Genomic DNA, 116262 nt, shown 5'->3' with positions numbered 1-116262 from the left:
GAACACATTGCATGCTCCTACTCAATTTGAGGTCTCCCAGGTCCCCATCTGCAAAGTTACTCTTTAGTCAGTTGGCCCCCAGCTTGTTCTGTTGCATGGAATTACTCCACGTCTTATGGTCATATTGTCATTCCATGAGGCATTTTCAGTGGACAAAGGGTCTTTGTCTTGCACCTGCCATCAGTGTTCCCTCAGCGCTTGGGAGTACCTAAGAGAGATTTAGTTCAGCAAGAACCTATATTTTCCCTTCTGTAGCTCTTTTCCCGCTAAAACCCAGCTCACCTCTCTTCTTACCTTCATGTTCTCCCTTCTGTTGACTCTCACTTATACCTGCCCTCAGCCCAGTCCTCTCCTGGGTGTCTTAAGGGCACAGGGTGCAGGTCTCTCTTTTTCCTTCTGGGGCTGTGCTTTGTCCTGTACTTTCCTTCCTGCAATTGTAAACCTCATGTGTCCCATCCACCAACATTTCTTTTGATTTTCATGCAATTAACAAAATGTTCTACTTTCCTGTTGAATTGTGAAGGCTTCTTTCTTTTGATCTCACTGTTAAGCTGTATGGAGGGTTTTTTCCCTCTCCACAGATTGTCACTTTCTGATGGGAGCTCTCCTTCTCTGTCAGGTGGGAGGTACAAAATCACTCTTTAAATAGTCAGTTAGCTGTAGATTGTAGTGGCATGTACTACCATTCAGTAATCAGAGCAAAGCTTAAAGGAGGGTTTGTGCTGGGAAAGAACCTGCCAAGGGCAGGGTTTCTTGCTTGTGGCTGACTGACCTATGTGTATAAGCTGTGAGTATTAAAGGCCAGAAAACCTGTTCTTGAGCAGCTGCAGGCAGCATTGGAGGGTCCTGAAGATGAAGGAAAAAGTTCAAATGGATGAAGGCTTGTAAGGTGGTCCATGGCCACAGGCAGCTGCTAGGCACCAGAAGCCACATGGAGGCTGGCTGTTCCACCACTGGAAATCCTCCTGCAAGAGTTGGAGGGGCTGAAGGGCTGGGTGCTGCACCCAGATCAAGGCAGGCTGACCCAGTGGCCGTGCCCTCTATAACTGGGGACATCTGGAAGCCCTCTGCCTGCATAGCGCTGGGCCTAGCGCCAGGGCAGAACATCCCCATGGCCGCCCGTTGTCTGGGCCTGGGCCTGGCATGTTCCATCTCCATGGCCCCAGCTGGCCTGGTGCTGGATGGACTGTGTGGTGTTCTGGCAGGCTGGGGTTAATGCATGTCATGGGCAATGTCAGGTGCATCTGCCCTGGTGGCTGTGCTGACTCCACAGCTCTTCTGCATGTGTCTCCCCCACAGGTCATGGGAATGCAAGCTCACCAGCACATGCTGCGGGGAGCTGGCCAGTGTGCTCTGCATCAACCAGTCTCTCGAATTTTTTCTCCCTCTGGCAGTCACATCAGGCCAGACTGCCACAAGGAGATGCACTCCCTCAGAAGGTTCCCCAGGGAAGATTCTGGCCAAGAGCTCATCTCACAATTCCACCTCAGCCCACAGGCAGGCTTCATCAGAGACCTCCAAGGAGCTGGAGCTGCCCTGGGCTCAGGGACTGCCTGGCAGCAGGAACATCTGCACAGCATCAGTGGTGTCAGCTGGGACATGAGGGTGCAGAATGCAGAGCTCCCAGCTTGTGCCCAATCCACTCATTCACAGCCATGTGGGCTGCAGCATAAGGTCAGATCCAAAGCTACAAGGGTTAAACAGGGAGGTTTGCTTGGCTGCGCCTAAGGGTGAGTCTTGCCAGAGCAGTCAGCAATAAAGAATAAATGGGCTTGATCAGCAGTCAATCTCAGTCATTTCTGTCTCAGCTGGGCATTCTGCTGTGCTGGCTCAGGGACTGGAATTACAATAATGGGTGTGAGATAGGAATGTGTGATTGTGTAATTCTCCTTCAAATGTGGTAATACAACTATCTACAGAGAGATAGGAAGAGCTATTTGTTCTTGATGCTGTTGCACCAGGTAGGATTTCAAAGGATATGGCTCTTTGGAACTTTTATTTATTTTTTTTTCCTCTAGGAGAAGCCATACTTGCCCACAACTCAACAACCCACTGTTAACAGCATTTTTTTTAATTATTTTTGATCTCTGGCAGTACTGCTCCAAACTGTCTGTTGGGAGCTGCTTTTTTGTTAACATGTGTAAATCTAAAAAGGTTTTGTAAGAATCAGTGTAAGTTTTTATATAATTATGGGGTCTGCACACAGCAGGTGTTGAGAGTCAGAGAAGTAGAGGAAGAGAAGAAAGGAAGGGAAGCCAACAGACCAACACTGGGGACCAGACTCCACTCACCACAAAACTTAGGGCATAGTTCTCCCAACTTTAGTCATATTAGAAAGCTTGCTGCCTCACTTTCTTTTTTCCTAATACTCTCAGAGACTTCTGTCTTCAGTCAGTCATCTGTGCCATAGGTTCCTCTGTAACTGGACCATAACTGGAAAAATCTTCCAGGTGCTGGTGAACCCCAGAGGAATTCCTGAAGATATAGTCTCTGACAAATTTCTGAAATCATGATTTGTGTGTGTTTCATTGCACACTTGGACCTTTGTCTGTGCAGTTTCTATCCTTGACATTATAGAACCCAAATTTGAAGGCACCATTTGACATTATAGAACCCAAATGTGTAGGCACCATTTGAACTAGTTTCTCCAAATCAGTTTCATTTTAGCACTTTCTCTGTGCAGTGGCTCTTTGTCATGCACGACAGGCCTACGTGTAATCATCTGATGCAGGCAAGGTACAGGTGATACATTTGTAATTTTTTCTGTACATCTCTCACCTGCATTCAGCGTAGGAGTCCTGGAGTCAAAATTCTCTCTTCTGTGAATTTTCCTATTACTGCTTGCTTGACAGAATAGGTTGTTGTTTTTTTCGGGGGGTTTGAGCTTATCCAGGTTTGGCAAGATTGCTAAACACATCTAAATACATATTTATGTGCCAGGAAAAGTGACAATCAGTGTGCCTGTTCTGTGTTTTTGAGTATTTGCCTTAACCCTTCATCATCTGGTGAGACTCATCCCAAACTGCACTGGGTGGCATCTGGAAATAGACTATTCCAGAGCAGAGGTCTGAGTCACTCATAGCTCCTGGATTAATGGCAGTAAATCAGTAGTGTGGAATACTCCTGCCCCTATATAGTAAAGGAACTGCACTGTAGGTAGAATGTTGGACTGAAGGCAAGCCCTTCCTGCTGCACACAGACACTCCTCAATAAATGAAACTTTGTTGATTTAATATTTGATCGGCTGACTTCAGGAATAGCTCCTGACACACGCTTGGTTGGACTAAAACAGTATTTTGTCTGGGAATATGCCCTAAGGAACAGCCACGCCCCAAGTTTATCCTGTTGCCCCAAAACTGAGAGACAAAACCTGCAATAAAAGTGAACAGCTTGTTGTTGTGGTTTAACCCGTCTGGCAGCTAAACACCACACAGCCGTTCGCTCACCCTCCCCCCTCCCTCTCTGGGATGGGGGAGAGAAACGGGAAAGTTAAGCCGGTGAGTTGAGATAAAGACAGTTTATTAAGACAGGAAAATAATATAACAATAATAATAATAATAGTGATAATGATAATAGTATTAACAATAATAATGTGTAAGAAACAAGTGATGCACAATGCAATTGCTCACCACCCGCTGACCGATGCCCAGCCTATTCCCGAGCAGCCGGCCCCCCCACCCCGGCCAGCCACCCCTATATATTGTTTAGCATGACGTCAGATGGTATGGAATACCCCTTTGGCCAGTTTGGGTCAGCTGTCCTGGGTCTGTCCCCTCCCAGCTCCTGCTGCACCCCCAGCCTGCTCGCTGGCAGGACAGAGCGAGAAGCCGAAAAGTCCTTGGCCTGGTGTAAACACTGCTCTGCAACAATTAAAACATCAGCATGTTATCAGCGCTCTTCTCATCCTAATCCAAAACATAGCACCCTACCAGCTACTATGAGCTACTTAACTCTGTCCTAACTGGAACCAGGACACTTGTAAAGATGGAAAATCAGATGACCAGAAGTGCACCTTGCTGTCTGGCTCTCTGGATGCTCAGAAGCAACTGAACTCTGAAGGAAAGCAAATCTGGAATTAGTTCTTACAAAAAGCACACTTAAAACTCCTTATAAGTTAGCCCACAACAAAACTCTTGATAAGAGTTTGTTTGTGCAAAGGCAGTATGGGAAGTGCAAAAGATAAAACAGACCTTGCAGCTCACACTAAAGAAATATGTCAATGAGGAAAAGGATGTTACCAAATTTCACAAGTGGGTGATTTAACAGGGGAAAAAGACCTTGGAGGATCTGCTGTTTCAAAGTAGCAGATGCCACCTCTGCAGACCGTGAAGCTTAGGTTAGGCATTGCAAATGGGCAAAATTCAAATCCAGTAAAAAAGAAGCCATGTGCCATGTGGACACTCTAATATACCTTACGTGACTCACACAGAATCTCCTAACAAAAAAAAAAAAAAAAGAAAAAGGCGATAAAGAAGTTACAAAAAGAAATCAAGAAACTAGAGGCGTAGGAAACTCCTAAATTAGCAGGACAAGAGACCATCGTAATCAAAAGAGAGGAAGATCTTAGAACCCCACAAAGCCTGTTTACAAGCTACACAACCAGAGATGGAAGTTGGAAAAGTACAAGATTTAGAAACAGAAGTAAGGACTTTAGAAAATGAGCTAGAGAAGCTAGAACAGCAGCTCAGAGCAATGTGAAATAAGTCACGATCAATGGAATGCAATCATTGTAGGTCCAAGAGAAAAACTTTATTTGCATGAAAGGTTAATAGCTGATGTGAAGGCATCACAACAAACAGCATAAACAGCAAAAGAAGGCATTGAGTACTTCAGCCTTTTTCTTGTTGTTTGTCACTCATTCCCCAGTCCCATTCAGTCCCAGGCCAATGTTTTCCCTAGTCTTTCTTTTGCTGTTTATGTACTTGCAGAAGCCTTGCTTTATGTCCTTCCCTGCTCAAAGCCCTCTTTGCCTCAGTCTTTACTGAAGAGACCAGCTTACAGCAACTGGGAGAGGTTTCTGAAGATTGGAAGTGAGCAAATGTCAGTCCTATCTTCAGGAAAGGAAAGAGGAAAGATCCAGGGAAATAACAGGCCTGCCAGCCCCAGCTCTATCCACAGAAAGGTGTTGGAGAAAACTCTCCTGGAAACCATTTCCAGACACATGAAGGAGAAGGTGGTTGGGAGTACTCAGCATGCATTTACCTAGGGGAAATCAGGCTTAACCAAACTGATAGCCCATTACAATGAGGAGACTAGCTTGGTGCTCAGGGGGAGTGTATTACACGTGTACCTCAACACGTAAGGCTTTTCATACTGTCTCCCATAACTTCCTCATAGAGATGCTGACAATGCATGGCTTAGACAAGGAGAGACTGATGTTGGTAGAAAAACGGATGAACAGAAGGATCATGAGGGTTGTGATCTGCAACTGAAAGTCTAATTGGAAGCTGGTAACTAGCAGTGTAGCTCAGGGATCAACACTGTCTCCAGTCTTTTTAACATCTTCATTAATGATCTGGATGATTCTGGACAAATTCTGAATGAATTCTTTACTCTGAGGGTGGTGAGGCACTGGAGCAGGTTGCCCAGAGAAGTGGTGGATGCCTCATCCCTGGAAGTGTTCAAGGCCAGGTTGGATGGGGCTTTGAGCAACCTGGTCTAGTGGGAACGGGGCTAGAATTAGATGATCTTTAAGGTCGCCTCCAACCCAAACCATTCTGTGATACTATGATGGGGCATGTCACCTTTGCAACTTCGCAGGTGACACGGAAGTGGGAGGAGTGGTGGATGCACCTGAGTGGGACCACAAAGATGATGAAGAGACTGTAGCATCTCTCCTAAGAGGAAAGGTTGAGATAGCTGGGACTGTGATAGCCTAGGGGGGATCTTATCAGTGTATATAAATACTTCAGTGGAGGGTGCAAAGAAGATGGAGCCAGGCTCTTTTCAGTGGTGCCCAGTGCCAAGACAAGAGGCACTGGGATCAAATTGAATCATAAGAGGTTCCCTCTGAGCCTCAGGAAACGCTTTTTCACTATGAGGGTGACAGCACTGGCACAGGCGGCCCAGAGTGGTTGTGGAGTCTCCCACCTTGAAGATATTCAAAAGCTATCTGGACATGGTCTTGGGCAACTGGCTCTAGGTGGCCCTGTTTGAGCAGGAGGCTTGGACCAGGTGAACTTCAAAAGTGCCTTCCAACCTAAACCATTTTCTAAATCTGTGTCTCATGTCCAATCTACCCTATTTTCTGTTTCTGAGGCACCCAGGTGACCAGGGTGCTAACATGTATGCCTCCACTTATGTCCAAGGAATCTAGGTGTCTCAGTTTGCCCTCTCCTCCAAATCACCACAGTTTCTGTCCAGGGGACCTAAGGCATCTGAGGGATCCAGACATCCAGCTGCCTCCTGCCCTCTAAACAGCCTTGACATGGGTCTGGGGACCCCAGCGTCCAGGGAACCCCTCTCCCCAAAGCTCCTCAGTTCATATCTGGAGGATCCGGGCATCCTAGAGATGCAGGCAGGGCATACCCTTTCCCCCGTTACCCCTGGACCCAGGGTGTCTGGATGCCCTGTAGCCCCTGCACCCAGGGACACAGGAGCAGGCTGATACCACTAGAGACAGGCTGGAGGGACCTGAGGGTGATAAGGGTGTCCCCCAGGTGCTGGGCAGGTTGGCATGCAGAGAGGAGAGCGGCAGTAGGTGGCATGTGTGTCACCCACTTGTCACCTGCTGACACCCCTTTCACCACTGTGATGCGTATGTCACCCATGCCAGCGATGTATCACCTACACTACCTGCGTATCACCCACTCACGTCTAGTACTGCAGCCACCTGCATCACCATGAAGCCCAGCACCCTTGCCAGGTCCTCCACCTGCAGAGACAGTGGGTCACCAGAGCATCCAGGAGTGTCCTGGGGACACCTGCAGGCAGCACTGTGACCCTGGGGGACACTCTCGTAGTGCAAAAGGGGTTACAGGCACAGCAAGGAGGGGGACAGGGTCACAGGGTTGACTCATGGCGGGGACATGAGTAAGGCAAGGAACCCTAGGGGCTTGCACTGGGTGACATGGGGAATCTGGAGGGACACCAGCTGACCCAGAGGGTGACAGGCAACCACTGGAGACGGCATGGGGCACACCAGAGGACCCTAAGCAGGTCAGCATAGGCTGACATGGGACGTGCCAGGGACTCTGGGGGTTGGCATGGGGTGAACCAAGGTTCCCCATGCAGTGCTACAGAACATCACGGAACACATCAGGGGATCCTGGGGTGACACAGGGGGCACCATGGGGTGGCATGGGGTTACCCAGGAGCTTCTGCAGTGGCACATGGTGGCCTAGGTCACGCCAGGGGACTCAGACCTCAGGGCATAACAGAAGGTGATCCTGAGAGAGACAGAGTGTAAGCTTGGTGTCCCTAAGGGTGACACACGGTAACATGAGTGATGTGACAAGTAACCAAAGGGTGACAAAGGGCACACTGGAAGGTGGCACAGAAGTTTGGAAGGGGGACGGGACACCAGGTGAGAGGGAGCGAAAGAGGACCACAGGGATGATGTGGGGCAAGTCAGGGTAATACAGGCTTACAGGGGTGACATGGGATCCCAGAGGGTAAGACAAAGTGAACTGGGAGAGCTCGGGGCAACCAACAGGCCAGCTGTGGCACCCCAGGGTGACCCTGAAGGTAGCAGGGTGACACAGGGCACCACAGTTGGCGACACAGGCCGAGCAGGGATGCCCTGCCCACACTCACCACTGCACCCAGGGGTCCCTGCTGCTAAGTGTTTGCAGCACTTGACCCTGGGCCCCTGCCAGCAGATTGGGGTGCAGGGCCACATCCCAGGGGGTGCGCCCTGGGGACACAGCAAGGGGCATTGGGGAGGCACCCAAAGGCCCACACTCCCCTCACCCCAACGCTCCACAGCATCCTACCTTCCTTCTCCTCGGCACCTCCGTGGTCTCTGAGGGTCCTTGCCTGCAGGGAGGCAGATGAGGTGGGTGCCCAGATGCCATCGTGGGTGAGGGTGCCACCTCCCACCCTGGGCTCCAGGGTGTCCTTATGCCACCAGGAAAGAGACACGTGCTCCTTGGGGCAGAGGGCCAGAACCTGAAGCAGCTTCCTGTGGACACGAGTTGTGGGGTATCTGTCCCTTGGGCACACCCCAACCCTGGGGACACAGCAGGGGCCCCACCATTCATGGTCCCTGTCCCCAGCCGCCCTCCTGGGTGCCCCCACACTGTGTCCCTATGTTTTCCCCTGTCCCTGCATAACCACCTGTGCCCCTCCATCCCCACATTCTCGGCCCGTGTCACCCTCCTCTGCCCCCCACTGAAGCCAGGGTTAGAAGAATGGGGGCTTGTTTAATCACATTAATGATTTCTAAATAAAACAATCGTTATTATTAAAGCCAGGAATGGAAGAATGGGGGCTTGCTTAATCACATTAAAATAGATGTTGCCGAGTGTCTTTGCTTACTGCTATGCAAATTAACCGAAACAAGGAGTCTCGGGGCCCCTCACAGATGTTTCCTGACAAAAATGGGGAACCTGTCTCAAAAACCAGGTGGGACCGACCTTGTGGTTTGGACAAGAGCCAAGGAGCAGCTGAGTCTGTCCAAAGGCAGGGGGGTCAACTAATGGTGATGAAGAGGAGTTATCTGACTTCATCCCCCCGACCCCCCGGACGACCACCACCAGAAGGCACTGTGCAGGCGCAGATGGGAGGAGTTTAAGGAAGTGACTTCTTGGAGCTAATTTTAATAGAAAGCGGGGGTAGGTTATGCGTGTGTATAGGCGTATTGGGAAACTTCATGCATATGTAACTCTTTACTGCACGTAACCAAAGCAAGTTGCCGCGTTAGGGCGCGCATGCCTTTGGGAGCTATCCCCACGTGCGCCCGGCGCCGAAATAAACCACGTACCTACTGTATAACTCATTTGCCTTGAGTTACAGAGTTCTTCCACGGATCAGGGACCCGCCCGGGGCAGATCCGCCTCGGGGCGCGGGGGCTGGGACGAGCCCTGCCCTGCGTAAATCCTCCCCTTACCTGGGGTAAATCCGGGGGGGCACGGGCACGGCCTGCCGGGGGTCAGCCCTGCCGCGGGCGGGGGCAGATGCGGGCCCGTGGGGCGGCCCCGGTGGGCTGGGCCCTGCCTGCCTGCAGGGCTGGGCCAGGACAAAGGCAAAGAGCTCTTCCGGGCTCTGCCGCCGGGTGTTGTGTCCCAGGGGAGATCTCCTGCTTCCCCCCCCCCGCCCCCGGCGAGGTCATCTCCGGCGCCACGCCAGGTGAGGTCTCCTCCTGCCCCGCGACAAGGTCATCTGCCCGGCAGAAAGCTCTCCGGCCCCGCGGCGAGGTCTCCCATCCATCTTGAGGTGTCGCAGCCCGTGGTGAGCTTACCCGCGGCACGGTGAGGTCGTCTTCCCCGCGGCGAGATTGCCCAGCCCACAGCGAGCTCGCCTTCTCCCTGGGGAAGTCTTTTGCCCTGCAGCGAGCTCGTCTGCCTTCTGGCAAGCCCTTCTGTCTCGTGACATAGTCTCTCACCCCACTGCAGAGCCCATGGCGAGGTCTCTCAGTGAGCTGTGGCGTGGTCTCCTACCCCACTGTGAGTCCATGGCAAGGTCTTCTGCTCCCCTGGCAATCTCATCCACCCCGTGGCAACTTCATCTGCCCTCCAGGGACTTCACCTGCCCTGTGGAGAGCTTTTCTAGCCTGTGACGAGGCCTACCGCTCCCACAGTGAGCCACAACAGGCTGTTCTGTCCCACAGCAAGCTCACCTGTCCCCGTGGCAAAGTCTCCCGTTGCCCAGTGAAGCCTCCTACGCGATGGAAGACCCTGTGATCCGCATACCCCCCTACCACTATGTCCACGTGCTGGACCTCAACAGCAATGTCACTCGTGTGGAGGTTGGGCCCCACACCTACATCCGGCAGGACCACGAGAGGTGGGCGCTTTGGGGCAGGGAGACATGTATGCGCTGGGGAGTCTCCTTCCTACATCTGGCAGCACCGAAAGACGTGGATGCTATGGCAGGGGAGGGCGGCTGTGGGATGGGAGTACCACGCTGCGGTTGGCAGGACTACAAAACATTAGTGCTATGGGATGGGGGGGATTTATGTAGCTACAGAGTGATCTGGATTTACAGGGCTGTGACTGATGTTTGAGGGAGCTCTGTAGGGGCTCTTTACAACTGTGGGAGATGTTGGGGGTCTCTATAGGACTATGTGGACTCCATGGGCCCTGGGGGGGGGGGGGGGATAGGTGTTGTTGGAGTTGTAAAGGGCTGCAGGGGCTCTGTGGGGCTGTTTTTTTTTTTTTTTGTTTTTTTTTTTGAGGGTCCTGTAGGATTGTAGGAGCTCTATAGGACTGACTTGGTTCCATAAGGCTGTAGAGGGCCATAGGAGGGCTGTGGGGCTCGACTGGGCTGTGGAGGACTTGAGGGGTTCCATAGGGCCTTGGGGGCTCTTTAGAGCTGAGGGGAGCAGTGTGGGGGTACCCACAGGGTGGTGTTTGCGCCCAAACGCATGGTGATGGTGCCCCCCCGCCACTACTGCGTGGTGCTCAACCCTGTGGCCCGGAGCCCTACGGGGGCTGTGCTGGTCGATGGCGCGGGACAGGTCCGTCTACGGCATGCTGACCTCGATGTCCGCCTGGCCCAGGAGCCCTTCCCCCTGTACCCTGGCGAGGAGCTCCAGCAGGTACCTGTAACAACCCCCACCCTGCAGTGCCCCCACAGTCCCCTGTAGCCTTCCTGGTAATTATAGACAACCACCCAGCTCTTGTAGCATATGACAGTCTTCTATAACTCTTAGCCCCACCGTGGCCTCTTATAGCTTCCATAGTTGCAGTTTGCGGTGGTCCCCTATAGCTTCTTCAGCTATTTTAGCCCTTCACGACCCCTGGAACACCTCTAGCTCACCAATGGCTCTCTTATAGTTCCTGTAGCCCACTGGGTTTTTCGGTAATCTTTCCAGCTACCTGCTCATGTTTTCCTGCAGCTCTTTACATGCCCTACAGCACCCCTGTAGCTCCTACAGTTCATTTGGCACCCCTATACTTCCTCTACTCCCTCCCACTCTCCCACCCCCCAGCCTCCTGTAACTTCTATAGACTCCACAATCCCTCTTGGTAACACATCTCTAACCTTCCGTGGCTACCCATAGCCCCTGTAGCTCCTCTAATCCCCCTCTTGTTTCTCACAGCTCCTATAGCCCATATAGCTCCCCGTTCTCTTCCATACCGCCTCTAGCCATCTCATGGCCCAGAGTTTATCCTAGAGACCCCCATCAGTGTGTAGTCCTTGTCCTTGTGCTGAGCCTGTGTACCTCTCCCCAAGGTGTCCCTGCAGTGTTTCCAATCCCTTCAGTGTCTTCTGTCTCCATAGTGTCACTCGTGCCCCTGTAGTGTCCCCATCCCCAGCCTCTCGCCCACATCCCCCATGGTGAAAACCTGTGTCCCAGTCCCCAGGGTTCCACTCAGGTCCATCACAATGACCCCCATGTCCACCATTTCCCTGCAAGGACCCTTGTACCCCCCTTACCCTCACAGCCCTGTCGTGACCCTGTGTCCCCACCTAGTCCACAGTGACACTTCCCATCTACATCTCCTGCAGTGACCACTTTGTGTCCCCATGTCTTCTACTGTGTCCCCAGGACAACCCCTGAAACGATCCCTCTGACCCTCCACATCTGCCATGCCTCCACTATGATGCCCATGTCCCCACGCTGTCTCACTCAACTCTTCCGACACCTGTGTCCCCAGGGTGTCACCCCACTGCAGGTGGTGCTGGCTGACACTGCCCTGCGCCTTCGGGCCCTGCTTGACTTTGAGGATGAGGATTCTAACAAGTTCGTAGCAGGCGACGAGTGGCTCTTCGAGGGCCCTGGTGAGCAGGGACACCCTCCTGCGGACCCCCCTGGTGAGACCTCAGGGAGCTGGGGGCTGATGGTGCTGCCTACATGCAGGTACCTACATCCCCCGCAAGGAGGTGGAGGTGGCCGAGACGCTGCAGGCCACTGTCATTGGGCACAACCAGGCCATCCGCCTGCGAGCACGCAAGGAGTGCCTCGACCGTCAGGGCATCCGCCGTGTCACAGGTAGCACTCGTGGACACCCAGTTGCACCCGGTGACACTCCAGGGCTCCCTGGGTTCAGCCCTAACTCAGTGGCCTCGGTGTTAGCTGGCTCAATGTCACCCTGTGCCTCTGGTGTCCGCCCTCTCAGCACCCATGGGACCTCAGTGTTGCCTGAAGGCAGCCCTGGGACACCCTGGGACACCATGCCCCATACCCCGGGATCCTCTTCTCGCCCTCCAGCCCCTCTGTGACCCCCGTGTTGCTCTTTAGCACCCATGGGAGCTCCGTGTCATCTGAGAGTGCCCCTGGAGCCTGCAGCGCCCCAACCCATCTCCCAAGACTCCTGGGACCCCAAGCACCCCCACAATCCTTGTGTCTCCTCCCAGCATGCACGCACCTTCTATGTTGTCTGACAGCCCTCCTGGGACTCCTAGCATCCTGAGCACCCATGGGACCCCTCCAGCACCACTGGGAGCCCTGTGTCACCCCCTAACACCCATGGGATTTCTGTGTTATTCAGAAGCACCCCTGGGCACACCTCCCCACACTGCAACATGTATGGGACATTTGCCTCATCCCTCAGCTTCCCTGGGGTCTCCAGCATTCCCATTCCACTGTCCAGCACCCCCTCTCACCCCACAGCACCTCCAGCATCCCTGTCTGACCCCACAGCGCCCCTGTGATCCCCAAAACACCCATCCTGCCCCCCCCATAACCTTCCTCCTCTCCCATAGCACCTGTGGGACCCTGTCTTATCCCCTAGCCCCTCATCAAGATCCCCAGTACCCATAGGGCTCCCATAACTACCAGTACTTCCAGCACCCTTAGGATTCTCCCATCTGCCCCGTAGGACCCTTTGCTCCCAGCACTCCTAGGACACTTAAGATCCATAGGATGCTTAGCACCCTTAGGACCTGCATATTCCCCAGTCCCCTCAAAACCCATCCCGTCCCAGTACCGCTGGGACTCCCAGTCCCCATGCTGCCCAGCGCTGCAGCATCCTTAGCCCCATCCCTCTGCTCCCAGGGGAGGAGTGGCTGGTGAAGCGGGTGGGTGCCTACCTGCCCGGTGTCTACGAGGAGGTGGTCGACGTTGTGGACGCCTACGTCCTCACTGACAAGGTACCTGGCATCGTGACCCTTGCCCATGGTTTCCCCTGCACCTGCAGATGACAGGGACTCTCCAGGACCTGAGCCCATAGTGTCGCCATGCCCGTGGTGCCTGTGGTGATGAGGTCCCTCTGGACTGGGTTTGGGGGTCCACGTACCTATTCTCCTGCAACCATGGGTGTGACAGGGGCCCTCCAGGATGGGCGAAGGGTCTTATCACCCTGATCCATCATGGCACTGTCCCCATTGCACCCATGGGTGATGAGAACCCTCTGGGGGACCTATGGATCCTGTCCCCTTCCAACCCACCCCGTTGCCATGCCCCCTGCACCCATGGGTGATGAGGACTGTGTGAGGGGTACTGTCCCCTTCAACTATGATGCGTTTGTTCCCCCTGCCTCAGGGGGTGATGTGGACCCTCTGGGTATCCTGTCCCCACCAGCCCACCATGACCCCATTCCTGCTGCACTCATAGGTAACAAAGACCTTCTGGTTTGGGGGTCCTGTTACGTGCTCCGGGCACAGACAGGTGATAAGGACCTTTCAGGATGGGTTTGGGGGTTCTGTGTCCCTATTCTCCTGCACCCATGGTGACAAGTGACCTTCCAGGATAGGTGTGGGGTACCATCCCCCCCCTGTGCCCCCTGCACCCACATGTGATGAGGACCCTTCAGAGTCCTGTCTCCCCCCGACCTGCTGTGTCTCTGTCCCCACTGTGCTCATGGGTGACAAGGACTCTCCAGAGAGTCGTGTCCCCTGCACCCACCGCATCCCTGTCCCCCTGCTTGCATAAGTAATGAGGCCACTCTGGGACAGGTCTTGATGTCTTTGCCCCCCGTACCTGCAGGTGATGAGACTCCTTGGGGATATGTTTGAGGGGCCCATTCCCCCCGCCCCAAGCCCACTGTGTCCCCTTTTTCCCTGCACCTGTGGGTGACAAGGACTCTCTAGAGGGTCCAGCCCTGCTGCAATCCACTGTGTCCCTGTCTTCCCTTCACCCACACATAATGAGGACCCTCTGGGACAAGTCTGAAGTCCCATAACCCTGTCTCCTTGCCCACACAGGTGACAAGGCCTGGTGGGGCCAGCTTTTGGTGTCCCATCACCCACTGTGTCCCTCCCTCCTGTAGAAAGCCCTGCACCTGCGAGCCGTACGGACCTTTGAGGATGCACAGGGCCGGGTGCGCCGCACGGGTGAGGAGTGGCTGGTGACGCAGGAGCAGAGCGAGGCCTATGTCCCAGAGGTGTTCGAGGAGGTGGTGGCTGAGGTGCAGGTGACGACGCTGGGTCCCCGGCAGTACTGCGTGGTGCTCGACCCCGTGGGGCCCAACGGGCAGCCCCAGTTGGGCCAGCAGCGTGTTATCAAGGTGGGCACCCCAGGGAACCAAGGGTGGTCCCCAGGGACTTGCAGGTGACCTATTGTGGCTTTAGCTTCCCCACAGGTATCAAGGGTGGTCCTGAGTAGCTCTAAGACATAATGTGCCCCTAATGTATCAGCGGGGGACAGTAAGGTGCCCCAAGGGTCCCAAGTGTGGACCCCAGGGCCTGAGGGTGGCCCCAAGGGCCACACAGATGGCTCTGAGGGAATCTGGTATATGCATAGGTGTCCCCAGAGGTCTCAAAGGTGGCCCCGAGGGACCCTAATGCATCTCTGAGGCATCCCTTAAAGTCCCAAAGTTATCCCTGAGGGATCCTGACAAGACCCCTAAGGTGTCCCCAAGGTGCCCTGAGTGCCCCCAAGGAGCCCACAGGTGGCCCTAATGTACACATAGGCATCCCCAAATGTCTCAAAGATGGTCTCAAGGGACCCTACAACACCTAAATTAGCCTTAATGTGTTGATGAGGGATGCTAAGCTTCTACAGCAGGCCATGGTTGGTCCCCAGGGACTTGAAGTTGGCCTTGATGTACCTGTAGACATTCCTGAAGGTCTTGAAAGTGGTCCACAGGGACCCAGAGGAATCCTTAAGGGGCCCTAATGCCCCCATCCACATATCCCAGTACTGTGTGTCACCGTATCCTCACGCCCCTGCCCCATGTCCTCACCACGTTGCCACATCCTTGCCCTGCTGGTGACACATTCCCATGTCCCCAGGGGGAGAAGTCCTTCTTTCTGCAACCAGGCGAGCGGCTCCAGGCTGGCATCCAGGATGTCTTTGTGCTGTCTGAGGATGAGGGGCTACTGCTTCAGGCACTCCAGACCATCAAGGACACCAATGAGGTGACCCAGAGGACACCCAGGCTTGCAGGATCACCTGGAAGCACCTGGGAGAAACTGGGGGTCCAGGGAGCCTGGGATGACTGCGGCAACCAGGAGTGATTGGGGGACAAAGGGGACAACTGGGGGACCCACTGGTGGTTAGATGTCATGGGGGACGGTCAGGTACCTGGGGACAGTTGGGTATGTGAGGGATGTCTGGGGGGTTATGGAGGCCTCAGGGGACACTTGAGGGGACATCTGTCTTTATCATTGGGTCTCCAAGCCAGGTGGGTAGCAGAGGACAATGGGAGGGGATGCTGTCCCCAAGCTAGCAGGCGGTGGGGGTGGTCCCTGTCTCCATGTCGTCAGACTGGCTGGTAGCAGAGGGCCATGAGATGTGCGTGTGTCCCCCTGTCCCCAGCCAGGGGTTGGGTAGGGGTCCGTGTGTCCCTGCATCCCCAGGCTGGTTGCTGATGGTATCCCCACATCCCCAGGAAGGGACAGAGGTGACACGGCGTGCAGGTGACCGCTGGCTGGCCCGGGGCCCCCTCGAGTATGTGCCACCTGCCGAGGTGGCTGTGCTGGAACGTCGCCGGGCTGTGGCCCTAGCTGACAACGAGGGCATTTATGTGCGCGACATCCGCACTGGCAAGGTGCCTGCCCTGCTGCTATAGCTCCCCTGGAGCTCATGGCTCCCTATAGCTGTGTTTCCTGTGGCCTCCTATAGCCCATAATGTCTCCTGTAACTGCCTTATAGCCTACTTTAGCTCTCTGTGGCTCCCCGTAACCCCAATACTGCCCCCTGTAGCTCCCTGTAGACTTCTAGAGCTCCCCTACAGCACTCTGTAGTTCTCCATAGACCCCTGCAGCTCCTTATAACCCCCAATAATCCTCTGTAGACCCACATAAACGTTTCCCACTCACCCACAGCCCTCTATAGCATCCTGTGGCCCCCACAGATGCCTGTAGGTCCCTCCCCATTGCCCTCAGTAGCTTCCCATAATGCACATAGCTCCCCGTAGTTCCCCAAAACAGCTAGGACTCCCTATAGCCCAAGTAATCTTGCAAGCTCACTATAGCCCTCCACTCCCACGCCCAGTGCCCCCAGTTCTCCTGCCAGTGTTCCACGTTCCTCCAGTGCCCCCATATCCCATTCCAGTATCCCCAGACCCTCTCCCAGTGCTCCCAAAATCCATCTTAGTGCCTCCAGCTCCCTTCCCAGTGCTCCCAATACCCCTGTAACCTATCCCAGTGTTCCACACAATGCCTTCCAGTGCTCCCAGTATCCCATGTGGCCCCAGTCGTGCTTCCAGTGCTCCCTGGCCCCCTTCTCAGTACCCCCCATCACCTCCCACAGTCCATCCCAGGGCTCCCAGTATACAGTATATCTGCTTCCAGTGCATCCAAACCCCAATCCAGTTCCCCCAAACCAGACACATGACCCTAGTGCTCCCAGTATCCCTTATACCCATTCTAGTACCCCCAAACTCCCAATGCTCCCAGTCCCCCTCCTAATGCCTTCATACACCCTCCAAGTGCTTCCAGTGCCCTCCAAATCCCTTCCCAGTGCCCCCAGCGGCCGTCCCAACCCAGCAGCACCGTGAGGTGGGTGTGAATGCAGGTGCGGGTGGTGACGGGCCAGACCTACATGTTGACGGAGGCCGAGGAGCTGTGGGAGAAGGAGCTGCCCCCTGGGGTGGAGGCACTGCTGGCCGAAGCCCGTGGAGACAGCACTGGCCTGGATGCTGGGGTCCATTCCTCCTCGAGCCTGGATGCTGGGGTCCAACACCGTGACCGCACCCGTGCCGTCACCTACCAGGTGCCCCACAATGCTGCTGTGCAGGTCTACGACTACCGGGAGCGGCGGGCACGGTGAGCACCTGTGGTTCTGGACATGGTGGGGAAGGGACGTGGTGGATATGGTGGGGGGGACGCAGGAGGAGGTTTTGGGCATGGAGGTGACGCAGAGGGTGGTGCTGGGTTTAGATGACGTTACTGGGACCTGTACATCTTTGGTGTGTCCTGGGCATGTGACTAATGTCTTTGGCACGTCTGTGGTAGGTGGCCCCACTGATCCATGTAGGGCCCAGTGTTGGTGGTGCCAAGTCCCAGGGAGCAGGTGATGGTGTGGGGACTTGTGTGTCCTTGGCATGTCCTTGTGTTGTGGGTTTAACCCTGTTAGGCTGCTTGGCACTTGGCACCACGCAGCTGCTTGCTCACTTCCCCCAGTGGGATGGGGGAGAGAATTGGAAAGGTAAAGGTGAGGAAAGTCTCATGTTGAGATAAAGTTTAGCTGGTAAAGTAAAAGCTCTGTGTGCAAGCAAGAGAAATCTAACAATGAGTTCATTCACTACTTGCCATCAGCAGGTGATGTTCAGCCATTCCCAGGGCTTACGATGAGCAGGGCTCATCATGTGCAATGGTTACTTGGGAAGACAGATGCCAGCATTCCAAATGTCCCTCTTCTTCCTCCTTTCTCCCAGCTTTTATAAAATACCAACTTTTATGATGTCATACAGTTTGGAATAGCCTTTTGGCCAGTTGGGGTCAGCTGTCCTGGCTGTGTCCCCTCCCATCTTATTGCCCACCCTGAGCCTCCTTGCTTGCAGGGCAGCCGGAGAAGCAGCGAAGGCCTTGGTGCTGTGCAGTTAGGCAGTAGCTGAAACCTTGGTGTGTTATAAGCACTGTTTTGGTCCCAAATCCAAACCACAGCACCATACAAGCTGCTATGAAGAAAATTAACTCCATCCCAGCCAGACCCAATGTACTTTGGCATTTGACCCTTTGCATGTCCTTGACAGGTTGTGAAGTCGTGCTGCGTTTTGAGCTGGCCATGCAGGGCCCTGGGGACCAGGTGGCAGTGTAGAGACTCATAACACGTCCTTGGCATGTCTCTGTCATGTAACTCATGTCCTTGGTGTGTGATCCCACAGGCTGGTGATGGGCCGTAAGGAGCAGGTGACAATGCAGGGACCTGCATTTCATTGCATGTCCTTGGCATGTAACTCATGTCCTTGGTGTGTCATCAGCATGTACTGGCCCAGGATAGTGTTAGGCCCCATTCTGGTGGTCCTGAGCCCTGAGGAGCAGGTGGTGGTGCAGGAACCTGCCTGTCATTGCATGTCCTTGGCATGTGGCCAGTGTCTATAGCCTAAAGTTGGTGTATGTAGGTACAGGGTGGTACTAGGCTCCAAGCTGGTGGTACTGGGGACTAGGGAGCAGGTGATAATGCTGGGACACGTGGCATGGCATGTCCTTCATGTGCCTAGACCACTCACCTGTGTCTCTGGCATGTTGCTGGGTGGTTCTAGGCCCTGAGATGGTGGTCTGGGCCCTGAGGACTGGGTGACAGCGTGGGGACCCATGTATCCTAGCATGTGTTTGGTGTGTCTGCAGCATGTCCTTGGGTATGATCCATATCCTTGGCATATCTGTGGCATGTGACCCTGCAGGCTGGTGCTGGGCTCTGAGTTGGTGTTATGGGGCCCTGGGGAGCAGAAGCAGGGACCTCCATGTCATGGCATGTCCTTGGCATGTGAGCTAGACAGAGCCTGTTCCTAGCAGAGTGGTATGTGCAAACTGAGGAAGGCAAAGGCTGGAAACTGGAGGTTTCTGATGCCAAGAGGAGTGGTCCTGCTCCCCGTGAAGGCTTGCAGCTGCGTAGTAAGTTTGCTGCCCTCAAAGCTGAGGAGGCAGGAGCTGGGTGTGTTTTAAATGAAGCATCTGGGCAGACTGACCCTGAGCCATGTAGGAGCAACGGGAGGAATTGGTGAGTGATACTGGTGGGCGTCTGTCTGCTTCAGGGGATGGAGGCACCCATTGGTCAACCTGGCCTCTTTTGCTGCCTGCTGGGGGCCCAGATCCAGGATGTTCTGGAAGGACTGCCAAAGCTAGTCCAACCCTCTGGCTATTACTCCCCTGCTGAGCTTTTATGTGGGCACCAATGATACTGCAAGGAGCTACCTGGGGAGTATCAAATGTGACTAGAGAACTCTGGGGGCGATAATCAGGGGTGTGAGGCCCAGGTGGCGGTCTCCTTGATCCTTCTGGTGAGGAGGAGTTGTGAAGCAGGATCACCATGAGTGTTTGTCTGTAAGCATGTATGTGCCTACAAGACGTGATTATGGGGAAAGAAAACATACACTTTCTGGGAAATGAGCACATTGGGGAGCCTCTTCTGAAGGGTCTGTATCCTATTGCATGCAGCATGGGGTATCAACAAAAGGAATTAGAGATCTGTGTTCAGTTGCAGGATACGTGGATATGAAAGTCAAAGGCAGCCATGGTTGCAGTAACCATGAGATGGTGGAGTTCAGGCTCCTGAGGGGAGGAAGCAAGGCAAAAAGCAAGATCACAAGCCTGGACTTTAGGAGGGCAGACTATGGCTTCTCCAAAGACCTGCTTGGAAGAGTCCTATGGGGTTCTGAAAGCTTACCTTCTCCAAGCTCAGGAGCAGTCCATCCCAAGAGCAGGAAGTAAGTCAACAATGTCAGGAGATCTGCATGGATAAACAAGCCTGGCCAAACTCAAACAAAAAGGAAACATGCAGAAAATGGAAGCAGGGACAGGTAACCTTAGAGGAAAATGGAGACACTGTCCAAACATGCAGGGTTGCAGATAGGAAAGCCAATGCCCACCTAGAGCTGAATCTGGCAATAGATGTCAAAGGTAACAAGAAGGGCTTCTGCAAGTACAGAAAGGGCAAAAGGAAGACTAAAGAAAATATGGGCCTAGTGCTGCATGAGGCAGGGGACCTAGTGACACAGGATGTAGAAAAGGCTGTGGCAATGAATGCCACCTTCGCCTCGGTCTATATTAGACACACCGGTCTTCAGGTATCCTAGGCTCTGGAGACCAGGGAGAAAGCTTGGAGTAAGGCATGCCCTTGGTGGCAGAGGATCAGATTTGAGGATACTTAAGCAAACTGGGTATATATAGTTTTGTAGTCCCTGGTGGGATGCAACTACAAGTGGTGAAGTAGCTGGCTGATGTCATTGCAACGCCATGCTTGGTGATCTTTGAACGATCATGACAACTGGGAGAGATGCCCAAGGAATGGAGGAAAGCAAGCGCTACACTTTTCTTCAAGGGCAAAAAGGAGGAGCCAAGGAACTACAGGCCCATCAGCCTCACCTCGATCCCTTGGAAGGTGATGGAGCAGCTAATCCTGGCAACCATCTCCAGGCACAGGAAAGACAAGAAAATCATCAGGAGCAGTAGTCAGCGTGGATTTACCAAGGGGAAGTCATGCTTGATGGACATGGTTGATAGCATTCTGTGATGAAATGACTGGCCAGGTAGACAAGGGGAGACCGGTGGATATGGTCTACCTGGGCTTCAGGAAGGCCTTTGACACAGTCCCCCATAAGATCCTCACTGGCAAGCTGATGCAGCCTGGGCTGGATGAGCACAGAACAGGGTGGACTGAAGAGTGGCTCAGCAGCTGAGCCCAGAAGGTGGTGACCAGTGGCATGGAGTCTAGTTGGAGGCCAGTAACCGGTGGTGTACCCCAGGGATCAGTACTCAGTCCAGTCATATTTGACATCTCCAGTAATTATCTGGACAGTGGGGGCAGAGTGGATCCTCAGCCAGTCTGTGATTGATACAAAGCTGGGGGGAATAGCTGAGATGCCAGAGGGTCCTGCTGCTGTAACACAGGAGGGCCTGGACCAGGATAGGCTGGAGAACTGGACAGGCAGAAACCTCATGGAGTTCAACACAGACAAGTACAAAGTCCTGAACCTGGGGAGGGACAGCCCCACACACCATTTATGCTGGGGCTGCCCAGCTGCAGAGCAACTTTGCAGAAAATGTTCTGCAAAATGTGGTCCTGGTGGACACTAAGTCCAACATAAGCTAGAAATGTGCCCTTGCCACAGTGACAGCTAGTGGTTGCATTAGGCAAAGTGTTGCCAGCAGGTTGAGGTAATGCACCTCTCTGCTCAGCACTGGTGAAGCCACGCCTGGAGCAATGCATCCAGTTTTGGGCTCTCCATTACAAGAGCAACCTGCCCATCCTGCAGGGAGAGTCCAATGAAGGGCCACAGAAATGATAAAGGGCCTGGAGCGCATTTCCTGGAGGAAAGGCTGCGGGAGCTGGACTTCTGAGCTTTGAGAAGAGAAGCCTTGGTGGAGGATCTTATCAATGTAGATAAACACCTGAGTGCAGGGGTGGTCAAAGAAGATGGAGCCAGGCTCTTTTCAGTGGTGCCCAGTGCCAGAACAAGAGGCAATGGGATCAAATTGAATCATAAGAGGTTCCCTCTGAGCCTCAGAAAATGCTTTTTCACTACGAGGGTGACTCAGCACTGGCACAGGCTGCGCAGAGAGGTTGTGGAGTCTCCCACCTTGGAGATAGCTGTCTGGATGTGGTCCTGGGCAACTGGCTCTAGGTGGCCCTGTTTGAGCAGGAGGCTTGGACCAGGTGACCTCCAGAGTTGCCTTCCAGCATCAGCCAGTCTGGGATTCTGTGGTTCTGTGATAAGTCCTTGGTGTGTCCCCGTCTTGTGACCTGTATCCTCAGCATGTGACCCATATCCTTTCCATGTCCTTGTTATAACACAGGGTAGTGTTGGGCTCCAGTGTGACTATGCCTCCACCCATGGGTCACAGCATGTCCTTGTCCTTGACATGCTGTGGGTGGTATCGGTCTCCGTGGTGCATGTGACAGTGCTGGGACCTGTGTCATGGCTTATCTTTGGTGTGTTCTTGCTGTGTTGCAGGGTGGTGCTGGGCCCTGAACTGGTGGTGCTGGGTCCTGGGGAGCAGCTGACGGTCCTGTCCCTCTCAGCAGGCCGCCCCAAGCGGCCCCATGCCCGCCGCAGTCTCTGCCTCCGTCTTGGCCCCGACTTCTGTGCCGACATCGTGACCATCGAGACTGCTGACCATGCCCGCCTCCAGCTCCAGCTGGCCTACAACTGGTGGGTGAGGCTTATGTCGGTGGGCCATGGGGACGGGTGATGAGGGTGGGGGCCTGGAACCGTCTCAGGTAAATGGTGTGGGATGGGATTGGGTGTGAGCCTTGGGGACATGGCTAGGGCTGGGGGCGGGGTTAGATTTGGGATAGTTTTGGATGCTGGGGATAGGGCCTTGAGCCCTGTGGGATCAGGACTTGGGCTGTGGGGCCATGGTTAGGCCGTGGGTGGCGTCGGGGTTATCGGGCAGTGATGCTGCTTGGGCAGGACTGGGCTAGGAGGACAAGGAGGAGGTGGGGCAGGATCTGGTGGAGGCACTGACAACAATATGGGGACAGACCAGATCCTGGGTCATCACTGGGGACAGAGCCTTTAGTTAAGGAGCATGTGCTAGAGCCAAGAGGTGCAGCTTGGCAGCTGGGTGGAGCCTGATGCTTTGGCCTTTGGTTGGTGGTTCTGGGACAGAGGTGGGTTATGGCAGTGGGAGTGGGATCAGGCCAGGGTCAGGACCAGGGTGGGAGCACTCTGGGGTGGGAGAGACCTGAGGACACTTTCCTTGCAGGCACTTTGAGGTACCAGAAGAACCAAAAGATCTGGGGCGCCTCTTCAGTGTCCCCGACTTTGTGGGTGATGCCTGCAAGGCCCTGGCCTCCCGTGTGCGTGGCGCTGTTGCTGCCGTCACCTTTGATGACTTCCACAAGGTCTTGTTGGTCACACGTGTTTCCCTTTGGTCGAGCCCATGTACCCCCACTTTCACCTGCATCACGAGTGCCTCCGCCCCCTCCTCCTACCATGTTACTCTAGGTCATTGGTGCACCATCCTGTGTCACCTGTGCCCCCACATGTCTTCATATGTTGCATGTGTGACCGTGGTCCACTCAGATTCAACATCCCACCCCCCCCCCAACATTGCATGTGTCCCTTCTGCGTCACTCGGCATAACCCTGTGGCTCCTGCATATTACCCTGGGTCTCCGTTGTCCCTCTGAGCCTCTGATGTGCCCAAGAGTCTTTGGGGACATCAGGAATTTCCCAATGCCCAAGAACTCAAACAGGCTGTTCTGCTTGGCTCTGTTTAGCATTGATGAAGCCCTGTATGTTCCCCAGTGTCCCCACTGCCCCAACAGCCTCAACATCCCCAAGTGACGCTGATGTCCCCAATGTCCCCAGAACTCAAATCGTCTCATCTGCTCAGCTGTGTTTGGCTTCGATGAGAGTGGGCGTTTGCGGGAGCAGCTCCGCTTTGCCCCCAATGGGCTGGTGGTGACAAGCGTCGACATCCAGAGTGTGGAGCCTGTGGACCAGCGCACCCGCGATGCCCTGCAGCGCAGTGTCCAGCTGGCTATCGAGATTGCCACCAACTCCCAGGAGGCTGCTGCTAGGTCCCCATGTTTCCCCATGTCACCTCATGTCCCACCAAGTCCTCCTTATGTCACCTGTGTTTCTCCAGTGCACCTCCCAATTTGCTGTTAGGATCACCTCTAACTCCCAGGAGGCCAATGACAGGTCTCCCTTGATTCTCCAGAAGTCCCTCCATGTCCCCAAATGTTTACTTTTGGCTCTTCGTATGCCCTGTGTTGCCATGTCCTGTGTCTGTCTCCCCCACGTCCCTCACGTCCTCAAATGTCCTCCATATTCCCCATGTCCCAAAACTTCCTTCCGTGTCTTTCCACATCCCCTACATGCCACATACCCTCAGCATGCCCTGTTTCCCCATGTTCCCAACATCCCCCATATCCTCATTGCCTCCCCACACCCCCAGTTTCCCCCATATCTTCAGCATAGCCTGTGTCCCACCCTGTCCCCAGTGTCCCATGCATCTCGCATCCCTTGGTCTCTGTCAACAGGCATGAGGCAGAGCGCCTAGCGCAGGAGGCCAGAGGACGCCTGGAACGACAGCGCCTCCTTGACCAGGCTGAGGCTGAGCGGGCACGCAGAGAACTGCTGGAGCTCGAGGCTCTCAGGTCAACTCATTGTGCACTGCCCTGGGGGCTCTGAGGGCTTCTGCTTGCTCACAGGCACTGGGGTCTTCCATCTTCCCAGCATGCATTGAGGTCTTCCTCAGTGGGTTTGGGTGTACTGGGGCCCTCCATCTCCCCAAGGTGCGCTGGGGCTCTGCTGCTTTCCCAGTGTGAACTGTGGTCCTCCATCTTCCCCGAGGGCACTGGGGCGGAGGTGCGGGGCTGGGGGTGGAAGGCGTGGTGGGAGGGGGTGCGGCCCGTGGCGGTGTGGTGTGTGACACAGCCCCACAGCGCAGCGGTGGAGAGCGCGGGGGTGGCCCGGGCGGAGGCTCAGGCCCGGGCGGAGGCTGCCCGCATCGAGGGCGAAGCTGCCATCCTCCAGGCCAAGCTCAAGGCTGAGGCTGTCGCCATAGAGACGGTGCGTTGGGGCGGGGCCTGGAGCGAGGGGGCGGGGCCTGGAGCGAGGGGGCGGGGCCTGGAGCGAGGGGGCGGGGCCTGGAGCGAGGGGGCGGGGCCTGGAGCGAGGGGGCGGGGCCTGGAGCGAGGGGGCGGGGCCTGGAGCGAGGGGGCGGGGCCTGGAGCGAGGGGCAGGGACTGGAGGGAGGGGCAGGGACTGGAGGGAGGGGCAGGGACTGGAGGGAGGGGCAGGGACTGATGGGAGGGGCGGGGCTAACGGTGCCTCAGGTTGCCTGGGGTTGGGGAGGAGCTGGGAGGAGGGGGTGGGGCTGCCCTAGGGGGCGTGTCCCGTTCTAGCCCCGCCCCTACGGGGGGCATATAACCTATGAGCAGCATGCCTGTGGGCTCAGCGGGAGGGGCCTGTGGTGGGTGGGTGTGTCCGCCAGCAAAAGGGGCGGGCCCGATGCATTCTCCACCCCCAGGAGGCGGAGCTGAAGCGGCTGGAGCGGGTGCAGGCGCAGGAGGTGAAGGCGCAGCGGGCCCGGGCGGAGGTAGAGGCGACGCGGGCCCAGGCGCTGGCAGATGTGGAGGCCTCGCGGGTGCGGGAGGTGGCCAGGGCCCTGGGCCCCGACACCATTCGGGACATCGCCCGGGCTGGGCCTGAGCTGCAGGTGGGTGGGGTGTGGCCTAGGAGGGGGGCAGGGCCTAAGAGGGGCGTGGCTTAAGATGGGGAGTGGCTTAAGAGGGGGCGGGGTCCGCAGTGGCGGCCATTTTGTGGGAGGCGTGGCGTCAGGCGTGGCCTCTTGGAGGGGTGGAGGCTGCAGAGGCTGGGCTCTGGCTTGGGGGGGTTGGATCTCGGGGGAGCGGGTGGGGCTTTGTGGGTGTTGAGCCTGTGGGGGCAGGCTGTTGGTAGGGGTCTCCATGGGGAGGGGTCTCCACGGGGCACGTCTGAGTGGGGAAGCGGCTCAAGGAGGACAAGGCTAGGAGGCAGTGCCTGCCTGGACTCGCTGGAGGGGCTGTGGTCTGCCAGGGTTGTGGTGTGCTGGGAGGGATGACCAGCACTGTGCCTACCTCCAGGTGAAGCTGCTGCAGGGCCTGGGACTCCAGTCGACCCTCATCACCGATGGTGCTGCACCGCTCAACCTCTTTGCCACCGCCCGGGGGCTGCTGGGCCTGGCAGCTCCTCCAGAAAACTCCACTTCCTCAGCCTCTGCCCTCTGAGGACCCAGGCATCTGGGCCTTCCCCAGAGCCCTGGGTGTCCTGACCAGCTGGAACCTCCCCTCCCTCTTCATGTGTTTTCTTTTCCCAGAATAAAGCAAACAGATTGCAGCTGTAAAGTCAAAGTGATGGTGGGGCTGGGGGCAGTGACATCAGAGCGTGTTTTGCGGGGGATGACCACCTGTCATCATGCTTCTGTGTTCCTTTGTGGCTGGGCAGATGAGCTTTTATCACATAACCTGACATTCTCCCGCTTAAAGAACCAGAAAGAATTGTATCACCTTCTCTTTTTGCACAACACTTCTCAGCCATTTGTTTCATCTCTTGGGAGGGATGTGCTCATGGAGCAGACTTAGTACTGCTGCTAAGTACCTTTTAAGAGTCTTATAGGTCTATATTGCCCTGGTATGCTAAGTCTTACAGTCCCACTTCTCTGGAAGGGAGTTGCAGGATCAGAGTTGCTGCAGTTGCCACGCTGTGTAGTCTTGGCTGGAGCTGCAGGGATTACCCTTCTGTTGCCTTGCTTTGGTATCTCTGGTGCTACTGAACCGTTCTGCAGGCTGGGGTAGAGCCCTTCGTTGCTCTAGTCTGTGGGTAGATGAGTTTCCATCACAGTTACTGAGGGCCAGGACAGCCAGCCCAAACTGCACCTTAAACTTTTGGAGAGTGTCCAGAGAAGGACTACAAGGATGGTGAAGGGCCTAGAGGGGAAGACGTATGAGGAGCGGCTGAGGTCACTTGGCCTGTTCAGCCTGGAAAAGAAGAGGCTGAGGGGAGACCTCATCGCAGGCTACAGCTTCCTCACGAGGGGGAGTGGAGAGGCAGGTGCCGATTTATTCTCTTCAGTCACCAGTGATAGGACCCGCGGGAATGGTGTCAAGCTGAGGCAGGGGAGATTCGGGGTGGATATCAGGAAGAGGTTATTCAGTGAGAGGGTTGTCGTGCACTGCAACAGGCTCCCCAGGGACGTAGTTATGGCACCAAGCCTGTCGGAGTTTAAGAAGCATTTGGATTGTGCTCTTAGTCATATGGTCTGAATTTTTGGGTAGACCTGTGTGGAACTAGGGGTTGGACTCGATGATCCTTATGGGTCCCTTCCAACTCAGGATGTTCTATGATTCTATTAAGGTACTAAATGTGAATAGCAAGTGGACCACTGTTCCTGCTCTTGCTGAATTATCATTATCTCTTAAGACCCCACCTAGAGTACTGCATTCAGCTCTGGGGCCCCAGTACAAGAAAGACATGGAGCTATTAGAATGAGTCCAGAGGAGGGCCACAAAGATGATCAAGGGGATGGAGCACCTCTCCTATGAAGACAGGCTGAAGGAGTTGGGGTTGTCCAGCGTGGAGAAGAGAAGGCTCTGGGGAGACCTTATAGTGACTTTCCAATACCTAAAGGGGGACCACAGGAAAGCTGGGGAGGGACGCTTTGTCAGGGAGTGTAGTGAGAGGCTAAGGGGGAATGGTTTTAAACTAAAAAATGCTAGGTTTAGATTAGATATTCAGAAGAAGTTCTTTACACTGAGGGTGGTGAGGCACTGGCACAGGTTGCCCAGAGAAGTTGTGGATGCCCCATCCCTGGAAGTGTTCAGGCCCAGGTTGGATGGGGCTTTCCCTCAGCCTTCTCTTCTCCAGGCTAAACAGGCCCAGCTCTCTGAGCCTCTCCTTGTATGAGAGATGCTCCAGTCTCCTCATCATCTTTGTAGTCCTCTGCTAGACTTGCTCCAGTAGTTCCATTTCCCTCCTGTACTGGGGAGCCCAGAACTGGACATAATACTCCCGGTGAGGCCTCATCAGGGCTGAGTAGAGTGGGAGGATCACCTCCCTTGACCTGCTGGCAACACTCTTCCGAATGCAGCCCAGGATACCATCGGCCCTCTTGGCCACGAGGGTACATTGCTGACACATGGTCAGCCTGCTGTCCACCAGAACAGCCAAGTCCTTCTCCACAGGGCTGCTTCCCAGAAGGTCAGCCCCCAGCCTGTACTGGTGCATGGGGTTACTCCATCCTGGGTGCAGGACCCTGCATTTGTCTTTCTTTGAACTCATGAGGTTCGTCACCACACAACCCTCCAGCCTGTCGAGGTCCCTCTGAATGGCAGCACAGCCCTCTAGGGTATCAGCCGCTCCTCACAGCTTTGTGTCATCAGCAAACTTGCTGAGGGTGCGCTCCATTCCATTGTCCAGGTTGCTGATGAATGAGTTGAACAGGACTGGAGCCGGTACTGACCCTTGGGGGACACCGCCAGCTACAGGCCTCCAACTAGGCTGTGCTGCTGATCACAGCCCTCTGAGCTCTGCTATCTAGCCAGTTCTCAATCCATCTCACTGTTCACTCATCCATCCCACACTTCCTGAGCTTGTTTACGAGGATGTTATGGGAGACAGTGTCAAAAGCCTTGCTGAAGTCAAGGTAGAAAACATCCACTGCTTTCCCCTCATCCACCCAGCTAGTCATTCATTCTGAAATTCTTTAATTCTTCTAATTCATCATCTGATTCTTTTAGAATTCATTTAGAATAAAAAATTTTTTACACCGCAGACAGTGCTGCGTCTCTTGCACCCAGGATTCCTGAAGGCCAGTCTTGATGGTAAGGACTGAGGCAAAAAGGCATTCAGTACCTAGGCCTTTTCCCTTTCCCCTGTAATCAGGACCCAGTGTTGTTCAGCAATGGGCCCACATTTTTCCTGGATGCTCAGATAGTGTCTCTGTATTCCTCTTCTGCATGCTTCCATTTTCTGTTTGAGTTTGGACAGGAGCTCCTTGTTCATCCATGAATGCCTCCCAGCATTTTTCCTGTCTTCTCTGTTGGGAGGTCAGCTCTTGAGCTCAGAGGAGGTGACCTGTTAATATTAACCAGCTTTCTTGGACCCCCCTCTTCCCTCATTTAAAAAATGACTAATCCATTAAAGGATTTTTGCCTCTGTTCTGTGGTTCATGCAACCATAAGGTAATCCATATCTTAAGTTTTCCAAGTTATTTCAAAGCATCATGTGGGACATGTGATGCAATCCCTTAACTAGCAAGGTTGGAGCAATGTCTAGAGGAAAAAAAAAATGCCTACATTCTGTGGATCCTGCAACCATAATGTAACCCTATGAATACTGGATTATCTTGCTAAAAGTCATATTTGCCACCAGACCTTTGTAATAGATTGTATTCTAAATGGCAAATGGTGTTTTGCTTGCTGAGCACTGCTCCAAGACAATGGGCATTTAAAAATGTGTTTGCTTTTCTTCAACAGCTGTTTCTGAACCTAAGCAAGATGAAGCAGCCTCTGAGGGAGAAGGACATTAAGATCAAGAGGGAGATGGTGTCCTGTTATCTGCACATATTTAATGCTGTATTTCTGACCCTCAGTGCTGCCTTGTGTTTTGGGGTCATCAGGACCTATATTGGGGAGACGTATGTATGAGAGTGCCTTCTCCTTTAAGGGCACCTACCTGGTCAGGAACCTTTGCCAAGGCAACAAGTGATAAAAAGAAAGGGAGGCAGTGATGGGAACCAAGTCTGGTCAGTCACACTAATTGTTAAGGGCATGTGAGAATGTGGAAGGTTTATTCCAGCAGGGTTATCTTGATCAAGGACTTCTAAGTTAGGAGACAATGACCAGAAACAAACCTGGACAGTTGTAATAAATAAGAAAAGAGACAGGATGTGGGAATATTGATTCAAGCAACATTTTCTGAGTGAGGATTTCTGGATCAGGCTGATAAGATCAAAAGAAAGGGGAACAATATGCAAAATGCTAAGGCACAGACCTGACAAAACAAACATGGAGACAATGACAAGAAAAAAACCTCCCATTCACACTAGTTGATGAGCTAACAAAATACTTCTAGGAGGATCAACACGGACTTTGCAAGAGATAAGACTGTAAACCACGGGGACCCTGGACTGTGAGGGATACAGGAAACTGCAGAGCTCTGCAAACCCACGTGGGAAGTGCATGGTGAAAAGGGTGCAGGAGGAACAAATGGGGGGGGGGGGGGGGGGGGTGGTAGGCAGAAAAAGTGTAAAATGGTGGTTCACAGGCAAAATGGGATGTACACTTGTCTGGTTTGCATCTGATCACCGCGGTCTGTCCTATCTACTTGTTTTTTTTTGTTTTTTTTTTTTTGTTTTTTCTTTTTTTTTTTTTAACTCACAGGTGCTTGTGTATGTGTTTGTGTGAGTGGACTGGGCGCCAGTTAAGACTGGAGGAGTGGGCACCTGGCCTGTGGTGCCACCTACTGGGTCCAGTGGGGTCCTGGCATCAGCTACTGGAGCGAGTGGGGGATCTTCTACTCTCAGCCATGGGGTGTGGGCGTTGTGTGCTCCCAAAGAGCTACTGGGGGCAACTGGTGTGACTGAGGTGAGTGCAGGCTCGGCACCAGCAGCTGGATCAGGGCCACGGGTCACAGCCTGGTGCTGGCTGCTGGGGGGTCCGAGTGTCTGCATCTTCACCAAGTGGCCTGCATGGGGTGTACATGTGCATTCACCTGCAAACTTTGAGCTGGACGAGCCAGTGAGTAATGGGGGCCTTGGGTCTGGGCTGGGGTGTCAGGCCAGGATATCAGGTGAGTCCATGCTGCTATGCCCAGGGACACTTGTGCCTGTGGTGTGCGTGAGGGACCAGTGTGTGACTGTGTGCATTTGCGGTGAGCTTCAAGCTGGATCAGCTAGTCAATGGGCAACCCTTGAAGTGGGTAAGGGGTCTGGAGTCTGGGGAGGGGTTCCGGGTGGACAGAGGAGCCTTGCCAGGTACTTGAGGGAACATAGAATGCCTTGGGCTGGAAGGAACCTTAAAGATCGTCTAGTTCCAATCCACCTGCCATGGGCAGGGATGCCACCCACTAGATCAGGTTGCCCAGGGCCTAGCCCAACCTGGTCTTGAATACCTCCAGGGATGGGGCATCCACTTCTCTGTGCAACCTGTCCCAGTACCTCACCACCCTCTGAATGAAGAATTTCCTCCTAACATTTAATCTAAATCTCCCCTCTTTTAGTTTAAAACCATCCCCACGAGTACTATCATTATCTGTCCATGTACAAAGTTGCTCTCCATTAATTCATAAGTCCCCTTTCAGTATTGAAAGGCTGCAATGAGGTCTCCCTAGAGCCTTCTCTTCTCCAGGCTGAACAACCCCTGTTCTCTCAGCCTGTCTTCATAGGAGAAGAAGCCCCATACTCCAGGCCCTTGATCATCTTCGTGGCCCTCTTCTGGACCCGCTCTAACAGATCAGCATCCTTCTTGTGCTGGTGTTGCCAGATATGGATGCAGTACTTCAAGTGTGTACTTTTCCAACCTTAATGATTCTATGTGGCCTCCCAAGGGTGGAGCAGAGGGGGACAATCCCCTCCCTCCACCTGCTGCCCATTCTTCTGTTGATGCAGCCCAGGGTGCAGTTGGCGTTCTGGGCTGCAAGCGTGCCCTGCTGTCTCATGTCGAGCTTTTTGTCCACCAGAACCCCCAAGTCCTTCTCTGCAGGGCGGCTCTCAATGAGTTCTTCTCCCAGTCTGTCCTCATGTCTGGGATTGCCTCCACCCAGGTGTAGAACCCTGCACTTAAGACTTGTTGAACCTCATTATGTTTATGAGGGGCCACTTCTCAAGCTTTTTCCCAGGTCCCTTTGGATGGCTTCCCTTACTTCTGTTGTACCAGCTGTGAGGTGCGGAAATCAAACTTTACAACTCAAGGAGAGTTATAAAGTAGGTATGTTTATTGCAGCGCTGGGTGCAAGGGGGATCGCTCCTCCTAGCTTGCACACCAAGGGCTACTGCTAGGGTACTTACATTAATGGGATATATACATATTAATCTCACTTCCCCTCCTCTGGGACACTGTCTCTGGGATACGTGCTCAGATTTGCTACTGGCTGAATCTGTGCAGGGGAAAGCAGCAGCAGCGTCCCCCAGTCTGGGCAGACCCCAGGACCCCGGGCACTGGGTAGGGCCCCAGCAGCTGGGCGTGGGCTGCGGTGGCTGCAGGAGGGGGCCGCGCTCTGCACCTCGCTTAACACCCTGCAGGCTCTGCAGTGGCTGCGACACAAAAACTCCAGGCTGGCTTCTAAATGAAAATTTCAGAATTGAAATGTGCCCTAAAAATGGAGTCCCTGTGTGGTGGGAAAACAAAACAAAACAAAACAAAAACCACCACCACCACCAACAAAACAATATTTAAGATCTAAGAGGTCTGACGAAGAAGTTTACCTAGCAAAAAGAACATTGCTTTCAACCAAAACCTAGCAGTTTGATTATTCCTGTTTTCTGAGCTAATAATACTGGGTGTGACACTCCTACATGTCTAACCAGGGTGTCAGTTGTGGCAGTTAACAAGATACTTAAGGAGTCCACCCCTTCCAGGAATGGGTACTTCCTTCTTGTTAACATATAAATGATATTCTGGAGTCCATCCTTCCCAAGAAAGCACACTTGACTTTGTTAATATTATGTTTCTTCCTTACTTCTTTCCTCTCTTTGAAACAGTGTGTAAATCGGGTCTCTGCAACAACTGGGTAGAGAACACGAGGACAGAGGGATAGATGCTGCCATTCTATCCCTCTGATAACAGTTAATAAAGTTTCTTATTAAATTAATAAAGCTGTCTGAAATCATACATGTGTTATTATGTGCTTGGAGTCCTGATATTCTCCAACACTTTATATGTTTAAAAATGACTCTTTGCAGGAACAAAAAACAGTGAAGAATCAGTACGTTATGCCTAAGGAGGTGCGAAAATCTGAAAAATAAAATACTATTTTGCAGGATGACAGCCAAATATTGGGCTGGGGAGCACTGCTTTGCTAAAAGGTTCTTTCCAAAATGGAAACATTGCTTTCTGTTCTGTTGGCTATTTCTTTCTACTGCATGAAATAACTCCTTTCTTGACCCTCTCCACTTCCTTGACTGTTTTCAGCTCATCCACTCTCTTATTACGTCATCTGTCCTCTATGACCCTGTCTTTACAGGTTCCAGCTCTGCCCTTTCTTCCTGCAGTTGAGTTTGACAGAGAGACCTGCCTGCTTGTGCGTCCTCTCCTCTTGCTGCTGCTGCCACCACATCACTTGGGGTGTTTGCTTTTTAATGACAGGTGGTAACATTCACATCCTCTCCTGTCGTTCTTGGGGTTGACTTACTGTCTCAGGATCCTATCATTTCTCAAGACTTGGGATCAAATCCTTACCAGCAGATTTCTGGAAAGTATTAAGATTCCCAATTTCAACATGGTATTCTGTTCATGAAGAAAATGTATATATTTTTTTCTTCTCAGACCTGTCTTTTTTTGGAGTAAGTACCCTCAGCTACTTAAAACTTCATCATCCAACTTCTGGATCTCCAGTTTCTTAAAAGGTAATTGAAGTTCCAGCATATGAATTCTGACTCTGCATTTTGGGATACATGCAAAAAGGCATACCCACAAAGTTTCGTGCATTTTTTTTTTCCTCTCCCCTTCCTTCACCTATGAAAGTACTCCTAATTTTCCTTAGTGGCAAAAGGCAACTTGAGCAAAATTAGTGTCTGTTTCTTATAATGCAGATTATATACAATTAGAGCTTTGGCAGCTATGAGGCTAGTTGCTGCCAAGGGTAAGAGCTCTTTGCAATATCACTGGAGCAAAGTATTCTAAGTAGCAGAAAAGAGTATTTTGGAAGTATGATGGTCTCATATTATGAAGAAAGCAGCAAGAGAGCTGTCTGAGAATACCAGACTGAAGTCTATGACTTGTAGAATAGTGACCATCTCTTGTGTATTTTTTCTGTGAAAACCTGTCTCTTAGCTTTCCAAATTTGAAAATGACTGCACATAGCTTTTTTGAGTGTCAATGCCATACTGCCTCCTCCCTGAGTCATCTTGCTGGCTGTACTGGGCTAAACTTGAGCAAACACACTTATTAGTTAACTCTCTGGAATGAGGAAGAGCCCATGAGCAAACAGAGGTGTGAATGGTAAAACTGTTTCTGGACTTCTTGTTTGTGGAGCAAGGGACTATGAATACCCTGGGGGCTGCTTTTGTTGTCTGATAAAAAGCTTGGATTCATTACCCAATGTGCAATAAGCCAATCCACACACTAGGTTTAGATATTATTTCAGAATTGCACAAGTCTGAGTACCACGTGGTTTTCCACAGGGCTGGCACACCTACAGATTTTCTGTGCCACTCTTTATACAATCTCTTATCAATACATTTATGTTTTTACAATCCCCTAGCCTCTGACTGCTTACATAATTATAAAGCTAACATGACAGAATCATTCTGCACATCTTCAGAGTGGAAGGGTTCCTGGATGGGCTGGGGTCTCACATCCTAGGGTGTGATTTTTACTATTATAATGAGGATAGTTCATGGATAGCTCACGTTAGAATAGTCCTAATCTTTGTTTTTCAGCCAACTGTTCTCATTACATTGATCAGTGATGTATCAAAGTGCATACATCAGGATGTTTCCCTCAAGAATGTCAATATAATGGTCTTCCTGATTAGCACTTCCTCAGTTAATCATCCTTTAGACATCCCCAAGGTTGAGTCGTCTTGCTCTTTCCTCAAAGTATATATTTTCTCTCTTTCACAGAAGAGTTAACTATCTACTGGAATCACTTCTGGCTAGTAAAATGTACAGCGTGAGAAAAATCCATGCATGCAGTTCCCTGGCTAAGGTCCTTATTCCAGGATCCCATTCACATCAATCTATTTGAGAGCTGACACATCCCCATGTATCTTTTTCACAGGGCTCACTACTTTCCAGCAAAGGCTGCTTATGCTACCTGTCTATGGGGGAGATTGCCTATCTGTCAGGGACCCGAATGACAGTGTTTGGAACCGGATAGAGATTTCAGTTACCTCCTAGAGGTGGGAGTTTTTCTTTAAATGAGACTCTCATGTTATGGGTCACAGCTTTTGGGTCCTGTTCAGTAGCTGCTCATGCTGGATACCACCTCAGGTAGGCAGAATTCTACAGGTTCCATTTCTGTGATGTGGAGCCGATGTTGAGACATACAGGCGTAGTGCAGCAACTTCTCCTATAAAGCAGACAGAAGTCATTCACAGAAGTTTATGACTTCTTTTCTAATTCAAGATACTCATCGTGCTCAAGGAAGACCTTCTTGTTAAACAGAAATTCATTGCAAGAATATCAGGAGATGGACAAGTACAAGTTTCTTCTCAACATAAATTTTTACATCTCCTTCATTATTATCATAGGGAAGACTGTGAAGAAAAAAATAAAAGAGTTGGGGGTAGGGGCAGGGAGGCTTCAATGATTTGAGCATCTGTGACATTTCAGACCTTGTAGCTGTGCTCATTGAAGGTAAGAATTATAGGGAAATTTCTTAGCTTTGATCTTTTTACCAGAAGCCACAGACGGGCCAAAATCACAGCTTCTTGTAAGCAGAATGTAAGATTTATTTCTCTGAAGAAACCGTGAAGTGCTAGCCCTTTTCTAGCTGCAAAAGCACCGAAATCCTTTCCATATGTAATTTAAATACCTCATATGATTAAATTCTATTCAATACTAGGAAGAGAAGATCTTTATGTGATGATATAAGAAGGATATTAAAAATATTAGAATGTGTCCAAAGAAGGGAATAAAGATGGTGAAAGGACTGGAGGCCATGACTTATGAGGCGTGGCTAAAGATACTTGGTTTATTCAGCTTAAAGAAGAGGATTGAGGGGGTGACCTCATGACTATCTACAACTTCATGAGGGGGCACAGAGAGAGAGGTAGGCTCTCAGCCTTTTCTCAGTTCACAGAAAGTAGAATGAGAACAAATGGCTTAAAGCTGCTTCAGGGGAAGATCTGATAGGATATTAGGAAAAGGTGCTTCACCGAGAGGTTTGTCAGGCACTGGAACAGGGTCCCCACTGTCCTGGTTCTGGCTGGGATAGAGCTAATTTTCTTCCCAGTAGCTGGTATGGTGCTGTGTTTTGGATTTATGATGCAAATAGTAACACAGTGATGTTTCACTGGTTGCTGAGCAGTGCTTACACAGAGGCAAGGACTCTTCTGCTTCTCATGCTGCCCTGATGGCAAGGAGACTGGGGTGTGCAAGGAACCGGGACACAGCTGACCCAAACTGACCAAAGGGATATTCCGTACCTTACAGAGTTGTGCTCAGCAATAAAAAATAAATTAAAAAAAAAAGTTGTAATCAGCAATAAAAGCTGAGGTAAAGAATGGGGCAGGGAGGGAACAACGCACAACATGGGAACAGATGGACACACGACCCACATGACAAACATTCAGAGTGATGGCATTTGTCTTCCCAATTAACTGTTACTTGTGATGAAACCTGGCTTTCCCAAAAGTGGGTGAACATCCACCTGTTGATGCAAAGCAGTGAGTGAACTTCTTGTTTTCCTCTGCTTGCCTGTGCAGCTTTTTGCTTTACCTATAAACTGTCTTTATCTCAACCTGTAAGTTCCTGCACTGTTACCGTTCTTACTCCCTTCCCTCATCTCACTGTGGGGTGATTCAGTGAGCAGCTGTGTGGTGCTGAGCTGCTACTGGGCTTAACCCACAATACTCACTGCCCTCAGCCTGTCGGTGTACCTGAAGCATTTGAACAGTGCTCTGTGATATATGTTTAAATCTTAGGTTGCCCTGGGTGGAGTCAAGAGCTGGAATTGATGATCCTCATTGGTTCCTTCCAACTCAGGATACTGTGTGATTCTGTGATTTTGTACACACTTGTACTTTGCTTCTAATAAGGATTCACCACTTTGAAAGTGCCGTGTTGAACAGCATGACACCGGTACAGCCACACTGAAGGCAAAAGAGGGCATCCTATAAAATGATAGATGTGGATTTGCTCCATTTTTGAGGTACTCATGGTACAAAACCACAGACAGTTCCTGTAAAGAGACTCTTCCGAGCAATGCCTGCCTCACAAACCTCAGAACAACTACTGGTTGAAACAGATGCAAGGTGTTGCATCTAAAATGTTCACTAACATTCCTTCTTGAAACTCTGTTATGTGCATTGGTGCTGCTCTTAAGACAGCTTAGGGAGCTTGCTTCCTTTCTTGTGCAGGGTACCAGCAAGGAGTGCTTAAAGGTAGCCGTGATATATATCATACATATCCAGGAACTGAAATCGAACATCAAGAATGTACAGCTGCTCAGCTATTTGGAGTCTTTGTGGGTGTGATTGAACAGATAACAGATGTGGGGTAGTGTGAAAATGCCTGGATTTTTTTTTTTTTTGGCTGTGTGTGCACGCTCATTATTTTGTATGTTCCTGATGGCTGGGTGTAAAAAGTCAGTCCTGAGTGCCTTAATACTCTGCTATGTATCTTATAAATACTTCATAATACTTCCTGTGTGTATGTGTGCTGCAAGGACCATGTGCCAGGTACTGGTGAGACCTATGTGTGTGTGTATGAGTGGACTGTGTGCCAGCTCCTGGCATCGAGCTGGGGGCCCCTGACGTGGTGTCAGCTCCTGGAGCCAGCGGGGACCTGGCATCAGCCAGTGGGGGTCTTCTACTCCCAGCCATGGGGCAGGGGCGGTGTGTGCTCCCAGAGAGCTGCTGGAGGGAATTGGTGCGAGTGAGGTGAGTGCTCTGGTAAGACCCTACCAGAGATTGCTGAGAATCCTGAGCAAAGGAGAGGTGGGGAGAAACTGCTGTTGCTTAAAGTCTTTTTTGTCATATCGATTTCAAGCCATGGTTCACTTGATACCATTGCACTAATCATACTACAACTATGCAGTAGGCAGGAAGCACCCTGCAGGGAAACTGGTCAGAACAGTTTACTCCTCTCCCTACCAATTGCAGGCAGAATAGCATTCAGAGTACAAGAAAAAGGACAGCAGCTATACCCGCCCACCCTAATTTTCACCAGGTAAGACATGGATCCTGATACTGAGGGCCATGTAATATCTAACTAAGGATAAAAAAACAGCAGAAATACTGTAACTAATCGTCTTGCTAGGTTGCTTCAATTTCATTTATTTTTTAACTAGGTAATTCTTTGACGAACAAGAACCTGATAAGGTTCACTCTATTGAATGGTAAATTGTCATTAGCTTGCTTTCTACTTTTTTTCCCAAGCATGTAACCTGCTCCCTAGGAGGGGGTTCAACCACTGTATGACTCCTACCTGCCACTAAAGTGGGGATGGTGTGTAAATGAGGGTAGGGAATACCCTGGGAAATCAGAAGGTACATGTTCATATTGGATTTAATCTGCCAATTTTAACTAGGAATGTTGTGTGTGTGTGTTGGGTGGTGTTGCATTACTGTATGGATCCTACATGCTGGAGGGTGGGGGGAAAAAAGACAGGTTTGGGTATATATTGAGTAACGGGGAGGTACATTTTCATCTTCAGTTCCAGTTTCTGATCCTACAATTCTTTACATGATGAGAAGGGACATTTGGTTTAGATGTATGATAAAACTGAAAGGAAAAAAAAATACAAGACGACACCTTCCTTTCTTCAGGAAACAGGAATATAAGAATGTGATTTTGAAATAAACATCACCTTCTGCAGGAGGCTAAAAATCTACAGCCTTTTTTTCATGAGTAAGAACAAAGAGTTTCACATCAATTAGTTTCTGTTTTTCGAAAAAACACACCTGTTAATTGCTTATCTATTTGGTACTGGAAATTATTCCAGGTTACACATTTCCTATAGTGCCACTAAACACTATTATACCACGATTAACATCTAGTAAAACATTTTTTCTACAGATCTTACAGATCTTCCCAATGTCAGAAACAGGGTACTGGTTCAAGTGATCAGTACATATACTTTCCTAACCTGAGACATAAAACCAAGAATAGCCCAGGATGGCATGAGAAGTGTTAATGACAACATGAAGAACCAAAATGAAGAGCATAATAATTCAAAAAAGTTTACAAAGTATTCCACGAAAGTAATCATACTTTGCAGAAATGCTTCAGCTTTAGAACAAATAACATCTATTGAGCTCTGAACAAACAAAAGCCACCAAATACCTTCTCCTCTTGTCCACTGAGACCTCCAACAGGTAACTGACCTTCAGAAAGCCACCATACCCAGCAAGTCAACATTTATTTGATGCAACTCATCTGTTACAGCCAGTAATCCTGTGTAACAACAGATCCAAAATTACAGACATCAGTTTTGAAATCCCCAAAACTTAAGTGTACTTTAGCAGACTAAATACAGGAAGATCTCAAAGCAGAAATCCAGTCGTGGACACATGATAGAAAATAAGCACACATTTCACCTTTTAGTTTCACATGAGTTTTACCTTTTCATTAGACGAGTATATTAATGGTACAGTTGCTTTTATATAGAAGTTCCAATTAGACAGTGTAATCAAACAACAGTAATATCCTACTAATGTACTACACTCGTGCAAAGTCTGGAGAAAGATCATAGTAGCATAGAATATCCTGAGTTGGAAAGGACCCACAAAGATCATTGAGTCCAGCTCCTGGCTCCACACAGGACCACCTTCATGTCAGTTGTTATGTCAGCTCAGGAGCAGTAAATGTCTTTATTCACAGAGAAAAATGGAACCAACACATTCTCATTTGGGGGCTCTTTCCTCTTCATTGTTTTCTTTTAAGAACACACAGCCAAATCAAGCCAGAGCACTCAAATTGCTTTCTGAAGGCTGAAGATTATGACAATTTTGCATCCTGCAAAGGTTTGTTCTTGTATAGTCTTCTTACCCTAAGGCTTATGGAAGGCAAACTAAATACCACATGAATTCTTTGGCAGGAACAGTTTAACCTCAATCATTGTTTCTGGCAATCCCACATACATCTGCTGTCATGTCAGGCTTACTTTCAACGTCATGTAATATACCTGCATTGATTAATCCCTGTCTATTTTTCCTGGGAAATAATGTTTGCAATGCTAAAGCACACACTGGTCATGTTTCAGGCAGTCACTAAGAAAGCAGCCAGGCACAAAGGGCAAGGAACCACAATAACAACTCAAGGCTGCTCATAAACTTCACTTTGTAATAAACATCCCCCACCAAATCCTCCCCCCAGAATAGCAAAAACAAAAGCATGCATCAAATTGGAGAGAGATGGATTTGATGGGTGGAACATTCTGTGGATAAGCACTTGGATTAAAGGTCGCACCTAGAGCATGGTGGTCAATGGCTCTATGTCCAGGTGGAGGCCCGTGATGAGCAGCGTCCCTCAGGTGTCTGTCCTGGGACCAGTACCATTTAATATCTGTATGAATGACATAAACAATGGGATCAAGTGCTCCCTCAGCAGGTTTGCAGATGACACCAAGCTGAGTGGTGCAGTTGATACAACAGAAGGAAGGGAAACCATCCAAAGGACCTGAACAAGCTTGAGAGGTAGGCCCATGTGAACCTAATGAGGTTCAACAAGTCCAAGTGCAAGGTGCTGCACCTGGGTCGGGGCAATCCCAGACAGGAGTACAGACTGGATGAAGAACTCAGTGAGAGCAGCCCTGCAGAGAAGGACTTGGGGGTTCTGGTGGATGAAAAGCTTGACATGAGACAGCAGGGCACGCTTGCAGCCCAGAAGGCCGACTGCACCCCGGGGCTGCATCTACAGAGCAGTGGCCAGCAGGTGGAAGGAGTTGATCGCGCACCTCTGCTCTGCCCTTGGGAGGCCTCACTTGGAGTCCTGCATCCAAGGTCTGGGGACCCCAGCGCAAGAAGGTGCTAGAACGTGTCCAGAGAAGGGCCAGAACGTTGATCAGAGGGCTGGAGCACCTCTCCTATGAAGACAGGCTGAGAGCTGTTGCTTTTCCGCCTGAAGAAAAGGCTCAGGGGTGACCTTATTTCCAACTTTTCAGTACTGAAAAGAGGCATATAAAAAAGATGGAGAGCAACGGGGAATGGTTTTAAACTAACAGAGGGGAGATTTAGATTAGAGGTTAGGTGGAAATTCTTCACTCAGAGGGTGGTGAGACACTGGAACAGGTTGCCAAGAGAAGTTGTCCCTGGAAGTGCCCAAGGCCAGGTTGGATGGGGCTTTGGGCAACCTGGCCTAGTGGGAGGTGTCCCTGCCCATGGCAGGGGTGTTGAAACTAGATGATCTTTAAGGTCCCTTGCAACCCAATCCATTCTATGATTTTATGATCAACAGCTATGTTGCACATCCAGGAATACTGTAAAGTATGTATGGTATACCAAGAAAACTTCTGAACTGCTGTACAGGCACAGTAGTTGCCCCTTACAGCATTTTAAGCAGTATGCGAACATGCATAACAGATTGAACCCTCCCAGGAAACGGATCAATCCCAGGACTGAAAACAGCCCTGAGGAGAAGGACCTCGGGGTGTTGGTGGATGAGAAGCTCAACATGAGCCTGCAATGTGCACCTGCAGCCCAGAAAGCCAACTGAAAGTACGGCCATAGCAGGGGACTTGGAATTAGATGATCTTTAAGGTCCCTTTCATCCCAAACCATTCTATGATTAAATGGTATTACTTGTAGAAGTTGGAACGAAACATTTAGAGATAGTATGCAATAACCGCTAATTTAAAGCATTTCCATATAAAGAAAAACTCACCTGTCTTGCACACAATTCAGAGTTCTGCCTACAATAAAATCCTTCATACAGGACAAAATTAATTATACGGCCTTCCCCACATCAATAGCATTTAGTTTTCCCTGCAAGTCAGAAATGCAACTAAGGTACATCGAGTCCCTTTGTATTCTACCATCCTCATTAAATACACAAGCTTCAACAATACGAAGGAGAAGACTGTGCTTGTGCAAGTGATTTAGGGCTTGCTAGAAGTACAGCACATGAGGAGAATCTTGTATGTATTTCTCCTAGAATGTAAATGGCAGGGAATGAAATAAAGATTAGTTTTATCAGTATCAACAAAAATGCCTTTAAATCTCTACTGAAAATATAGAACAAAATGCTAAAATACTAAGTTTTATACGATAAAAATTAACCAAAAAGATGCCTCTTTACTGTTTTCTTTTCCAGCCCACGGATTATCTCCTCATTCACAAAGTGCACACTACAACTCAAGTGATCTGTATGTTTACTACACATAACAGTGAACAACTCATTTTCAGCTTATGTATAGCCATATATATGCAAATCAGTTCACCTAGTGGTAATTTGCAAAATAGCTATACAATTTTAATATTTATCTGTAGTGCCCCACTTGATAATGGCAGGGCAGTAGATTCTCAAAATACTGGAACACAGCTCTTGATCAGCCTTAAATGTTTGGGTGCTCTCTGGTATCTGGGCAGAAGTACAAACAATTGTTGTTTTTAAAGCAAGACTGACTAGAGCTGCAAATTTTCTTTGGCACGCTTAAACCTGGAAGCTAAACCATAAAAGCTACACCCAGCCCCAAACCCTGAGCTAATGCAATTTTTAGTCAAACTGATGCAAGAACATGATCTTGACTGCTGGATTTTGCAATTCTGCAATTATAATGGTACACTTACCTGGAAGATGTGACAGGGCCCTTTATACATACAGGAGACTAAATGGTGTTTTTGGACTAAGAACATGCACAAGACACGCTGCTTGAATTTACCACAAGAGTTTACGAGCATTAGCATTTGTTAACACTTTTCAACTTTGCGTCTCTAAAGCTGTATTCAGTTATCATAAAAGTATTTCCTAGTACCATCAACCATTAATTCAAGAACTACACATCTCTAATACATCAATGTAAACAACCTTACAGTGTACCCCTGCCTCCTAGTGCTGGATCAGAATTTGGGAAAGGAATTCAACTGGATGGCTCTGAGAAGCTCAAAGGTCGGAACCTAAAGAAACTTCAGCTTCCTGGGTCTCGGAGTAATTCTAGAGCTTAATTGGTGATAAACATCTACTTTAGATAAGGTAATACATGTCAACACTCACCAGTGATCCAAGAAAGCAACATTCTTCTGCCCTAAGGGTTTCAAATCCAACACCTTAATTCCTATATACTTTCTTCCAAAACCAGGATGCTATCTTATTTTTTTGTAACACCATTTAAACATTTCTTCCATGAGATGGGACTGGAGATGCAAGTAATCAAGCAATTTTTTAGAAGCATTTGAGCCTTTTGAGTATTGTTTTCCACCATGGTTTGCATGAGAAGGAACAGGAAAAAAAAGGCATAATAGATGGTGATAAGTTAAATTTATAATGTTAGTCACTATGGTGAAAAAATAAGACTGAGAATAAATCCTTTTTCTTAGGGGGACGAGTACAAGCCAGATAAATAAAATGCTCAACAGACTGGTATCATTTTTACGTTACAAAGGAAAAAAGAAAAAGCAGATTTGAGAACAAGAACTGGCTCCTACCATATTTCCTTTGTATAGTACTAAAGCATAGACGTACTACACTTGAATAATACATATTACATAAATGCATAGCTTATATAAATACCAAGTAATTAAATATTATAAAATACAGTAATTATAATATACAGTAATATGTGCATCTATATAGACACACACATATATATGCATAGATGTATAAAAACTAAAACAGTACTCACATCCTGGTCTTTTACCTCAATGTGCATAGAGAATTTTAAAAATCCAAAGGAAATCATTTAAAGTTCCAGGAGAACCTGTAGCTAGAGTATTACAAACTTTATCAGGAGTGCAAAGTCACCATTGTGAACTTTAAAAGCACATCATTCTGTAATTTGATTTATTTATTTTAGGAAGTGATAGGACTAAATCCTGAAGGTCTGTCCATTAGTGTTTGTTTTTAAATAACATATTGAAATAGTTTTTGTTATTGCTATCCGAGAGTACTTGGTTTCTAAGTTTGCAATCATCAAAACCATTGATTAGAAATTGCTTTTCTGCAATTTACCTGGACAGCACTGACAGTATACAGAAAACAAAGGTCTGACCTGTGTTGGCATTTATCCCACCACTCTCACTGTGACGTGATGTGACGAATACCAGAAACGGTCATCTGTCCATTCAGTGCAGCTGTCCCATCTGTCTGTCGTCTTTGTGGCCCTTTGACTGTCTCCTGTAGCTCCATCTCTCTCTTGTGCTGGGGAGCCCAGAGCTGGGCATGGCACTCCAGATGTGGCTGAATAATTTTTCCAAGAAGTCCAGGGAACGTGCGTTCTGCCAGCACTGCCCAGCAGAGCCTAGCCAAATTTCAAACAAAACAAAACACAAAACCCTCAAGAATTCCTCTTCCTCGGCTGTTCCTGCTGCAAACAGTTAAGTGTATACACTGATGGAAAGGAATATACCCTTAAATACATTGAATCTGAAATAAATAAATCTGAATTGAATCTGAAATAAATAAAAATGATCACATAAGTCATTCTTAAGGAAAATTTGCACTTTGACTTGAAGTGAATCATCCTGACCGAACATTTACTTACTTAAACAAGTGCAGCAGTGAGAGAGGCTGCATTCCTTCAAGCTGATACTGTCACTACTGGGTTGGATCTCAGTCCTCAGGACAGACTTCATGCAGGCAATGCAATACAGGCCTTCACACTGCTGAACTGCAGTGGCCACGCAGCTGTTGTGGGCAGTAGCACAGGAGGAACTGAGGTGCAGCTATTTGCCTGTTTCAGACACTGGACAACTTATGCAAAATACAATTTAAACGATGTGGCAAGCAAAATGAATAAAAACCACCACACCTCTCTGTTTAAAATGAGATTTTATTCGAATGCATCAATGGCTGTCAGAAATAACATTTTGATCATCTAACTTTACAGTGAAAAAACATTGTGTTGTGAGGTTCTCGTTGCTTGCCCTTTTTGTACTTAGATTTTTGGAGTAATACACAAATTTAGAATAGACATGTTATAAGAAAATATGGCAATGTTTCCTAGAGGTTATTTTATGTGGCACTGGTTAAAATGAAAAAGTTTAAAATTGGACAATCATACTTATTTATGCTATAACAAAACCACATAATTATTTTTACCAAAAGCTGTCCATAACATTCAACCATACAGCAGACGTCTTGCACAGGAAAAGGCACAAGTATTTTCTTCATGAACACAACAGGTTTCTTTGAAGAACAGAGATAAACGCTTTGAATGACAATTTTTTTCAGTGCTGGATTCAGGTGAGTAACGTGGTTAAGAAACTGAAAAGAAGCCCTATTATGCTGTGTCTTTTGAAAACAAGAAGTAGTTTTTGTTCATGCTGCTTCAGGGACACATGTAAAATATAGACAAACTAGAAATAGTAATCCTGTCCCTGTTTGAGAAAAATAATAGTGCTGTGTGCTCTAATTTATGATAATATATGCTTTTGAACGGTCCAGAAATTAAGATTCATTCATCTTTTTTTTTTTTTAAATACAAGTTTCTTAAGGCCAACAAAACCAACATGTTAGCGTACTTATTTTCAGCTAGCTCTAGGTGACCTAGAGACAATCTGCTGCAACATGGTATTCCTGAGGAATTAGAATAGCATTTGTAAGTAACTATTTCCCTGAGATTTATTAATTTGATATCCATCCAAATGCCAATGATAAAAGAGATGGAACAAATCTATACCATTATAAACAATACAGAAACTCCCCAAATTTAATTCCTCATGTTGAATTTCCACATGCTGAATGCCTTCACTGACCAAGAAAAAAAAATTAAAAAAATCTGAATTTTGGTATCTTTTTTAATCAAATAAATTCATAAATTTTATAGGGAAAGTTTTTTCCCTTCCCCCACCAAACGCTAAATATTTGAGTGAAAATGATTAAGTGGGGAAAGACAATCAATCACTTTGGAATTCAGAGGGAGTGGATGGGAAGAAGTAGTGCTTAATAATGTATTCAATAAAAAGACTTTTAAAGAAAAGGGCTTTTTTCCACAAATTTTCCATTGTATTGAGAAACGCACTAAAATCCTCTTCCATGAGAACACAGCATACTACCGTAGTGTCACACACACTTTATACATTTCTTTAAGCCTTAAATTTGCCAACATGTTCACGAGCTATGATCATCCTTTGAATCTGCGCAGTTCCCTCATAAATCTGAAAAGAAGAATTGCAATAATGTTAGATGATCATTTTTAAAAAGGTTTTAGATTGATCTTTCTACACTTTTAAACCTCCTTAGCATACTAGATTACAGGGTGGATTGGAATGTTAAATCCATGAAAAATAAAACTGAAAAATTCCAGTGTGCCTAAGTAACTACATTGGGCTAAATAGAATAAATCATACACAAGATACTGAGAGACAGTCTCATATCCTCTCATCTAAACTCAATAATTTTCTCAGACAAACAGACATAGGGGGCCAAAAAAGATCAAGAAAGTGTGTTATCTGAGGAAGAAAATACATAGTTTAGGTTTTACGAACTAGGTTTTAAAACAATGGGTGAAGAGAAGATGACTTGTGCTGAGTGTTTTATTTTTGTTGACTAGCCTTTCAAGGTCACACCAAGCATTCCCTTTGATTCATTTACTTCCATTTCTTCTTGCTAACTAGTACTCTCTCCAATACAGTATCCTTTTTTTTTTCCTTTCTTTAACCTTACATTCTTACATCGCCTTCTAGAAACATTCTGCACCATCCCCCTGTTTTACATTGATTGATGGCAGGAAAGACAGAGATGCACAACACTGTATATATGAAGCTCTAATGCAGTAAGAAGGCTCTATGCTCCACAGGTATACTGCAACAGGATTTGAGGGTGGAAGCAACATAGCTTAGGGATTCAAGTGTTTCTGTTCCCAGTTCTGTCAAAACTTGGTATGACGAGTTGCTCAAATTCAGGTAAATTCACTTTCTGCAGTTATAAAATAGGGACAGTATTCCCAAGAACCTTACAAAGCCTTTTGAAAATAGAGCCAGTATAACCTGCAGTCACATTAGTTTTTTCTTCAGAGGAAATTTTTCATTCTCAGAGTGAATCATCTGACTGCTGCTGCTTACCCTACAATGATCCAGGTTATAGAGCAGATTTAGTCTGGTGAAAGTAGGTGCCTTTTGGAGCAAACTTAACTGGAAACTCTACCCTCTCTATATGCCAAATACCATCCAAATCCTAACGAAGCCAAAATTGTCCAGGCCTATAACAATTTACAGTTTTGTTTACAATTTAAAAGCCTTAACAATTACACACATAGTGGGGACATTCAGTCCAACGAACCAAACAGGCCTGCTGTGAACTTAGCCTTTTCAAACTAGATATGGTGTAGTTGGAGGGCATTCAGCAGCTATTCCTGCAATCTGCTAATCTCCTATTGCACTAAATTACTTGCTGATGAAGACAGCCATGGAACTCAAGTGTAAAGACATCAAAACTCACAGTCTGCTTAAATAAATGCAAAAGAGGTTTTGGTTTATAAGCAATGGAAGCAGTTTCAAGCACCACCTTCAACTGAAGGGAAGTAGTAGAACTGTGTAATACCGAGAAACATCAAATATATGGAAGAAAAGAACAAGTGGAAAACAAAGTTTTTATACATGAAACACATGGCCAAAAGCATGTACCATGTGGAATTGGGCCGTAATATAGTAATGCATAATCAAGAGACATGGGCAAAATATTGTAAAGACAAAACCCTTCCTTGTATTATTTTAAGGGATGAAGAGAAGCAGAAAAAACAACAAAAATTAATACTAAATCTGATTAGACTGAACAATTGGGAAAAAAAAAGTCTACTGTGCCATGAACCTGTGATGGATCAGTGTAATAGAAAATCTAAATGACTGGAATCCTGTAAAATTAATCTTAACTTTCAAATAAACTTCCAACCCTCACAATATCTTTCTCTAGAAAAACACAGAACCTGACAGAAAAAATGCCCAATCATAGTAAAATTATATTACTCATTCATCTCCTCGCTTGCAGGACTGTAATTAGTACTAAGCACCTTTAGATTCCAAAGTACTAGCTGTCTTTCCTTAAACAGAGAAAAACAAAATCTTGGCTAGGGAGAATCATAGTTTTCATTTTAAAGTCAGCTACAAGAGAAATGTTAACTACATAGAATCTTAAGAATGACAGCTGTTATAACTAAATAACCGTTCAGATTATGGTCCACATGCATTTCTTGATACCTGTTCTGATAAGTTTTATCTAGCCACTATTACTATCAGAAAGAGGTAAAAAGATTACTGGTTTTGCTGAGCACAATTAAAACATTCTTGCTGAATAAAGAACTGTAGCAGAATATATCCCAAGACAAGAATTATGACATAACATGGAATAATTTCTCAGCAATAATAATGCAGAAAAAGATCTGGGGATTATGGGTGACTACAGGCTAAACATGAGTTAAGTATAAGTTTGGTTTGTTGTTAAAAAGAAAAACAGGCCAAGCGTTCCAGGTTGTATCATACTTCTGTTAATACAACATATGCAAGACCACGATATATTCCATGACACTCAATGCTGGTGATATATCAGCTGAAGTATTCTGCCTGGGTTATCCTACCAAAGTTTCAAACATAAGGTTTAGAGCATAGCCAGAAGTGATGAAGAGACTGGAAACAGAAAAGGAAAAAATAAAAATAAAAAAAATCATTCAGCATGACTCATGAGGAAAAAGGTGAAGAAGCCACTGTAGTGTTCTCTTCTAGACTAAGATAAGAGGAATGTGAGAAGCTCCTAAAATGTCATTACCAATCAGTTGTTCTGCATACTGTCTTTGGATCTGAGGAGTAAAAGGAGATAATGTGCAACAACTGTTATTTGAACTAGGTATCAGGCTGAAGGAAAAGCTAAACTATAGGCAGGCACCAGTCTATGACACATATGGGAAGTCAGAGAATTTCCAGCACTGAAGGTTTTCAAGAACAGCATCATACATAAACTATACCTACTTACAGAATACCAGAGGAAGTATTGGTATTTTGAGCAGTGTCTTCTACAGTGGTTTTTTTTTTGTTTGTTTGTTTTAAGTTTAGAAGCTTCCAAAGGAAGAAGAGCCCAAGAATTTCAGAGTTACCATATACGGAAAAAACCACACCATTAAATTTATTTCTTGCATGTAGGTTAAGCTGTTGATCTAGTGCAAAGTATGCAAGAATTTGCCCAATTTGAATTTCCCTTTTTTTAAACTGAAGGATACTTACTGTCATTCTAAAAACTTACGTCATATGTGTACATCAAGATTTGAAATAAGTAGCCATTAGGTAGTTCTATATAAAATTTTGGCATTATTGTAGAGATCACATTCTCTTTTACTTACCTGGTAGATTTTAGCATCTCTCATTAGTTTTTCTACAGGATATTCAGTATTAAATCCATTTCCTCCAAAAATCTGCACTGCATCTGTAGCTACTTGGTTTGCAATGTCACCAGCAAATGCCTTTGCAATGGAAGCATAGTAGGTATTTCTGCGGCCAGCATCAACTTCCCATGCAGCTCTTTGGTAAGCCATCCTAGCAAGTTCCACTTTCATAGCCATTTCAGCAAGCATGAATGACACTGCCTGGTGCTATGAATTACGAAATACATTAAATTAACATTGCTTGTTTAAGATTCTATGACTTCCAAAAAGAATATGATCTTTTTTATACACTAGTCTCTTCAACAGAGTAAGTTGTACAACATGAGTTCTACATAATATGGATCAAGCTGTCATAATTCTGTGTTGAATTAGACTTTTAAGGTTTTCATTCTAAAATTCATTTAGTCACAGGGACTAAGTACTGAATTATGAAGTTGTGTTTCAGTACTTATGACATCTTACTTAGCTAGCTGTTTATTTAAATTTCTTTAAAACTGGTAAGCAGTGTGATTGGTAACATATTCTAATTTTTTTTTATTAATACCGTGTATTGTTTCACGTAGCTCAGAGAAGCTTATACCTTGCCTGAAAATCCCTATTTATTAGTATTGAAGAAGTTAAGTATGTCTTGAGAGTACATGAATTTCAGGTTTTGGGGCAGAGTTTTCTTTCTGATTTTACTATTATCATCAGTAAGTTTAGAAGACTTCCTGGACTAACTGCATGGCTAGATTTACTTAGATGGCGCTGACTAATATATACTTGAGAACCCAAGCAATGGCAGAGATACAGTAACTTATGCCCTAAAAATCAAGGAACAACCCTGAAAATTCACTAGTAGCACATCTACTGTACTGATGCGAAAACATAGCTTATATAAGTGAATATGTATGAATAAATATATATTTAACTTACTTCAACAATCGCTTTCCCAAAGGTTTTTCTCTCCAAGGCGTATTTAGTAGCTTCATCGAGTGCTCTTTTTGCTAACCCAACAGCACCAGCTGCTACCTAAATTAAATATAGCACAGAATAGAAACAAAAAATTTCTATTACATTTTATAAATAAATTATTTTTGATACTTACAGGTGGTCTGGTCTTATCAAAAGCTCCCATTGCGATTTTAAAGCCAGCTCCCTCAGCTATTAATACATTTTCTTTCGGGACTCTCACATCTTCAAAGACAATACCTCTTGTATCTGAGCAGCGTTGACCCATATTCATTTCCTGAAAAGAGAAGTTTACAGAGGTGCAACTAAGTTGAATTTTTCCAAGGTACAACACATCATCTTTCTTTAGCTTACTCAAAGCATAAGGTAAGCTTCTGCCCCCCAGCTCCACCCAGACACTTCAGTTTCATCTAAAAATTACCATATATGTGAAAAATAGTAGTTCTGCATTTACGGACCAGCATGCCCCTTATTTGTCTAAGCTGGGCAGTTTATCTTGTGCCTATATAAAATTGATTCTATAGCTGCAATCACTCACATGGTCTTTCTCAAGTTTAACTGTATCATTTGAGGTGGGAGAGGAAAAAGTAAAGAAACTAGTATGCAAGCAGTAGGAAAGAGCAACTGTAACAGAAACACATGCACAAAAAAATAAAATGGAGTTTTCAAGTTTTCAGATTCCTTCCCTGATACACAATGTCAATTTTTCTCCTATTTATTTAAGAATTTGCACCAAAACCTGAAAAGCCTTCCTTGAGCAGTAGCTAAAATTAAAGCTCTCTGTGTATTATGGTTAAAACTGTCCACCTTGTTTTTTATCCTTTGAAGCCATATTTCTCATCTATTGGCATTGATCAGTAAAATGGTTCTCAAAAGATTTTTTTGCAGATATTCAAAGTCATCTTTCTTTGATACAGTCTGAATAATTCCTTATCAGAATGAATAAAATTATGTCTTATGAATAGTTTATGTTGTAAAAAAGAAAAGATGACAATGTGAAAACGTTCAGTTATGTAACATGTTTTCTTTAATTGCAATTTGTTATGATTTGATTTAGAAGCAAATAATAACGCCTAGTTTGTCAAGTAAGAGATACTCTCTTCACCTTTCTTCCAATTTGGATTCCAGGGCTATCTGCCTCCACAATGAATCCAGTAAAAGCTTTGCTTGCAGGAACTTTTGGATCTGGATTGGAACGAGCAAGCAAGAAATACCTAGTGTAAAACAAAGAAGTGGAAACTCAGTTTATCCTCACAATTAACAATGTGTAAATATATATATATATATATATTTACTGTTTCTAGCATGTAATAAATCTATCAGAAAGTTAACAATCCATTCTTCTTGCCCCTTACAAAAATAAACTGACAGTGCACAATGAAGAGGAAGTGTCACTGCATCTCTTACTGCAACATTCAAGATTTAATAAAATTACTTAATACGGACATGTAAAGATTCTCCACCTTTTCCATGTACTTTAAGTCTTCACAGTATTATCAGTTTCACAGACAGTAAAAAAAAAAACCTGTCACAGCACATATTTAAAAATGAATTCTTAGGAGATATACTGTTGCACAGAAAATGTTATCACCTGATTTCAAAGATCTTAATGTTATTCTTCTAAGTTGTAGATAAGTATTTCTATTAGAAATTAAACAGTTGTAAATGATATTCATGGTGTTTGGTAATGTCAAAAGATAGCTGGTACATTCTCTTTGATAGTTCTGCCTTGAACAAGGAAATAAATAATTAGAAAATTCAGCTTTATGGGTAAATGCATACAGCTTTTTCACTTAAAACAATTTACGTGTTGGGGATGAGTGTGATACTATGCGAGACATGATGAAAGAGGTCTATATTGTAAAGCATGTTCCACAGACACACCGCCACAGCAATATCTGGATTCTTTGACTGTTAGAAAATGTCTTCCCTTCAGAAAATAAAATGTAACACCACAATCCAAGAGTTTTTCTAGCTTCACTAAAAGTGAGAGGTGTTTTGAATAGAATCAGTACCAAGTGATCTCGATCACTACACCTTCAAAGTAAAGTAGCTGGTAATATGGGCCTCCTGAGTGTTTTGCAAGTTAAATCACACTCCTGCTGTCCTCCCCTGAAGAAAAAGCAGAATTATTTTGTTTGGTAGCATCAAGGTTTAACAGGCATTCCTGAATGAAGAGTTGCCACGTCATCACTTAACTTCCTTTTTAAGCTTTGCACAGCCCTGAGAGTCTTATACCTTGTGCTGATACACTGATCACAGATTAAAGTGTATCGGGGTGAAACATAATGAAGACTTGGATTTACAACAAAACTTTAAAGAAACACTAGTATCTAACTTTGGAAAAAAAAAAAAAGCCAGTATAGAACAGAATAATAGAAAATGTAGGATAAGTCAACTGTTAACACACCAGTTTGCTTTCCCACCATTTGTGATCCACATCTTCTGACCATTAATAATATATTCATCTCCTTTCTTCTCAGCCTTTGTTTTTATACCAGCCACATCCGAGCCTGCTCCAGGCTCTGTTACGCAGTAAGCCTAGAAGAAAATAAAATATAAAATCTTGAGGAAAAAAGTTCCTTCTTTAGGAATCATATTATTGCAGACTCTGTTCACCAAAACTGCATAGTAAACCCCAAAATATTATATAAAAAACCCTACCACCACCAAAAAGCAACAACCGTCAAAGCACATATGGGTTAATTTTCCTAATAAATCTATAATGCATATTTTAAATAATTTTTAATGATCATAGAATGATTCGGGTTGGAAGGGATCTTAAGGACATCTAACTCCAACCCCCCTGCCACAGGCAGGGATGCCACTCACTAGATCAAGTTTTCTTCACCCTCTGAGTGAAGAATTTTCTCCTAACCTCTAATCTAAATGTCCTCTCTTTTAGTTTAAAACCATCGCCCCTCATCCTGTATTATCTGATTGAGCAAAGAGTCCCTCTCCAGCCTTTTTATAAGAACCCTTTCAGTATTGAAAGGCCACAATGAGGGAGCCTTCTCTTCTCTAGGCTAAATACCCAGCTCTCTCGGCCTGTCTTCATGGCAGAGGTGCTTCATCCCTCTGATCATCTCTGTAGGCGTCCTCTGGACTCAGTCTAACAGGTCCACATCTTTCTTGTTCTGGGGGCCCCAAACCTGGACGCAGTACTCCAGGTGGGGCCTGACAAGGGCAGTGCAGAGGGGGACAATCGCCTCGCTCGACCTGCTGCTCACACCTCTTTTGATGCAGCCTAGGATGCAGTTGGCCTTCTGGGCTGCAAGCGCGCACTGCTGGCTCATGTTGAACCTTTTGTCCACCAGATAAACATGATAAACAGAAATATTTTGTAATTCTTAAGTCATCACTTCCTCACACTTCATAAACTGATGTAAAAGCTTAGGATCTTTAAAATCTGCAAATAAGAGTACAGCGTAACGTTTTATATCTACTGTGTTCTTCATTTTATGGGGCTTAGTTGTTCGGATTCTAATGCATTGCACATGACTCTTTATTTCTTTCTCTGTAACAAGTACTGCTCATGTCATATGAGTATGTGCTTATATAAACCTCTTTTAAACTCCCACTCCTCTTCTTAGAATCACAGAATCTTGGGATTGTTCAGGTAGAAAAAAACCTCTGAAGTCATCTGGTCCAACCTTTAACCTAGTACTGAAGTCCACCACTAAACCATGCTAAGTTCTACATCTACACGTTTCTTGAAGACCTCCTGGGATGGTGACTCAACCACTTCCCCGGGCAGCCTATTCCTATGCCACACAACCTTTTCAGTAAAGAAATTTCTCCTAATATCCAACCTAAACCTCCCCTGGTGCAACTTGATTTTCCCTGTCTTATCACTTGGTGCTTGGGAGAAAAGCCCAATCCCCACCTCACTACAACCTCCTTTAAGGTAATTGTAAAGTACAATAAGGTCTCCCCTGAGCCTTCTCTTCTCCAAGCTAATCAACCCCAGCTAAACAACCTCCTTAAAGGGAAATAAAAAAAATATTATTTTTTTGGTAAGTGATTAGGATGGTTTTCCAGGTAATATCTTCTATTTCCTCGCTGTTTGTATCAAATTTTGCTATTCCTTGACTTTGAATAAATGGCACAGTTTATTTACAAACAAAAATGGGCTAAGTTTTAAGTAGATACCACTGCTTTCTTCCAAAAAATGACTAATACTGATGAATGTGGGTAAGGAACATTCTACAGTGTAGCAGTTATACTTACACACATCATTGGTTCTTCTGTCATTCTTCCCAAGTATTTTTTCTGTTGCTGCTCATTTCCTGCAATGATTACTGGCATTTGCTGAAAGAAAATATTTATACTATTAATCTGCCTTTTTAAAATGCACAGACTCCACTTTAAAGGAGGAAAGAAATGACAGAACTTACCCCTAGGGAATTTGCTTCAATGGCAGTTTGAACCCCTGTGCATCCATAAGCTAACTCTTCCGTAATAAGGCATGCTTCAAAACTGCCAAGGCCAAGACCACCTACAGTTGAATGAGTTTAAAGTGGGACATACTAGCAATTTACAGAAATTAACTATCAAAAACATACTGCCCCATATACACTTGATTGTGCACTGCGTTTGATCAGACATCCCCCACAAACTTTTTAAATAAAGTTTTGTCAGAATGGTAAGAGATGATTGGAAAACTACATTTGACTGCTCCAAGGTTGCATGATTGATATGGGGCACGTTACACAGAATGGCAACAACTTTTTGACTACTATAACTTTTCGACTACTTTACATTCGAGAATGTCCTTTAGAGATCTTAGGAAGCAGAGAAATGACCACAAAGGCTCCTGAGCTACCATAGCTCGTATGAATACTAAGTTATGCATGTTAGTCAGCCAACCAATCTAGTAACCTGTTTCTGACAGAAACTGACTTTGGGAAGTGCTTCGAAATACACTAACAATACAGCGACATTTGCTCAAAATACATTCTCCATCCTCTAGGCGTCTCCCTCAGCCTGAAGTACTCTTGGTATCCTTGTTAACGCTAACCCTTGACAGACTTACCCTTCAGTGAATTTGCACTCATCTCTTTTTAACATAGGTAAACATTTTAGCATTAATATCATGCAGCAGCAATGAGTTTCACAAATTAACTACAAACTGCATAAAATGAAGGGGAAATACAGATTGTAACTGCTCAGCAGATGTGACCAGGGAATGACCTGGCTGGAGAACAAGATGACCTGGCTGCACAACAGGGTAGGCTGGCTGGCAGCAGGAATGCCAGGGACAGAGCAACTCTGCTACAAGTTTCCCTTGGCGACGTGATGAGAAATGCCACAGCTTTGTCTTGTAAAAGTGCTCAGGGGCCACCTTTGGGCTGTGGACTTGGTCTGGGGGATGAATATAATGCAGGGCTAGGGTGTCCCGTGCTGATGTTCACAGGATCAGTGCTGGTGCAGGGGCCTATAACAAATGGGCTCATGATGCATCTTGGCAGACTCCTTGTAGCGGTAGGACTTCATCCAATGCACTGTTCATTAAATCTTTTTATATTTAAGGAAAAGCATGTGTTTAATTCGCATGAAGTGGTCCAATAACCATTTCCCAACAAGAACTATCTCCTTTAATTTACTCTGAACCTGCCATCTGCTGACTTCACTGATGCCTTCTAGTTGTATTGAAAGGGATGATGAGCCATCAATCCCTTTTCACACTCTTCATGACACTGACGTTTTAGTCATTTCTCATACAGAAGCTGTTCTGTATCTTTTGTCATCTTTATCCTTTTTAGGAACCCCTTCCAATTCCATGGTAGCCTTTGAAGATGGAAGGATCAGACTGCATAATGAATTAAACAGGAAATTAAAAGGTTAAACTTAATTATTCAAGTATTCAACTGTTTATTTTATACAGAATCCATAATGACACATCTAAATCTCCAAGGCCTTTTCTTAGTTTTATTTTACAGGTTAAAAATATTTACTTACCACAGCTTTCTGGTATGTGTGAATTTATAAGACCAAGTTCCCAAGCCCGTTTTATGAGTGGAAGAGGATACTGAAATAAATGAGGAAAATCACCTTCTGATTAATTACAGCCAGCATTTTAAATTTCATGCAGGTTAAGATAAAAATCTAATTTTCCCCTACTGTATGACAGATTTACCTCTCCAGTTTTATCATATTGTGCAGCAACAGGAATAATTTCCTCCAGAGCAAATTTACGAGCAGTAGCTTGAAACTCTTTCTGTTCATCAGTAAGTTCTATTATAAAAAAGAAAAAAAAAAGTCACAAATTCTACACCGGCTTTAATTTTTCCAGTTGTCAGAGTATGGGAAAAGAAGAGTAGTGTCATTCCTCCCAAGACAATCTAAACCACCACTTCCTGGGCCTCTCCAGTAACCAAAAAAGCTCAACTTCCTCTTCATACTGGCCTGCAATACAGTGTTTTTTATTTTAAACTAACTGTGCAATTTGTCCTTAGTTGGTGTACTCCTTTCAAACAATGTGATACCTACCAAAGCTAAAGCCAGCTCCAGGTTTGCCTGCATGCACGTTTTGAGCAGGTTTACTAGAATGTGATCTCCATCCAAGCCCTGCAATGGTTTGGAGCATCCGCTGAAGAGAAACAGAACAGGAGATGTAAGACATTGATAGCTCAAGTCTCCTAAAGCTACTAGCCTGATGGCAGCACAACTTTAAATATAGATTCCCTCTTTAGAAAACAGTATCGCATCAGGTACAATACAGTGACTAACATGATCTAGAAGAACTCCTGGCTACCTTAAACTCTGTTCCTGTGGCAAGCTGATGCAAACTGACGGCTTACGCCAACATGGAATCCAAAACAGCACTGAGCTTGTGTGAACTGGTGTTTCCATTTCTAAGATTGCAAAAATCAATTATTTAAAAATAACTAAGCGTAATTATAGCACATCTTCTTTAAAGTACATATATCCACACATGAACACGCTCGCAGAGACACAGTAATATATATATTTTGAAAAGTACACTAATCAAACCAGAAGTTATTGCCCACAACTGAGCACTCCACCAGTGTTTACCTATGGTCAGGATTAGCATGATACTGAAAACAACAATCTACGTATTAAACAATAGGTATCAGAATATTTTGACCTAATGCACAAGATTCCCTTCTAGCAAGTCGCAGTAATGTGTATATAGTTAGTGATTACTGTTGTAGTGGTGTCATTGCGGCCTGCATCAGAACTAGCGTGGCCAACAGGACCAGGGAAGTGATCGTCCCCTTGTACGTGGCACTGGTGAGCCTGCGCCTCGAGTACTGTGTTCAGTGGTGGGACCCTCACTCCAAGAAGGACATCGGGGTACTGGGGCACGTTCAGAGAAGAGCAAGGAAGCTATAAAACACACCTTATGAGGAGTGGCTGTGGGAAATGGGGTTGCTTAGAGTGGAGAAGAGGAGGCTGAGGGGAGACCTCATCGCTCTCTACAACTACCTGAAAGGACATTGCAGCAAGAAGGGTGTCAGTCTCTTTCATTGTGTGACAAGTGATAGGATGTGAGGAAAGGGCCTCAGGTTGTGCCACGTGAAGATATAAGCAAGAATTTCTATGCAGACATGGTTTAGTGGTGGACTTGGTGGTGTTAGGTGGATGGTTGGGCTTGATGATCTTAAAGGTCTTTTACAACCTAAATGATTCTATGATATTCCAAACAAGATAGACCCAAGCAGAATATCTGTAGTTTTCTTCCTAACATTTATCACAAGTTTATTCTGTTTTTCATTGTACATACTTTCTTTGCCTTTTTTAGTGCCTACTAACATCGTTACAAGTATTTGCGTGATGCTTTAATCCCGTGCGTAAACTAAAACCAGATTTCTGCTCTAAAATTCATGCCCAACTTTGACTTTAAAAGGTTGTTTTACCTTTTTACCCTTCAATAGATTGAATTTCTGCATTATTTGGGACGAAAAGTAAAAAAATATTTCATTGGATATATTTATAGAATGACCCAGATCAATACTGACTGAAAACAATTTAGTCAAAAGGCTAAGAAAAGGCTTGATTTTGATTTGTTTTTAATGTAAAAATTTAGGTTAAAAAAAAGTTTGATGAGACCAGTCTCTTATTTTGCAACATTAGAAAACTGAATTAATCATAATAGTACAAAAATATGTCAGAATTTGTATTGGAAACTCTAGAGACAGGAGCGGTATATAGCTGGGTAGGCTACAAGCAGTTAAAAAACAAAGTAGCGGTAGATGACTGTGCTCTTAAAAATAAGAATGCTATGCAGAGATGGTTAAAAAAGCAAACAGGTATCAATAGATGAAAAAATGTATTTTCAAAGTATACTGAAAACATCTATAAAGTTGAAAGGTGAAGAAATGCTGGAAGACCACTACTAGGCATAAGACAGGGGGAAGCTATCACATAATCGAATACTTAACTGTTAAGTTTATTAATAGTTCGGGATTGTATTTTCTATTAGTCAATATATTACTCATTTGGAGTTTTCACAAGCCATAGCTATTGCAGAATAGTATCATGGTATTTTACCTAAGTTTTATGCAACTGCTACCGCTGTTGTAATATAGGAAAACAAACGCAATCAACAAGCACCTAGACGAACCTCAATCATTCAGAATTTTTTATATCTTCCTTTATCTAGAAGAAGCCAAGATGATGATGAGGTTGAGCAAAAGCCAGATATTTGAAATCAGTTTTTTTTTTTTTTAAAGGAGCAGCCCTTCATAGAGTCATACACAGCTTTTTCACCAAAACGTTTTGTCTCAACTAGAAAAAGTACTGAATTCAAAATAATGGTAAGGGTGACATCCTACATAAAGGAAACAGTGAAATTCATCCTAGAAAATGTATGTCTGTTGGGGTTTTCATACAGAGCGGTACGCCAGGTCAGCGCGGAAGGTTTTGCAGAACCACCACAAACAGACGCATGGAAAGGACAGGTGTGATCCATACCTGGATGTGGCGCAAGTGATCAAGTGCCAAAGGACCACAGTTCGTAACCGGCAGGAATTTGGGTCACCATCTATTTCACCCGCTTCCCTGTTTGACTCAGTGGGACAGCTGGATTCAGTGCCAAGGTGCTAGCGACGCTCACACAACTCCTACGGCTCTCCACGGCCAAAACCACGACAGTGAAGGTGACGTGTCCGGAGGCTGAACTCGGACCACTGATGTACGTGGTGCGTGTTCACTGTCCGTCCGATTCCCTTGCCTGGAAGCTGTCCGCCTGGTGCCCTGAACACCCGCTGGCTTGGCACGCTGTCCTCCTGGCTGCAGGCCCAGCCCAGCGGTCACGCCGCTGACCCAGGGCCCTTCAACTTTACCTACTTCTGGAAGCGGGGAAGCCAGGAAAAGGCCCCTGCGAAGGCTTAGCGAGGTGCTACCCGAGCTCTGAACCACCTCCACCTTGGTAGTTAGGAGGTACTGGTGGATCAGTAACTTTTGATGTATGCAGAGTTCAAATTTTATAAAACCTCAGCACTTCAGAGAAACAACCTTTATGCACTGTTCAATAACTTCTTTCCACGTAAGCAGTATTTTAAGTTTATAGAACCGCAGCACTTCAGAAAACCAATATTTATGTACTGCATATATAAAAAAAAAACAGCATAAGGAAAAAACAAAAACAAAAACAAAACAGTGTAGGCAGCACAGCTAGGTATGCTTCAGGAAAGGCACCGTACTTTGAATCGTAAACACTGACGTTTAGAAATGGGAAACAAAACCCATTTTTTTTTTTCTAACGGCCCTGCATGCGTAGCACAACAGCTGAAAGACACGAGCAGCGCTCCGGACCCCGGAGACGAACGCTGCCAACTCATGGCCGAGACGGGGAAAAAAAACAAAAACAAAAACAAAAAAACAGAGCAGGGCGCGGACTCCAGCCCCGCACGGCTTTGTCCTCCGGGCCTCCCGAGCAGCCCCGCGGCCTTCAGACCTCCACGGCCCCGAGGCCCCCGCAGCCCCCGGCCCTGCCCCGCCGCTCCCCCCCCGCTCACCCGGCTGGCTCCGAAGGCAGACATCTTAGCGAGCGCCGCGGAGGCTCCCGGCGGGGCGGGCTGCTCGGGCGGGGGGGGGGGGGGGGGCGGCGCCGCGCTCCGGGGGCAGCGGGGCCGCGGGTTCGGGGCCGGGCTGAGGCGGGGAGACGGGGAGAGGGGCGGGGAGGGGGCGGCCGGCCCGGAATGGGGCTGGCCGCGGCTGATGCGCCCTCTCCTCCCTCCCCTCAGTTAAGGGGGAAGTTTATTTCCTTCGCCGCCTGTGTCACGCAGCGCGGGAGGCACGTTTCGGCTACCAGATGGCTCTCTGGATGCAGACTCCTGGGCTGGTTCCAGCCGCCTACGTCTTCTTCCTGCTAGCAGGGCAGTCGCGAGGCCTGCTTTACCGTGTTTCTGTCCCTCAGGGAGCGGCGAAATGAACTTCGCGAAGGCGTGCCAGGAGCTGGGGCGGCCCCGGCTTTGGGCCTGCGGTCGGTCTCGGCTCCTTGCAGCACCTCACAGCCGCGCTGCTGCGAGGGAGCGAAACCTGTGGGCCGGGCTGGGCTCCCTGAGCTTGGTTTTAGTACAAATGCGGGCTCCGATGTGACTCCTGATTTCAGCTGCCGTAGCGATGCGTACCGCGTGGGTAGTTACGTAAAAGCGCAGTCACGAATGCTCTCAGTCCCGGCTGCACGTTAAAGCAGAAGCATCGATCTTGTAAATTATCTGCAGGGGTGTTCTTGCAGTCATCTGCAGCAAGTTAACTGCAGAGTGCAAAATACCTGCTTTTGAATATTGTTGCTTCAGCGTGGTAAAGCTGAATAAATGCTGAAGTAACACTTCCAAGAGAAATAGCTACTTCGACTTCTCTATTAACGTTTTTTTTTCCTATTTGAAATTTTTAACACAATTACCAAAATATAAGGCAGTTTTATGAAAGCTGGATTTTTGCTAACATTTTATTTTGCATAACAGTTCAAAGTAAAATGTTGAAAATATTTTTAGCATCGTTATTGCCTTGGTTTGCTCAATTCCTGATTGCTTGTTTTGTGACTGACAGGTATGGCTACTAATTTTGTACTTAATACAGCAGAAGCACTTCAATAGGAAACTGGCCAACAGGTAAGTTATTTTTTGTCATATATATATGAACTGTTTAAAAAGAAGCTGATTGTAATCTTGCATAGGCTTCATACTCCATGCCTCCAGGCCTTTACTGAATGAAGGCATGTAAGTAGCATTGACTTAGTGCACAGACTACTGATTTTTCACTTCAGTATCACTTGATTTTTTTCTGCTGTACTTTGAGGGTAGTTGAGTAAAAGGTATGGGCAAAATTTATAACTGTATGTTATTTAAATTTTTCTTGAATATTTTTATATCTTTTTCCTGTTTTATATCTCGTTTCAAGTACTTTATACCTCTGAATTGTATGTCAGTGGGACTTTTAAATATAAACACCCAAGTTTGTGTTGTGTGTTTGTGTAGGGTTCTGTTCCATAGCTCATGTATCCCAAGTACAACGTGGAAGATTAATTACTGAGCAGTCCACTTACTAGAATTTTGATGGCAAAGTGACAGTAGGGGTGATGTAGGCTGGGTTTTAACAGACATTTATATCTATCGTGTCCTGAGTTGTAAGACCATAACATTGCATTTAGTAACATCTACTATATGTAACATTCAAGAACTTAACCATCTAAATAGGTGTTGATGTAAGATGCAACATTAACAGTAATTTTGCAGTCAGACCTCTATAATTATCTTTGGCAACTGCAGCGAAACATGGAAGAAATCCTACCTTAAGGCACAGGAGTTCAGTTTCCAGAACAGCTGACGGAACTTGTGCCCACACACTGAAGACAGGAATCAACAATGATTGCAGCTATCCTGTCTTCATAGGAGAGGTGCTCCAGCCCTATAATCGTTTTTGTGAGCCTCCTCTGAACTCGTTCTAATATTTCCATGCCCTTGTGCTGGGGGCCCCAGAGCTTGTGGTGGTTTTACCTTGCTAGGCAGCCGAACTCCGCCACAACAGCTCTTTCACTCCCACACCTCAGAAGAGGAGGGGAAGAAGAAAGGAAAAAAAACAACTCATGGGTTAAGATAAGGATAATTTAATTAAAGGGAAAATAATTATCAAGGTAAAATTATTTTTAAGGGGAAATCAATTTAACTAAAGGGAAAAGGAAGAGGGGACAAAAGAAAAAAAAGGCCATTTCTTTCCTCTCTCTCCTGCAGGGAATGTTAACTCCATCCCAGCCAGAGCTGAACGCAGGGCTCCAGGTGGGGTCTCACGAGAGCAGAGCACAGGGGGAGAATCGCCTCCCTCGACCTGCTGGCCACGCTGCTTTTGATGCAGACCAAGGTACTGTTTGCTTTCTGGGCTGCAGGCGCACGGTGCTGACTCTTGTTGAGCTTCTCATCCACCAACGGCCCCCGGGTCCTTCTCCTCAGGGCTGCTTTCTGTCCTTTTTCTGCCCAGCCTGTATTTGTGCTTGGGATTGCCCTGGCCCAGGGTTCAAGAACAGAGTATTTATTGACCACAGAGTGATTTTTTTTCCATTTTTTTCCCCCACCCTCCAAATTTATTCCAGTTTAGAAGTTTGCATGCGTATTTGCTAGCAAGCTTTAAGCCGGACCAGCCAGCGAGTAGCAGGGCCCTTGGGTCTGGGCTGGGGTATCAGGCAGGCGGTGGGGTCTCTGATGGTACTCCCAGGGGGACCCCTGAAAGTGGCGTGCATTGGGGGTGAGTGTGAATGCTACATGTGTGCAGCAAGCACTATGCTGGACCAGCCAGTGAGCCGGGGACCCGTGGGGCAGGTCAGGGGTTGCGGACTGTGCAGGAGTTCTGGGTGGACAGATGGGCCGGGCCGATGCTTGGGGACCTGCAGATGTATGCATGCTTTCAAACCCCGAGTGTGTTTGTGCGCCTGCACTAACGACTGTCTGTCCCTGCCAGCCAAAAAGAGGGCGACTTGGCTGGCTGTGTGTCTGTTTTACGTGAGTCCTGTGCGTAGGTGTTGTTGAAGGCAGCCCTTGTGTGACCGACCATGTCACTGTCCTGTGTGTCTCTGGGACACGTGCTCGGCATTGCTGCTAGATGAACCCCACAAAGGGGAAAGCAGCAGCTGCGTCCCTTACCTTGGGCAGAGACTCCAATTTTTCAACAGTTGGGATGGAAAAAATAGGTGTTTACAGAACACCGGGAGGACAGGAAGCGGTGCAAATGGCTCAAACTGCAGGCCTAGCGGTGGGGTTTGTAACTGGGGGGTGGGTGTGGGGAGAGGGAATGAAAAGAGCCACTCACTGCAGTAGGCTGCAACACCTCCTGTAAGGAACAGACCATTCACAGCTATCAAATCGATAAATTATATTGGCGGGGGGAAACCTGAGAGAACCAGGCTAAGGCTGAGCTCTCTAGGATTTGTGAAGAATCAGGTAGAAAAGGGAAATGCGCCATTGCAAAGGAGTAGCCTCACCTTACAGAGATTTAACTCTGATGGAGCTGAGCAGTAGGGCTGAGTGGTGCACAGGAAATTGCTGAGTGCTGGGGAGCAAACATCACTTAACTCTGCAAATAAGGTGCTCACTGGGACTGCGCATCCCTCTTCACACAAATGCACATCATCCCTTTTGCAAATGAAAGGTGACTGGACAGGACAGCCCAGGGTCAGTGTGGTTGTCAGTGGCACAAGCGGTCCTTGTCTCTAAGGATGGTAAAATAAGACCCTGATCTAAGGAGATACATTTTTTTTTTTCCTCCCCTAAGATTCCCCTTTTAGGGATCCTTAAAGACTCTGCCCATGAGAATGACAACCTTTTGAGCAGAGGGATGGGCCAGGTGACAGTTTCGGTGCTGTCCTACAGAACTCTCACCCACGCCCCAATATCAGCCCTAAAAGCATCCACAGCAGCAACACTTAGGGTGTGGAGGGGGTCAGTGCAGGGGAAGGGGCTGAGATAACATCCCGACCCCTCTGCCAGAGTGCCAGAGATATCAGGCTCATTCACCAAAGCAGCACGAACACTGCTTAAAATGTTCATCCTGAACACCCTCTGAATTAGCTACTCAGCCCACGCTGGCTGAGGTTAGTTGCAGTACAACTCCCCGGGAGGCAGGGAGCCCTGCCGCTGCTTCACATACGTATGAAACAAAACGCTCAGTTTAACTCCAAGGCAAAGAAACTTTAATAACAGGTGTACTGGGTCGGGCTGGGATGTTAACTTTCCCTGCAGCAGCCCGTACAGTGCTGTGCTCTGCACTTGTAGGTAAAACAGCAGTGGTATCACACCAGTGTTGTGTCTGCTGCTGAGCAGTGCTGGCACAGCATCAGGACTCTCTCTAACCCTCCTAGGGGGTGGGCAAAAAAGTGAGAAAGGAACATCACCAGGGCAGCTGACCTAAACCAACCAAAGGGATATTCCATACCATGTGATGTCACACTCGGCAATAAAAGGTGGAAAAAGGAGGAAGAGGGGAGGGGTGGGCTCTCGTTGGGAAAACGTCTGTCCTCCTCCTGAACACCGGCTACGTGCGTTGAGGCCCTGCTTCAAGGACGTGGTCAAGCATCGCTCATTTGTGGGAAGTAGAGAGTAATTTCTTTCCTCTGCACTTCCACGTAGCCTTTACTTGTTTTGTTTAGTTTTCCCTTTCCCTCTCCCTTTTCCCCTTTCCCTTTTTTTTCCCCTTTAGTTAAATTGTTAATTGTTTAGTTAAATTTAGTTAAATTGTTTAGTTAAATTGTTTAATAATAATCTTTCCTTAATTATTTTCTTTTTTCCTTTAATTAAATCATCCTTATCTCAACCCGTGATTTGTTCTTTCCTTTACTTCTTCCCCTCCTCATCTAAGGAGGGGGAGGGAGAGAGTGGTTGTGGTGTTCAGCTGCCTAGCACGGTAAAACCACCGCAACAGGGTATGAGGGGAATTGCTTGTTTATCTTCCGTGGGCTTTTTTCCTTTTTTTCCCTGAATGCTGCTGTCACTTGTACAGCCCTTCTCCTTCCTCTGGCTGCTGGTCTGCACAGGAATGCAGCAAGTCCCTGCACACTCCTGACATCTCCACTCACCGAGTCTGCCAAACATTTTGTAATGTTCAATCTGCTCATTGACCTGAGGGCAAAGGAAAACGTACAGCACTAGCCTGCACCCCACAGTGGTCTTAGAAGTAACTGCAAATCCCCCATAACGATGGGCAAAGAGACCTCCCCACCAACACATGCCCTGTGACACTGACCTCAAAATCCAGTTTGTGATGCACAGTGTGAGAAACACTCCGTAGCCAATAACTTAGGCTCAGGCGAGGATCTCAGTGAAGTAGTAATTTATTCGCGATTGCAATGGCGGGCGCCCCACAAGCAGGAGAGCGCACCCACTAGTTCCAAAACACAGTTTATATACTTTTTGATGACAGGACCCTCCCCTGTTTCCCCATTGACTGGGTAATCCAGGTTCACAATCTATCTGATGCTTCACAGACAATGCCTGGCCTTCAGTTGCTGGCCTGTTAAATTTCAAGCTTCTTTTGACTTTTTTACTGTTTGAAGTGGTAATGTTTCATCACTTATCTGATTTGACTTGACACCGTGATCTTCACCTAATTGCTCTAAGGAGTCCGGCTGTCTGCATTTTACAAGGTTTTCTGTTAAGCTTTCTTATCACTGTAAGCATATTTCAATACCACATTCCTTCCTTCTATACAATGTAACACTGCAAAAACAACATTTCCATTCCCACAATTCCCCCCTTTTCTCTTTTTATAATTTGTTGATTTTTGCAAAATTTTGCTCTAAGGTGTAATTTGGTAGATGTCTTCCTCTTCTTCACTTTCTTTGCTTTCCATTTCCTCTAATATCATCATCTTATCTGAGTAGGGTGGTGGATCCATGGTCATTTGTTTCGAAAGTGCAGTTTCAATTAACCGTTGGACAAGTCCCCTTACACAGGGGATAATGCAACAACCAATGGCTGTCAAAACTCCTGCTACTACAATCAAGGATGTAAATATGGACACTACCATTCCTTTCCATTTACCAAACCAAGATTCCCACCATCCTGTGATGGAAGTGTCTGCTCCTGAGTTTTCTGCCAATTCATTGGCAAGGGTGGTAAGCCCTTGCAATGCTCTAGTTACTGTGCCATCCGGGGCAGTATTGTTAGGGATAAAAGTACAACAATGGTTGCCCAGCATCACGCACACACCACCTTTCTCCGCAAGAATCATATCTAATGCTATTCTGTCTTCCCAAGCCATTTTGCTGGTGACATCTAGTTGTTCAGCGATTCCTCTTATCGCATCTCTTGTATAGTTTATGAATCTCTGCTGATTATAATAGATATAATTAATCCAATCCACATTTTTATTAATTGTTACCCACCAGAACAGTGACTCAAACCCTGCAGCAATTTGATTCCTGGCTTTATGTTCATCAGGAACTCCTCTAGGCACCCCTATAGAATCTATGTATACTCTATCATCAAATGATATTCCAAAGCCTCTTTTACTTCTTCTGGGTATCTGTGATGTTTCACTTTCAAATGCCAGGGTGAAGGGTATAGCTAATTGAACAAGTGCACAAGTGCCTCCCCAGTTAGATGGTAGGGTGGACCGTAAGATCTTCCCTCCACAGTACCACCAGAGATCTGCCCTAGGGATCTCAAGTCTTGAATAGTTTCCCATCAAGTCCTCGGTAGCATTCAAGGTCCTTGTGCACAAGGCAAATTCTCCCAGATGCCAGGTAGCACTCACACCCTGCCGTGAGAGGCAAGCTGCATGGTCACCTGTAGCTGTAGAGAATGCAGGGGGAACCCTGATATTGCTATCACGCAAGGAAGGGAACAGCAAAGAGAGAGACTTACAGGCCTCATTTCCCCAGGCAGTCTTTTCTTGGTACAATGCAATCATACATCGCATTCCCTGGGAATCCTTGGTCCACCCCAATGGGCAGGGCACTATCTGGGCAATCAGTCATCCCGAGGCACAAGCATAGCAATTGCTATGGTTGAGACTCTGGACAGTATATTTGACCCATTCTATCCAGGCATTCACATCCCCGTACCCTGTTTCAATCTCAAATGTTTGAACTGCCGCATTTCAAAGAGGGCCTCCTGTTTTCTCTCCTGTTTTCTCCTTGAGTTTCTCCCTTTCTCTGATGGCAATAGAGGATCGTTTCCATACAGCTATTCTCAATCTGGCTGTTGGGTCTCTACCAGTTATTTGTTCCCTCTGCTCAATTGTCGTTGGGCATTTAAATCTCCACAAGCTAACACCTCACAAGCATCAAACATGGCAGATTGTGGTACATAACCCTCTGTCACATTCACCCATATTTTTATGGGGTATCCCGTCTTACTATTATCTGGTCATGCCTTTTCCAAGTTGCCAATTGACCAAGGCTTTCTCTGAGGCCTATAATCACTAAAAACAAAATTAATAATTGATTTTTCCCTGTCATTATTTTTAAACCTTAGGTTTCCAAATAATTATCAATACAAAGAATAAGATATACACTACTACCATAACAAACCCCCCTTGGGAACACTTCAATTCACTATAGGCCAGTCCTTTCTCTCAATCACAAATCACACTCATTAGTTACCTGTGAAAATAAAAGGTTAGTTTACAATCGCAAGCTCTTATCCCGCTCAGAGTCCACTATGAGATTTTTCTCTTCGATTTCAGCTTCCAACAAGTCTTCTGTAGGAACAGCTTCCCAGGTACTAGGGTCGACGGATGCCTTCACTCGAGTATAGTGAGTCCAACCTTTTTCCGCAGTTCCTATGGCTGTTTCAGTGGTTAGTAGCACTTGGAAGTGTCCTTCCCATTCGGGCCGGAGTTGATCCTTTCCAGGTCTGAATCAGGACCCAATTTCCCACGGGTCCTGAGAAATGACAAAGAAGAGGACAACCCCAGAACACAGTTCTTAAGAAAACTCTCTTGTTTCGAATTGTGGTATCTCATCCCTTCTGCCCAGATAGGGTAATCCGAACAGCATCTCATACGGTGAAATTCCTATATCGTTTCTTGGTGCTGTTTGAACCTGGAGGAGTGCTAAAAGTAAACATTTTACCCAAGGAAGTTGGGTTTTTAACACTAATTTAGTTAATTGCTTCTTTAATGTCTGGTTCATTCGCTTTGCCTTCCCAGAAGAGGAGGGGTGCCAGGGGGTGTAAAAAGCCCACTCAATCTCTAAGGCCTGCATTAACCCTTGCAGTACTTGTGAAGTGAAATTATTTCCTTGATCTGAATCAATGTTTTCAGCTATCCCATATCTAGGAACTATTTGCTCCGGTGATACCTTAGCCACCGTGTTTGCAGTGGCAGATACAGAGGGGAAAGCTTACACCCATCCAGTCACGTGGTCAATTAGGACAAACAAGTACTTAAATCTCCCTCCTTTACGTAACTCAGTAAAGTCTACCTGTATACTTTGTAAAGGTCGAATCCCTGGCTCCCGTCCCCCTCTAGGTTAGTTACAAATGACCTTTTTATTTGCCTTTTGACATATGGTACATCCTCTGCATATTTGCTTCACTAAAGTGTATATTCCTACACAGACATACTTTCTTAGCACAACATCACACATTGCTTGCATCTCCCAATGACTCTCTTGATGTAAAACATCATATTTGCCTCATTGGTGCTTTATTCAGCATTTCTCTCCCATCAGGGAGTATCCATTTTCCCTCAGGCTTCATGGCTCCTGATTCCTTAAAGAAATCTCTCTTAAAAACTTTTTAGTTCTTTCTTAGTTTTCAACAATTCCCTGAATCCTCTCTGGATTTATTCTCAGTTTTCCCTCAGACATTAGATGCCCTAAATACCTGACTTCTCTTTCTACGTATTGTAATTTATTTTTCAATACTCCCAAGCCCTGCTTTCCCAGAAAGTTGAATAGCTTGTTAGTAGCTTCTTTCACAACTGTTTTCTCCTGTCCTGACAATAAACGATCATACACATTTTGTAACAGAAATTCCTCCTTGGGAGGTTGGAATTGCTCCAAAATCTGTTCTAGAACTTTGCCCAAATTAATCAGAGGCCCTGTAAACCCCTGAGGTAAAACTGTCCATCTGTATTGTTGCTTCCGCCCCCACTTCAGAGTCTTTCCAGTCAGAGGTGAATATATCTTTGCTCTCAGGGCCTGAGAGCACTCCATTAATACCACTGTTATTCCAGTCTAAGAATTTACTATTTGAATGCCCAATTTCATCATCAAATCCCTTCCCAACAAGTTAGTCCCTGCCTTGGGTACATACAATAATTGCCCAGAGATCATTTTATCCCCTAGTCTCAGCTTGGTACCCCCCAAAGGTGGCACTGTTACCCCAGCCCCTTCTACCCCCATCACTTGTTAGGGTTTCATTAGTTAATTTAATCCCTGATACTTTACAGGCCATTAATGACCTAGCTGCCCCTCTGTATTGTGTTTGATGGCAAGGTTCGGGAGGGGGCTGCAGTGGCAGCCCCCACGAGGAGAATCCAGAAACCTCCCCGTAGCAGATAAGGGACAATTTCATCCGGCCCCAGAGGGGCCCACCGCTGCCCAGAGCCAAGCCATGAGCAACACAGTCCGTGCCTCTGTGAGAGCACATCCACGAAAACAAACATACAAACAAACAAAAACCTGCTGCTCAACAGCAGCTGGGAGAGCGAGGAGTGAGAAACCTCCCCGCAGACACCAAAGTCAGCACAGACGGAGGGGGTGGAGGCGCTCCAGGCGCCGGAGCCGAAGCCCCCTGCGGCCTGTGGAGAGGCCCCTGGTGGAGCAGGCTGCCCCCCCCGTCCCCCCCTTCTCGATACTTGGGAAACTGACCAAACACCACAGCAAATATACCAAAACTTCTAGACGGTTACTTAGATAATGCCTACATCCTCTTTCCCTGCTCATTCAACTTTCCCAACTCATTCAAAAAACAGCTCTGTCAAACATTACATACCACACCTTTAACACCTTCAATAACTCTTCTTAACACTTCTTCCTATCTTTCTCCAGCCTGTACTTTCTCCAAAGTCTCAGTCATTAGCCAACTTAATTCCATACCTTTCTCTCTCATCCCATTTTCCTTCTCTCCTCCTTCTTCCACTCCGGATATTCCTACCTGAAGTGGCCAGCCTGCCCACACTTAAAACATCCCATCAAAGCCTGTCCCTGCTAAGATTCAGGCCACAACACGGGTAGCTTTCCTTGCCTGCCATTCCTTCATCTCTCTTCCCCTCTTTTCCATCCTGGCCCTGACTCCCCCTGAAGATTTTCTTCCTCTTTCTCCAACCCTCTGCCTGACTACCTGCTACACTGTCAATACCATTAGTTCCACTCTCTGCTGTTCCTTCTCATCTCCCCTCTTGACACACACGTTCAGGGCCTCCCACAGGAGGGCCCCCAGTGACTGTTCACTACATCCCCCCCACCTTCTGGAGCATTTTCTGTGCATCTTGCCAGGCTTCAATCACAAAATGAACTTTCAAGAGCCCTTGGGATACCAGGTCCTCAGGATTCATCCCCAAGTACTTTCTCATTCTGACCCCAAGTCTCTCATATGATTTCTGTGTTGCACACTATTATTCTTCCAGCCAGGATCGGCAAGTGGTTATTTCTGCCCTGCCGGTATTACCCCTGGTCCTGGAGGATGAGTTCTTTCCCATTTTTGTATTGCAGCTCTCCTCCTGATCATTCCCATTTCTTTCCCTGTAAACAACATATTTATATACATAATTCCCCCTCCCCAAGAGTATAAGTTAGGCCCTAGGAAACTCCTAACCTCTCTGCTGGTAAGGAGGGGGGGAAGTTCACTTAAGAGGATACACAGATAGTGTTAGTGCTGTTAGTATCAGGGAAGGCAAAATTCTCAGTACCTCTTCTACCTTGTTCTAATTCTTTTACCAGTTTGGGGTACCTCCTGTTCCCAGAGCTAATGTTATCTATAGTTCCTGTCTCTTCTTTCGGAGAAACTGCTACAGCAGCCGCTGCTGCTGCAGCAACTTGGGGGTTATAAGGAGGAGGTAAGTTATCCAGAAGGTCCCATTTATCACTTGTCTCTTCCTTTTTCTTTCCCTCTTTATTCTGATTTTTGCTCAAAACCAAATTTATTCCTTGTATCCAACAAGCTGCATACTCCGATTCTTCTTCCGAAAATGGAAATTTGTTATTAACATAAAAATTTAAGGCCTGACATACCCAATCTTTGTCAGACCCGTATTTTGGCCAAAATACTGCAGCTCCTTTAATTGGTTCTTTCGTCCAGACTGATACACAATATTTAACCATTTTCTTCCTATCTTTTTCCTTAGTTTTGGGGTTATTCTTCCAATTTCTCAACATCCTTCCTAAAGGACAGTCGGGAGGCACTCCCCCAGGGATATCTCCCTGTCCCCTGGAACTCATATTTCCCATTTTTCCTATCCTGGAAAATGGGGGTGTACTGCCAAGCACTACCCCGTGCAAGGATTACCGCACACCAAATTTCCCTGGTGTACTGCCAAGCACTACCCTGTGCAAGGCTTACCGCACACCAAAATTCCCTGGTGTACTCCGAGCACTACCCCGTGCAAGGCTTACCGCACACCAAAATTCCCTGGTGTACTCCGAGCACTACCCCGTGCAAGGATTACCGCACACCAAATTTCCCTGGTGTACTGCCAAGCACTACCCTGTGCAAGGCTTACCGCACACCAAAATTCCCTGGTGTACTCCGAGCACTACCCCGTGCAAGGATTACCGCACACCAAATTTCCCTGGTGTACTCCGAGCACTACCCCGTGCAAGGATTACCGCACACCAAATTTCCCTGGTGTACTGCCAAGCACTACCCCGTGCAAGGCTTACCGCACACCAAATTTCCCTGGTGTACTCCGAGCACTACCCCGTGCAAGGATTACCGCACACCAAATTTCCCTGGTGTACTGCCAAGCACTACCCTGTGCAAGGCTTACCGCACACCAAAATTCCCTGGTGTACTCCGAGCACTACCCCGTGCAAGGATTACCGCACACCAAATTTCCCTGGTGTACTCCGAGCACTACCCCGTGCAAGGATTACCGCACACCAAATTTCCCTGGTGTACTGCCAAGCACTACCCCGTGCAAGGCTTACCGCACACCAAATTTCCCTGGTGTACTCCGAGCACTACCCCGTGCAAGGCTTACCGCACACCAAATTTCCCTGGTGTACTCCGAGCACTACCCCGTGCAAGGATTACCGCACACCAAATTTCCCTGGTGTACTGCCAAGCACTACCCTGTGCAAGGCTTACCGCACACCAAAATTCCCTGGTGTACTCCGAGCACTACCCCGTGCAAGGATTACCGCACACCAAATTTCCCTGGTGTACTGCCAAGCACTACCCTGTGCAAGGCTTACCGCACACCAAAATTCCCTGGTGTACTCCGAGCACTACCCCGTGCAAGGATTACCGCACACCAAATTTCCCGAGACTCTTCCTTTCTCTCCCTTATCTCACGCTTCGTCCGTCTCCGGCCGCGCCCCTCGCGGAGCTACGGAACCGCGGATCAGGACTCCACACTCGCTTCGTACAAAAGTACGTCTCAATCACACATCACACATCACACAGAGTCTCACCCGACCCCCAAAGCAATACTTAATATTTCTTACCTTGGTCTGTGCACAGAGTTACCGGATCAATTCTTAAAACCCTGAGTGCCTACCTTCTTCCCTTTCCCCACTACTTCACGGATCCTGCCTCTTTAATCAGTCTCGGGCCCTCTGTCAGCTCTCCGCAGAACCGCCGCCGTCGATGCACAGGACCGCTGAAATCAGCGGGGCATGCCTTCCTGCTGCTGCGGCGGTGGGGCTCCCCGGTAGGTGACTGGATCCCGGACGAGCCCCCAATTGTGAGAAACACTCCGTAGCCAATAACTTAGGCTCAGGCGAGGATCTCAGTGAAGTAGTAATTTATTCGCGATTGCAATGGCGGGCGCCCCACAAGCAGGAGAGCGCACCCACTAGTTCCAAAACACAGTTTATATACTTTTTGATGACAGGACCCTCCCCTGTTTCCCCATTGACTGGGTAATCCAGGTTCACAATCTATCTGATGCTTCACAGACAATGCCTGGCCTTCAGTTGCTGGCCTGTTAAATTTCAAGCTTCTTTTGACTTTTTTACTGTTTGAAGTGGTAATGTTTCATCACTTATCTGATTTGACTTGACACCGTGATCTTCACCTAATTGCTCTAAGGAGTCCGGCTGTCTGCATTTTACAAGGTTTTCTGTTAAGCTTTCTTATCACTGTAAGCATATTTCAATACCACATTCCTTCCTTCTATACAATGTAACACTGCAAAAACAACATTTCCATTCCCACAACAGGCCAGTTATTCTGGTTCGTGGGGTCTTTTCTCGGAGAGACTAGCCAGCCTGAGGAGGAGCCAACAGGACAGGGGGTGTGATAGCCACCTTGGAGGGAGTATTTGGGGGTATCACCAGTTTGGGGTGATTTGGAGGGAGTATTCAGCTGGAGGTGATTTGGGGGGAAATAGCCAGCTTGCATGGTACAATTAGGAGTGATAAGTTGCAGGGGGATGGGGGAAATGGTTGGTGGGGGGATAGCCAACTTCAGGGATTTGAATTTGGGTGGAAATAGACATTTTTGGGAGGGTACCCACCCACTTGGGGGATGGGATTTGGGGGAAATAGCAAGGTAGGGGAAACTGGGGGGGGAATGGTTAGACTGGGGTGTGTGTAGAAAGGATTACCCGCTATGCCCTGCCCTAATGAGTTACCTGTTCTCCTACAAGCTTGATACTGATCGCTTTGTGTCTGCCTAGAGCTGCAAACACAGGCCTGAGCACTCTCCTGGAATGCACTAGGAGCAACAATCACCAAAAGTCCTGATTTGAGGAAACTTCAACGTGGGAGATGAGGAAGGCCTCAGGAGACAAAACCAAAGGACTGGAGCCAATCTAAGGCCCGCACCGCTCCTGCCAGAAGCCCGGCTGTGCATGGCAATGGGGGAAGGTCAGGACGGTTGTAATGATGTGATCGGATGTGTTTTGTTGCAAGTTGTGTATAAGCTGCTACAAATTGTAATGGGGGGCTTTCATTTCTCTAGTGGAGGACGGGGGTCTCATGATCTTGACAAAGCTTTAGTAAAACTGTGTAAATCTGTCCATGGGTCCTGCTTCCTTCTTGGTCGTGGAACATCCCAAGTCACTTTTGTGACAGAATTTGGCTCCCCAGGTGGGACCGCACTGACCAGTTGACTTCAGAGCCTCCCGGGATGGTTTGGGTTGTGAACTGGGGAAAATGACCTGTTTTATGTCTCTCACAGATGTGGTGGTGAGGTAAAATTAAATTCACAGAAATCTTGCAGAGTGGTTGTGTGTTAAAATTGTAATTCCACATAAACCCTGCAACTTAGAAATTGGACAAGATATAGTGAATGATTGATGCTCCACTAGCAGAAGTTTTGGAAAATTAGAATAAAATTGGTGGTATCTTAAGGTTATCTAAGAAAAAGGCAGTGGAATTTGGTCAGAAACCTTGGCCTGCTATGACTGCGTTAGCGACTGCAGACTAATGGTGGCCAGAAGTTGGCGGTTTTAAGATAGATTGCCTAAGGTTGTTGTGATTATTATTGCAGGACCGATCCCCTGCCCTGGTATGTTTGGGCAATTTGGAGAACTGAATTGCCCAAACAAAGTGGTCAATTTAAATAAAGTGAGTCAAAGGGTGATAGAAAAAAGGCGTCAACTTAGACTGTTTTGTATATGCAAGTTCAAGCAATTGCTGCTAGTGCTGACGATGTTTCTGCTGTTGCCTCTGGATTCCTCCTCTCTTGCTGTCCTGTTTTGCACCCCTGGCTGTTCATCCTGCCCTGTCAGCTCTGCTAAAGGAGGTTGTTCTCCCTTTGCCTGCCATCCTCCTTTCACCCTCCCTGGAGGCTGCGGTGGCAGTGTCTTTGGTGCAGGTGCCTTTTAGTGCTGCTCTGGGTTAGTAACTGCAACAGAGGCAGCAGGAGAAAGAATGGTAAATTGGACAAAGATAAGAGATGGTCAGCAAAGACCAGGGTACACCCCTCTGCTTCTGTGGGAATGGAAATGTTGTTTTTGCAGTGTTACATTGTATAGAAGGAAGGAATGTGGTATTGAAATATGCTTACAGTGATAAGAAAGCTTAACAGAAAACCTTGTAAAATGCAGACAGCCGGACTCCTTAGAGCAATTAGGTGAAGATCACGGTGTCAAGTCAAATCAGATAAGTGATGAAACATTACCACTTCAAACAGTAAAAAAGTCAAAAGAAGCTTGAAATTTAACAGGCCAGCAACTGAAGGCCAGGCATTGTCTGTGAAGCATCAGATAGATTGTGAACCTGGATTACCCAGTCAATGGGGAAACAGGGGAGGGTCCTGTCATCAAAAAGTATATAAACTGTGTTTTGGAACTAGTGGGAGCGCTCTCCTGCTTGTGGGGCGCCCGCCATTGCAATCGCGAATAAATTACTACTTCACTGAGATCCTCGCCTGAGCCTAAGTTATTGGCTACGGAGTGTTTCTCACAATTTGGGGGCTCGTCCGGGAGCCAGTCACCTACCGGGGAGCCCCACCGCCGCAGCAGCAGGAAGGCATGCCCTGCTGATTTCAGCGGTCCTGTGCATCGACGGCGGCGGTTCTGCGGAGAGCTGACAGAGGGCCCGAGACTGATTAAAGAGGCAGGATCCGTGAAGTAGTGGGGAAAAGGAAGAAGGTAGGCACTCAGGGTTTTAAGAATTGATCCGGTAACTCTGTGCACAGACCAAGGTAAGAAATATTAAGTATTGCTTTGGGGGTCGGGTGAGACTCTGTGTGATGTGTGATGTGTGATTGAGACGTACTTTTGTACGAAGCGAGTGTGGAGTCCTGATCCGCGGTTCCGTAGCTCCGCGAGGGGCGCGGCCGGAGACGGACGAAGCGTGAGATAAGGGAGAGAAAGGAAGAGTCTCGGGAAATTTGGTGTGCGGTAATCCTTGCACGGGGTAGTGCTCGGAGTACACCAGGGAAATTTGGTGTGCGGTAATCCTTGCACGGGGTAGTGCTCGGAGTACACCAGGGAAATTTGGTGTGCGGTAAGCCTTGCACGGGGTAGTGCTCGGAGTACACCAGGGAAATTTGGTGTGCGGTAATCCTTGCACGGGGTAGTGCTCGGAGTACACCAGGGAAATTTGGTGTGCGGTAATCCTTGCACGGGGTAGTGCTCGGAGTACACCAGGGAAATTTGGTGTGCGGTAATCCTTGCACGGGGTAGTGCTCGGAGTACACCAGGGAAATTTGGTGTGCGGTAATCCTTGCACGGGGTAGTGCTTGGCAGTACACCAGGGAAATTTGGTGTGCGGTAATCCTTGCACGGGGTAGTGCTCGGAGTACACCAGGGAATTTTGGTGTGCGGTAAGCCTTGCACGGGGTAGTGCTTGGCAGTACACCAGGGAAATTTGGTGTGCGGTAATCCTTGCACGGGGTAGTGCTCGGAGTACACCAGGGAATTTTGGTGTGCGGTAAGCCTTGCACAGGGTAGTGCTTGGCAGTACACCAGGGAAATTTGGTGTGCGGTAATCCTTGCACGGGGTAGTGCTCGGAGTACACCAGGGAAATTTGGTGTGCGGTAATCCTTGCACGGGGTAGTGCTCGGAGTACACCAGGGAAATTTGGTGTGCGGTAATCCTTGCACGGGGTAGTGCTCGGAGTACACCAGGGAAATTTGGTGTGCGGTAATCCTTGCACGGGGTAGTGCTCGGAGTACACCAGGGAAATTTGGTGTGCGGTAATCCTTGCACGGGGTAGTGCTCGGAGTACACCAGGGAATTTTGGTGTGCGGTAATCCTTGCACGGGGTAGTGCTCGGAGTACACCAGGGAAATTTGGTGTGCGGTAAGCCTTGCACAGGGTAGTGCTTGGCAGTACACCAGGGAAATTTGGTGTGCGGTAATCCTTGCACGGGGTAGTGCTCGGAGTACACCAGGGAATTTTGGTGTGCAGTAAGCCTTGCACAGGGTAGTGCTTGGCAGTACACCAGGGAAATTTGGTGTGCGGTAATCCTTGCACGGGGTAGTGCTCGGAGTACACCAGGGAAATTTGGTGTGCGGTAATCCTTGCACGGGGTAGTGCTCGGAGTACACCAGGGAAATTTGGTGTGCGGTAATCCTTGCACGGGGTAGTGCTCGGAGTACACCAGGGAAATTTGGTGTGCGGTAATCCTTGCACGGGGTAGTGCTCGGAGTACACCAGGGAAATTTGGTGTGCGGTAATCCTTGCACGGGGTAGTGCTCGGAGTACACCAGGGAAATTTGGTGTGCGGTAATCCTTGCACGGGGTAGTGCTCGGAGTACACCAGGGAAATTTGGTGTGCGGTAATCCTTGCACGGGGTAGTGCTTGGCAGTACACCAGGGAAATTTGGTGTGCGGTAATCCTTGCACGGGGTAGTGCTCGGAGTACACCAGGGAATTTTGGTGTGCGGTAAGCCTTGCACGGGGTAGTGCTTGGCAGTACACCAGGGAAATTTGGTGTGCGGTAATCCTTGCACGGGGTAGTGCTCGGAGTACACCAGGGAATTTTGGTGTGCGGTAAGCCTTGCACAGGGTAGTGCTTGGCAGTACACCAGGGAAATTTGGTGTGCGGTAATCCTTGCACGGGGTAGTGCTCGGAGTACACCAGGGAAATTTGGTGTGCGGTAATCCTTGCACGGGGTAGTGCTCGGAGTACACCAGGGAAATTTGGTGTGCGGTAATCCTTGCACGGGGTAGTGCTCGGAGTACACCAGGGAAATTTGGTGTGCGGTAATCCTTGCACGGGGTAGTGCTCGGAGTACACCAGGGAAATTTGGTGTGCGGTAATCCTTGCACGGGGTAGTGCTCGGAGTACACCAGGGAATTTTGGTGTGCGGTAATCCTTGCACGGGGTAGTGCTCGGAGTACACCAGGGAAATTTGGTGTGCGGTAAGCCTTGCACAGGGTAGTGCTTGGCAGTACACCAGGGAAATTTGGTGTGCGGTAATCCTTGCACGGGGTAGTGCTCGGAGTACACCAGGGAATTTTGGTGTGCAGTAAGCCTTGCACAGGGTAGTGCTTGGCAGTACACCAGGGAAATTTGGTGTGCGGTAATCCTTGCACGGGGTAGTGCTCGGAGTACACCAGGGAAATTTGGTGTGCGGTAAGCCTTGCACGGGGTAGTGCTTGGCAGTACACCAGGGAAATTTGGTGTGCGGTAATCCTTGCACGGGGTAGTGCTCGGAGTACACCAGGGAAATTTGGTGTGCGGTAAGCCTTGCACGGGGTAGTGCTTGGCAGTACACCAGGGAAATTTGGTGTGCGGTAATCCTTGCACGGGGTAGTGCTCGGAGTACACCAGGGAAATTTGGTGTGCGGTAAGCCTTGCACGGGGTAGTGCTTGGCAGTACACCAGGGAAATTTGGTGTGCGGTAATCCTTGCACGGGGTAGTGCTCGGAGTACACCAGGGAAATTTGGTGTGCGGTAAGCCTTGCACAGGGTAGTGCTTGGCAGTACACCAGGGAAATTTGGTGTGCGGTAATCCTTGCACGGGGTAGTGCTCGGAGTACACCAGGGAAATTTGGTGTGCGGTAAGCCTTGCACAGGGTAGTGCTCGGAGTACACCAGGGAAATTTGGTGTGCGGTAAGCCTTGCACGGGGTAGTGCTCGGAAGTACACCAGGGAATCTGGTAAACTCATAGGTGTGCGGTAGCCCTTGCACGAGGAAGTGCTTGGCAGTACACCCCCATTTTCCAGGATAGGAAAAATGGGAAATATGAGTTCCAGGGGACAGGGAGATATCCCTGGGGGAGTGCCTCCCGACTGTCCTTTAGGAAGGATGTTGAGAAATTGGAAGAATAACCCCAAAACTAAGGAAAAAAAATAGGAAGAAAATGGTTAAATATTGTGTATCAGTCTGGACGAAAGAACCAATTAAAGGAGCTGCAGTATTTTGGCCAAAATAGGGGTCTGACAAAGATTGGGTATGTCAGGCCTTAAATTTTTATGTTAATAACAAATTTCCATTTTCGGAAGAAGAATCGGAGTATGCAGCTTGTTGGATACAAGGAATAAATTTGGTTTTGAGCAAAAATCAGAATAAAGAGGGAAAGAAAAAGGAAGAGACAAGTGATAAATGGGACCTTCTGGATAACTTACCTCCTCCTTATAACCCCCAAGTTGCTGCAGCAGCAGCGGCTGCTGTAGCAGTTTCTCCGAAAGAAGAGACAGGAACTATAGATAACATTAGCTCTGGGAACAGGAGGTACCCCAAACTGGTAAAAGAATTAGAACAAGGTAGAAGAGGTACTGAGAATTTTGCCTTCCCTGATACTAACAGCACTAACACTATCTGTGTATCCTCTTAAGTGAACTTCCCCCCCTCCTTACCAGCAGAGAGGTTAGGAGTTTCCTAGGACCTAACTTATACTCTTGGGGAGGGGGAATTATGTATATAAATATGTTGTTTACAGGGAAAGAAATGGGAATGATCAGGAGGAGAGCTGCAATACAAAAATGGGAAAGAACTCATCCTCCAGGACCAGGGGTAATACCGGCAGGGCAGAAATAACCACTTGCCGATCCTGGCTGGAAGAATAATAGTGTGCAACACAGAAATCATATGAGAGACTTGGGGTCAGAATGAGAAAGTACTTGGGGATGAATCCTGAGGACCCGGTATCCCAAGGGCTCTTGAAAGTTCATTTTGTGATTGAAGCCTGGCAAGATGCACAGAAAATGCTCCAGAAGGTGGGGGGGATGTAGTGAACAGTCACTGGGGGGCTCTCCTGTGGGAGGCCCTGAACGTGTGTGTCAAGAGGGGAGATGAGAAGGAAAAGCAGAGAGTGAAACTAATGGTATTGACAGTGTAGCAGGTAGTGAGGCAGAGGGTTGGAGAAAGAGGAAGAAAATCTTCAGGGGGAGTCAGGGCCAGGATGGAAAAGAGGGGAAGAGAGATGAAGGAATGGCAGGCAAGGAAAGCTACCCGTGTTGTGGCCTGAATCTTAGCAGGGACAGGCTTTGATAGGATGTTTTAAGTGTGGGCAGGCTGGCCACTTCAGGTAGGAATATCCGGAGTGGAAGAAGGAGGAGAGAAGGAAAATGGGATGAGGGAGAAAGGTATGGAATTAAGTTGGCTAATGACTGAGACTTTGGAGAAAGTACAGGCTGGAGAAAGATAGGAAGAAGTGTTAAGAAGAGTTATTGAAGGTGTTAAAGGTGTGGTATGTAATGTTTGACAGAGCTGTTTTTTGAATGAGTTGGGAAAGTTGAATGAGCAGGGAAAGAGGATGTAGGCATTATCTAAGTAACAGTCTAGAAGTTTTGGTATATTTGCTGTGGTGTTTGGTCAGTTTCCCAAGTATCGAGAAGGGGGGGACGGGGGGGGCAGCCTGCTCCACCAGGGGCCTCTCCACAGGCCGCAGGGGGCTTCGGCTCCGGCGCCTGGAGCGCCTCCACCCCCTCCGTCTGTGCTGACTTTGGTGTCTGCGGGGAGGTTTCTCACTCCTCACTCTCCCAGCTGCTGTTGAGCAGCAGGTTTTTGTTTGTTTGTTCGTTTTCGTGGATGTGCTCTCACAGAGGCACGGACTGTGTTGCTCATGGCTTGGCTCTGGGCAGCAGTGGGCCCCTCTGGGGCCGGGTGAAATTGTCCCTTATCTGCCACGGGGCGGTTTCTGGATTCTCCTCGTGGGGGCTGCCACTGCAGCCCCCCCCAAACCTTGCCATCAAACCCAATACACAGGGGCAGCTAGGTCATTACTGGCCTGTAAAGTATCAGGGATTAAATTAACTAATGAAACCCTAACGAGTGATGGGGGTAGAAGGGGCTGGGGTAACAGTGCCACCTTTGGGGGGTACCAAGCTGAGACTAGGGGATAAAATGATCTCTGGGCAATTATTGTATGTACCCAAGGCAGGGACTAACTTGTTGGGAAGGGATTTGATGATGAAATTGGGCATTCAAATAGTAAATTGTTAGACTGGAATAACAGGGGTATTAATGGAGTGCTCTCAGGCCCTGAGAGCAAAGATATATTCACCTCTGACTGGAAAGACTCTGAAGTGGGGGCGGAAGCAACAATACATACGGACAGTTTTACCTCAGGGGTTTACAGGGCCTCTGATTAATTTGGGCAAAGTTCTAGAACAGATTTTGGAGCAATTCCAACCTCCCAAGGAGGAATTTCTGTTACAAAATGTGTATGATCGTTTATTGTCAGGACAGGAGAAAACAGTTGTGAAAGAAGCTACTAACAAGCTATTCAACTTTCTGGGAAAGCAGGGCTTGGGAGTATTGAAAAATAAATTACAATACGTAGAAAGAGAAGTCAGGTATTTAAGGCATCTAATGTCTGAGGGAAAACTGAGAATAAATCCAGAGAGGATTCAGGGAATTGTTGAAAACTAAGAAAGAACTAAAAAGTTTTTAAGAGAGATTTCTTTAAGGAATCAGGAGCCACGAAGCCTGAGGGAAAATGGATACTCCCTGATGGGAGAGAAATGCTGAATAAAGCACCAATGAGGCAAATATGATGTTTTACATCAAGAGAGTCATTGGGAGATGCAAGCAATGTGTGATGTTGTGCTAAGAAAGTATGTCTGTGTAGGAATATACACTTTAGTGAAGCAAATATGCAGAGGATGTACCATATGTCAAAAGGCAAATAAAAAGGTCATTTGTAACTAACCTAGAGGGGGACGGGAGCCAGGGATTCGACCTTTACAAAGTATACAGGTAGACTTTACTGAGTTACGTAAAGGAGGGAGATTTAAGTACTTGTTTGTCCTAATTGGCCACGTGACTGGATGGGTGTAAGCTTTCCCCTCTGTATCTGCCACTGCAAACACGGTGGCTAAGGTATCACCGGAGCAAATAGTCCCTAGATATGGGATAGCTGAAAACATTGATTCAGATCAAGGAAATAATTTCACTTCACAAGTACTGCAAGGGTTAATGCAGGCCTTAGAGATTGAGTGGGCTTTTCACACCCCCTGGCACCCCTCCTCTTCTGGGAAGGCAAAGCGAATGAACCAGACATTAAAGAAGCAATTAACTAAATTAGTGTTAAAAACCCAACTTCCTTGGGTAAAATGTTTACTTTTAGCACTCCTCCAGGTTCAAACAGCACCAAGAAACGATATAGGAATTTCACCGTATGAGATGCTGTTCGGATTACCCTATCTGGGCAGAAGGGATGAGATACCACAATTCGAAACAAGAGAGTTTTCTTAAGAACTGTGTTCTGGGGTTGTCCTCTTCTTTGTCATTTCTCAGGACCCGTGGGAAATTGGGTCCTGATTCAGACCTGGAAAGGATCAACTCCGGCCCGAATGGGAAGGACACTTCCAAGTACTACTAACCACTGAAACAGCCATAGGAACTGCGGAAAAAGGTTGGACTCACTATACGCGAGTGAAGGCATCCGTCGACCCTAGTACCTGGGAAGCTGTTCCTACAGAAGACTTGTTGGAAGCTGAAATCGAAGAGAAAAATCTCATAGTGGACTCTGAGCGGGATAAGAGCTTGCGATTGTAAACTAACCTTTTATTTTCACAGGTAACTAGTGAGTGTGACTTGTGATTGAGAGAAAGGACTGGCCTATAGTGAATTGAAGTGTTCCCAAGGGGGGTTTGTTATGGTAGTAGTGTATATCTTATTCTTTGTATTAATAATTATTTGGAAACCTAAGGTTTAAAAATAATGACAGGGAAAAATCAATTATTAATTTTGTTTTTAGTGATTATAGGCCTCAGAGAAAGCCTTGGTCAACTGGCAACTTGGAAAAGGCATGACCAGATAATAGTAAGATGGGATACCCCATAAAAATATGGGTGAATGTGACAGAGGGTTATGTACCACGATCTGCCATGTTTGATGCTTGTGAGGTGTTAGCTTGTGGAGATTTAAATGCCCAACGACAATTGAGCAGAGGGAACAAATAACTGGTAGAGACCCAACAGCCAGATTGAGAATAGCTGTATGGAAACGATCCTCTATTGCCATCAGAGAAAGGGAGAAACTCAAGGAGAAAACAGGAGAGAAAACAGGAGGCCCTCTTTGAAATGCGGCAGTTCAAACATTTGAGATTGAAACAGGGTACGGGGATGTGAATGCCTGGATAGAATGGGTCAAATATACTGTCCAGAGTCTCAACCATAGCAATTGCTATGCTTGTGCCTCGGGATGACCGATTGCCCAGATAGTGCCCTGCCCATTGGGGTGGACCGAGGATTCCCAGGGAATGCGATGTATGATTGCATTGTACCAAGAAAAGACTGCCTGGGGAAATGAGGCCTGTAAGTCTCTCTCTTTGCTATTCCCTTCCTCGCATGATAGCAATATCAGGGTTCCCCCTGTATTCTCCACAGCTATAGGTAACCATACAGCTTGCCTCTCACGGCAGGGTGTGAGTGCTACCTGGCATCTGGGAGAATTTGCCTTGTGCACGAGGACCTTGAATGCTACCGAGGACTTGATGGGAAACTATTCAAGACTTGAGATCCCTAGGGCAGATCTCTGGTGGTACTGTGGAGGGAAGATCTTACGGTCCACCCTACCATCTAACTGGGGAGGCACTTGTGCACTTGTTCAATTAGCTATACCCTTCACCCTGGCATTTGAAAGCGAAACATCACAAATACCCAGAAGAAGTAAAAGAGGCTTAGGAATATCATTTGATGATAGAGTATACATAGATTCTATAGGGGTGCCTAGAGGAGTTCCTGATGAACATAAAGCCAGGAATCAAATTGCTGCAGGGTTTGAGTCACTGTTCTGGTGGGTAACAATTAATAAAAATGTGGATTGGATTAATTATATCTATTATAATCAGCAGAGATTCATAAACTATACAAGAGATGCGATAAGAGGAATCGCTGAACAACTAGATGTCACCAGCAAAATGGCTTGGGAAAACAGAATAGCATTAGATATGATTCTTGCGGAGAAAGGTGGTGTGTGCGTGATGCTGGGCAACCATTGTTGTACTTTTATCCCTAACAATACTGCCCCGGATGGCACAGTAACTAGAGCATTGCAAGGGCTTACCACCCTTGCCAATGAATTGGCAGAAAACTCAGGAACAGACACTTCCATCACAGGATGGTTGGAATCTTGGTTTGGTAAATGGAAAGGAATGGTAGTGTCCATATTTACATCCTTGATTGTAGTAGCAGGAGTTTTGACAGCCATTGGTTGTTGCATTATCCCCTGTGTAAGGGGACTTGTCCAACGGTTAATTGAAACTGCACTTTCGAAACAAATGACCATGGATCCACCACCCTACTCAGATAAGATGATGATATTAGAGGAAATGGAAAGCAAAGAAAGTGAAGAAGAGGAAGACATCTACCAAATTACACCTTAGAGCGAAATTTTGCAAAAATCAACAAATTATAAAAAGAGAAAAGGGGGGAATTGTGGGAATGGAAATGTTGTTTTTGCAGTGTTACATTGTATAGAAGGAAGGAATGTGGTATTGAAATATGCTTACAGTGATAAGAAAGCTTAACAGAAAACCTTGTAAAATGCAGACAGCCGGACTCCTTAGAGCAATTAGGTGAAGATCACGGTGTCAAGTCAAATCAGATAAGTGATGAAACATTACCACTTCAAACAGTAAAAAAGTCAAAAGAAGCTTGAAATTTAACAGGCCAGCAACTGAAGGCCAGGCATTGTCTGTGAAGCATCAGATAGATTGTGAACCTGGATTACCCAGTCAATGGGGAAACAGGGGAGGGTCCTGTCATCAAAAAGTATATAAACTGTGTTTTGGAACTAGTGGGAGCGCTCTCCTGCTTGTGGGGCGCCCGCCATTGCAATCGCGAATAAATTACTACTTCACTGAGATCCTCGCCTGAGCCTAAGTTATTGGCTACGGAGTGTTTCTCACACTTCCAAATGAGGTTGGAGAAACAGCTGCGAATATTTGGGAAAATAGATCCTGAAACAGGCCCTTGGTTGTCTCACTGTTTGCAGATCAAGCAGCCCCAGATAGCAAGAAATATTTTACTAAATATACCCCAGGATGGCAAGGTAAAACAATAGAAGTAATGAGCGTAACCACATTTGTGTATAATGGGAGAGATGAGGACACAAAAAAGCTAGACAAAAGAGGAAGTAGCAGGAGCAAATGGCAAGCCTTTCTGGCAGCAGCCTTAATTGGGAAGGATTTTAAGGGGAGGCAAAGAAATAGTAGAAATCAGAGAAGCAGAAATCAGATTAGAGGTTCAGCAACACTAGAGGATTGCTGCAGTTATTGCAAGCAGTCAGAGCACTGGAGAAGAGAATGCTCAGGAATCTCAAGAAAGGGTACCTAGAACGCAGGTTGGGGAAGCCTGGTAGAGCAGGGGACAAGGGGAGGAAGATATGCAAAGATATTTTCAGATCACAAACCCCAGCAGTGGGAAATGAAACAGAAATATACTTCCCAGGTGGATCCCAGGAAACGATAATAGATAGAAAAATTGAAAATGAGGTTATTCATATTTAGTTGATACCAGGACAACTTATTCCACACTAACTGATGTCCCAGTGGGCTCAGACGTAACAGGAAATGTAAATGTCATAGGTGTAGAAGGAAAGCAGGGAACTGTTTCAAAGATAGAAGATGTGATGGGCCTGCTATTTGTAGACAAATTCTTTCTGGTATTAGAATCAGCACCTACAAATTTATTAGGGTGGTACTTATTCTGTAAATTGTGAGCGGAATTGGTATGTGATCACTCAAGGTGTAACTATAAAACTTCCAGTAGAAGATGTTCCAACAATAATGTTTATATGCTGGCAGAAAATAAACAAAATCCCTGAGGAGCTGAAAGACATACCAACATCTTTGTGGGCATGGAGTTCAACGGATGTGGGGCTACTAGAGTCAGCAGCCCCAGTTACGCTGAAAACTAAAGGAGGGAACTTCCCTCCTTAAAGCAATACCCACTGCCACAAGAGGCTAAAGATGGAATAAGGCTGACGTGTGAAGAGTTGTTGAAGAAGGGAATTTTAACCCCTTGTAAATTTCCTTGTAAAACAGCGTTATTACCAATAAAGAAGCCCAAATGTGGCCCAGAAGGAAAGCTGGTTTTTAGATATGTACGATGTTTTTGCAGACCACGGATAAGAGCCTGTGGGAAAATAGCTGAACCATTTGTGGCCAGCACAAAAGCAGATGCTGAAGAACCACTGACATGGACTTCAGATTCGGAGAAAGCTTTCATAATCCTGTAGAAAGTTTTGATGTCAGCACCCACACTCAAGATGCTAAATTACAGTAGGCCATTCCATTTACTTGTGCATGAGAGGAAAAGAGTGGCCTCTGGGTCTTGGCTCACACTTTGGGAGGGCGGATGTACCCAGTGGCTTACTGTCAGCCCAGTTGGACCCAGTTTTTAAAGGCATGGCAGGAAGCATTAGAGCAATAGCCTCAGCAGCACTGATAGTAGAAAAATGTCAGAAGATTGTGTTAGGACTCTAAGCACCCTATGTGGTGTTGAATTGATGTTAACTAAATGTGCTTCTTTATCTATATGAGTTTTCAGAGACTCCACAAGTACGAACTGCTGTTGATGACAGCAGATAACATCCTCTTGAGAAGATGCAAATCCTTGAACCTGGCGACCTTGTTACCATTGGTGGATGAAGGGGACCCACATCATGGCTGCATAGAGGTAACCCAGAATCAAGAAAAGATGACCTTTTCTTCATCTGTAGGACCAAGGTGAGCTCTTTCTTGATCCTTACAGACCTTACAGATCCTTACAGACCTTACCGTGCCAGCTCCAGACTGGGCTCTATCTGTGGATGGATTATCTTATTACCTGAAAAGAAGGTGAGGAACGGGGTATGGCACCATGACCCAGAACAGATGGCTAACAGCAGAGCCTATTTCTCCTAAACACAGTGCTCAAGCAGCTAAGTTAATAACCCTGACAGAAATCTGCAGGGAAGCAGAATGGTAAAAAGTGACCATCCATATGTAATAGAAATATGCTTTTGATATCTTCCACGCTTCAGGACAGCTGTGGAAATGGAGGTTTCATGACCTCTAGTGGCAGCCGGACAGTAAATGCTCAACAGATTGAGAATTTGTTAGCAGCTGTTAACCTTCCAGAAGAGATCAGTGTGATGCATCAGACAACCCACACTAAAGAAAAGACTGATTTATAAAAAGTAGGCACCTATGCAAACACTAGAGCCAAAGCAACAGCAAGACAGCCTTTGGGAAAAAAAAAATCACATTATCACTAACAACTCAGGAGACTCTTCCTAATTTGCTAATTTTATATGAACAAATAGAAAAAGAAGAAATAGAAGAATGGAAAAGACTGGGTGCACAGATAGATAAAAGAAGGAGAAGCGAATCACGTTTACCAATTTTGCCCAAAAGGTACTTGATTACAATGGCAAAAATCCATCACCAACTAAATCATTTTGGACATACAGGATTGGCAAAGACAATTCTGAAAGGATTGGTGTGCCTCAGGAATTTATGTTGTAGCAAAACAAGTGACTAAAATTTGCCCAGTTTCTCAGGTCTACAGTTTGAAGGTGGACAAGGAGGAAAAGACTCTTGGAGACAAACCATGGGCTACTTTCCTGTTCCAAAACCTGCAAGTAGATTATACAATGTTGAAGACACATTATGCACATGTCAAAGGGATACAAATATATGTTAGTAATTATTGACTAGTTGTCAGGTGTTGCAAATAGATTTTTACACAACTTTGATTTAGCAACAATCTAAGATTTATTAATACTTTTATGGTAAGTCACAAGATTAGATTGTATTATTCTTAATAGCACTTAATGTGCATTTAATCATCACCCAATTTAACACAATAATTCAAAGGAATTTGCTACAATTGAAACAGTGACTTGGTTAACGGTTTGAGAATGGCAAGGTTCATACAAGACTTACTGCAGGGTATTGGGAGGGGGAGGTCTAAAGTCAGTTTTGTGCTTACAGTCTTCCTCCCTTTTTGGTAAATGACTCACTCTTCTCCCTCATTGGCATTTGTCAGCAGGTGAGCCTTGACCCTCAAGGAGTCAGCCCTGAGAGACATCACACCTCAGAAGTGTCCCAGCTTAGGGAAACTGAGGGTCACATCCTGCTGTGATTCCTGGAGAGCTCCGTCATTTCTCCACGGGGGATTTCTATGGGTACCTGTTTCAAGGCAGTACCCCCTTTGTTCATGGTCATGGTGTTGAGCATGCACTTGGTGCTCTGTTATTGATGTGCTGTCTGGTTCAAGGAATGGGCACATCAAGGCCTTCTGTGGCTCATAAACCTGAGGAAGACTTACGTCAAGTGCAGGAGAAGAGCATACCTGCCACAATAGGATGGCCCAAAGCACTCACCTTTATGGAATGCAGAGGCAGGCAGTATAATGAGGTTCTTATTAAAAGACACGGTGACCAGGCTTGGAATTCCAGAAAAGGTTGATTCAAACCAGGGGAGCCATTTCACAGCTCAGGTTTTAAAAAGGTGATGTGAAACATTAGGCGTCACCTAATACCTGTATACCCCGTATCAACCACCATCGTCAAGGAAAGTTGAATGAATGAATCAGAGCTTGAAAAATACTGTATTTAATACTTGTGCAGAAACCGATCTGAAGAAGACAGATGCCTTAACAATCACTTTAATGCATACAAAGCAGAGGCCAAAACAGATAGGATTAATGCCAGCTGGGGTATTATTTGGGAGATATTTTCAGATTCCAAATACTTATGTAGCTGCAAAGACTGTCTTACTGGGAGGGGATGAAAGGTTGACTCAGTATGTGTTGGAGATCCACAAATACATAAAATCTTGACAATACTAAGCTCAACTGTAGCAACCACTGTCTTTAGAAGGGAAAATGCAGCCCTATGAACAAGAAGATTACATAAAAAGAAAAATCAGTTAAGCCTAAGGTGGGAATGGCTTTCTTTCAGGGGGTATTGTTGACTTCTTTTTCATCAGTACTTGTAAGAAGGAAAAACCCTGGGATGCACTGTTCTCATGTGAAATTTTCCAGGGCTGAAGAAGTCAAAATTCCCTTGAAAATTATATAGAAAAAAAAAAAAAAAGAACAAAACAGAAACACAACAAGCAAACAGAAATAGAGCCAGGGTTGCCCCGTCCCAGGTGCGGGACCCAGCACTTGCTGTTGTTAAACTTCATGCAGTTGGTGGTTGCCCAGCTCTCTAATCTGTCCAGATCCCTCTGCAAGGCCTTTCTACCCTCAACAGAGTCAAAAACACCTTCCAGTTTAGTATAATCAGAAAATGTACTCAAAACACCTTCTAATCCTGTATCCAAATTGTTTATAAAAACATTGAAAAGAACTGGCCATAAAATGTAGCCCTGGGGGATCCCACTGGTGACCGGCCGCCAGCCTGATGTGGACCCATTTACCACAACCCTTTGAGCCCTACCTGTCAGCCAATTGCTCACCCATCGTATGATGTTTTTTTTTTTCAGCTGTATGCTGGACATTTTGTCCAGTAGGATCCTATGCAAAACTGTGTCAAAAGCTTTACTGAAATCCAAAAAGATTATATCAACTGGGTTCCCTTGATTGACTAGATGGGTGATCTTATCATAAAAAGAAATCAGATTTGTTAAACGGGACCTACCCCTCATGAACCCATGCTGACTGGGACCAACGACTGCATTGTCCCCCAGGTGCGCTTCAGTAACTCCTGGGATAATCTTCTCCATAATTTTACCAGGCACTGACATGAGACTGACAGGCCTGTAGTTACCAAATAGGTGGTTCAAGATAAGTAAAATAGATCTGTCATTAATTGTAATATTGTTGTGTGTGGCTAACAGACAGAAATGTCAGCCCTGCTTACAGCTCTATGCCATTGATTTAATTATAGCAACACAGGCATAATGCACTTGGATTGCTAAATTCCTGGTCATAAACCAAAGTCTTGCTCTCCAAAGGACTGGAATTTAAGCCTGCACAGTGTGCCTGGGCTTCACAATGCCATTCACTGTAGCAGATATGGGATCTGGAACAGAGGATTGGAAGAGAAAATAGTAAGGTTGTAGTGCTTAAAACTGAGAAAATTTCCAGTATGTACCTGGAACAAAGCAAATGTCCGTAGTTGCCCATGCTGGAAGAAAAACATCACTCTGCATGTTTGTTCCCCAGCTTCTGGGGTTGGGATGGCAGCAGCCAGCCTTGTGTGTAGTTTTGAGTTCTGGTATGGGCCTGCAGGAACTGCACATAAATCGAACCTTCCTGGGCTGGGGGCGCGATGGGTTGTCCCAGGGTAGGACAGAAACCCAGGCGCTGCTGTGCTGGTGTGCCATGGACCCCCCCATCCCTCACAATGCTCGCCCCCTCCCTATTCTTTTGCATCCCCTGCTCCCCTTTTTGGCTTCCCTCCCTCCCATTTCCTCAGGCACCCCCTGAGGGAGCTGGGGGAGTGGCAGTGGGGGCACTGGATTCAGGGGTGCCAGAGATCCTGGGGTTACTCAGGCTGTGGGAGATGATTGTGGGGGCAGCCCTAAGGCAGCAGGGGCCAGTGGGGGTGATCGTTGTCCCAAGGGGGGTCTCCTGACAGAAGCTGTCAGTTGTGGGGACACCCAGGAGCCATCCCTATGCCTGAGCCCCCTGGATCCTTGGGGGCAGCTGAGGCGGCTGTGTGGGGCTGGTAGACCTGGGCTGTGCTGGAACAGCACTCAGAGGGCAGGCAGAACACGGGAAGTGACAAACACGGGTGCAAATAGTCTTCTTGTGCTCTGAGGACAATTTCTGGCTCAGAAGCACCATTTCAAGTTTTTTTTTTTTTTATTTTTATTTTCACACCTGCTGGCTCTGGGGCCAGCTTTTTCCCCCCGTGGTGCAGTGCACAGGAAGGTTCACCACACTACCTCATCGGTCCCCCTCAGCAGCACTGGCCTCTGGCTCCTCCTGAGACTGTAGTGCAGGCTCCCCTGAGTCCTTAGATCCCATCCTGGGGCTCCCCATCTCTCACCCTTCCCCAGTCCTCAAAGGCCTGTGTTTGCCTGGAACCACCACCACTCCCAAGTCGGCCCTCACGATCCCTGGAGCTCTTGGATAAGGTAGGGACTGGTTTCCTTCAGCGCATCAAGGAAGTGGTCCTTGCAGGTGTTGTCCCAGCTGGGCATGAAGCTGTAGAGGTGGCGCATTTGCTCCTGCCTGGTGCTGTTTGCTCGGATGATCTCGTACTGCTCGTCTTTCAGAACAGAATATTGGAGGAGCCGGTCCAGAATGCTGTTGACTGATGTCACACGCTGGATCAGCTGCTCTCGGTGTTTCTCCACAAAATGCTGTCCTGGTGCACAGGGTGGAGATGTACAGAAGGGTGAATGGTCAGGTGCTGCTGCCAGCTTGGCAGGAGACAACCCACCAGTCTGAAGGTCCCATTACTGCTGTCCCTTGACCCTTAGGGCATAGGTGGCACGGAAAACTAATCCATCTTGTATCTCCCACTTCCACTAAGATTTTGTGCAGGAGAGAGAGATATCCATAACCTCAAAGCAGATCTCATCCTGGTCCTCCTCACCCTAGACAGAATCTGCTTCTAGAGATGTGCTTTGTAGGCCACAACCCTGAGCTGTGTTTCTTTGGTGTTGCAGTGAATCCTGAAGCACTGATGAAGGGGACACAGGAGTCCACAGATTCTTCTGCATTACGGCCTCATGGCCCTTCCCCTTCTGGCAGCCTGGGCCATATTAGGGAGAATGAAAGCATAGAATCGTAGAATCATAGAATATCCTGAGTTGGAAGGGACCCATAAGGATCATCGAGTCCAACTCCTGGCACCACACAGGTCTACCCCCATTCTCCCCCGAGATGAGTATGTCTGCTGAAGGGAAATCTGCCACCATGACTGAGGAAACACTCCTTCCACATTTGATGCCTGATGAAGACGCCTTCTCCCTGTACCTCCCTGCCAAACCCACACACCCCAAAATATGAACAAACCTGAGCATGTTGGAGTGGAAGAGGTGGCTGGCTGCTTGATGTCACCTGGAGGAGAGACAGAAGTAGAATGGAGAGTATGAATTGAAGACAGGAGGATGGGACACACACTATTTGATGTCTGAATATCTGCACCTGAGCATGTCTGCACCATGCTCCCTTCCCAGGCCAGGGGACCCCAACATTTGGACATCCTCCAAGCCTTTCAGAACCTGTGACATAGACCTGCATCCCGCTCTCCCTACCTGCCCTCAGAAGGGTGCCCCAGAGTAGCCTGCGGTCCCTTTTGCCCTCCTGGACCACCTTTGTCAAGGTGAGCTGCATTCCTTCCTCCATGTCCTTGGTGTAGATCTCGGTGAAGAGCTGACGTCTGTCCAATGCCAGGTAGACGAATTTCAGCTCCTAGCAGAGGCAGGGTGGTGTGTCAGGATGATCCACGAGAACACTATTGTTCAGCCTGGTCGTGAGGTTCGAGGCTCACTTACTTTGGGGTTTATCTCTGCCCTTGAAGGACTGGATACGCGATACCACCTGTTAAATTTCAGTGGTCGGATGGTGTTGGGAGGTTTGTTCACCAAGAGTGAGTGTCCACTTCTCTGCTCATCCTTATCCACTGCCTGCAAAATTGTAGCACAGTGACGTGAGAAGTGGTGACAGGAGTGCCAAGAGGGCAGGGAGACAAAGTGCTAGTCTGATTGCTCTGTAGGTCTCAGCTGAGGAGGAAAAGCTACAAGCAGATTGAAAGAGCAGGATCCCTCTGATGCCTTGTGGGACCTTCTTCAACAGAGGCCTTTCCTCCAGGTGATTTCACCGCATGAACCTGGTCTTTCCCTGATGCTCTTGCTGGGCCAGAGGCACAGAGAAGGTGTTGTTTAGTGTCCCCTGAGATTAACTCTCCAGGCCACCCTCTGATGGCATGTTGTTGCTGCTGCCCCTCACCTCTCCTTAGATGACAGGCACACTGCCTGGCCTCTCTGGGGATTTGTGCCCCAGTGCAAGCACCTAAAGGTTGGGCCTTGCTTCTGACCACATGGCCAAGGCTGTTTTGTGGTCAAGGGAGAGACATGTCCTCCCAGAAGCTGTCTGGTAATGTGTGCCATGGCCAGGGGGAGGAATTGCAGTCTGGAGGCACCTGTCTCTCTTGACTGCATAGAGGACGTGCACAGGTGACCTGGGTGTGCACCCTGGGAACCACCAAACTTGAGTGAACAGAATCAGAGGCACACTCACCTTTTGCAGGCCACGATGGTTGGGGATCAGGTAGAGGTGAAAGGTGATGTCTGCAGCACTGAAGACCCGATAGAGGAGCACAAGGGAATGGACGGAGATGAATGGCAATTTGTCAGAAAGGAATATGACACCCATGGGGGAAAAGCTGGGGTCCTCCAGCACAGCATGGAATGACTTCACCCTTGTAGGCTTCTCCAGGAGTAGGTTCCCATCAACAATGTGGGCAATTTGCATCCAGGAAGTGTTTTGCTTCCCCTCTGTCAATGGACAAAATATGTTAGAGAGTGATTTGCCCCACCAGGGCAGCCAGCAAGCAAGTGGGTGTGCATTCCTGTAGGACCCCTCGCTGTCTCACCCACCAAGCCATCATCTTTGCCACAGTACCTCCAAGACACAGGAAGTGTGGGATATGAACGGCCTCTACAGTGCCTGGCGGGGCATGGATGTCGAACACGGGGCCAGCCTCCATCCATACAGGGGGGATCCCTGAAGCCAGGTGACGCTCCCAGAAGGAGTACTTGTACTCAATGCTGGTGGCCGTCCTCACCAGGAACTCAAGGTCCGTCTCGACACAGCGGAACAGACCAGCCCGAGGAAAGTGAGCTCTGCAGAGTGGTGGAATGAGAGGAGAAAGGAACTGTCAAGTTAAACACCAGGCTGTAGGATCACCCTGCCCTTTTCCTTGGAGTGTCCTGCTTTGAGGCTTTCCTCAGCACAACTGCCCAATGTGTGAAGACATGTCAGGGATCTGCACTGTAAAAGCACCTGTGTCTTCCAGTTGCATGGATGTCTTCCTCTGTTGGAGGCTTTCCTGGCCAAGAAATCTTTAATTGGCATGAATTAATCCCTTCCGCCTCCAGTAAGAACTGGTCCATGCTTGTAACTGTTTATGCAGGGCAGAATGGAACACACCCAGCCACCAGGTGCTTACCTGTATATCTCTTTCTTCCCTCGTTTGTCCCCAATAATCTCTGGCTTCACTTCTTCTGCCCAGTCCTGAACAAGAATCACAGAATCACAGGGTGTTCAAGGTTGGAAGGGACCTCAGGAGGTCATCTAATACCGTTTCCCACAGCATTCTCCTGGAGAAACTGGCTGCCCATGGCTTAAATGGGTGTACACTTCTCTGGGTAAAAAAATGGCTGGGCGGTTGGGCCAAAGGGTTGTTGTGAGTGGAGTTAAACCTGGTGGGCACAGAGCCACAGGTGTTCCCCAGGGCTCAGTATCGGGGCCACTTTTGTTTAAGACTTTTATCAATGATCTTGATGAGGGGATGGAGTGCACCCTCAGTGAGTTTGCCGATGACACCAAGTTGGGTGGGAGTGTTGAATCTGCTTGAGGGTAGGAAAGGTTTGCAGAGGGATCTGGATAAGTTAGATCAATTGACTGAGTCCAATCACATGACATTCAATAATGGTAAGTGCTGGGTCCTGCACTTGGGTCATAGCAACCCCATGCAGTGGTATAGGCTTGGGGAAGAGTGTCTGGAAAGCTGCCCAGCAGAAAAGCTGGAGGAAGCAGCAAGAAGGGTGGTTAGGCATTGGAACAGGCTGCCCAGGGAGGTGGTGGAGTTGCTATCCCTGGAGCTATTTAAGATGTGTGTGGGTGTGCTGCTTAGGGACATGGTTTAGTGGTGGACTTGGTAGTGTTAGGTGGATGGTTGGACTTGATGACCTTAAAGGTCTTTTACAACCTAAATGATTCTACAGTCTGGTCCAAAACCCCTGTACAAGCAGGCCCACCTAGAGCAGGTTGCCCAGGATCATGTCCAGAGAGTTTTTTGAAGACCTCCAGGGAAGAAGACCCACAACCACTCTTGGCAACATGTGTCAGTGCTCTCAGGCTTTCCTCATAGAAGTGCTCCAGGCCTTTTGCCAGTTCTATGTCCCTGTGTGGGACTCCCTCCCATAGCTCCATGGTGCTCTTTCTTGTACTGGGGAAGCCCTGTGCAATAGTACAGCCAGTTGTGTGTCATCTACAAACTTGGTGATGGTATGCTCTGTCCCATTATCCAGATCATTAATGAAGATATTAAACAGGATTGCATCCAGCACAGATCCCTGATGTACACCACTAGTTACCAGACTTCAGCTAGACCTTGTGCTGCTGACCACTACCCTCTGGGCCAAGGTGTTCAGACAATTTTCAATCCACCTCACTGTTTGCCCACCCTGCCATCCATCAACAGCTTCTCTATGAGGATCTCAATGGGGGACAATGTCAGAGCTGTGGATATTGTCTTACAATATCCATGACAATATCCATGGCTCTCCCCTCATCCATCAGGCGTGGATCAAAGAGCATGTTCTGGTCTTGGCCCTGTGGGCTTCCTCCTGGGCACTTCTCCAGCTCTGACTCAGGGCTTAAGGCTCAGAAAATGCATCGGGCTTTTGACTGTCCCGCATGAAATGAGTCAAAGAGCTCATTAGGATTGTATACAAACGCACTGAAGTGATTGGAAATGAATCCCTCCTTTCACTTCCCTTTGCTGGCCAACCCCAGAGATGGATGTGTACAAGGGTGGCCTGGGAAACCACTGTGGCATGAGCAGGCAGAGATGTTGTGCAGACCCTGAGCCCAGCTGCTGGATGTCTTCATGCACTCACACACTGTCCTTGGAGAGGAGCTCCGAGAAGCTCTTGTAGCCGAGGTGAGGACAGGAGCAAGGAGAACCCAGTACTGCCTTACCTCTTCAGTGGGACATGACATGCAGATGGCACCTGAGCGTGTGTTCCTGCCCAAACTGGGACTGGTGCTCTTATCAATGTCTCCAAAGAGTGGTAACATGGATGCTGCTGCCCCATGGACGCTGCTGCCCTCGTCCGACCAGTCTGTCTTTTTGGAGGGCATGTCCCCAGCTGCAGCTGTCAAGTAACAAGCAAGTGAGCATCCTTTCTCCATAAGGCCTCAGGAGCTGTGATGACCTCCCCAACTCCTGAGGTCTTGTAGGAATTTCTTGAGCCTGAATGCTCCAGAGGAGCTGTCCCAGTCCAGAACCCACCTTTACATTTTCTCCTAAACCTCTTGAGATCCTTCCTATGCCTGTCCTGCTGGCCTATTCATGAAGGTTGAAGCCAAGAGATCTCAGCTGACATTTGAGCCCCATATTTCTTGCTCAGCAGCAGGAGGCCTGAGGAATGGCCCCTTCCCATCCTCCCTGTACTTCCATTTCCCAATAGATCCCTTGAAAAGACAGCTTGGGGAACAGCAAACAGAAATGCAGCTGAGCTGTAGAAGACACTCGCCACTCCCTGGAATAGTGACATGCTGCATCATTGCTCAGCACATGGTGCAAAGGAGGAAACAAAAAGCCAAGAACTGTCTGGATCCTTAGATGTTTTAAGTAGCATGACTACATAGAATTTGAGTTGATGTAGCTGCTGCTCTGGGTAACTCTCCACTCTGAACACAGCTCTTAGGTATTTGGCTGCAGTGTGGATTTAATTTTGTTTTATCAGATGTGATAATACACTTGTCAGGAATATTTCTGACTTTCTTATCCTGAATGGTACTGGGAAGAGAACTGGAGTGAAGTTAGTGGAACCCTCCCTGCTGTGAGGCACAGCCACATGGGAGCCCCCTTTGTGCTATTCCCTGATTATGGTTGCAAGATACTTTGCTGCCTTTGCTTGTAAACTTTGAGTCTTGAATGCCTACCCAAAGTGGAGCTGAGATTGTGGCCCACCTTGCTCCAGCTGAGGCAAGTTTGCCTCTCTCTCCAGCACTGAGAAGAAAGGCAGACTCGCATCTCTCTCCTCCACTGCCCAGGACAGGTCTGAGGTTGGCTGAAGGGAGACATTCCCTGTATTGCATTTCCTCACAGGGATCATAATTTGCGTTACCTAAGTTCAGCCATAAGCTCTTTGGGTGTTTTGTAGCCTCTCATCTCAGAAGTGGAGAGATTGTTCCCTCCAAAGCTCAGTCTGTACTAGACCAGATCCCTGCCCAGGATGCACAGGGGAAGGGTGGAAACTCAAAGCCAGCTCTGCTTTTGGAAGGGTATGTCTTGAGGGACAGGAGGAGACTTTGGGAGGCTGATGCATTCAGAAAATAAGGAGATAACATAACAATGCTGATCAATAAAGAGTACACCCAGCACTTACCGCCCTGAGGTTTAGGGCCAGACTGTGCCTGGAGACCTGCAGGAGAGAGGAGGCAGTGGTGAGGTACAGAAAGCAGGATGACCTGATTGCTTCGAGGGCTTAGAAAGGGCTGCTTGGAGCAGAGCAAAGGTGAGACAGCTTCTAAGTAAAGAAATGCAGCTGAGCAACAGGAGGAGGTATTGCTATGGCGTGGGAGAGCAGCACCTTCCAGCACCATCCAGTGCATAGCTCAAGGATGGCGACCAAAAGCCAAGGACTGCCTGGATCGTCACCCATCTTGAACTTCATTATTACATGAAATAGGACAGAAGGGGACTTTGGGAGGGTGACGCCTTCAGAAAATAAGGGCGTGATGATGATCAGCAGTTCAGAGTTTACCCAGCACTTACCACCCTGAAATCTAATGCCAGACTGTTCCCGGGGACCTGCAGGAGAGAGGAGTCAGTGGTGAGCTACAGAAAGCAGGGTGACTTGATTGCCTCAAGGGCTTGGGAAAGGCTGCTTGGAGCACAGCAAAGGTGAGACAGTTTCTAAATAAAGAAATGCAGCTGAGCAACAGGAGGAGGTATTGCTATGGCATGGGAGAGCAGCACCTTCCAGCACCATCCAGTGCATAGCTCAAGGATTGTGACCAAAAGCCAAGGACTGCCTGGATCCTCAGCCATCTTAAAATGCATTATTGCACCAAATGGGGCAGCAGGGGACTTTGGGAGGATGATGTATTCAGTAAATAAAGGGATGGCAATGCTGAGCAGTTCAGAGCTCACCTTGGAGATGGAAAATGTCTTCCCAGGGATCTGCAAGAGAGAGGAGTCAGTGGTGAGGTACAGAAAGCAGGGTGACTTGATTGCCTCAAGGGCTTGGGAAAGGCTGCTTGGAGCACAGCAAAGGTGAGACAGCTTCTAAGTAAAGAAATGCAGCTGAGCAACATGTGGAGGTACGTGCTATGGTGTAGGAGAGCGGCACCTTCCAGCATCGTCCAGTGCATAGCTCAAGGATGGGGACCAAAGGCCAAGGACTGCCCGGATCCTCAGCCATCTTAAACTGCATTAGAATCATAGAATCATTAAGGTTGGAAAAGACCTTCAAGATGATCTGGTCCAACCATCACCCTACTACCAATGTCACCCACCCAACTATACCATGTCCCTAAGTGTCAGGTCCAACCTTTCCTTGAACATCTCCAGAGACAGTGACACCACCACCTCCCTGGGCAACCCGTCTCAATGCCTGACTGCTCTTCCTGAGAAGAAATGTCTCCTAATTTCCAACTGAAACCTCCCCTGGTGCAACTTGAGGCCATTCCCTCTAGTCCTGTCACTAGTTATCTGCGAGAAGAGGCTGGACCCTCAGCTCCCCACAGCCTCCTTTCAGGTAGTTTGTAAAGAGCAATAAGGTCTCCCCTTAGCCTCCTCTGCTCCAGACTAAACAACCCCAGTTTCCTCAGCTGCTTCTCATAGGAGTTGTGTTCCAGACCCTTCACCAGCTTCGTAGACCTTCTCTGGACATGCTGTGGGGCCTTGATGTCCTTCTGGTACTGAGGGACCCAAAGCTGAACACAGCACTCAAGGCACGGCCTCACCAGAGTAGAGTACAGGGGGACGATCATCTCCCTGGTCCTGCTGGCTGCACTGTTCCTGATACAAGACAGGATGCTGTTGGCCTTCTTGGCCACCCGGGCACACTACTGGCTCGTGTTCAGATGAGCATCAGCCAGCACCCCCAGATCTTTTTCCTCTGCACAGCTTTCCAGCCACTCCACCCCAAGCCTGTAGCGTTACATGGGCTTGTTGTGGCCAAAGTGCAGGACCCGGCACTTAGCCACGTTGAACCTCATCCCATTGGCCTCTGCCCATCGACCCATCCTGTCCAGGTCCCTCTGCAGGGCCTTCCTACCCTCCGACAGATCGACACTTCCCCTCGTCTTGGTGTCGTCTGCAAACTTACTGAGGGTGCACTCAATTCAGTCATCCAAATCATCCATGAAGATATCAAAGAGGATGGGCCCCAACACAGATCCCTGGGGAACACCTCTGGGAGAGTGACGCATTCAGAAAATCAGGGGATGACGATGCTGAGCAGTTTAGAGTTCACCCAGCACTTACCATCTGGAACTATATAGACAGACCGTGCCGGGGAACCTGCAGGAGAGAGGAGTCAGTGGTGAGCTACAGAAAGCAGGGTGACCTGATTGCCTCGAGGGCTTGGGAAAGGCTGCTTGGAGCAGAGCAAAGGTGAGGCAGCTTCTAAGTAAAGAAATGCAGCTGAGCAACAGGAGGAGGTATTGCTATGGCGTGGGAGAGCAGCACCTTCCAGCACCATCCAGTGCATAGCTCAAGGATGGCGACCAAAAGCCAAGGACTGCCTGGATCGTCACCCATCTTGAACTTCATTATTACATGAAATAGGACAGAAGGGGACTTTGGGAGGGTGACGCCTTCAGAAAATAAGGGCGTGATGATGATGAGCAGTTCAGAGTTCACCCAGCACTTACCACCCTGAAATCTAATGCCAGACTGTTCCCGGGGACCTGCAGGAGAGAGGAGTCAGTGGTGAGGTACAGAAAGCAGGGTGACCTGATTGCCTCGAGGGCTTGGGCAAGGCTGCTTGGAGCACAGCAAAGGAGAGGCAGCTTCTAAGTAAAAGAAATGCAGCTGAGCAACACAAACAAGTACTTGCTGTGGTGTGGGAGAGCAGCACCTTCCAGCACTGTTCAGTGCATAGCTCAAGGATGGGGACCACAGGCCAAGGACTGCCTGGATCCTCTACCATCTTAAAATGCATTAGAGCACTGAATGGGACAGGAGGTGGTTTTGGGAGGGTGATGCATTAGGAAAACAAGGGCATGACGTTGCAGAGAAGTTCAGAGCTTACCTTGTAATTCTACAATGTGTTTCTGGGGACCTGCAGGAGAGAGGAGTCAGTGGTGAGCTACAGAAAGCAGGGTTACTTGATTGCCTCGAGTGCTTGGGAAGGGCTGCTTGGAGCAGAGCAAAGGTGAGACAGCTTCTAAGTAAAGAAATGCAGCTGAGCAACAGGAGGAGGTACATGCTATGGTGTGGTAGAGCAGCACCTTCCAGCACCGTCCAGTGCATATCTCAAGGATGGGGACCAAAAGCCAAGGACTGCCTGGATCCTCTACCATCTTAAAATGCATTAGAGCACCGAATGGGACAGGAGGTGGTTTTGGGAGGGTGATGCATTAGGAAAACAAGGGCATGACGTTGCAGAGAAGTTCAGAGCTAACCTTGTAATTCTACAATGTGTTTCTGGGGACCTGCAGGAGAGAGGAGTCAGTGGTGAGCTACAGAAAGCAGGGTGACTTGATTGCCTCAAGGGCTTGGGAAGGGCTGCTTGGAGCAGAGCAAAGGTGAGACAGCTTCTAAGTAAAGAAATGCAGCTGAGCAACAGGAGGAGGTATTGCTATGGCGTGGGAGAGCAGCACCTTCCAGCACCGTCCAGTGCATAGCTCAAGGATGGTGACCAAAAGCCAAGGACTATCTGGATCCTCAGCCATCTTAAAATGCATTATTGCACCAAATGGGGCAGCAGGGGACTTTGGGAGGATGATGTATTCAGTAAATAAAGGGATGGCAATGCTGAGCAGTTCAGAGCTCACCTTGGAGATGGAAAATGTCTTCCCAGGGATCTGCAAGAGAGAGGAGTCAGTGGTGAGGTACAGAAAGCAGGATGACATGATTGCCTCGAGGGCTTGGGAAAGGCTGCTTGGAGCACAGCAAAGGTGAGACAGCTTCTAAGTAAAGAAATGCAGCTGAGCAACATGTGGAGGTACGTGCTATGGTGTAGGAGAGCGGCACCTTCCAGCATCGTCCAGTGCATAGCTCAAGGATGGGGACCAAAGGCCAAGGACTGCCCGGATCCTCAGCCATCTTAAACTGCATTAGAATCATAGAATCATTAAGGTTGGAAAAGACCTTCAAGATGATCTGGTCCAACCATCACCCTACTACCAATGTCACCCACCCAACTATACCATGTCCCTAAGTGTCAGGTCCAACCTTTCCTTGAACATCTCCAGAGACAGTGACACCACCACCTCCCTGGGCAACCCGTCTCAATGCCTGACTGCTCTTCCTGAGAAGAAATGTCTCCTAATTTCCAACTGAAACCTCCCCTGGTGCAACTTGAGGCCATTCCCTCTAGTCCTGTCACTAGTTATCTGCGAGAAGAGGCTGGACCCTCAGCTCCCCACAGCCTCCTTTCAGGTAGTTTGTAAAGAGCAATAAGGTCTCCCCTTAGCCTCCTCTGCTCCAGACTAAACAACCCCAGTTTCCTCAGCTGCTTCTCATAGGAGTTGTGTTCCAGACCCTTCACCAGCTTCGTAGACCTTCTCTGGACATGCTGTGGGGCCTTGATGTCCTTCTGGTACTGAGGGACCCAAAGCTGAACACAGCACTCGAGGCACGGCCTCACCAGAGTAGAGTACAGGGGGACGATCATCTCCCTGGTCCTGCTGGCTGCACTGTTCCTGATACAAGACAGGATGCTGTTGGCCTTCTTGGCCACCCGGGCACACTACTGGCTCGTGTTCAGATGAGCATCAGCCAGCACCCCCAGATCTTTTTCCTCTGCACAGCTTTCCAGCCACTCCACCCCAAGCCTGTAGCGTTACATGGGCTTGTTGTGGCCAAAGTGCAGGACCCGGCACTTAGCCACGTTGAACCTCATCCCATTGGCCTCTGCCCATCGACCCATCCTGTCCAGGTCCCTCTGCAGGGCCTTCCTACCCTCCGACAGATCGACACTTCCCCTCGTCTTGGTGTCGTCTGCAAACTTACTGAGGGTGCACTCAATTCAGTCATCCAAATCATCCATGAAGATATCAAAGAGGATGGGCCCCAACACAGATCCCTGGGGAACACCTCTGGGAGAGTGACGCATTCAGAAAATCAGGGGATGACGATGCTGAGCAGTTTAGAGTTCACCCAGCACTTACCATCTGGAACTATATAGACAGACCGTGCCGGGGAACCTGCAGGAGAGAGGAGTCAGTGGTGAGCTACAGAAAGCAGGGTGACCTGATTGCCTCGAGGGCTTGGGAAAGGCTGCTTGGAGCAGAGCAAAGGTGAGACAGCTTCTAAGTAAAGAAATGCAGCTGAGCAACAGGAGGAGGTATTGCTATGGCGTGGGAGAGCAGCACCTTCCAGCACCATCCAGTGCATAGCTCAAGGATGGCGACCAAAAGCCAAGGACTGCCTGGATCGTCACCCATCTTGAACTTCATTATTACATGAAATAGGACAGAAGGGGACTTTGGGAGGGTGACGCCTTCAGAAAATAAGGGCGTGATGATGATCAGCAGTTCAGAGTTTACCCAGCACTTACCACCCTGAAATCTAATGCCAGACTGTTCCCGGGGACCTGCAGGAGAGAGGAGTCAGTGGTGAGGTACAGAAAGCAGGGTGACTTGATTGCCTCAAGGGCTTGGGAAGGGCTGCTTGGAGCAGAGCAAAGGTGAGACAGCTTCTAAGTAAAGAAATGCAGCTGAGCAACAGGAGGAGGTATTGCTATGGCGTGGGAGAGCAGCACCTTCCAGCACTGTCCAGTGCATAGCTCAAGGATGGTGACCAAAAGCCAAGGACTGCCTGGATCCTCAGCCGTCTTGAACTTCATTATTACATGAAATAGGACAGAAGGGGACTTTGGGAGGGTGACGCCTTCAGAAAATAGGGGCGTGATGATGATGAGCAGTTCAGAGTTCACCCAGCACTTACCACCCTGAAATCTAATGCCAGACTGTTCCCGGGGACCTGCAGGAGAGAGGAGTCAGTGGTGAGGTACAGAAAGCAGGGTGACCTGATTGCCTCGAGGGCTTGGGCAAGGCTGCTTGGAGCACAGCAAAGGAGAGGCAGCTTCTAAGTAAAAGAAATGCAGCTGAGCAACACAAACAAGTACTTGCTGTGGTGTGGGAGAGCAGCACCTTCCAGCACTGTTCAGTGCATAGCTCAAGGATGGGGACCACAGGCCAAGGACTACCTGGATCCTCTACCATCTTAAAATGCATTAGAGCACCGAATGGGACAGGAGGTGGTTTTGGGAGGGTGATGCATTAGGAAAACAAGGGCATGACGTTGCAGAGAAGTTCAGAGCTTACCTTGTAATTCTACAATACGTTTCTGGGGACCTGCAGGAGAGAGGAGTCAGTGGTGAGCTACAGAAAGCAGGGTTACTTGATTGCCTCGAGTGCTTGGGAAGGGCTGCTTGGAGCAGAGCAAAGGTGAGACAGCTTCTAAGTAAAGAAATGCAGCTGAGCAACAGGAGGAGGTACATGCTATGGTGTGGTAGAGCAGCACCTTCCAGCACCATCCAGTGCATAGGTCAAGGATGGGGACCAAAAGCCAAGGACTGCCTGGATCTTCAGCCATCTTAAAATGCATTACAGCACTGAATGGGACAGGAGGGGACTTTGGAAGGGTCGACGCATTCAGAAAACAAGGGAGTGATGGTATAGAGTACACCCAGCACTTACCCTCTGATATGATGCTACCCTGTGCCTGGACAGCTGCAGGACAGAGGAGACAGTGAAGAGGAAATAATTAGGGTTAAAGCACTACATCTGCAGTTCTGGGATTCTGGTGGAAACATGAGTTTTTTTAATGTGTTCTTAATAGCCTCCTCTACTTTTGTCGTTTGACAGTAACTGATGTGCTGCCACCTCCTAGAAGAAACTGCTCCTGACTGTCCCAAGGACAAAGGTGTTTATATGCACCTGTAGTTGGCCCATTATCCTGAAAGGCCAAGCCTCTGTCTTGACTTTTTCACAACTGGGAAGATAGTAAGGGTACATTTCTTACCTGTATATACTAAAGTGAGAGTTGGATTTGTTTCACATAGAACCTTATATAGGCAATATTTGTTTGTGACATCCCACATTGGCACCAGTTCGTAGAGCTTCTGCATTCTCTTCTGGTTGGTTCCTTCTGACATGATGCTGTCAGACTGCTCAGAGGTCAGTACACGTTCACGGAGGAGAGCCATGATGATATTAGCCACATTAGAGGCTTTCTGGATCACAGTTTCTCTGTAGCGCTCAACAAAACTTGCCCCTTGCAGAGAAGTGGAGAATACATTTGGTGCAATTCATCCCTCACCTCATCAGGGAAGTTCTAACGATAAAAGAACCTGAATGGTTGATGTATCAGGCTTCTCCCTTCTTCCCCCAGGGAAGAGCAAGGTCTGATGAAGGTGGGATGTTGGGATTGGGCAGGAACCCCCTACCCTCCACCCAGGAGGGTGCCCCTGCTCTTTGTAGCCCAGAGCCCCATCCAGTGCATTCTGCCTTTCTGCAGTGGGGCCCATGGGGAGAGGTGGGGTTGTGCAGGGACCGTCCAGCTGCTTCTCTGGGGTGAGGCTGGAGCAGAGAGCATGTTGCTTCATCTGCAAGTTATTTACACCGACTGGAGACTTGTGAGTGCACCCTGGATCTCCCAGGGAGACCTGGGTAGAAGGAAGCATTTGCTCTCTATGGGACCAGGTTCTGAGATGTGTGTCTTAGCACAGCATTTTGGGCTGAAGGCAGTGCAGTGCCAAGGGGAACAGGCTTCTGCAGCACTTGTAGTAACAGGTATGGGACACTTGGACTCAGGGCTACCCCAGTCCCTGCCTGCACCTCATTTCCCTTAACTTACCATAGGTCAGCCTGCGCAGGAGTGTATATGCCAGGGTGCTCCTGCCCATGGCCCTCAGCACTCTGACTGTCACCTCCACGCAGTAGGGCTGCCCGTAGTGGCTGCACAGCAGCTCGGCGAGGGCTGCTCGTGACAGCCCCATCAGGCTCTCCAGTTCGATGCGCTCATACTGCTCCTTGGGCTGGATTTTACTGAGTTCCCTCTTGAATCTCGGGAAGGCATATCTCCCTAGCTCCTCAAGGGTTTCCCGCAAGAGATCTGCCATGATTTTCTCCATACTGCCTCTTGATGCCCCAGTTCACCACGGTGCTGCTGCAAAGAGAAGCAGATGCTTGCGGCCCAGTGGCTGTTGCAGGACCCAATTCCCCCCCCATAGAGCAGAAGTTTTTTGCTGCAGGGAGGCAGCAGAAATGTTCAGGACATCTTTCAGCTGGTGCTATGGGAACTGGCAGGTTATTTAGGGATTCTTTGCAGAGTGAGGAAAGACCGTAGGGCTGTGGTTATAATTAGAGTTGTTTCAATTCATAACCATTTAAGCAAGCAGCGTAGTTTATTCTCACCTACAATAGCATATTGTTGCACAGAATTTGTGTGCAACAAAGTACACTATACTTATTACCATAGCTTTCTTACTGTCTAGAATTCTTGCTTTCCGTGACTTTTCAGTCACTTCCTGTCTCATAGCTGTAGAAAGCGAAATCAAACCCTTTTCCCCTGTCAGAGCGCTGGGATGTCCCGGGATAGGGCGGAAACCCGTCTCCCCCCCGTCCCTCACACTGCTCATCCCCTCCCTATCATCTCGCATTCCTGCTCCCCTTCCCGGCCTCCCTCCCTCCCGGCCTCCCTCCCTTTGCCTCAGCCCCCCCGCCGCCTCAGGGACCCCACGTACGAACCACCCACAACCTCGGTGCCTCCCAAGTTCCGTCCGTGCATGCGCAGAAGTGGTGGCACCTTTGGGTGCTTCTCGGGCTGGGTGGGGAGCAGTGCGCGGGGTGGGGGTGGGGGGCTGGGTGCGGCCGTTACCGAGCCCTGAGGGAGCGGCGCTGGGGGCACGGCGCTGGGTGTGGGGGGGGACGACGTGTGGGCATTCACCCACAGACTTTAATCTGGGCCGGACAGCAAGGGGCGGGGGTCTCGGGTGGTGGGTCCATGCTGCTATGCCCCGGCACGCTTGTGCCTGTGGTGTGCGTGAGGGACCAGCGTGTGACTGTGTGCATTTGCGGTGTGCTTCAAGCTGGAGCAGCTTGTCAGTAGGTGACCTCTGAAGTATGTAAAGGGTCTGGGGTCTGGGCAGGGGTTCCAGGTGGACAGAAGAGCCATGACAGGCACTTGAGGGATCCACAAATGCGTGTGTGCTTGAAAACCTGGAGAGTGCAGACTGCGCCTGCAGTACTGACCTTCTGCCTCTACCAGCTGGAGAGGAGGCAGGGGGCTCAGCTGTCTCTGTTTCACAGAATCACAGAATGGTAGGGAATGGAAGGCACCTTGGAAGATCACCTAGTCCCATCCCCCTGCCGGAGCAGGAACACCTAAATCGTGTCACACAGGAATGCGTCCAGGTGGGTTTTGAAAGTCTCCAGAGAAGGAGACTGAAAGTCTCCAGAGAGTCTCCTGAAAGTCTCCAGAGAAGGAGACTGCACACAGTGGGCAGCTTTTTCCAGTGCTCTGTAACCCTCACTGTGAAGAAGTTCCGTCTCATATTTAGGCAGAACGTCCTGTGTTCCAGCTTGCACCCATTGCTCCTTGTCCTATCATTGGATGTCACTGAGAAGAGCCTGGCTCCATCCTCCTGACACTCGCCCTTTACATATTTATAAACATTAATGAGGTCACCCCTCAGTCTCCTCTTCTCTTCTCAAGCTAAAGAGGCCCAGCTCCCTCAGCCTGCTCCACTCCCTTAATCATCCCTGTGGCTCTGCACTGGACCCTCTCAAGCATTTCCCTGTCCTTCTCCCTTTCATGTGAGTCCTGTGTGTAAGAGCTGTTGAAGGCAGCCCTTCGCTGAGGCGGCCTGTGTGACCAGTTGTGCCAGTGTTCTGTATCTGTCTTTGTGTCTCTGGCATGTGCTCGGCTTTGCTACCAGCTGAAACTGCAAAGGGGAAAGCATCATCCATGTCCCTCGCCCTGGGTGTTGACCCCGGGTCTATAGGCACCGGACTGGGCCCCAGTGGCTGGACAGGAGCGGACCTGGGTTGAAGCGGCTAGAAGAGGAGGCCGCACTCCTGACATCCCTGCATATCTGGTGTAGTTGTCAGGATCTGGTCAAGACTGTGTGTATGTGATGGGGGCCTGATCATTTGCTAAGGTGCCCACAGTGATAAATTTCCAAGAAGCCTTTAGAACACTATATGGGCACCTAAATGGGACCTGTGTTAGTGAATTCCTGTTTTAACTGAAATGGCTTGAAATGATTGTTTCAGGCCTAAAAACTGGAATTTGTGCTTCGGGTGATGAAAAGAAATGCTTACCAAAGTATTTTCAAAATGTCCTGTTGGTAATAGATCACTTCCAACTATGAAATTGATAAATTATATTGGCCATAGAGCTTGAAGTAACCTGAAAGAATCAGGCTAAGGATGAATTCTCTACAAATTGGACTTGTCAAATTTGTGAAGAATTTGGTAGAAAAGGCTAATGCATAGTTACAGAGGATCAGTGTTATCTTACATGGCTTTCAAACTCGATGGAGCTGAGCAGTAGAACTGAGTAGTAAAGTGGAAATCTGTGATCTATGGGAGGGGAAAAAAGCATCACATCACTTAACTCTGCAAATAATGTACCTTGTGGGAATCTCTTGTGCCCCTTTCATAGGACAAATCCATACCATTCTCCTTGTAGATAAGAAGAGGCTGGACAAAGTAACTCATGGTCAGCCAGTATAATGGTCTGTGGCAGAAAAGGTCCATGTGTCCAGGTAGCTTGTATGTGACTGTGAGCCAAGGGAACATAGGAATGTCTTTTTAAGGATCTGGGACCCTTCTAGGGATCCTGAGAGAAGCTGCCTTTCAGAAAAGCAAAAACTCAGGGACGGAGGATGAGCCAGGTAGCAAATTCAGAGCAGTCCTGCACGATTTCACCCTCCACCATCCTGGGTAATTTAAGAGTCAAAGGCAACTGGAGTGGCTGCATTAAGTGGTGAAGGGGGGTAACCGCAGGGCAAGGGACTGAGATAACATTCAGAGCCCCCACCTCCACCACCACAGAGACAGAGATATCAGGTTCATACATCTTAGCAGCAGGAATTTTGCTTTAAAGGTTTCAATCATATCGACCCCACTCTAAATTAACTACTCCACCACCACCAGATTGCAATTTGATATTTTTAAGGATGAAGAAGGTGGGATCAATCAACTGAAACTGAGGCAACCCCCACTCCTATACAGCTGCTCGGAGGTGGCGTGCTTGGGTTCCTATGATGCATCCAGGAATCCTTCCCTGTGAGAGATTCTTGAGAATATAACGAAGGAAGAGGTGGGCAGACTCTCATAGAATCATAGAATGGTTTGGGTTGGAAGGGATTTGAAAGATCATCTAATTCCAGCCCCTTGCCACACCATACCCAACTTGGCCTTAAACACTTCCAGGGATGGGGCATCCACCACTTCTCTGGGCAACCTGTTCCAGTGCCTCACCACCCTCAGAGTAAAGAATTTCTTCTGAATATCTAATCTAAATCTACCCTTTTTAAGTTTAAAACCATTCCCTCTTGTCCTATCATGACATTATCAGATACAGAGCCCACCCTGAGCTTTATTGTAGTCCCTTTTTAGGTACAGAAAAACAGCTATGAGGTCTCCCCAGAGCCTTCTCTTCTACAGGCTGAACAACCCCAATTCTCCCAGCCTCCTTTCATAGGAGAGGTGCTCCAGCCCCTTGATCATCTTTGTGGCCCTCTTCTGCACTCGTTCTAATAGGTCCATGTCCTTCTTGTTCTGGGGACCACAGAGCTGATCAGAGTACTACAGGTGTGGTCTCATGAGAGCAGAGCAGAGGGGGAGAATCACCTTCCTCAACCTGCTGGCCACGCTGCTTTTGATGCAGCCCAGGGTACGGTTGGCTTTCTGGGCTGCAGGCGCATGTTGTCAGCTCATGTTGATCTTCTCATCCACCAACATCCCTAGGTCCCTCTCCTCAGGCCTGTTGGCAATCCAGTCTCCACTCAGCCTGTATCTGTACTTAGGATTGCCCCGGCCCAGATGTAGGACTTTGCACCTGGCCTTGTTGAACTCCATGAGGTTTGCACAGGCCCACCTCTAAAGCCTGTCAAGGTCCTTTTGGATGGCATCCCTACCCTCCAGGGTGTCAGCCACAGCACACAGCTTGGTGCCATCAGCAAACGTGCTGAGGGTGCACTTGATCCCACTGTCTGTGTCACCAACAAAGATGTTAAGGAGTGCTGGTCCCAATACTGATCCCCGAGGAGCAGCAATTGTTACTTATCTCCACTTGGACGTTGAGCCATTGACCGTGACTCCTTGAGTGCGATCATCCAGCCAATTCCTTACCCTCTGAGTAGTCCATCCACCATATCCATGTCTCTCCAGTTTAGAGACTAGGATATCATGGGGGACAGGGTCAAATGCTTTGCACAAGTCCAGATAGAGGATATCAGTCGCTCTTGCGCTATCCATCAGTGTTGTAAACCTGTCATAGAAGGCCACCAGATTTGTCAGGCACGATTTGCCTTTAGTGAAGCCATGTTGGCTGTCACCAGTCACCTCCATATTTTCCATGTTCCCTAGCATAGTTTCCAGGAGGATCTGCTCCATGATCTTGCCAGGCACAGAGGTGAGACTGACTGGCCTGTAGTCCCCCAGGTTTCCTTTTTTCCCTTTTTATGAATGGGGGTTATTTTTCTTCTCTTTGGTCAGTGGGAACTTCACCAAACTGCCACGACTTCTCAGATATGATGGATAGTCGCTTACCAACTTTGTTTGCCAATTTCCTCAGGACCCATAGATGCACCTAATCAGGGCCCATGGACTTGTGCACTTCTAGGTTCGTTAGCTGGTCTTGAACCTGATCTTCTCCTACAGTGGGCAGTCCATCATTCTTCCAGTCCCTGCCTTTGCCTTCCTGGGCACAGGCCATGTGGCTGGAGCTCTTGTTGGTTACAACTGAGGCAAAATACTCATTAAGTGCCTCAGCCTTCTCCATATCCCAGGTGACCAGGTCTCCCATTTCCTTCCAGAGATGCCCCACAATTTCCCTAGTCTTATCACCGATGTACCTATAGAACTCTTTCTTATTGCCCTTGATGTCCCTGGCCAAATTTAATTCTAAAAGGGCTTTGGCTTCCCTAACTTGATCCCCGGCTGCTCAGATGATTTCTCTATATTCTTCCTAGGCTCTCTCTCCTTGCTTCCTCTGTAGGCCTCCTTTTTCTGCATGAGTTTGGCCAGGAGCTCCTTGTTCATTCATGCAGGTGGACTGACTTCCTCTTTATTGGGATGCATTACTCATGAGCTTGGAGGAGGTGATCCTTGAAGATAAATCAGATTTCCTGGGCCTTCCTTCCCTGCAGGGCTTTGTCCCATGGTACTCTACCAAGTAGGTCCCTGCAGAGGCCCAATTCTGCTCTTCTGAAGCCCAGGCTAGCAAGCTTGCTGTGCTCCCTCCTTGCTGCCCTAAGGAGCTTGAACTCCACCAATTTATGGTCACTTCAGACAATGCTGCCCTTGAGCTTCACATTCCCCACCAGCCCTTCCTTTTTGGTGAGAAGAGGCCCAGCATAGCACCTATCCTACCTCTCAAAAACTTTTCTCCCGCTTCAGTTTCAGGATACAGCTCAATCTGCCAATTTCAATTAGGAAAGGGCAACTGCCAATGAAAACTGAGACAAAGAAGCTGTTGAGTACCTCAGTCTTCTCTCAGCCTCAGTCTGCTCTCTCTGTTGTTTAATGATGCTCTCGATGGGATCACCTGGGTGGATCCTGGACCTGGTTCGTCCTCTCCCTGCCCTTAGAGTCTCAATGGACCCTATTAACAGCACCCTTGGCTGCTCGCTCAGCTAGGTTACAGTGGGATTTTGCCTTGTCACTGAGGGCAGGCAGGTGACTGTTCCTCTGCAGCCCATGGTGTATCATAGTGGAGCAGACCTCCACACTGCAACCCATGGAGGAGCCCATGGTAGAACAGGTGGATCTGGCCTGAAGGAGGCTGTGGACTGTGGAGAGTCCCCTCAGGAGCAGATTCCAGGTCAGAGCTGCAGCCCTTGGAGAGGAGTAGGTGATCACACAGGAGTAGGTGATCTGGCAGGAGCTGCCAGCTGTTGGGAAGCTATGCTGCAGCAGTCCTCTCCTGATGGATGGACCCCATGGTATGGACTCACATTGGAGCAGTTCTGGGACCACACCTGTGGAAGCTCACATCAGATCAGCTCAGGAAGGATGGCAGCGTGTGGGAGGGACCCCACACTGGTCCAGAGGCAGAGAGTGACCATGAAGGAGAGCCAGATGATGAAGTGTTCTGGATTGACTGCAACCCTCATTCCCTGATCCCCTGCATCATGCAGGGAGAGGACACTGAAGAGGGTGGATTGGGGAGTGGGGGGGTGGGGAGTTAGGTGGTTTTAGTTCGCTTTTAGTTTCTCAGTGTTCTAGTCTGTTAGTAATAGGCAATAAATCATATTAATCTCCCTACGCTGAGTCTGTTTTGCCTATGATGTTAATTGGTGATCACTTTTTTTGCCCTTATCTCAACACTTTTATTGAGATAACACCTAGCCCTTTTTAATTGTGTTTTCTCCCCCTATTCCTCTGAGGGGAGGGGAGGGGGAGTGAGAAAGTGGTGCAGTGGAATTTAGCTAGCTGTCTTTGTGAGACCACCACACTTCTTCAAGTAGGCTCTGCAGCATCTAGACCTACTCATTTTTCATTCCCTGCATGGAAAATTGCAAGTGACTCCACTTCAGCTGAAGGCAGGGATGAGAACTTTCCTCTAACACTGGAAATATTTGGTGGAATTGTCCAGAATTCCCTTTTGAGTCAATAGACAGATATCAGGTGTCTCAACTGAGATGCCTTGGCGTGCCATGACTGTGCACCAACTCTTGCTCCAGAAAGGCTCCCACAGGTCCTAGGTCGCATTTTCACATTCCAGATGGGGAATCCAGCTGCCCAAGGAAGAATGAAGATGTTAGGCAAAGGAGGAAACATGCCAAAAAATTGGTGTTAAGTAACTTTATAAGTCTTCATTTTCAGAATTTTGAGGGTTGTCTAGTAATTCTCATAAAATGTTTCATAGTTCGGGGACATGGACACTTTCTTTCCTTCTATGTAAATATAGATTTTTTCAGTCATTTCCAAAAATACATTTCATCCCAACACTTCCAATGGTCAAACAGTGTCTCAAGGACATGTTTATATTGGCACATTAATACTTCATAGCTAAATAGATCTGGGAGTAATGAAGATTGGACAGATGTGACATAGTCCAATCAGGAGCTAAGCAAGCTAACCTTTGGTACAGAGCAAACACTGATAAGTTCTCCAGGAAGTTTTAGAACTAGTGCAAACACCAATAATAAAAGCAATAGTACAATGCCCATTTTCTTCATGATGATGTCCTAAGGTTCGTTACTTTCATTCCTACTAGTCACTCTTTGTTGGGAAAAACAAACAAACAAACAAACAAACATAAATGAGCTAATGAGCTGCCATGTTTCAATAGAAGCCTCTTTTTTTTCCATTTCTCACACTATCTTTTTTGCTGTTAAGCACTGACTTTACCTGCTAACACTTTCCTCCTATCATCCTTGTTTATGAGCTAGCCAAATCTTTTTATTATATACAGTATGACAACACCAAAGCCCTCTAAGAGACAGACCGCAGCTGATACACAGAGGCCCAGGGCATAGCTGTATCATTAGAGTCCTTCCGCACTCAGCACCCAGGGGGTGCTGACCATGCCTAGGCCAAAGGTGGGCACCTGGAGGGGAGGCCCTTTGGTTTATGCATGATCTTTGCCAGGAATGCAATTCATCTTGCCAAATTTAAGGGGTTGGACTAAATCACCCAAAATGAATGATTCACATAAATTTGGTTATTTATCCAAGCCTCCATATGTGGGCCTGGAGACATCACAGTTGTGAACTGCAAATCCCTCAAGCAGAAACTGTCCTGTGCAGAGGTGGATGAACACTTCCACTGGCTGTGCTCCTGCTCGTTCAGCCCAGGACATCATTGGTTTTGTCTTTTTTGTCCAATAAAAACTAAGAACCACCCGAGATTTTTTTCTGCAGAGCTGCAGCCCAGCCAGGCAGTCTCCCACCTGTCGCTGTAAGGCTCTCATCCGTCTCTGGAGCAGAACTGTGGGTGAATCTAACTCAAAGTTCTAAGAACTAAAGAATCTAAATCTATCCTCTTTTAGTTTAAAGCTATTACCCTGTCAGCCTTTGGGAATCCTATGTAGAATGGGGTAGGGAAAGATGATTCTCACGCCCACATCTTTTTATTTTATTTATTTATTTTTTTTGAATTAGGGGAAAAGACACCACTGCAAATAGGCGTCCATCCCCAGCTGAGAGAAGGAAGAACAGTGGTTGCTTCAGTCAGTTTCAAAGTCGATTCCCCTGGAGGCCCAGGGACTTGTCAAGAACTTCCCCCTGCTGCTGAGCTGGGCCGGGCTCCTGGGCCCAAGGGAAGCTCCTGGCAAGCGGGCAGTGCTGCAGAGAGACAGCTCTGCCCACGAGCAGCTCCTCTGCACAGCGCAGCAGGGCTGGGGGCACTGCCTGCAGGGGACAAGGGCGGCTGGGAGAAGGGAGGGAGATGTTAAAGGCAGTGTGGAGGGGGGCTGCTGAGATCTCACTGCGGGAGAAATCTTCACAGCCCTGAACAGGGTAAGTCTCTGGCAGAAGGGTACAGTAGATGAGTGTCCCCCAGGAGTCTTCTAAATCTGCCATATCTCATGGCTGATAGGACACGTCACAGTGTCTGTCCTGGCTTCTCTAGCGTGGAGTATGGTGGATTTTACCTGGATAAATGATTACCTGCCAAAGCTGTCAGAAGGACAGGACTTGAGGGTTCCTTCCCGTGGGGCCAGCTGCAGGCTGTGCAGCCAGGGTGCAGGCAGGGGTGCCCAGGGCTGTGGTGCAGAGCAGGGTCCCTGCTGTGCCCCAGGGGCTGTGTGCCGGGGCAGGGCCTCTGCCGCCTGCCAGGCTCAGCACTCAGCCTGCCCAGGGAGATGCCCAGGGTGCTGCGGGGAGAAGCTGTGGGTGGAAGGAGCCCCCCCAGCAGGGCAGGGCAGGTTCCTGCTGGTGTCCAGAGGCTGTTGCCTGGGGTAGGCTGCTCACAGCTCCACAGCACCCCCAGGACGTCTCTGGGGTAGGTTCTTGAAAGGGAAGACCAAGGAATGGGCTACCTGAAGGGAAGGCACTCTCTGGAGTCTCTGATTTCACTTTCCTGCTAAGAAGAGAGTCAGGGATAGTAGTGGAGGTCTCCTCTCTTGTCACTTTCTTTTTCTCCTAGACCAGGTCCACGTGCCCACAGCTGCCCATGGAGGAAAAGACAGTCACAAGATAGGCAGACCTCTCTAAGCAAAGCCATTGACAGGCGACCGTGCCCTGAGGCAGCAAACGTTCAACAGCAGCTTCCCCACAGAGTTCCTCCTCCTGCCATTCGCAGACACACGCGAGCTGCAGCTCCTGCACTTCGGGCTCTTCCTGGGCATCTACCTGGCTGCCCTCCTGGGCAACGGCCTCATCCTCACAGCCGTAGCCTGCGACCACCGCCTCCACACCCCCATGTACTTCTTCCTCCTCAACCTCGCCCTCCTCGACCTGGGCTCCATCTCTACCACTGTCCCCAAAGCCATGGCCAACTCCCTCTGGGACACCAGGGCCATCTGCCATGGATGTGCAATGCAAGCCTTTCTGTTAGTCTTTTAACTTTCAGCAGAATTTTATCATCTCACCATCATGACCTATGACCTCTATGGTGCCACCTGCATACCCCTACATTACAGTACCCTCATAGGTGGCAGGACTTGTGTCAAAATGTCAGCAGCTGCCTGGGGCAGTGGCTTTCTCAATGCCATGCTGCACACTGCCAATACCTTTTCCCTCCCCCTCTGCCAAGGCAATGCCCTGAACCAGTTCTTCTGTGAAATTCCCCAGATCCTCAAGCTCTCCTGCTCAGATGCCTACCTCAGAGAGGTTGGGATTCTTGCAGTTACAGCATATTTAATTTTTTCATGTTTTATTTTCCTTGTGCTGTCCTATGTGCAGATCTTGAGGGCTGTGCTGAGGATCCCCCCGGAGCAGGGCCGGCACAAAGCCTTTTACACGTTCCTCCCTCACCTGACCGTGGTCTCCCAGTTCATCAGCGCTGCCACATTTGCCTACCTGAAGACCCCTCCATGTTCTCCTCACCTCTGAATCTTTTTCTGACAGTTTAGTACTCGGTGGTGCCTTCAGAAGTGAATGCTCCCATCTATAGCATGAGGAACCAGGAGCTCAAGGATGCAGTGTGGAAAGTGATGACTGAATGTTTTTCAGAAGCAAAAAACTGACTTTCTTCTTCTGCATATCATTTATAATGTAACTAGTTACAGATGATGGTCTGTGTTTGTGTGTGTGTTTTTCTTTGATTTGCTTGTGAAAGTGTTGTCCACAAAGAAATGTTTTTCATCCCCTTCCATTTCAGTACCTACCAGTCTCTTGTAAATAAGTAGCCATGCTCTCTTCATCTTTAAATAAACAAAATGATCCTGCAGGGACTTGCTTGCCCGAGATCCTTCCTCGGAGACCTGTGGTGGAGCTGCAGGGGCACTTGGCTGTGTGCAGAGGTGGAGGGGAGAAGTGTCCTGGCAGAGCAGCACTGCCAGGGTGCACCTGTGATTGTTCCCTGTTCATGGCCAACACCCTCAGAGATGGTGAATTCACCTGCCTCTGTCCACTTTATGCGAGAGGGCTGATGGCAGGCAGGCGTCTGTCTGGAGGGAAGTGGGAGCAGCCAGGAGAGCCCAAGTGCTCGGCAGGGACAGTGCGTGCCAGGGAGTCAGTAGCAAGTGGAGCACATAGAGCACGAGCATGTCCCAGGTGGAGCCACACAGAAACAAAGTGCAAGATCTGGGTGGGAACAGGCAAACGAAAGCTCTGCAGCTCCAGGGAACACAGCAAAAATAGGGAAAGCAGTCTGCTGAATTGGTTGTTATACCTCTGGTGAAATTTCATACACTGAATACAGTGAATCACCCCAAAACATAGCCTGACATTGGAAATTAATGTGACTCGATGATCCTTGTGGGTCCCTTCCAGCTTGGGATATTCCATGAGTCTCTGACTCTGAAGAAGGCCGGCTATCTGTGCCTTTTGGGCCTCCATGGCCAAAGAACCACTTGTGTGGGAGGCAGTCAGTGCCAGTGCCCCCCACCAGCTGGTTCTGCCTTCCCAGCCTGACCAGCATGGCCCTGCAGAGTGCCCCCACGGCCCCGTGCACCACAGCCCCCTCGCTCT

General features: G+C 47.9%; 3 protein-coding genes, 1 long non-coding RNA gene and 1 other non-coding gene across 11 annotated transcripts; 2 read left to right on the top strand and 3 right to left on the bottom strand.

Moving 5' to 3' along the window:
* The first annotated feature begins 9147 nt into the window (after positions 1-9147).
* Positions 9148-26115, top strand: MVP (major vault protein). Of its 4 annotated transcripts, none has more exons than XM_048054972.2 (18): positions 9148-9410; positions 9555-9605; positions 9770-9945; positions 10504-10699; positions 11763-11886; positions 11966-12097; positions 13103-13197; positions 14316-14552; positions 15280-15405; positions 15879-16037; positions 17006-17256; positions 22107-22304; positions 22861-22999; positions 23468-23679; positions 24145-24261; positions 24550-24676; positions 25137-25325; positions 25732-26114. In XM_048054972.2, the coding sequence occupies exons 3-18, from the start codon at positions 9827-9829 to the stop codon at positions 25873-25875; spliced, it is 2565 nt and encodes an 854-aa protein (XP_047910929.2). In that variant the 5' UTR covers positions 9148-9410; positions 9555-9605; positions 9770-9826; the 3' UTR covers positions 25876-26114. The 4 variants fall into 4 exon arrangements, with proteins under 4 accessions (XP_047910929.2, XP_047910927.2, XP_047910928.2 ...); XM_048054971.2 differs by having other exon boundaries at positions 9154-9390; XM_048054970.2 differs by lacking the exon at positions 9555-9605 and having other exon boundaries at positions 9148-9390; positions 25732-26113.
* Positions 26116-42602: 16487 nt separating this feature from the next.
* LOC125181122 (small nucleolar RNA SNORD45) lies at positions 42603-42687 on the bottom strand. Its single transcript, XR_007160163.1, has one exon. It is a non-coding gene; the product is annotated as a small nucleolar RNA SNORD45 (small nucleolar RNA).
* Positions 42688-44435: 1748 nt separating this feature from the next.
* Positions 44436-60075, bottom strand: ACADM (acyl-CoA dehydrogenase medium chain). Its single transcript, XM_066987041.1, has 12 exons — positions 59930-60075; positions 56436-56535; positions 56083-56180; positions 55905-55974; positions 54341-54441; positions 54174-54254; positions 52354-52484; positions 51049-51157; positions 50080-50220; positions 49908-50003; positions 48951-49199; positions 44436-45780 (listed from the first exon to the last, which is right to left on the bottom strand). The coding sequence occupies exons 1-12, from the start codon at positions 59951-59953 to the stop codon at positions 45709-45711; spliced, it is 1272 nt and encodes a 423-aa protein (XP_066843142.1). The 5' UTR covers positions 59954-60075; the 3' UTR covers positions 44436-45708.
* Positions 60076-60116: 41 nt separating this feature from the next.
* Positions 60117-87170, top strand: LOC106049149 (uncharacterized). Of its 4 annotated transcripts, none has more exons than XR_010827244.1 (6): positions 60117-61027; positions 61685-61812; positions 62147-62273; positions 73692-73881; positions 85988-86148; positions 86410-87170. It is a non-coding gene; the product is annotated as an uncharacterized lncRNA (long non-coding RNA). The 4 variants fall into 4 exon arrangements; XR_010827246.1 differs by lacking the exon at positions 61685-61812 and having other exon boundaries at positions 60127-60547; positions 60966-61027; XR_010827245.1 differs by lacking the exon at positions 61685-61812 and having other exon boundaries at positions 60128-61027; positions 86410-86545; positions 86621-87170.
* Positions 87171-90391: 3221 nt separating this feature from the next.
* On the bottom strand, positions 90392-105794 carry LOC106049128 (caspase recruitment domain-containing protein 8). The gene is made up of 17 exons (XM_066987075.1): positions 104808-105794; positions 103448-103681; positions 103274-103303; positions 102116-102151; positions 100778-100807; positions 100033-100062; positions 99264-99299; positions 97926-97955; positions 97159-97194; positions 95744-95919; positions 93987-94051; positions 93440-93660; positions 93056-93312; positions 92311-92442; positions 92071-92227; positions 91829-91873; positions 90392-91175 (listed from the first exon to the last, which is right to left on the bottom strand). Exons 1-17 carry the CDS (start codon positions 105082-105084, stop codon positions 90916-90918), a joined length of 2052 nt encoding a protein of 683 aa, XP_066843176.1. The 5' UTR covers positions 105085-105794; the 3' UTR covers positions 90392-90915.
* Between the last annotated feature and the right edge of the window lie 10468 nt (positions 105795-116262).

This window comes from Anser cygnoides, chromosome 38 (genome assembly GCF_040182565.1).
Source record: "Anser cygnoides isolate HZ-2024a breed goose chromosome 38, Taihu_goose_T2T_genome, whole genome shotgun sequence".
Taxonomy (NCBI): Eukaryota; Metazoa; Chordata; class Aves; order Anseriformes; family Anatidae; genus Anser; species Anser cygnoides.
The sequence above is the reverse complement of the archived record's forward strand: the minus strand, read 5'-3'. Positions and strand labels throughout refer to the sequence as shown.

Bases quoted from the DNA above. Each gene is read 5' to 3' on its own strand.
- MVP (XM_048054973.2), top strand. From the start codon at position 9,827: ATGGAAGACCCTGTGATCCGCATACCCCCCTACCACTATGTCCACGTG. The intron at 13,198-14,315 runs GTACCTGGCATC...TCCCTCCTGTAG, and splicing joins CCTACGTCCTCACTGACAAG to AAAGCCCTGCACCTGCGAGC. The intron at 24,262-24,549 runs GTCAACTCATTG...ACAGCCCCACAG, and splicing joins CTGGAGCTCGAGGCTCTCAG to CGCAGCGGTGGAGAGCGCGG.
- ACADM (XM_066987041.1), bottom strand. From the start codon at position 59,953: ATGTCTGCCTTCGGAGCCAGCCGG. The intron at 54,442-55,904 runs GTAAGTAAATAT...ATTCAACTGTAG, and splicing joins ACACATACCAGAAAGCTGTG to GTGGTCTTGGCCTTGGCAGT. The intron at 54,255-54,340 runs GTAAGTTCTGTC...ATTTTCTTTCAG, and splicing joins TTGAAGCAAATTCCCTAGGG to CAAATGCCAGTAATCATTGC.
- LOC106049128 (XM_066987075.1), bottom strand. From the start codon at position 105,084: ATGGAGAAAATCATGGCAGATCTCTTGCGGGAAACCCTTGAGGAGCTA. The intron at 102,152-103,273 runs GTAAGCTCTGAA...TCTCTCCTGCAG, and splicing joins ACGTATTGTAGAATTACAAG to GTTCCCCGGCACGGTCTGTC. The intron at 93,313-93,439 runs GTACTGTGGCAA...GTCCATTGACAG, and splicing joins ACACTTCCTGTGTCTTGGAG to AGGGGAAGCAAAACACTTCC.